The following is a 109,356-nucleotide window of genomic DNA, read 5'->3' as shown; positions in this document are numbered from 1 at the left end:
GCCCCCGCTCCCTCAGCCACTCCTCATAAGACAAGTTTTCTAAACCTCTCACAAGCCCTGGTGCCCTTTGCTGGACAGGCTCCAGCACCTCAATGTCCTTTTTAAAATGAGGGGCCCAAAACTGCATGCAGAACTCGAGGTGCAACCGATTCTTTTATTCCTGATTATTTCATTATTATATTATTATTCTTTATTATTTTACTAGTATTTATAATTATTATTTAAATTTTATTTTTTGGTATTTATTCATTTGTTATTTGTACTTAATATTCTTTTTTATCATTTTTACCCCCCCTGCCCCTCTGCAGACTCTTTACACCCTCTGTAGCATCACAAAACTTTTCCATGCTGTGACCCTCAGGGTTTCAGTGTGGGGTTGGAACATGCCTTGGACATGGGCTGATTGTCCTGATGCATCAGGTGCTTGTGATTGACAGGAGGTTTTCTGCAGTTCCCAACATGGCATGGAAGGACTCCAGACTGGTTTTCTGTCCCTGTACATAATACTCATCTATTATTTCATTATTGTCACTGTGACAAATGCAAATTAGCCTGGATGGAGAAAAGCCCACACCTCTCCCAGCAGGATCAAGCTGATACTGTCCATTAGTGCGGTACAATACATTTAAAGCAGAAAATACACTTTTAATGGAACAAGTCATGAATTTCTTACAAGCCACGAGGTGAAACCTTGCCCAAGGAGGTCTGATGCAGTACTGCCATGCAGCCAGGTGAGACCTGCTTCCCCAAAATGTCCAGAAGCTTTTCATGAGCTGACAGCTTCTATCTTCAGCTTCTTTTTGATTACGTGTCTCCACATCCCTCTGTTGCACTTCCTTGTCTCACTGCTGGGGTGGGTTTGGGTTGGGTTTCTTGATGTTTTCCTGTAGCAGAGTGTTGCTGCTCTCAACTCCACACGTCACAGTTCCCTGGCTGGTGAACTCCAGATGTCGGTGCTGCCTCTTGACCTCTTGGGAGTCTTCATCAGCCGTGTGCTGCAGCTCAGACATGGAAAAATGCAGCTGGGCACACTTGCAGCCAGCCCAGCAGGGGAGCACAGGGCTGCAGCAGCACTGGGGCTGAAGCAGGAGGGGTCACTGTGCCTGTGCGAGGTGACAGGACCTCGTTGGTCACCTGGACCCACAGAGTGTGGGCAGCAAAATTCTGGCAGTTCCCAAATTCCCTCCTGTGAGCTGGGAATAGTTGATGTCAAAGCCAGCATGGAAAGGGTGAAATCTGAGTTCAAATTGTTAACCCATACTTAGGCTAAAACCATCTGAGTTTAAACATATAATAATCAGGGTACTGAGAAGAGAGGAGAAGGAGCTAAAGGCAAGCACTGTTAAAGGAATTCAATAGCAGCTCCTGGAGAATGGACACCACTGCTTTCCAAATGACCATTGGAAAATAGATCACACAAGAAACGAGTTCAGTGCAATCACCATCCCTGCACACTGCAGGGAAACCCCTGAGTAGAGAGAGCATGATTTTTCTAAGCTCTTAGAAGCAGGATTAAATACAGCATGTGAGAGAGCTCTTAGCACACTAATGATTCACTAATTCACAGCCATGACTGAGAGATCCATTGTGAATTAATTAATCCTTGCAAATTAGGAAGTGAGTAAACATTAAAAAAATCCAAGTTACTTCACTGGGGGAAAAAAGAAAGTATTTAGAAAGGCAAGCATGCAGGTGCTTTGCTGAGAAAGGACAGAGTTGAGTGGGATCCTGAGACTTTCTGCTGTTGGTGGGAGGCCCAGGGAGCCCCTACAGCTCAGCTCTAACTCCTCCCATCACCATCCCACACTGAAAAATAGCAAAACTGGGGAAAAACAGCCTGCAAAATTAATCCTCCTTCAAGCAGCTCTGTTTTGGTGCCTCTCTTCCCCCTTCAGCCCTTAGCTCACCGAGGCAGGGTGGCTGTTCCCTCCTGGAATGCCATGGCAGCTCTCCAGGGCTGGCTGCCCTGGGCTCAGCACACTGTAACCACTGCCTGCTTTATCCTCTCTTTTCCACGGGACACACCTGTCCTTTCCCTTCGTGGGTGCTTCCTCCTCTCCCCCCAGTGCCTCTCATGTCCCACACAGTGTTGTGGGACAGCTTTTGCAGCCAGCCAGGCACTTTTGGGGGTCAGAGCCCAAAGTTTTACTGCTGCAGTCACACCTGAGAGCTCCCCAGCAGGAGCCCCAGTTGTCCAGAGCTCAGACTGTGTTGGGAGCAGGGCAGGGAGCCCTGCAATAATTCCTGTGCTGTGGATGTGTCACCCACGCCATGGGATGGGGGGGCTCTGCCATCCCCAGGGCCATCTGACACAGATCACCTCAAAAAACACTCCAGGTCGTCTGGCCAGCTGTCTGGAGAAACACAAGGAGAGGAGAACAGAACCAACACCCAGTTCATGTTTTAACTGGGCATGGACTGGTGTGGTTCACAGAGCAGAGCCTGTCCGTGTTCCTGGCTCCTGACTGGGCTTCAGGGAAAAGGCTTCAGGGGGGAAATATCAGAAGTAGGGACAACTGCAGTTATGCTGAATTTCTTCTGTTTAAAGTTCAGCAGAAGAAGAATCCTGGGTCTTTCCATGGACTTTGAACCAAGTTGTGGTGCTGAATTTAATCACCAGGTTTCACAAGCGACAGTTCCTAAAACTGCGTTTCACCTGTTACTGCCTGGAGACATTCACTGCAGACTCCTAAAGCTTTTTCTCAGAGAAACATCTGTGGGTGAGTATTTTTTCACCTTTCAGTTCATCCAATTAATACATAATGAGCAGACTCACACCCCCAAAATCCTATTTAAAGTAGGAAACACAATTAAATGTAATTGTCTTTCATATCAGTTAGGGTTTTTTTCCTCATGGAGATTCCATGATCTATCTTTAATTCAAGGTTCCATTTCAGAATTAGAACATATTTTAAAAACATTGTAGCAAATCACTAACTATGGGTTAGCATGTAAACATTGTCAGAAAAGAAAAACAATTACCTTAAAAATAATAATAAAAAAAAAAATCTGTTGCAAATTCCTTTCCTGGAGAGCAAGTAATTTTAATAAACTTTTTATGACTGTGGAGCAATTGAAAGTTATCTGTAAAGCACAGCATCCATGCTAGGGAGGGTCTACAACTAAAGCCAAAACCAGGTTTCCACCAGCACAGTAAACATGAAAGGAAGTAACAGAAGTCACCCCAAGAAACATCTTTGCTGTAGAATATATTTCCTGAACTAAACAACAACAACAAAAACAAAACCAAAACAAAACCAAACAACAAAACAACAACAAAAAAACCCACCCAAAACACCATATACAAAAAACCAGTCACATACAGCCATTAATTCAATAGAACTGGAAGCAAATACACGAAGAATCCCAAATCATTCAGAAAGACACAAGGCTGTGAACACTGCTGAAAATTACCATAGGGTTATTTTTTAAGACACTTTCCCTGCTCTTTTACATTTTAAAGAAATTACAAAGTGACAGACTTGGTTCACATCTAGGTAGTGGCTGTTAAACTCTGAAGCTCACAGCCTCTGGATAACGCTGCTATGCACTTGTATACCCTTTATCCCTTCAAAGGGCTTTGGGGCTTTACAGAAACTAAATAATAACACAATCCAGGATGGACTTGGCTCACACAGACCAGAGACCTTGCAGCTCATGCCTTCCCCTTCTAAACCCTCCTGTTTTCCACTTGCCACAGCAGCAGCCAAGGCAGGACCACAGTGTGCCAAGCACCCAAGAGAGCATTTCCCCACTTCCCCGGGTGCTGCAATCCCAACCCTGCAGCAGCAGCAATGGGCAGCAGGTTGGCAATGCTGCTGCTGAGGCCAGTGGCCCGTGGCTGGCCTGGTGGCCCCACTGGTGCTGCCAAGGTGCTCTGTGTCAGGGGCTCAGGATGTGGTGGCAGCACACATTTACACACAGGCTATAAAAAGCGAGTGTTGGCGTGTGGCCAGGCTGGCACAAAAGCCACGTTTACTCACAGAAGAGATATTTTTCTCCCAAAGATGAATCTTAACCCACATCACTCTGCAGCCTCAAGAGCAGAGAAGCTCAGAAGAAACAGGCAGTGTGGGAAGTGCAGGGGCTGCAGTGTGGGGTGTGCAGGGCTGGGGTACAGGGTGCTGAGCCTGGGCTCCAACATGTGAGGAGTGAGGTGTCCATGCTGCTGGGAAAGTGAAAAAACCAAACACTTGCTCCATTACAGATCAGGCTTGTTAGACATCTGGTAACATCTCATACAGTAGAGTGTGAGAACACCCAGCACTGTCCTGAATGAAATAACACAGAGTGTGAGAACACCAGCATTGCCCTCCTGAATGAAATAACTCAAGGCATGCTGCATAAAAAAAGTTCAAGTATTCTCCCTGAATGGTCCCTCAAAGTCCCCTGTGCTCTCCTCATGAAGCTTGAGTCTTCTCTCTTGTACACTTCTTCAGCACAGGCAAGGGGCTAACCCTTACAGCCTGCCACCACCCACACAGCTTATCAGATTTTCTGCTTCCTATAAGGTGCTTTTGGGCCAGGAGCTGTGTTTCAAGCATTCTGGCTGAGAAACAGCAGAGAAGATTTCCTGTGGGGCCTGGAGTGCTGCTAACCTGCCAGGCAGGAGACAGCTTGAGCAATGACAAGAGCATCAGCTGATCCTTAACAGGAAGGCTGGATGGGGGTGTGTGAAAGAAAAGCTGAGAATTACTCAGCTGGTACCAGCCTTGTAATTATTTCCTACCCCAGGAGTTCACTCCTGAAGATGGTAGAGCCAGCTGGTACCCAGGAGGCTGAGCTGGGGCCAGAGAGGTGTGGTGCACTTGGTAAAGGAGATGGATTTAGAGATGTTAACAGAATTTCCAGACGTTCAGTGCTACTTTTGGAGCTGGACTTTTTCTGTGATCAAAATTCTTCATGTGGCAGTGTCCAGTGCCATATATGACCTCTGTCTCTCTCCAGCTGGAGCAGGAGGAGCATGTGAACTCCCAACTGCACTCCTCCCCTGCCCACACCACGGTGAATTCACAGGCTTTGATAAGCCCACCACTCACCACAGACATCAAACTCATCTGCCAGATGCCCCATGCCTCTTCCCCACTCAGCACACAGTGCTCACCCATCCACAAAGGCCATTGCCTCCCAGCCCTCTGCCAGGAACCCGGTACACACAGTGTCTCTCCATCCCCAGGGATCCCAACACCAAGGGTGTCTGGAGCAGCCTTCCCCAGCACAGCCTCACTCACTGCAAGCTCTGCTGCTGCTCTTGGACCCAAATCCCATCGTGGGTGGTGTCTGCTCACTGGGGCTGTGCTCTCAGCCCATCCCAAGAACAGATAAATCATTCTTTGCTTTTCTGACCGACTCATTTCCAGCGCTCTCCTGGACTGCAGGACACGGGGCTGCCACGGGACACGGCAGGTCCCACATCCTGAACCGGGGCCAGGCTGGAGGAGCAGCCCTGGTGCCCCCAGGCCACCCAGCCGTGAGTAATCCCCGAGAGAGGCGGCTGAGGAGCCGCAGTGCCGGGAGCCTGCCTGCCTGCCCAGGCACCGCCTGCACCCTCAGGACCCGGCGTGTCCAGTCACCGCGCTGGCACGTCCTGCTGCTCCTCACGTTCCTCCCTGACGGAATATTCCAGCAGAAAAACAGCCCTGGTGAAGCAGGGCTTCAGCACAGGCTGCTCAGGGTTACAGCTACTGAGAAACATCCAGATTGAAACGTTCTGAAGGAAAGATTTACTTCTCATTTTAAAACCTCAACCTTGAGCCAGAATTGACCTCCTGAAAAAGCTGGACAAAACCCTCTTTATTCAGGGTGAGTAAAGCCCCTGTAAAACAGCCTCTCCTTGGAGAGTGTTTGTTCATGGTAAGGCAGACCTGAAGCCCGACCCAAGGGAGGGAGCACAGGGTGCAGAGGGTGCCCTGTGGTTGCACATCAGGGCCACCCACCGCCCGTGGTGGCAGCAGCCACTGTCCCCACCTTACCCTGCCCACTGCCACGCTCTGCTCCTGGCTTCCCAAAGCCCACCTCAGGTGGTGAAAGCACAGCTGCTGCCATAAACCAGCCCCAGCAAAGCCACAGACACCTGGGGGTGATGGGCTGGCAGGAGCCCTGGAGCAGGACCCCTGTTCCTTCCCCTGAGACCAGGTACCCACACCCCACACCCAGCCAGAGGACACAGCTGGGCACAAATCCACCCTGGATGATCTCCAGCCTGGAAAACAAGGGGGACCACACTTCTGTGACCCACACTGCAGGACTGAGCTCAGGAACACCTGCCCAGCTCTCCTCCCACTCTCCCCCAGCAAATCCATCCCTGCAAAAGGCTGAGCTGCCTTAACGAGGCCATTCATTAACCAGCCAGGGATGAGGTTGGGCTTGGGGTGGCCTCAGAACTGCACAAGTCTCCTTGTTAGTCCTGCCAGGTTCTGAGTTGACATCTGCAGTATCACCCTGAGCTGCAAGAGGCAGGAGGGACCAGCCTGGGTGGGTGCACAGGTCCCTGTGATGTGCAGCATCCTTCCTGCAGCGTGGAGCTCCTCAGGCCAGCTGAGGTGCCTCCTGCTTCCAGCTGCCGTGCAGGAGGGGCTGTGCCACCAGGAGAAACACAGCTGACACCCCCAGCAGGGCTTTGGGCTCCTTGCCCTGTGCTTGGCCTCCAAACACAGCTCAACTCACCTGGCTTTCCCCTCCAGCCCTGAGCAGGGAAGAGAAGAGCTGTCCTGGCACATGGCAGCCTGGCTGGCAGGAGCAGTTCTGCCCTACTGTCTTAGTTTAGGGCAAATTAGGGAGAAAAACCCCAAATGGGGATTTCCCCAGGGAAATGCCCCCTCTCCACTAACTGGTCCGGGAAAGGGGAAAAAAAAAAAATTCCTTGGAGAGAAGTGGAAAAAGCTGTTTATTTAACAGAAAATTGAATAATATTAAATAATAAAACCTCTTGCTGTTGGATGGGATGGCAAGTCTAGGAAGAAAAGTCCTTTTCATGTGGTGTAGCTCGGCTCACTCAGGTTCTTATCAGTCCCTCTGGCGCTGGAAAGTGCCAAGGCCCAGGCCCCGGTGGGTCACAGGCGTGAGCTCCCGGGGTTTGGCTCCTGGGGGGTTCAGTCCAGAGCAGGCTTGCACAGATCCAGAAAAAAGGGAAAAACAAAGGTCCAGGAAACTCCTCTGTCTCAGCTAGCTAAAGCTAACTAAAAACCAGAGAGAAGCTCTGTCCCGCTGTCTGTCTGTGCTGCAGACACCACAGTCCAGGAGCGAGATGTGTGGGAGTGATGTTTTTCTTTAACACAAACCGTGCGCTTCTTCTTCCCCCTCTCTTGCTCTCAGAGTCAGTCTTAAAGGTGCACAACTTAATATATAACATAAACCAGATGATTGGGGATACCAGTATCATAAAGTCACCCCAGGACACCTGCCCAGAACCCAGGGAAAATCCACAGAGATATTTTGGGACAGAGATGAAGCAGGCTGAAAAGTGCAGGAATTAGAGGGACAATCCCAAAGCTCCTCAGCTTTAACATCAAACTGGAATTAATTACTTTCTTATGTGAATTCTTTTGGCTTCTTTTTTTCTGGGCTTCTCACTTGTTTCCTATGAAGTGCCTAAGCAGAAATATTACCAGCTTTCATGGCTAAGTCTTTTAAATCATTTTATCAGCCAGAAAGAAGGGAATGAAAGGTTCTCTCAAGATTTTTGCTTTCATTAAAATCAGCTGTTTTTTTTCCTACCCAGGTCAGTTTCACGAGGCTGTTTCAACTAATCGTAATCAATAGGATTGGAGGCTTTTTATTATCATTATTATTATATATATTATATATTATTATATATTATAATTATATAATAGACTAGATATTATAAATACATTGTTAATTATTATAGTTATTATTATATTGTTATTATATTATTATTGTTGTTTTTATTGCTATTGTTTTATATTATATTTTACATTATTTATATTTTATATATAAGCATATATTATTCCTATTATATCATTCATATTATAGTTTATATTATAATAAACATTATAACTTATATTATAATTTATATTATGAAATATTATAATTTATTATAATAATTAACTACAATTTAACTATTTAATATAATACTTATTATTATAATAGCTATTATATGTAAATATAATTTTAAATTAATATATAAATATAATAAATATATAAAATAATAATTATTTCTATTGTTTATATGTTTCTACTAATTTATTTATATATAAATATATGAATATTATAAATATAATAAATATATAAAATAATGATTATTTATGTTAGTTATATATTTATACTTATTTATTTATATATAAATATAATAAATATAATAAATATTTCAAATTTATTTATTTATTTATTTATTTATTTATTTATTTATTTATTCTCTTGGCAGAAGCTCTTTTATAAAAGCCCAATCAAAGATCCCCCTGCTGTCCCACAGTCCATGCTCAGGGTGCCCGGCAGGTCCGTGCCCTCCATGGCCTGTGCAGCTGCCTGGGACACGCAGAGCACCCGGCCCCTCGGGGAGGGTGGAGGGTGGAGGGTGGAGGATGGAGGATGGAGGATGAAGGATGGAGGATGAAGGATGGAGGGTGGAGGATGGAGGGTGGAGGATGAAGGATGGAGGGTGGAGGATGGAGGATGGAGGGTGGAGGATGGAGGATGGAGGATGGAGGATGAAGGATGGAGGGTGGAGGACGGAGGATGAGTGATGGAGGATGAAGGATGGAGGACGAAGGATGGAGGGTGGAGGGTGGAGGATGAATGATGGAGGATGGAGGATGGAGGATGAAGGATGGAGGGTGGAGGATGGAGGATGGAGGATGAAGGATGGAGGGTGGAGGGTGGAGGATGGAGGATGAAAGATGGAGGATGGAGGATGAAGGGTGGAGGATGGAGGATGAAAGATGGAGGGTGGAGGATGGAGGATGGAGGATGAAGGATGGAGGGTGGAGGATGAAGGATGGGGGACAGAGGATGGAGGATGGAGGATGGAGGATGGAGGATGGAGGATGGAGGATGGAGGATGGAGGGTGGAGGATGAAGGATGAAGGATGGAGGATGGAGGATGCGGCCCCAGAGGGAGCAGGCAGGGGACAAGGAAAGGACGCTCCCGCTTGCCGCCCGCTCAAATTCCCCGGTGCCGTGGCCACGGGCTGCCCCGAAGGCCTCCCTGGCGGGCCCGGGGGCCGCTGACCATTTCTGTGCTGGTGATTCGATTGTTCACGGCTCTGAGGTTTGTTTGAATAAGCGCCTTTGTCGGGCGGCGCTTTCCCACGTCCCCCGGCCGGCCGCACTCGCGTGTCCCGGGGCACAGCCCAGCTCCCCAAAGCTCCCTCCGAGCGAGACATCTGCCGGGGGAACCTGCCAACATCTGCCACACTTGCCCCCTTTTCAAGAGCCTGTCCTCGCCTCTTAAAAACCGCAGGAACAGATGTTAAAAGTTGTTTTCTTTCTCCGGGGTGTGAAATGTAGACAAATAGCAAAAAAAGAAAACTCTAAGTAGCGCTCACCCCTCTCTCTTTCCTTTTCTTCCTTTTTTTTTTTTTTTGGGGGGGGGAAGCCTAGGAAAAAAGAGAGGCTTTGTTTACAAAGGAGAATCCCCTTTTCAGTGAAACCTGGCAGTGGCGAAAGGAAAGCGGGAATTCGCAGAAATCTCCTGTAATGCTCATTTGCATGGGGCTCTTGGGTCCCTACAATCCCCGGCACAGATGTCAGCCTTGCCCGGAGCCAGGGCAGCTCTCCCGCCTCCCAAATAAAGCCTTTGGCCGTGACTGAGAGGTGTAAAATAACTATTTACAGCGAAAGCTGCTCTTCTCTTTCAGCGCCGTGCTGTCTTACAAACCAGCCCTGAAATGAGCTCACCCGCATCAGATGCCCCCGGGCGAGCCAAGGGCTCCGATGCCAGGGCTGGGCACCCGGGGCCACCACGCTGCCCTGGCCTCCTGTGGCAGCCGCTGTCCCCTGGCTCCGTGCTCCTGGAACAGCCCCGGGGCTCGGGGGCAGCTCGCAGGACCGAGGAGGCAGCGGGAGGGTGAGGCCGAGGATGGGAGAGGGTGAGGAAGGAGGTGATGCCACCACAGACACCTGAGAGATCTTTCCTGGAGGCACTGGGGGCTGGCCGGCCCCTGAGGCCACCACCGTGGGGGCACACACTGCGCTCTGCAGCAGCGCCACAGGCGCTGGAGACCCTTCTCAGACCCTTCTCAGACCCTTCTCAGAGCTTTTGGGCAGCTCTGAATTTGCTGAAATCCCTGCTGTGCTCAGCTGGGCCAGGAGCTGAGGTGATCTCAGCTTCCCCCGATGCCCCGAGTGCCTCGGGAGGGTGCTGCTCTCTGCACAGGGTGGAGGAGATGGACAAGCACGGCCAGGCTGGCCAGAGTGTCGCCCTGAAAACTCAGCTTCTGAGCTTGCTGACATGGTTTTCTAAAGACTTTCCCAAGACAGTAACTGTAAACATAGATATGTGTACATTCTTTCTGTTACACATCTTGTGATGGACATCTCTCATGGCCAGTGCTGTGAGAAAGTGTTATCCTGACCATCCAATGCCTGGCCGTGGTCAGAAACCTGTAAATCCTGGGAGGAAAAATAAACTCTGCTCTTTCTTTCACCACACCTGGACCTGTATCCGTGTGATCTATTCATCTTCAGCGGTAACACCAGAGCGCTGCCCAGAGCCAGGGCTGTGCTCTGTGCCCGCCGCCTCCTCCAGCCTGAGCACCTGGAATCGAGGCCTCAGCTACACCTTCTACAAATATCAGCAACAATCCTCTTCCCTGGGCTGGAAAAAGGTTGGAAAACCAAAGGAGCCTGGGATGGCTGATGGGAGGGTCTCCTGCATGGGGTGGTGGGATCTCCTTTTGCTGAAGACAACACACCAGAGATAAGGATCCCGTCCCTTTACCTGGCACGGAGGATAAGTTATTAACCTTCCCCTCCCAACCCTCCTCTCCCAGCACAACAACCACCCCAGCTCGTCCCAGCCATTGCCAAGTAGGACATTATAAAACCGAGTAAGGGCAGCCCAGCTCTGCCAAACAGCCTCTGCCTGCCAGCTGCCAGGGCTGGGGACAGGGTTTGGGGCCGAGCCCAGGCAGCAGGGCGTGCTGCAGGTGTGTTTGCATTGACACCGGCAAACACACTCACACCCACACGGTGCTTGAGCAAGGAACAGCGTGATGTCCTGGCTGCTGTCACTGAGCTGCGTCCCCACCCAGAGCTGGAGGGGCAGAGGGCTCTGCAGCCATGGAATTATCTTATAGATATGTTTCCTTAACAGAACTCTGGAAGAAATCTGTTCCTGTAAGTGTACTGAAGGCCAGGGTACTTCAAGCCAAATTAAACCTGTGTGCAGCCTGCATTTTAGAGTCCTGCTATTATTTTTTTTTAATTCATTTTAATAAAAATATTTCTTTTTCCTGGGAGCTAGAAAATCCCACCAGTGCATTGGGAAGGCTTGCAGTGCTTCTGAACCGCTGCAGCTGCTTCCTCTCCTCTTCAATAAGGTGACACATTTGACACCAATCCGAAGGGCTTCACCTGTGGGACTCAACAGGACACTGCCAAATCCTGCTCATTAGCAAAGCAGCTTCAGAAAGCAATGAAAAACACCTTCATACTCTCCCCCAAGCCAGGCACAAGTGAGGAAGTATAAAAGTGCGTTCTCACCCCACACCAAGCCCCCTCAAAAGGCCTCTCTTCTCCTGCACCAGCATTCCAGAGGAGCAAACAGACAAACCCCCTTCCCCACAAAGCCACCCAGGCCTTGCTGCAGGGGGGAAAAAAAAATCAAAGAAGTAAAGCCCCCACAGGACTAACTCACCTTTGGATTTGTTTGTATCTTCAATACTCTGTAAATGTAATATTAGATTCTGCAGAGTGGCCCAAAACTAGAAGAGTTACTTATTTCCTACCTCCTCCCAGGTGCAACAGATAATTCAGGTTCCCAGGAGGTAAATAAAATTCCCATGTTTTCCCTAGAGGATTTCTGTGATGGAAACAACCTTCCTTCGGGTGTCTGCTGTCAACAGTTTTTAATCGATCGCCATTTCCTTGTAATAATAATCCCTGGGAGCAGGAACTGCTGGCTGAAGTACTCTGTTATTAAATTAAGAAGCTGTTGCAATGATGTGAAACGACTGGGGGTCAGCAGGTAAAAATAGGCATGGCTTCCAGGAGATAGAGGAGAAAAAGATGAGTAAGAAGGCATTTTCCCAGGTGTAATTCAACCGCTTCCCCGCTATTGTGTCCCTCCCTGGGAATCTGTGCAAATTGAACGAGGAGCTGTGCAAGCTGCTCCGAGTGCGCCCATTTTCCTTCCCTTCTTCCTGAACAAAAGATCCCTCCAAAGCACAGCGTCGGAGGCTGGACATCTGTCGCCGTTTGGGGGGGCCGGCGTGGCCATTGAAAAGAAGCAGTGACCTGTCAGCTTTGATTGATGGCCACAAACCTCCGGGCTCGACCCCTCGTGTGGGAAAAGAAATCCCGCCAAGGAAAGTTGCCTTTCAGATGCTAATTCGGGGTTATAAATACAGCGAGGAGCAGCCGAGCTGCAGAGCCCATCTGGAAGGAGAGCGAGCCACTGCCTGAGCCTCCTTCCCATTCCATCCCTTCCTATCCCATCCCTTCCCATTCCATCCCTTCCTATCCCATCCCTTCCCATTCCATCCCTTCCTATCCCATCCCTTCCCATTCCATCCCTTCCTATCCCATCCCTTCCCATTCCATCCCTTCCTATCCCATCCCTTCCTATCCCATCCCTTCCTATCCCATCCCTTCCCATCCCATCCCATCCCATCCCATCCCATCCCATCCCATCCCATCCCATCCCATCCCATCCCATCCCATCCCATCCCATCCCATCCCATCCCATCCCACCGGAGCCAGGCCGGCTGCCTGGACCAGGATGACGGCGTCGGCCACCGCCAGCACGCACAAGGTGGCCAGCAGCAAGGAGGAGAGGAAGGTACGTGTCCCCTGGGGATGAGGGGTCCCAGGCCTCTGCTCGCAGGACACAGCACGGGGACAACGCTTTTTCTCCTCCTAGAAAAACGTTTTCTCTGAATTTAACTCATGTGGGTGTTGTTCTGCTTCCTTTCTGTGCCATCATCTCTCTGTTTGGGTCAGGTGAAATGAGTTTCTCTCTTTGAAATGATTGGAAGTGGGAGAAGGGAGAGGTGATGCCGCCTCAGGGACAGGCCATGGCTGGAGCTGGCACACTCTCCATCCTCACCTTGTCCTGTGTCACCCTGCGCTGCCATCACACAGGGGAGGGCATCTCTGGGAACAGCAGCAGGGAGAGGAAATGAAAATACCAACTGCAATTTTCCCTGCTCCTTTTCTTTGCCAGCTGAGGAAACCCCTCATTGAGCGGAAGCGAAGGGAAAGGATTAATAACTGCTTAGACCAGCTGAAGGAGACTGTTGTGGGTGCATTTCACCTGGATGTAAGTGCTCATTTTATGCTGCTTTTTGTCCTTTTGCCAGAGGGAAATCAGGTTGTGGGGGTGGGGAGGAAGGGAAATGCCTCATCTTTAGAAAAGCTGGGCACGGTGCAAACCCTTCTTTGCCTCTAATTGCTGCTCTCTTTCCTTATCAGCAGTCTAAACTGGAAAAAGCAGATATCCTGGAAATGACAGTAAAGCACCTGCAGAACATCCAGAGCAGCAAGATGCTGGGTGAGTGCCTGTTCCTCACCCTGCTCCTGCTCTTCACCCTGCTCTTCACCCTGCTCCTGCTCCTGCTCCTGCTCCTTACCCTGCTCCTGCTCCTCACCCTGCTCCTCACACTGCTCCTGCTCCTTACCCTGCTCTTCACCCTGCTCCTGCTCTTCACCCTGCTCCTGCTCCTGCTCCCTCACCCTGCTCCTGCTCCTCACCCTGCTCCTGCTCCTCACCCTGCTCCTGCTCCTCACCCTGCTCCTGCTCCTGTTCCCTCACCCTGCTCCTGCTCCTCACACTGCTCCTGCTCCTGCTCCTGCTCCTCACCCTGCTCCTGCTCCTCACCCTGCTCCTGCTCCTGTTCCCTCACCCTGCTCCTGCTCCTCACCCTGCTCCTGCTCCTGTTCCCTCACCCTGCTCCTGCTCCTGCTCCTCACCCTGCTCCTGCTCCTGTTCCCTCACCCTGCTCCTGCTCCTGCTCCTGCTCCTGTTCCCTCACCCTGCTCCTGCTCCTGCTCCTGCTCCTGCTCCCTCACCCTGCTCCTGCTCCTGCTCCTGCTCTTGGTTCCTCCCCCTGCTCCCGGTCCCTTTCCCGATGCCAGCAGGTTTGATCCACTGGCACCAGCATCTCTCACACCCTCCGAACTGTTTCACCCAGGCTGCTGCCGGGGTTTGGCTTTCTCCACTAGATGGGGAGATGGAGCTGGGCACGGTTTTATCCACGGGAAACGTTTTTCCCTTCCAGAGCCGATTTCTGGTTTCTGGCACAGTTTCTCCTCGGCGGTGGGCAGCAGGGCACAGGGATCACACCCTGCGAGAGAAGCATCTCGCAGAGCCCATGGCTCTGGGTGAGCATCCCCAGCCTCTCAGCAGCTGCTCTTTGTCTCCTCCCGCTCGCAGCTGACTCCAGGCTGGGTCTGGAGGCCCAGCAGAGGTTCAGCACCGGCTACATCCAGTGCATGCACGAGGTGCACAACCTGCTGCTCACCTGCGACTGGATGGACAAGAGCCTCGGGGCGCGCCTCCTCAACCACCTGCTCAAATCCCTGCCCAGGTCTGGAGAGGACACCTGCAAAGCAGCGCTGAGGCCTTTGAGCCCTTCTCAGCAGCCTCTCCTGGCACAGAAGAGTCCCCAGAGCCCAAAGGGCAGCGCTCGAGGCACAAACCCTGCCCAGGAGCGGCTCTGCCCTGCGGAGAACAAGCCAGCTGCCAAAAACACCCTCCCGCTGCCCTCGCTGGCGCTTTCCAACCACGCTGACGCTGCACCCCCCAGACAGGTTCTGCAGCCAAACTTTTCCCGTAACAACCCCAGAATGGGTTCATTAGATATGTGGAGACCGTGGTAAAGTGTGTTTTCAATTTTTGTCCTAACAGTAGACACTCTTACGTATGTATCTTATAGATATGTTTCTTTAAAACACTCGTGGAGCAGATCTGTTCCTGTAGGTGTACTAAAGACCTGGGTACTTCAAGCCGAAGTAAACCTATGTGTAGCCTGCATTGTAGAAGGCTGCTATTATTTTTTTATTTATTTAATACATCTAAATTATTGTATAGAATCCTCTCGTGCTCTTTAGTGTATAATAATGATATAGTTCTCTTGTCTTACGTTCTAAAATAATTAACTTTCTATTAATAAAAACACAAGACGACAAGCAACGACCCTCTCTGGCATCAAATTTGCAGTCAGATCTCACATAAGCCATTTGTTGGGTAAAAGAGTAAAGAACTGGTCTCCTCTGCTTTTTATTTTTATTATCATCCCTGTGCAGTGTAGGAGCATCCAGTGTTGAGTCCTGTAAAAATGCTGCAATTATAAGGAGGAAAAAAAAATAAAGAGAAAAAAAGGGAGAGACTTGGTCTGGACTTTTTAGGCTGTTTAAAGATATTCTCTGGGTTGTTCACCCTGGCTGTTCCCAGCCATGCAGACATCCCAGCATTGCTCTTTAAGCTTGTGAGTACATATATATATATATATATATATGTTACATATAGTTATATTTAGGGATGTTTTTTGTTCCCATAACTAAAAGTTCTAAATAAACCCTTTGAAGGTAACGACTGACATTTCTCCCAGCCTTGTCCCATGTGCTCTGAATAAAGCGTGTTTAAGCCTCTGCTTTTGTTTGCTTCTTTCACAATTTTTTTCCTGGGTGCAGCTGCAAGAGCTGGTTTGGGGTTTGCCCCTGATACTTTGTAGGAAAGCAGCGCTCACCTGGCAGCATTGCCTGGATCACAGGAACACTTTAAAAGTCAAGAAGGAAACAGGGAGTTGGGTTTATCAGCCTGGATCGATGCTTGAGCTTTTACTCATAACCCAATCACAAAGATCATCCGGAGGGCAGAAGGTAAAACTCCCTGCGAGCTGTACCAAGGAGATTGGGACAAATCTGCTCTCTTGCTGGCAACATTTGGTGCCCGTTTTTCATCTCAAAGGCAGCTAAAAGTGGCTGGCAGCAGAAATAAAAGAGCAGGGAGCTCTAAAACAAACAGGGCGCATACTAATGAGCGGCCCCGCAGCTCAGAGGGGCTCATTATGCAGCGAGATCTATTTGATGAGGAGCTGAAGGAGTGAAAACCAGCACCTCCGGCTTTAGCATCTTCTGTGGAGCTTTCCCTTTTATCCAGCCCTCTCCAAGAGCCTCTAGGAGCAGTGGCATGAGGGTGGGAGGAGAAACAAGTGGCTGCGAGGAGGCAAGGCAGGTCAGATGCCAGGTGAAGACCCAGAATCGCACAGACCGAGACCTGCACGAACCTCAACCTCAGGTTCCACCTTCTGCCTGAAAATGATGACTCCCTCCTTTCCTGGGGCCCTTTGGAGTGATCAATGTGTGAAAAATACACATCATCATCATCATCACCATCATCATCATCACTATCGTCATCATCATCATCACCATCATCATCACCATCACCATCATCATCATCCTCGTTATCCCACTGCAGAGGTCCAGGGGAGGGTGGGAGGTGGGACCACCCCAAGCAAACCACAGCAGCGAAGCCCCACAGAACACTCGTGCAAAGTTACCAGGCAAAGAAAACCGAAAAATCCCAGCAGAGAAAAGACATTAAAGATCTTCCTTATTAAAATTATTCCTTATTAAAACAAAATTAAAGTTTACTGTCACAAACACTGCTGGGTTTAGATAAAAACCCCATCCCGTGAGAGCCCCAGTGTGACCAGCAAGGAGAGCAGCTCTTGACCCCTGATGGGGCCTGAAGTGCTCTTTTAGCTCTGGATGGTGACAGCAACGCATCTCATGGCACTCGTGGCCACCTTATTGCTGTGCTGGGAGAGACTGAGATGAAAATATTTGAGTACAGTTTGACAGCATCATCTTAAAAGCATGCATTCCCTCTAAAAGCTGTAAATCCCCAGTGACTGTAATTATTAGCTATGGTTACTGTGCTGAAAAGAGATCAGTGGGAAATATCCATTTCTCACTATCTCTGCTTTGTTTATTTTGTGTCTTTGAAAATACTTTGTGGTTAGTGAGTTTTATTATTTCCTGTTTCTAATCAGTAAGGGCTTTTTCTGTTGTGGGTGTGGAGGGAAGGGTCACATCACAGATGGTGAGGGAGTTTTAAAAATAGGAAAGTGAGACTGCAATACTTGGCCAACAATCTCCAGTAACACTTTCAGTACAAGACACTCATTTTTCATTGCCTTCATTTCAAACCAAGGGTGAATTTTGATACAATCTCCTTGTCCTTTATCCAACCACTACTGCAGGAATCCATTGCAAGTCACTACTTTTCAGCTAAAAAAGAAGGAAAAAAAAAGAAAAGATGTTTCTTCAGAAAGGCAGTGGATTACTCATAGCATTTCAAACACATGAATTTCAGCTTCTAATTCTGTTTGACAAAGGAACTCTGTATTTACTTCAAACCTGCCTGGTTTCACCAAGGCCAGGTCTGTACAAGAGCAATAATTTGCTCTTCAATATAAGCACCTCTCTACTGACAACCCAAAAATGCTTTGCCATCTGTTCCCATCTTCTCCCCAGGAGAAGGAGCAGAGCCAGCTGGCCCTGCAGAGTGGGGAGCACAGTCCCTGGCAGCTGCTGATGCCTGCTGCCCTCCCACGGGCTCTGGACACAGCACAGAGCCCAGACAGATGTTTCCTCACATCTGCAGCAGGCACTGTGCCTCTGGACTGGCAGAGGAGCCCCAGCCCAGGGATGGATCCCCCAGCAGCCACATCTGTGAGAATCCAGGAATGGAGAAACATTTCTCTGTTTGTCCTGTTCTCCAGAAAGGTATTGATCTTGTCTGTCACTGACAGAAAGGCTTCCAAATATCCCTGGGTAGATCAAGATTTATAAAAAAATAAGTAGAAAGTAGTAGAATGTTTAGTATGTCACTGAAATAAAAAATATAGATTTTAGAGTGTTTAATACATGGAGTAAAGATGGAGGGGGAAAAGTGTGGTTTATAGCTCTCCTTCTTCCTTCTCCGTGATTCTGTAGTTTTTAGGAGCACAAAGAGTGTAGTTGAAAGTTAGAGACAGTTTTAGTTATGTAAGTAGATACAGAAAACTCATTTGTTAATATATAAAAACAATACATGTGTCTATTGTTAATTGGGTAAAAATGGATATAAAGATGAAACAGCCTCATGGTTTGAGGCCATTTTGTGTCTTCAGAGCCAAGGTGAGCCAGGTTATGGTGAATTGAACTTGTGCACAAAGTCTGGGATGGCCTGCCAAATCTTTGATAACATCCTAATAAACGTGAGAAACAAGATCCTAATGAGCTTTGGAGTTTTCATCCTGACCCAGGGAACTGAGATAAACAGAGTTCCCCTGAAGGAGTGTCCCAAAGGAGCTCGGCTCAGAAGAGACCGAGAAATCCATTTTGAGAAGTGCAGCGTCAAAACAGAGAAAAACATTTCAAGAGCAGCAGGCAGCACCCCATTCCCAGCTGGGGCTGGGTGCCCAAGGCACAGACGGGCTCTGGGGGCACAGACACCTCCGTGCAGGCTGGAAACAGCCAACACAAGCACCCAGAGCAGATTCCTGGGCTCAGGCATGGCCAGACTGACCTCTCTGCTGGATTTCCCCAGCACATGCAGGGCTGGGACAGCAGCAGAGCTGGGCTTTGTCCCCTGCCAAAGTGCTGTTCCAGGTGTCTATTTGTGAATGGAGAATTAAAAAGCAGAGATCAGTTGCTGTGTACACAGGGATGTGGGGAAGGCTGGGCCTGAGTCTCAGGACCCTCACATGCCTCCAACACAAAGCAATTACTGATTTTAATAGCAACATAAGCTCAGGTGGACAAAACACCCAGATGCACAACAGTCCCCTTGATAAAACCTTCACTCCCAGACCTGCTCTCATGGAAACCAAGAGGGAAACTCTCAGTTATTTCTCAGAAAACAGGACCAAACCGTTTCCCTCTAGGACAGTACAGAGCTTCATCAGTATGTATGAGAAACTGGGTCCCTGCCATGCTGTCTTCCCCCTGACACAACCCCTGGGGCCTCTGAGCATCCCTGCCTTCTCCCTTGCTCCTCCTCCCAGCCTCAGGGTCCCACAGGCACCCTCAGTGACGAGGCCAAAATGCTTTAGGGATTTAGGAGTCCCTGAGTCTCTGGACATCACTACTGAGGGGGCAGAGCAGAGCGCAGAAAAAGGGAACTGCATCTTCACTTGACCTCTTTGCTGAGTGCTCACTTTGGCAAAAAGGAGACTGTGCTGCCAGTGTGACCTCTCCAGAGGGCCTGGAGGGCTCCTGAGCCTCTGCACTCCCAAGCAGCCTTGAAAAACCCTGTGCAAAAGCAATTCAAATGTTTTCAAACTGCTCTGAGCCACGATGCCACGGCTGTGAGTGCTTGCAGATCACTGGCAGTGATGCTCTGGGGAGGAAAGTGAAAACAAACCCACCATCAGCAGAACACCAAAAACTTCACTTTCTCTTTGTATATGCCATTATCCCCCAGCTTCCAGTGTGTGCACTCCTGTCTCAGAGGGACATGCTCACATTTCATCTTCTGGGAAGTGCTGAGGACCTAACCCCAGAGCTTTCACACACTCATGAATAATGCAGCAGAAGCTGAAGGCAGCCCTGGGTCTGTTCAGCACTGATGAGATATTTCATCTCTCAAAGTCCTGGTGTGAACTTGGCTTGAGGGATGACCATGGACCTACCAGAGCCTGGGAACACTTTGCTCTGAGACTCTCCTATGGTTCCTGCATTAGGTAGCATAAATTGCATAAATCCTACCACATATTTGGAATTAAAAAGTGTATTAGAACATTTCCACCAAGTTTTCCATGGCTAACACCACCAAGCAAATGGACTTCTTCAATCAATCCCACATCTGCTGCCACAAAGAGATTGGGTCCTCTGGAAACAGCTCAAAGGGCTTTTCTTCAGGGCTGAAGGACTGTCCATTCTGCTCTGCAAAATGCCACTGAGGAGAAGTTGGGACCATGCCTCCTCTCCAGGGTCCCTTCCCAAGGAAGCAAGAGGAAATGGCAGCACAGAAGCTTTGGAGGCTATTGGAAAGCTGCTCAGCAGGGAATGACTTGCTGGGGTAAGAGAAACCTCTGCCAAGCTGGCCCTTCCTTTCCTAGGAGGTTTTCCAAACCATCTCCTCTCTGCCTCCCTCCCTGCCCAGCCTCCTCCTCCTCCTCTGTCACAGCAGCAGGAGTCTGCTCTAGGACAATTTCTCAGTCCCCTGGCATAACCTGAAAGCCCCAGGAGCACCTTCCCATGTTTGTACCATCTCCCACTGCTCAGGCTGCTTCTCTTCCACGCAGATGAGAAGAACAAATGTTAGGCAGGATGGGCAGGGGAGCCATGGCTGGGTTCCTTGGGACAGAGCAGCTCTAAAAACAGAGAATCCCTGTGTGGGAGCTGGGACTTTCCTGGGTGTCTCTGGACTGTGGGAAGAAACCACTCAGGAGCAACCTCAAACCTCTCTGTCCCCTGCCCTACCCTCCTTAGCCCACGTGGGTATTGAAGTACAAAACAAAGCACTTTAAAAGATGTTGTCTTCCCACTGGAGAGGCTGTGAGAACAAGAAATCCACATGGGATAGCAATCACATCACCTCAGGTACTCCTCAAAAGTGCTGAGATGTTATTTTGATAGGTGTGATAGAAGAACAGTCCAGCCCCTGAACACAACGAAAGCAACGCCTGCACAGACAGGTTCTCCAAACCAGACACATTGCTGTCAAAATCCTCTGGGAAAAGGAGACCATGGCCCCCTGGCATCTCCCATGGCTCCCACTGCCCTCATGAACACACCTGCTAGAAAACCTCTGCCTTTGTCCTGCCTTCACCATAAGAATCCACAGCAGAGGATTCCAGCACAGAGCCAAGAGAGCAGAGGAGAGCCCTGAGTTTACCAGCACAGCCCTGGGCTTGGTGTCAGGAGCCTTGTGGTTCTCAGAGCAGACACAGAGTGGGGCAGCTGCTCTTGTTTTACTCCCAGCTCTCCCCTCCACCTGCTCTGCACCTGAATCTTTCCAGCCTCTGCTTGGGGGTGATGACTGTGTTCACCTCAGAGATCTCTAGATGAAAAGCACCAGCGAGATGCCAGGGATTACACAGATTAAAGAGATGAGGCAGGACTTGAAAAGCACCTTTCCAACCAATTGTCATATGAATCACTTCTCCACTGTCTCCCCAACTCCAGCACTGGCCTCTTCCCTGTCCCTCTGTGCAAATACACCTTTGCTACCACTGGAGCCTTTCCCCCAGGGCAGGCAGTGCCTGGCCCAGCCTCCCCCCTGCTCCCAGCTCTTGCTGGAGATTTTGGTCTTTTCAGGGCTGAGCTCCTTGGGATATTCTTTTATGGGGAATTACTTTATTTCAGTTCTGTTTTAGGAAGGCTTTTCTAAAGGTTTGTTTGTTTTTTGTTTATTGTGTTTATTAATATATATCAAAAGACTTGGCAGGTCTAGAGAAGACTTCTGCTTAAGTTCAACTCACTATCACCTGGCTCAAGTTGGCTTGAAAGGCACAAAATGGCCTTGAAATATGTAGCTTTTTTATCTTTATACTTATTTTTACTCAATTAACCATAGACACATAAATTATTTTTCTTAGTGACCCAATGACCCATCACCTGTGTGCTGCACTGTGGCATTTTCTATCCAATCACCTACTGCTACCCAAAAACCTCTGGAAGAAGAAGATGAAGAAGAAAGAAGAAGGAAAAGAGACAACACTTTAAACTCTCCATCTTGTCTTCCGTTTTTTAAACTAGCTTAAACTCTAAACTTTAACTTTTTCACTGAGTGTTTTAAGAAAACTCTCTAATCTACACACACTTTTAGTTTTTCTATTTAACTTTAACAGTTGTTTCCATGGTGTTATATGAAATTTAATGTTTTCTTGGATGTCAGAGCCAGGCATCAGAGACAAGGGCACATTCTCTGTGCCTCAGACTCCAACACCCAGCCTTCTCCAAGGCACATTCCTCACCAGGCTTGGGACACCCAGTGTCTCCTGCCATTCTGCCCCTGTGTTGGCACTGCCAGCCCAGGTGTCCCCACCCAACCCAAACTGCCCAGCACCAGCCCTGTCTGAGCTCACCCCACCCACGAGGAGCACGTGCCCCCACACCAGCCATTGCTTGTCCCACAACAGCAAACACAAAGGTGACATCAAAGCACCAAGCTGTACTTGGCAAGATCACTTTGTGGCTGGAGATGCCTTGGTTTTGAGGAGTGACCTTCTGTCGCTCTATTAGGAACGGCGAAATGAGCGACACAGACTCTCTCAGGAATCCATCAGGAGAATTTCTCCCAGTTTATTACTTCAGGTCTTTTTTATAAACCGATATGTGGAAAGTACAGAAAGGAAACTCTTATTGGTCAGTGAACTAACACATCACCATCATTGGTCAGTGGGGTACCCCACCCCCCAACCTTCTCTTGCCAGAAAACCAGGAACAGACAAACAGCACCTGCAAGGCTGTTTTCTGTCTCTGAGGATTGTTTTAAATCCTCCTTATGAATTCCCAGGCCATTTTCTCAGGCAAGACTGAGAAAGCTATGTGGCCTGCAGTTTCACATGCTCTCTGTTTCAGAGTTAGCATCCACAACCTTGTGCTGCTCTCATAAGAGCTTTTTCCCTATCCTGGCCCCTTATCAACCGGCTGGGAGGGGATGGATGTCCCTATCAGAGCAGCAGGCTCTGCCCCTTCCTGCTGGAGGTGCTGCCTGGCCACCCCAGGCACCAGTGATTCATGCAGGAAGAGTGTGGGCTGAGCTGATAGCCCAGCTTGATGAGGAGGAACGGGAAACTTTGGCATTGAGCCTGAGAAGAGCCGCTTTCTGTTCCAGCTGTTGCTCTGACAGCTGCAGGGAGCCTGGCACTGCTCTGAGCACTCTTCATGTGCTTCTGCTGCCCTGCCCAGCTCAGAGCCTGAAGAAGGTGAGCTTGGAAGTGCTCCTGGGGATATTCCCTGGCCCAGTGCATCTCCTGGTCAGGTTGCTCAGCCCAGTGCAGCACAACCAGAGCACAGCAGCCAGCAAGCTCTGCCCCTACCAGCAAAACACCTCCAGCCACCAGCCCAGCGCCTCCCACACCCTGATCTTCTCCAGCAGAGGTGCTTTTACAGCTGCAGAAGGCAGAAGGGGCCTCCCTAAGGTGTCCCAGGATGGCTGGAATTGCTTTGCAGATGACAGGGACCCCAGGGAATATCCAGGATCTGCTCTGATGGAGGTCTCGGCAAGAAGTGGAGGAAGAAAACAATTCTGGCCATTCTCTCAGACACCTACTGTGTAAAACAGCAGCCAGTGCTCTCCTGATGGCCCATGCTGACCCCACCCCAAAGTGAGGATACTCGACCCTCACCCTGGTAGAGCACAGCCTGCAAAACCTCAGCACAGGCCAGGCTGCAGCTGTGGCTGTGGGACACAGGCGAGGTGACCCCTGCTCCCTGCAGAGCTAAACTTCAACACCCACTTGAGGCCACTGCTCACCAAGGGCTCAAGGTCACATAAGCTCAAGGGCAGTGTGTACATGAGCGAAGAATTGGGTGTGAGAGAGGAGAGCAGTGGGCTGAAGCAGTTGGTTTTGAGGCTCCTACACCTGCCATGTGTTCTGCTCCAGGATGGTGCCTCCAGCTAAGCTGAATCTCCTGGACCAAGCCCCTGGACATGTGTGTCATTCCAGCTGCCCAGAGCACCGGCTGCTGCTTTTATCCACCACATCCTCCTCCACAGCTGGAGAATATCTGCTGCAAGCTCAGGCAGAACTAGTTTCCACCAAAATGAACCCAGTTTGTATGCAAAAAGCTGCACCACCAACCCATGGGGCGTACAGAGAGGGAGGACAATTAGGAAATTTGCTTCAAAACCACACTGCTGCTGCAAAATGAAGCAGCAGTAGAGTTAGAGCCTGTGATCAACTCCCCCTGGTCCTGCAGGGAATGTGGCTACCCCAGCTGGAGCCTCAAGTGTTCCCATAACACTTCTGGTTTCATGGCTTCAGTCCCAGCCCCTGAGGGGGGATTTTACACACCTTTCACCTTTCATCCAGCTGTCTGTGTGTGCAGCCAGCTGCTGGCATGCACATCAGAGAGCCTCACCCAGCGTGCAGACAGCTCTCCTGGCCTGGGCCGGGCCGGGCAGCGCTCCAGCCGCGTGTGGAGATGAGTCTGGGCAGGAGGAGCTGCCTACCCGGGCACAGCCCGCCCTGCAGGGCCACTCAGATGGGTTTGGGCAGTGCCCACCTGCCATCAGCTGGCTGTGCCACATGCCCATGGCCAGGGAGCATCCCCAGGGAGCACAGACACCAAAACACCCACGGCCAGCGTGGGCCTCCCCTCACACTGCTGCCAGCTTGAGGACAAAAAACTCCATTTACGTGGGAAATGATGGTTTTTGTGGCTGCCATCAGTCAAAGAGGAAATAGTGGGAGTAAAATGGACAACCAGGACAGCAGGCACACAAGCTGGGTGTGCTTGTTTTACAACAAGAGCAGGTTCACTCCAGCACCAAAGTGTCTCTGCCATTCCCAAAGGTCCTTCCACAGCTGGGACAGAAACCACAGCAAAGTGGGCAATAACCACCACCTCAAAGCAAGATTCCTTGTCTCAGAGGTCCTTCATAGCTTCAACAATACTCTTTTTGACCCTGTCACCTCTTCACAGGGAGGAGGAGTGGAGTCAGGCTGCCTCAGAGCCACAAAATATCTGTGGCTGAACTGAGTTCCAGACACCTTCACTGCTGTGTGGTGCTGGGCTGACCTGGTGGCTGTGCTCAGCACTGCTGCACTGCTGCCATCTGGTAAAACTCCTTCAAATAGGTGTGAAAACCCCTCTCAATAAATAAGGGAACACACACTCATTTTCAGGGACACTGCAGTAACTCAACAGCAATTTCTTTGGCCCACCATATATATATATATATATAAATATATATATCCATATGCATATATGTATATATGGGTGTGCATGCATTTAAACATACACATAAAGAAATATCTGTAAGACTTCTTGGGAGACAGAAAGATAAGGAGACAGCAAAACATGAGGAGCCTAAAGCCAGTACACAAAATAATTGCTTCTCTGAGAGCCTCCCTACATTTTTCCACATTAAAGTCAACACCACCAGGGGCAGAAGAACCAGCCCAAAGCAGCAGTGGAACCTGCAAGAGCAGAGCAGAGACAAACAACCACAGGCAGGGAAGTAAAGTACATAAGGCAAGGAGCAAATTGGCGTGTACACACTGCCAACAGAGTCCTGCTGTGGTGTTTTTTGTGAGTTATTCGTGACACTCTGGTTCCCAGGTACTGTGAAGGAATCCCAGCCCAGCTCCTGGTGTGCCCCTCGGACACACTGCAGAGATGGGAGCCTGGCACGGGTGGGAAACTTCATCTTGGGCTTCCCAAGAGTTACTGTGCCACAGGCAGGATGAAATGGTTTCCAGGATCATACAGCTTGTTGGCTGTGGAGAAGGAGCCTCCTTTTCTGAAGGGACATTTCAGAGATGTGAGAGCAAGAGAACCACCATTTTCAAGAAAAAGAAGGATAGAAATGCTGATTGTTTCCATGCTCCCCTCTGTCTCCAGCTCCCTCAAAACCATTAGCTCCTCTTTATGATCCCACTCTCCCCAGCTCCACAAAGGTAATTTCAGAAGGTTATTCCTAGAGGCAGCATGGTGTGTGTACACTGAATGAAGGCTGCATTCCTCCTGGGGAGATAAGGAGGTGAGGGGAGGAATTCTTTCCCCTGCGTGTCTGTGCATGACCCAGACCCAAAGAGCAGCAGTGTGTGACTGGCAGCTCCCCAGCAGATGACTCTGAAGAGTTTGAATGCAAGTCAAGGCAGCAGAAATGGTCAGGGAAAGGTTTTCCTCCAACCAGCCCATTCAGACCTCTGGGGCACAGCCCCATCTGAAGCTCCCTGCCTGCCTGGGGACCTGGGCTTTACAGAGTCCTCAAGCTTTGTGTGCTGAAATATCTTCCTTTGGGGTGCCCTGAGGAAAAACCCCTGACATCAGGGTGTGATGGGGTATGGGAATGTGGGCACAGACCCACAAACACATGCACACACTCCCCTGGCACACTCTGCTGCCAGTGATGGGAAGCCCACCACACGTTCTTCTAGGCACGAGCAGGGATCAGCCTTGCTCACAGCACACTGGATACTGGCTCAGGGAGCAAACAGCCTCACTCATCACATCCCTGAGTAGTGGTGAGCAGGACATGCAGTGTATTGGCTGCCAATCAATTGATACACATCCAGCTCCTGCCCCGAACCCGTCCTGCTGCTGCAGCTGCACTGGCAAAACTCCCCACCACAGCAAAACCCACTGGTGCCACCAACACATCAGACAAGCAAAATCAGCTTTGTTTACCCAGTGCTTTTATACTGGCATAACTGGAAGGGATTTTGCAGTGAAGCAGAATAACTAAAATCAAACAAAGAAACAAATCTTTGTCATCCGTGTCCTGCGCTGTGCAGCTGCTGGCAGTGTGAGGTGTCTGATTTGAGGTGCTCTGCAAAGCAGGCACAAAGGACTGTTCAATTCCTGGTGAAAAACTGCCAGCTCTGGGGTGAAGGGTGTGTGGATTTCACTGCTCTTTGGCTGGGCTAAGCAGCCAAAAATACTGTAGGCAGCTGGAAATGGAGCAGAAAAGCAGAAGAGAGCTCTTTACATGAGGCTTCACCATTACTGTGAGACTGATGTAAGTGGCCCCTGGCTTGAAGACCCTGCAAGCTGTGGGATACACCCACAGGAGTATTTGGTGTCTAACAGCCAGGTCAGAGACAGGAATTTCCCATGTTTGCACCATTGCTCAAAATACCTGTTACAAAACCAGAGCATAAGAATCTCTGGTTTTATATATCTCCTATAAGAATAGGAGCCCACCCAACACAGCATCCCACCTCTGATAGCCCAGGGAAGGAGTTAACAGAGTAAGCACAGAGCTGACACTCCATAGCACAGCCTTATTTTGCTTTTTTTTTCCAATGGTTTCCATTTGCAAATTGTCTAATTATAATGCCTGCATGTCAAAATCAGAATTAAGCAGGGCCAAAAAACGAAGCTTGAGGAGAGCTGGATTTTCAGAGAGCTGATTCTGAGGTTCTATTTTAAGTCCAGTCAGATTTAGGGCTGCCAATCAAAGGGTCACATTTGCCTTCAAAGGCTGCTGTGCTGGGAGGGATTTCCTGGTGCTAAGCGCCCTGGCTTAGCTGCCCACGGCGGGCAGAGCCCAATTCTGCCGACAGATCAAATACCCGGCAGCTCAGTGCTCTTGCCTGGGGATACAAAGAAATATTTGCCCTAACCCCATTTTCCAGGGGATGCTGCAGCCTCACTGTGCAGGAGATGCTCTGCAGAAGGTCCCATCTCTCCAGCAGTGCCCCTCCAGCTCAGCAGCCCACAGGGGAGGACACCGGAGCTGCTGGGGACCGGGTGGTGTTTCCATAGTCCCACTCTCTCCAGGGGAGAGGATTTTGATCAGCTGAGGGGAAGGAGATGGGTGAGTCCCTCATGGTGCCCCTGGGAAGGGGAGAGCTCGGCCTGAGGCAGCTGCAGCATCCACAGAGCAACCGGGGCAGGGATCTCCCCCACGCTTCCCCTCTCCTCCCATCACCCTGCCAAAGATTTTACAATTATTTTTATGAGTTTCCCCAAGGGAACAGAAAGATTAAGGCATGAGTAAGAAAACCAGAGGCATGTGGAGTCTGGCCATGGCACAAGGACCAGCCCAGGCTCCCATCTGCACAAGAGGGGATGCTTTGATGCCTGCAGCAGGCAGGAACTCCCATTTGGATTACTGGAGACCATCTTCTCCAGGAATTTCACCACACCTCATCCTCCCACTGTGCTGTCCTCCACTGCAAACCCAACCCCAGACATGAGCACAAGTCCCCTTGTCTGCCCAGGGATTGCCAGCTTCTCTCAGCTCACAGTGCAGCTGCTATTCATGGGGAGAAAAGATGTTTTCAGAGTTGGATTTTGGCACCCCACCCCTTCCCCAGCTGAGGGCAACTTTGGATTCTGGTCTGGTTCCAAAGTCTGCACAACCAGCCCCTTGACCAGAGCCAGGATTGCCCAGCTGCCTGTAACAACACAGGCTGTGGGTGAAACCCCCTTTCTGGGTGGTGCCAAATCCATGTGAGAGGAACAGAATGCTGCAGAGAGGGAGGTGAAGTGTCTCTGGAGGACACACAGTGCAGGCAGGCCAGGGAAGGAGAAATTCCATCTTGGTCTCTTGGAAACACCTCATTTCACCTGTAACTTTGGCATGGATGACCACCAAACCTGCTTTGAGGGGCCAAAGATAATACATGGACATCACACCTGTGGGAAAACCAGCTACAGGAATGAACTGCCATCGACAAAGACTTCCCTTTACAGGTTGTGCTCCACTTGGGAACAGCCTGCTCTGAGTGACTCCACATTCCAAGCTCAGAAATCAGAAATACCTGCCGAGGTTCTGAGCACAGGCAGCCCTTTCCAAACTGGGATTGGAGAGGTGAGCTGGTGTGCAAGCTCCCCACGCCTGCACGGATGGCTCACGGGGAGCCTCAGCGTGGGCAGGGTGTGCAGCTCCTCCCTGCAGGTATCTGAACCCACAGTGCAGCCAGGGGCTCTGGGGCCAGGAGAGCAGGGGAGAGCATTCCAGGGTGCTGTGACCATCTGTATTTACAGGAACACAATACCCACTGGGACTGGGGACTGTCCCAGCTGGCAGAACGGGGCAGCTCCTGCAATTACACTCGACACAGGAGCGAGAGGATGCCAGCCAACACCTGCCCTGTGTTTGTACAACAACACAATTCAACAGCTGCTGTGTGCCCCCCACACCTCCTGGAAGGTAAATGTACTGTTGTGGTTTTGACATGTACTGATACAGGAGAACCCCAAATTCTTGGCAGCCGGGGCACGCACTCGGTGTCATTGCTGGGCTCTGGAAAGGACAGGCACAGGGATTTGAAGCAGGTTCCCTAAGATGGAGCTACAAAAACACTGATGCCCACTGGTATTTCCTTCTCTGAAAGCTGCATCTCTTCCTCCTTTCCTTCAAGTGAGTGTGCTATTGCAAAAGCCTAGTGAAACTCTGAAATCACACTTGATGAGCTCTAGGAAACAAAGCCACAAGTTAGAAACAAACACTGATTGCAAGAGGCCTCTAACAGGCTGAGCAAAGCCAAATTGCAGCCCAGGTGAGCTGCTCTGGGGCAGTGTGGGCCCACACAGCCCTGTACAGAGCAGGAGCTGCTGTGGGTGCTGGAGGGGTTTCATCCAGGTGTTATTTCAGTGTCTGATCTGGGGAAATGAGACACACAAGAACAGAGCAATGATCAGTTTCTCCCCCATCCTCCTCTGCACTCTGCATGGGTGTGAGAGGCAATCTCACCTAGCACCAGACCCTTTCCTGGTTTCAGATGATCAAGGGACCAGCAGCACAGTTTTATTTAAAGAAAATGAGCAATAGGGAGAAATGGCCCAGGTTTGCTCTGAGCAGATGGATTCTGCCAAGGTACAGCACACAGCACTTAATCCACACAAAGCCCTGCTAAATTTAGTGAATTAGGCTCAGTGAAAAGCCAGGTAAAACTGCCAAAATCACACCCCTGGGAGGCATGACAGACACTGCCCACATTTCCATGGGACAACAGCTAATTTAAAGCCAGAACTTATGCACAAAGGTACCAAGAAGATCTGCAGATTTCAGTGTGTACCATCAGTGCACTTTCAGGAGACACATTTCACCAAGAAAAACTGGGATGAGCTGAAAGAAAAAAATCTCAACAAAGGGGTTCCATGAAGGGTGAAACCATCAGACATCCATGATGGTGTGGGGTTCCCTGCTGTTGGAACCCCAATGAGCACAGCAAAGCACCAAATGCCCCCACTCTGAAGCCAAGCTAAGAAACCAGCTCATCTCTTGGCTTTTACTGTGCTGCTATTACTTGTGTGGTGAATTCCAGGTGGGGAATGTAACAGCAGACAAGCCAGGAGTGCCTCACTGGTGGTAAAATTCAGGTGCAATGTGTAGCCCATGATGAAGAACCCTGTGGGGTTCCTTCCTGGGGTCACAGGGTTTGGGTGGTGCAGACACAGCGTGGGACAACTGACAGCATTTGTCACCTTTGGGGAGAAGACAGATTTTTAGCCCAGATCTGGAGATGGTAAAAATTTATTAAAAACCAGCCAAGTTTATTCCTGTTAACAGCTGGCTTGGCTGCTGAAATCCTTGGATGGGGTGTTGGTTGCAAGCAGGGGATGTTGTGCAGCTTTGCCTTCCAGATGGAACTCAGCAACCCAGACTCTTCATACCCATCCCCTCTCCACCTTGCCCCAGAGGCTGGAAGGAAGAAAGAACAAGGGAGGGAGATGTACAGAAAGGAATACTGTGGAAGGAAAAGTACAGGAGCAGTGTACTTTGGTGGGTAGGGCACCAGGAGGGCTGGGCTGGGCTCCCTACATCTGCCAGCTGTCTGCTGTGTGACTTTAGGGGAAGCTGTGTCATTTCTCCACCTAACTCCTCCAGTCTGCCCAAGTGTTTGGATGACAGTGTTTGCAAACCACAGAACAAAACTCCTGTGCATAACAGGCCTGCTCAAGCCCAAGAAACCAGTGTGTGCTGTATTCAGAAAACACACTGCTTTGTTTACAATGTGTAAATCCCAAAGGTGTGCATTGCTGTCAGTCCTGGTAATGCTCCACCACTGAAGCCCTCAGTGCAGCACAGAACAGCACCCAGAGAGGATGGGGAGCCTAAAACTCCCCCACACTACACCAACAAGCAGGTGATCAGTGAGCAAGCACGCAGCCTGGCTGTATGATTTGGGTCTGCTGGAATGTCTCTGTAAGGCAGTGACCTTAGGGACAGGCATCTCTGGAGATTTTTCAACAGCAGAGACAGGCCCTGGCACAACAAATCAGTCACCAGCTGAGATCTGGCACTGTGAGAACTACTGGGCAGGTGAACACAACTGAAGCAATGAACACAGGGAAGACACTCAGACCCTTCCTAAGACAGACTGTGGTCTCTTGATCCACCAAGACCAACACTGCCTGAAACAGCTGCAAATCTGTCCCTGCTTTGCTGGAGTGAAGCTGGGTAAGGCAGCAGGGGGTGCAGGGGGTGCAGGGGGTGCCTGGAGGCAGCCAGGAGTGAGTGCAGGCTCAAGCAGCTCAGCCAAAGCAGATCAACAGGCACTACATGGGAGGGTCCCCATGGAGAGCCACGGTGCACAGAAAGCTGCTGGAAGGAATGGAAGGTGCAGGTGAGCAGATTCCCCCAGATATGATCTGAATGAACCTGAAGCAGTCCCAGGCAGAAGCACCATCTGCTCAGGGCATTCCACGAGGACATCGAGGTGGACGGTGTCAGAAGCAGCAGACAGATCCAAAGGGGTTTAATGAAGAACACACCCCTGAGCCAGCTGGCAGGGAGAGGTCATGGAAGACCTTCAAAAGGGCTGTCTAAGGACCATGGCCCCTGCTTGAGCCAGACTGGAATTTATCAGTGGTGTCATATATGCAGAGGTGTGATTGCCACGAGAATGCAATGGCTCTGCAGAGGGGAGGGATGACAGGATGGACAGACAGCAGCTGACAGGTTACCCAACACAAGAGATGGCTGCAAGAAGGTGGACCATCACATTTCAGTGCTTGAACAAAGCAATGGAGCTGTACAGAAGCCCTGGCAGAGGTTGTGGTTTCACAAGTGTCATCGGTTCCCTCACAAGCAGAAGGCCACTCAGATGATAAGGGCAGCAATGAATTCACATCACATTTCTGGAAGTTCACCTACTTGGTGTGATCTCCAGGGAGCTCCCACAAGATGCAGGACATGGCCAATACAAACACACCCCTCACGAGTAGTTCAGGATCCAGGGGTGTTCCTGGCCCTGGAAGGCTCAGGTTACCTCCGATTTTCTTTTTCTCTTGTCTCCTGCAAGGACAGACACCATTTCTGAGAGCCTGTGGGCCAACAGTGCAGCTCCTGGGCCTGCCACAGAGAAGAGGCCATGGTTCTGCAGTGCCAGAGCAAGGAGAGCACCCAGGAGCAGCCAGCAGTGGGGCTGCCCACTCCTCTGAGCCTCAGCTCCCTGCACGCTGCTGCCAGCACAGCTCTGGACCATCAGCCCCTCAGGAAACAGCACACTCAGGTCACTCAGCACTCTGCCCACCACTGCCCAGGTGCCCAGCAGGCAGTGGAACAGTAAATTCCCACTGTTCACAGTCCCAGCACACAGGGATGAAGACCAAGGGCTTTTCTCTTTGCACCTCAGCTCCTCTGCATGCTTCACACACCGGGGTGCTTGTCTGAGGTAAGGGGAGAAAGAGAGGGAGCTGTAAGAGTTACATCTCTTTTCTTTATGGGATGGTTATATCAGCAACAACACGGATAATGGCTGAAACAGGCAGCTCTTGACATGTTTGCTGTATCTTAGGAGTAAGATGAGTAAGTGCAAGGAAAACAAACAAGCAAACAAACACACAAGGGCTGGAGGCCAACCAAGGGCTAATTAGCACTGCCCAGCGTTTGCCAGCAGAGCCCCTTGCTGAGCTACAGCTCCTGCTGGCAAAGGGAGCCGTCAGTCTGTCCAGACACATCACATCCCACAGCAGCTCCCAAGCAGCAGAGAGCCAGGGCTCTCCTGGGGGTGCCCCCACTGCTGTCCCCAGGACAGGCTCCACAGCACCCTGCAATGCCCTTCTTCACTCCCCTAAGGCCAGGCCAGCTTGTGAAAACAGGCTGGAGAAATGCAGTTCTGGAGGACAAATCTTTTGTGGCAACCTGGATTTTAAGAAAGAATCGTGGAAATTTTACAGGTCTTCCTGGAAAAGCTGGAATGTCATGAGCAGCAGAGCGAGGGGACACCGAGGTGGCTCGGTGCCACCGAGTGCAGCCCTGCAGAAGGGCTCAGCTGCTCAACATCTTCATGCTTGGCTTGTTCAGCTGATCTCAGTCATGTACAGAAACAAGGCAGTGTATTTACTGTGTTTGAGGTGCATTTTAAAAATCCAATCCAGCAGCATTAAAATTAAATAACTTGGCAGAGAGCCCATAAAAGAGACTGTATTTCAAGACTTACCAAGACATGAAGATGGTTCATACAATTATGCTGACAGTAAAGTGCTGAACTTAATTATGACTTCAGCAATGATGACATATTTGTGATGATTAAGTTTAAGATCTGCAAATAACAGGACGTGGATAAAATGCTGGATTCCCTGGGCTCCCTTTTTTACTCTCTTCCCCTCCTCTGCCCTGAGGAAAAAATCCTGCCACAAGCCTCAGTCAGTCCTCTCCCAGTAATGTTCAACTTCTCCAGATAAATTTAACAAAGGAACAAGGAAGTTAAAAAACTATGAGGAAATGAAGTTTCATGCAAATTCTATCAACATGGGCATCTGGGCTGAAGTGAGAGGTCCTGCAAGGGGGGTTTTCCTTTTGCTGCAGGGCAGAGCCACAAGGATGGGCACAAAGGAGAGAGGATCCAACCAGACAACACAAAGCTACAGGGAATCAAACTTCACCACTCCCAGAGAAGCTCCCTAGGTAACAAGTGCAGGAGGAGACTTTCTCCTGGAAGCTCACAGTACATCACAAAATAGATTAAAGTTAGTTTCATGTCACCCCCTCCTCTCTTTCACTGGCTGCTTGTGTTGCACAAATGCTAACAACAGTGTTATTCCTGCCCCAGGGTCTTCTGCACACACTGCACCAGGCCCAGAGAACCTTGCCTTGCTTCTATTCCAAAATCCTGAGTGGGTTCAAACAAAATTCCAGCCACCTTGTCTCACTCCCCTCACACCCACCTCCTGGTCAGGGGGTGAAAGTGACTTCTTTCCACATCTATTCCCCTTCCTGGACCAATAATCTTCAAACTCAGATCATCCTGCCCTGGGAAACTGGAGCAGACAGCTTCCTTCCAGATCTGGGTTACTGTGTCAAACGAAAATCATTGGGTACTTTGATCCAGAAATTCTTGAAAACTCTGACAGTGTGCTGGCAGTCTTACCAAGGTGAACAGAGTGATGGAAAGCCTTTTGGAAGGGATGTGTGGAGGTCTCCAGTCCAAACCAAACCTCCTTGAAGCCCAGCCATTGCCAACAGCAGGTCAGGGTGTCTATAGCTTTATCTGACTGAGCCTCAAAAGCCACACAGGAGGGAGATTCCCTGACCTCTCAGGGCAACCTGTCCCTGTGCTGCACCAGCCCTGTGGCTGAGAGGGTTCCCAGTACCTGATCTGAGCCTTGCAAGCTGCACTGTGACCCCTTGGCTTGGGAGCTGTCCCTGATGGGAAGGAAGAGCCTGACTCCACCAACTCTGTAACTGCACTCCCAGTAGCTGTGGGATGGATCCTCCTGCCCAGACTAAACAAGCTCCCTTTCCCCAGGTCCTGACCATGTTGGTAGCTCCCTTCTGAACCCCTTCCTCCTCCCCTCACCACCCTTCTCTGCCCTGGGGCTCCAGAATTGGACATTCCTGCAGCTGTCATTGCACAAATCTGGAGTTCTGTCCCCAGCCCAGCATTTCTGGAGCTGTGAAGCAGCCTGATGCTGGGCAGTCTGATGTGGATAAATTCTATCCAGCAGGACCATGGAAGGAAGAGGTGCTGCAGTGAGCAGTGGAGGGTGAAAACAGACCTTTCAATAATTCATGGCAGTGAGCAGCAGTGAGCTGCTCAGTGTAAATCATGTGGGTGCCAGCCCTGCTCAGGCTGCTTCTACAAATATTGAATGAAGTTTGTCCTGCCCTCCCCAGGGACTCACCCCACACCACCATGGGGCTCATCTTGCCTTGGAGGGCCTCAGGTTGTGCCTCTGTCTGGAGAAGGAGCAGGAAATTCTGATTTAGAAGCTCTCAAGATTGCTTCCTCCTTCTGATGAATTCTGTGCAAATAACATTATTGACACAACAAAGAGGCAGATCACACTCGAGTAAATCATTCAGTTGCCCTCCCCACACAGGCCTGAACTCAAACATCGTAAAGCCTTTTCCTGGGACCCAACACAAACAGAATAAAAGCAGCCTTGTAGCCAGGACACGAAACCAGAGTTCCCCTCTCTTAACCCCTAACCCACAGTCCACACTCCCCTTCCCTCCTTGCTTTCACAATCCTAAGAGCTGGGTTTGTCTCTCCTAAAGGGAAAAATGAAAGCAAGTCTCTTGCTTATGCCAGACAGGGCTTGCCAAGAGACCCCAAGATCCCTTGTCCTGGTGGAAGCAGCGCTGCCACGAGCCCTGTGCGTGCCCATCCTCACAAGATGGGTCTAGATCTGGGATGGATGAGCGCCCATCTGAAGCCTTAAATCAGCTCCAGGAGTTGGGAAGGTTTCATAAACACCCACACAAGGTTTCCTGACAATTTCTAGATGGCTTCTTACTAAGAATATGGATTTCCTAGATCTCCCTTTCAAGAGACAGCTCTCAGGCACTATGTTTAGATGGTTGGTGTTTAGCTTCCTTCTCAGAGCTCAACTCTTTCTCCTTGTAACTCTTCTATAAAAAGCAGTAAGAAATTAATGAATACATAAAATCAAAAGAGTCATCATAACATAGGAACTTTACCTAGAAGAGAAAACCCTAGAAAACAGGAAGTATTCTACAAGAGATGACTGGGTCATCATAGCTGTGGGGAGATGCTGAAGGAAACCACATGCTCCAGCACTTGCAGGACCTGCTAAACACAACTCACATGAGAACCAAGAGAAACTCGTGACAGCTTCTTCTGCCCGCACTTTGGACTGCATTTATCACCAGAGAGTTTCTCCAAAAAGCACCACACACTTTTGGCAGTGTAGAGAACAGTAAGGAATATGTGAGTGTCAGGTGATTGAGGAAAAGCAGCAAAAGAGCAGGACTAGAACCTCCATGCATCTGTCTGACCCAGCTGCAGAGGGTGCAGAGCTGTTTGGGAGAGATGGGAGGAAGAAAGGTGAGAAAGGCATCCAAGATGCTGCAGGATGCTCCCAGGCAGAAACACCTTCAGAAGGCATCCCCCACTACCTCGTGCCATCCCCTGCCCTCCTGGGCTCACTGCTCCTCACCAGAGGGACAGGAGGGCAGGCAGTGGGGCAGGCACACATCCACTCAGACAGGAGGGCTCTCCTCTGGGGGAGGGCCACACCAAAGCTCCTATCTCCACGAGGAGCAGCTCCTGTGGGGACTCTCCCAGAGGATGCTGTGACCTGTTGCTGTGTCCCAGCAGAAGCCCAGGGCCCTGCACTGGCCCAGCCCAGCCCTGTGTTCTGCTGCCCAGGGGCTGGGCTGAGCCCTGCAGTGGTGCCACCCTGCAGCCCCCATGCCCCAGCTCCCTGCCATGCCCAGGGACAAGCCAGTCCTCCCCCCTGGGCGAGGCGAGGCCCAGGCTGCTCCCAGGGAGCTGCAGGAGGCAGCTCAGCCCTGCCTGCCCGGTCTGGGCTGGCTGATGTTCAGCTCTGGCAGGCAGGGGCTGGCACCATTGCCCTTGCTTTGCTTACTGAGGGTGCCCAGAGGAGCTGCTTACTTTGACATCCAGGGTGAAGCCTGAGGGCTGACTCCACCCAGCTTAAACCTGCCTCAGAGCTTGTACTGGAAACCATCTGCTCTGTCCTTCCTGATCCTCCAGACGAGCTCTTCAAGGAACCAGCCCTGCTTCTCCCGGGCTTGTCTGTAATTACAGGTGTTAGAGAGAGGAAGTGAGCTCTGCTGGAGACCAGGAACTCTGGGTGTGGTGTTGGCCTGTGGTTTGATCCCAGACACTCAGCACACAGTGTGGCACTAACAAGTGGATTTCTTCCCTGATCCTGAAGTCTGTCCAGAGAGCCTTGAAGAGCAAAGCCCAGGGAGGTGCCAGAGGGGATGGCCAGCAGGGCAGGAGCTCAGGTGTCTCTAAGGGCATTTAGTGATTTCCCCTTATGGCCTGACGCAATATTCCTAACAAAGTTTGCACCATGTCCCCCTATAGGCCTGGGCATTTAAAGACCAGCTGGGGCCACCTTCTGCACCTCCTCTGTGACCCTTAGGAAGCCACTGGCCACAAGCCCAGAGCTCTCCCTCCCCAGCCTCCAGCCGAGGGCACAGCTGTCAGATGAACTCGTTGAGGGGTCCAGGCAGCTCTGGGGATGAGCCACCCCAGCTCTCACTCAGCCCTGGCAGACCACACAGCACCCCTCTGAAAGGGCTGGAGGGAAGGAAGCAAATAGCCCAGGCAGAGCTGCCCACATTTTCAGTTTGGATGTTGTTTTTCAGACCTGCCCTCTGATGACAGTTTTAGGTCATTGGGATTTTGATTTGCCCCAGCAGTGTGCACCAGGCTTGAGTGGATCTAGTCCTACCACTGTGCTCAGAACCCCCTGTTTGTGCACGTGAGAAAATTTGCTGTTTGCTTTTCTATTAATTGCAAGGACACAGAAGCTATGGCTCATGCTAAGAAATTTTTACTGGAGTTTATACAACATTGAGTAATCCCTAGAAGCCACTAAAATGGCTTCACCCCCAAAACCAGCCATTTCAGAGTCCAGTTAAACTGGATCCTGAATTCATGGAGTAAATGAACCCCTTCCCAACATGCCCCATTAAACCAGGTGTACTGCAGGGATAGTGCTGCCCTCTCTCCAGACTTAAAAAACCCAACCAAACAACAATAAAATAAGGCACTTTTAATTCTCTATAAAAAAATATAATGGTTTAATATGAACTAGCATTTTTTTCCCCTTTTAAGTCACCCTGCCTATCATAAATAGGAGCCTAGATAGTGTTCCTGACTTTCCATGATTCCACTGTTCTCTCCTGAGTTTTTTTGCCTCTGTGATTTGTGACTAGTCAGGTGAGCTGGCTGCAATGCCCTGTGCCTGCTGACATGGGCAGAATCATGGCAGCAGCCCTCCTTTCTCACAGATTTTGGAGGCACAGCACCCTCTTGCCAGCCCTCAGAAGGTCCCTTCCATCAGCACCCCAGGACAGCTGAGAGGTGAGTGGAAGTACTGAGCAGTCCCACCTGACCAAAAGCCAGCACATGGAAAACAGCAGGAAGACATTTGGCATTTTTCTGCAAACACCTGAGTCCCACTAAAAATAAGTCATGAAGAAGAAATGATGATCCAGGCAGAGGGCTTGTGTTCTCCTCTGCCAGCTGTAATCCTGCATCGTGTTCCTGAGACCTCTCAGGCCTCTGTGCTCAAGTGCCAGAGCAGTTTCTTAGTCCAAGTATTCAAAAACATTATGTTCCTCTTCAACCATGCTAAGCTCCTCCAGAAAGGACAAATACATGTGGAGAGGAGAGAATGGCAGTGCTCACCTGCTCGCTCAAAGCTGCCTGCTAATCTTCCTTCACACCACCACCCATCAGTGCCTTCCAGCAGCACCTTACCCACGGCTCCTCACCAAAATGGACACAAGCAGCTCTTGCAGAGGCTTAGGGGACTCAACCATGAGCAAAAGTTAAGTGAGCACTGTGAGCTGTGCCAGGCAGCAAGGCTAAAATCTGCTCTCAACTTAGGGTGGTTAAAAAGCACCCTCTTCCATAGTACACAGCAGACCGAGCCCTCAGGTTCCTTTTCCCACACCACTGGAAGGCCCCTGGGTCACAAAGTGTCATCTCCTTGCAGAAACACCAGCTTAGAGCTGGAGTATGGCACAGTTAGGACAAGATCCACAGATATCTCTTGCTGTGGCCATGCCCCAGGTTGTTCATGGATACCTCCAGAAAACACATCTGTCCAATCTGAGGCACCTCCTGCAGCAGCATCAAACCCAGTATTTGTAAAAAATACAAAATGGGGTGTCAAGATTCTCCGTTGGTCTCAGCTGCTAAAATATTTTGATTTAGAAAAGATGTGTGTTTCTCAAAATTGACCATAAAATATATTCTGTCATTGCTAAAAAGGATCTCACAGACTCCCCCTAGGGAACAGGACTTTCCCCCGCCTACAGATATGCAATTTGTAACGTGAATGCAAACCTCTGAGGGACAGTGAAAGAGGGCATTTTCCAGAGCATTTCACAAAACACACAGGAGCGAAGTTCACAGCCTGATTATGTACATGTTAATCTGATAAAAATAAAACCTGTGTCCTGTCAACAAATGTGGAGTGTCACAGCCAGAGGTAGAGCTGGGAGTTACCCTGGGCACGCACTGCATGTCACAAGAAATACTCCCTGAAGGGCACACACTTTAAAAGCTATCAGCCCTAGTCAGAATTGTGTTTAAGGGATTCAGCACCTTCTCTGAAGCAAATGTACTTTAATGAGGATGCCTGTAAGGCATTTGGGAACTAATATAAATATCTTGCAGAGGAGGACTAGTGATACATGCAGCCCTGTTACAAACATAGCATAAAGCCTGTGATGAAGACAGCCCCATGATAAAGATAACTTTTAATTACTAAAAATATTAGAGAAATCATATACAAGAGGCTTCCCTGGAAACACAATGGAACTGCTCCCTGAAGCACCACAGGCACTGGGTGCTGGCTTTTTTATCCAACTCTGGTTTTTTAATCCAACTGAAAAAAATCCCTCCCTTCAGACAATTATTGTCACCTCCCTGAAATACTTTCCACCAATGTCATGTGCCCAAGTGATGCTATCTGTAGCCTCAAAGGCACAGGATCCTGTCACAGTCACTGAAGACAGACCACAGCTAAATGGCAGGAGCTGAAGCAGTTTGCAAAGCTTTAGGAGTTTAGGCTTCTCTTTGTAGGAGCCCAACAGGCTGACGAGGTAAGAAACGTGGCACAGAGGGTCTTGCTGGGGCAGTGCCCCCACTGGATCCATCATCCCATCCCTCCCTCACCATCAGGGAGAGGCTCTGCTCTCCTCTCTGCCTACTCAGCACAGCCCCTCACCATTTTTTGCATTTGAAAATCAGCACCTCAGGAAGGGCAGAAAGTCAAAGTACCTTTGACAGAAGGCTGGGCCCATCTTCTCAGGCAGAGGGGAACCCCAGCTTCCACAGGTACCAAACACAGTCTTGGGCTCTTCTGTGAATGGACATAAGACCCTTTTGAATGCTACTCATTAGTGTTTTGGCTGGCATGAACTGTTCCTCTGTGCCCCAGCTGATGAACACTAGCACTGCTGCCAAGTCTGCTGATAAATAAATAAGGATAGGAAAAGCCTTATGGTTTTTGAAAAGGGCAGCAGGAACTCAGCGCTCAAGGCAGCAAACACAATTTGCAGTAACAAACAGACTGGAGTCCAAGAGCAGCTCAGTGGTGATATTCAATCCTATTTTCCTCTTAAACATCAGCTATTAACAGCAGAGGAATCGATGGCACTGAAGGCAGCCAGGATCAAGCTGATGGGGAATGCTGCAGACTTCTCCCAGCAGCCTTCCTCATTCCCTTCATTTATCACCTACAGCCTCAGCTCCAGCCTCACTGCTCTCCTCCTCAGCTCTGCAGGCAGGACTCATTTTCATCAGTGACAAGGCAAGAGACTAATTACAGTACACATTTCATTTGTGAAGGGACCCCAGGGAGAGGAGGATGGGGAAGAAAGCTTTTTCTTGCTCTGCCACCTAAACAGTTTGTATTTGTTAGTGTAGAAGTAAGTCTGATGGCAGTGACCTGCTGCCTAAGGAGCAGCTCACCCATTAACCTCACACCCACAGTTCACACCCACCACCCTTTCCATGCACCATTAATATTTATAAGGATGACGTGTCTCTTTGACAGGAACTTGTGCCTCCAGCGACAACAGATGTTATACCATTTATGAAAGAAACTACTCAAGCATTTCCAATGGACCTTGTGCATGCTCATCATGTCTTTATCCCGTGCCCTGATTGTATTATCCTCCTGACTCCAGTCCAAGAGCATGGATGGCAGCACACTTGCCTGTCGAGTACTCAGAAATGTTTTGAGTTTCATTCCGCCTCTGTGAGTGTTCTCTGGCAGCTGGAGCCCTTCCAAATGCACCTGCCAACTCAAACAGAAGCGTGCGAGGCCTGACATGTCAGAAATGAGGATTTGCCACTTACCTGGGCCTCCAAAACACATGGCACACAGCTGAGGCTGCAGGATGGCCTCCCACAGCTGCATTAGTGCTCATACATCATCTAGAAAGAATTGAAACCTGGTTTATACACTGTGCTATGCTGCTCTACACACAGCCTTGCAGGAGAACACATGCAGCAAGGCCCAGATGCCATTGCCTCTGCTAAAACTATGCTGCTCCTTGGCTAAACTGCAATTAATAGCTTGTGTGGGAGCCTGTTTCTGGCAGGACAGAGCTCCCTGCTCCAGCAAAGGTTGAACTCCCACCCTTCATGCAGGAGGAGCACCCCCATCAGCAGGGAGCAGGATGGGCTTAACCTGGATGAAAGATAAGTCAATGGGTTTAGTGAAATCCTCAGAAACCACCACGCATGGACAAGCACCAAGGTATTGGACAAGGTATCTCAGGAAAGTTTTCTTTTACTAGATTGCAGTTGACATTTCCATTAAAATGCATGAGGTTACCATGATTCGCTTCACCTGATGTGATGGAACTTGTTTAAAGTAGCACAAAAATGTCACATTGTCCCTGTGGGCTAGAGGAGATAGCCTGCAGTGACTTCCTCCTCCAGAATGGCAGCTCTAGTGATGCCCTGATATTTATGGCACATACATTTTTAATGCCCAGCACAAACAGCTCCAGCATTTGTCAACTCATTTGACCTGCAGCTTTTCAAAGAAAATACAAGAAATGCTGCAGAACAAGAGCCAGCAATGGGTACAATGCCTTGCCATCAGCACCTGCCCTGTCAGAAAGGAAACAGGATGTTTTAGCCATGTTTTAGCCAACTCTCTCTGGCCATTCTTAGCCAAGATTTACTGCTGAAGTCTCCTCGTGCATCCAGAAGCGCTCACCTTGTGCCTCCAGCTCCTCACTGCTCAAAACCTTAGACTGAGGCTTGTGAGAAAGCATTGCTGTTCACAGCCACCAGGGTTTCACCACCCAGGTCCTGACACATCTGAGCCTCGACTGCGATGAATTTGGGAGCTCCTTCACGTCTCATACATTAACAATGCAGCATCTGTAACCCAAGTTATCTCTGAAACACAACTGCTACAAACACCTGCAGTGCAGAGGCCTGGCAGCTTTGGGCACTGCACACCATTTACACCAGTGTTAACCCCACTGTTTGAGCAGTGAATACATTAATATGGTGTGGTTTGGTTTTACCCCAGCCAGCAACCAGGCTCACCCACCTCCCCACACCCCCATTCCAGGAAAAGCTGAGCTTTGGAGAGAAAACAAGCTCACAGATGCTTGGAGTTCACCTTTTACCAACAATTACATACACTGTGTGTTACTGCACATTTCCCAAATGTGTGTGTGTGCTTTTGTGTGTTTTTATACACCTCTGATGACCATAGGTGCCTAGTTTTGGTTCAGAATGAAGATTGTTCCTTCAAAATTGTGACACCCATTACTTTGCTGCAGTTTGTTTACAATTGTGGCTTCCCCTGCTGCTTAGGTAGGCTAAGTATGCATCAGCCAGGCACAGAATGTCTCTACAGGTGTCTCCACTTGCTGAAATACAAAAGTGTTCTGTACCTGGCCTGGTCCACACAGAATTTCTGCTTAGCCAGCTGTGCTGGTTTTGCATTGATTGGCATTTGGGGAAGAAGTAAGAAACCACCCACAGAAGTGATTTCTCTGAGAGAAGCTGCTGGGAGCTTCCTCTGTGCCTGGGAAAGGCCAATAGCTAAGGCAAATAGTTCTGAGAAATGACAGCATTTTGAACCATTTAGAAATTAGATCCACCTCTGTGAGATCCACATTTTAAAAGCCATAAATCTGGGAAATCTCTGTCTTTGCTTTTGGACTCAGAAGGGAACGGAGCTGTGGTGAGACCATGACTGCTGTGGCCACTGCCAACAACCAACCATCTGCAGGCCTGGGTGAGATATTGACCCTTTGAGTGCTCAGATGAGACCTGCAGGCCACGATTCTCCCCTCAAGTGAGAGAAAAGACAAAGCAAGGACACGCAGAGGACAACGTGAAGACTTTGAGGTCAGTAAAGAAAGAGTCAAGCCCTGGATGGAAGGTGATGAGGAGATGCCTTAGTGTTGGGCTGAAAAATTCTTTTGGTAGGGCCATGGAGATGGACAATGATACACTGAAATATCTCCTTTAATTCATGAGAGTATTGGGGGGCTGAAGCATTCAAGCTGTAGATGTGAGCAGAGGCATCCACTGATGAAGCCAAGCAGATGCTGGAGTAGCTGTGATCCCATAAGAAGCTTGAACAGAGAGAGAGAGATGAGAGTGGATGAAGACCCTTTGCCCCCATGGAGAGAAGAAAACCTCTGTTCCCAGAGATGATCACAGAGACAGATGGAGAGAACCTTTGCCTTTGAACAACTCATCCTTAAAATAATACCCCATGAGTTCATGGCCCATGGACACATCTCCAGGAGGGCTGTGAAAATTGGAGGAGTTTCACAATGCAGAACTTTTCCCCAGGCAGCTGCTATTCATGGAAATGAAAATCCATGAGAAAACTGTTTCTTGTGGACAAGTCTCCATGGCATGACAAGAGAAAATGCCTCTCCCTACAAGGACTGATGAAAGACTATCGTATAGCTAGTACTGCTTTAACATCCCAGGTTTTATCTCTACATGGTCAGTTGGGAAAGAAGTTAGGCAGCGAGAGGAAAGGTGTTCTGGAGGTTTTATTCTGATGCTTCTTATTCTTATAGTCCTGTTAATAAACTTTCTTTATACCTTTTAAGTTTTAAGCCTGTTTTGCCCTCCTCCTAATCCATATCTCACAGCAAGAAATGAGTAAGTGCCCTGGTGATTTTAGCCAGCACCAAACCCACCACATTATTTGGTGTGTTGGCCGGGAAACTCAAATTGGCTAATCTAAACCACTACAGCATTAATTATTGAAAAGAATGAGCTGCTTTCCACATTGTGGTACACAGAGAATTCGGTGCATGGGAAGCAGAAGGACAGATTTAGACATCCAGCCCCCAGTACATCCCACCCTGCTCCTGCCTGGTACAGGGAAACTTGTCACCACCTGAACAGACTCTCTGGCAAAACCCAAGCACTGATGCTTTAACATAAAAGGAAAAAAACCACACCAGAAACACTTTTCTGAGGAGTAACACCTCCTGTCCATTGCGATACAAAAGGAAGCCTGCTCTCCTGTCGCACGTGGATTAGCACAGCGCAGGCCAGGAGGTTTACACGGCACTTTAAAGATGAAAAGCAGTGTTAAACAACTCTAACAGTGAGACTGCTGAAGTGAGAGCACCCCGGCCTTTCCCGGAGCGCCGGTGCCCGCTGGGCCACGCGGGACTCGCCAGGCACCGATCCAGGTGCGGATCCATAAAAACTGATGGAACCGGGCGTCCCACGGCTCTGAGCGGCTCCGGCTCACGCCAGAGCTCTCCGCAAAGAAAACCTGAGCAGCATGAAAACCAAAAGGCTTTGCGTGGCGAGGCGAAGCGGGAGAAGCTGGAGCAGGAGGGGAGCGATGCCGGACACGTTCGGGGAGGGGAGCGTGCGGCTCCGCGCCCGTTCCAGCGGGGGACGCGTTCCCGTTTCCTCGGGCGGTAAAAATATGACATGCATTAGCGAGGAGAATAAAAGCAGGGAAACAAAGGAGCGGGAGCGAACACCTGTCGCTCTCCTCGGGGACGAGCCCTAATGCTTTTATTTGCCTCAGTCTGCTGGGGGAACTGCAGCTGCCAACTGTCATCAGCATCAAGTTACCCGCACAAAGCCGCCCGGCCCTTTCAGCCCCTTTCAGGGGAAGCGGAGGGCTGCGGAGCGCCGGGGCCGGCACCGAGCGCTCCGGGCCCAGCTGCCCGCGGCCACCGGGCGGGCGAGCAGCCCCCGGGGCAGGGGATGCGCCTCGCACAGCCCTGCGACACCGCCGCCACCAGCGCGTCCTCCCGGGCTGCCTCGCACGCCCCGAGAGCCGCCCCGGCCGCTGCCACGGGGGCACGGCAGGACGGCTCCGTGCCGGCTGTGCCTGCCCAGCCCCACGGCTTCCCGGTCACGGCTTCTGGGTCACGGCTCTGACTCTTGCACAGGTCAGCGCTGACAGCTGGCCGGCCCCACCGTGCCCTCCGTTCCACGCACACCAAAGCCGCTCGCACGGCGCTCCCGAGGCTCCGGGCCCGGTTTGGGGCTCAGGGCCGCCCCGGGCCCCCTCACGCCGCCGCCGGGGCTGGGCAAGCCCCGCTCCCGAGGCCCCGCCCCCCGCGGCCCCGCCCCGCCCCGAGGCCCCGCCCCGCCGCAGACAAAGCGCGCGGCTCCCATTGGTCCGTTCGGCCAACGCTCGGCGCTGCCCGCGCGCCGCGGCCAATGGGCTCATTGACATGCAAATCGTGGGCTATAAAAGGGCGGCGCGGGCGGCAGCGGCGCGGCGCGAGCAGGGGGGGTGGTGCGGCCATGGCGCCGGGCGGGGAGCGCTCGCCGCGGGGCGAGGGCTGTGCGGAGCCCCGCGTCGACCGGAGGGTGAGCGGCGGGGGCCGCGGCGGGCGGGGCCGGGCCGGGGGGGTGGGCTGACGGCGCTGTTGTCCCCGCAGACGAGGAAGCCGCTGGTGGAGAAGAAGCGCCGGGCGCGCATCAACGAGAGCCTGCGGGAGCTGCGGCTGCTGCTGGCCGACAGCGAGGTGAGGCGGCGGCGCGGCGGGGCGGGGGCCGGCGGGGCCCGGGGCCGCGCTGACGGCCGCGGCGCCCCCGGTCAGTTTCAGGCGAAGCTGGAGAACGCGGAGGTTCTGGAGCGGACGGTGCGGCGGGTGCGGGCCGTGCTGGAGCGCCGCGCCCGCGGTGAGTGCCGGCCCGGGGGGCGGCGGGGGGCCCGGCCCGGGCCGCGCCTCACCCGCGCCCCTCTCTGTCCCCGCGGCGCAGGGGGCGGGCGGCGGCTCCTGGAGGCCAGCGAGCGATTCGCCGCCGGGTACATCCAGTGCATGCACGAGGTGCACACCTTCGTCTCCAGCTGCCCCGGTATCGACGCCACCACGGCGGCCGAGCTGCTCAACCACCTGCTGGAGTCCATGCCCCTCAGCGAGGGCGGCTGCCCGGACTCGGTCACGGACGTTTTGGGGGAGCCCGCGCTCGGCCCCTGGCCCGCCGGAGAGGCGCTGGCCCTGCCCGCCGGAGCCCGCCCGGGCCCGGCCCTGCCCGCCCCGGCGCTCTCGCCCTGCCCCAGCGAAGAGACCTGCTCCGACTCGGACGAGGCGGAGGCCGAGCCGGGCCAGACCCCCACGGACGGACTGGACGCGTCCCAGACGCAGGGCCTGGCCTCGGCCGGCTCGCCCAGATCCATGTGGAGACCCTGGTAAGAGCCGAGAGGAGTCAGCGCGGAGCTGCCTGTGGGGAGGGCAGGGCAGGGTGCCCGTGTGTGCAGCGTGTCCGTGGGAGCGCTGTGGCTGCGGGACTCGGGCACTCGGACGCTGTCACAGCCTGACAGCCTAATAGCGAACGCGGTAACATTTCATCCCTGTGAGCGTGCGTGTGTGGCATTTGGGAACTTTAGGGGTTGTTCTTAGGAGAGGATGGGGGGAGGAGGGAGTCGGTTTGTAGTAGCGAAGCTCTCCGGTGGAGACACAGCAGTTATTTTATAACCCTGTCTCTTTCTTCCTGGCCCTTAGAAGGGGCCTAAACACCACTACCCTTTAAGAAAAAGCCCTTGTACGTTTTAAATCACCATAGTCAATTCCAGGAGAAGCTGAAGCTACGTCTGCATGCACGGTTTTAAACGTTCTAGTGATAGCACAGACCCCTGAAAGATGTCAGTGGGGGTAGTGTCTGTACCTGGTAGCAGTTTGAAGTTTCACCTTTAGGGAAGAGAGAGAAAACTTAGATACCCGGTGGGATTATACAAGCATTTTTAAAGATGTTGGTGGCAGGGTGCCTTTTAGAAATGAGTGTCTTTATGCACATTTTGCTTTTAGCATACTTGAGTTTGTTGTGACTTTATGTATATTAGGGTGTCAAATGTTTTTTATTTTTAATCTTTAATAAAAAAAACCTGAATTCACAATGTGGTGTAGTATATTGTGTAATGTGTTGCGCTTCAAACCCGTTTAGAAACATTAAAAATACAGCTCCCTCTTGTTGGCTCTTGACACCAGTATGTGTTATATCATGGAAACAATGCTGGTAATTAAGCACTTAACTCTCGTACTTAAGCATTGTTAACTTAACTATTGGAATTCAAGTATTTCTTTTGTTCAATTCCAGTTGACACTTAAGTCTATTGCAGGAGCCAGGTCACACTGGTTGAGGTTGGTCTTGGGCCACAGAGTCTGGGGCTGGTTGGTCTGGATGCCAGTCTCAAACCTACTGTACTTGCTCTGCCATCGAAGGCACTGCTCACACATGCACAGCCCGAGCTTCACAAGTGCTAGGCAAATCCTGTCCTGGGGCATAACTTCACGGGGGGGGGGGTTTGCTTTTTGGGTTGATTTTTTTGTTTTGTTGGTGGAGAACAGAAAAGGGCTCCATTGAATAACAGTGTGCAGTGCATGTGGAAAGTGTTCTTTAATGTTTCTGGGGGCTTGGAGGGGGACCCTCAGCATTCTTATCCACGAGGTTTGACCCCCTCCCCGTTCCTGCTTTGGGGAGATGCCAGGTTATTTATGCTGTGATACAATACGTTTTCGTTGTGATGAGGAAAAAAGATTGTAAAGTGTCTTAATACATGGAAGTTTCCAAACACAGAGCAAGCAAGCAAGAAAGGAAGCAACCCAATGACCAAGGGACTAGACCTGTACCTTTGTTAGTAACCCCACAGAATGATAAAAATAGAAACTGAAGCACTGGCAATGCCTTTCCATTGTCATTTTCTTTACCTGAGGTGGGTGTTCTTGTTCAAATGTGTCCATCAGAATGCTTGGTCCTTCTCATCCCTTTTGAGTTAAATTCCCTTTGAGCCAGAGGAGAGGGGCAAAAATCAGCTGAGTGAGGGGAGTGCAGTGACCTTTGTGCTTTAGGGAGGGAGGTGAGGGGTTTGAAGTGTAAATGAAGCCTGGGACACTTGCACTAAAACTGACACCCCACACACCTTGAGAGCTCTGGGACTGAGGCTGCACCTCTCCAGCCCAAGTCCAGGTTTATTTATATCGATTTCCCTCAGGCCTCACATCTTGTTTGAGAAGTTATTCTCCCCTCTTAGCTCAAAGCTCCCTGTGACTCCAAGCCCAGGTCACACACAGCCCCTCACCCCATCTTGTGACCCTGCTCAGCCAGAACCCCTCATGTGCTGGAAAAGGCACTGAGAGGGGGCTGAAGCCACAGCCCAGTTCCTTAACGTGACAGCAGCAGCCACAGCTCAGCCTGTGGCTCACAGCAGCACTCAGAGCCTGCCTGAGCTCAGTGGCTTCAGCAGGGCCATCCAGGGCTGAGCCTGGCCCCAGGCAGCCTCTCCACTGCTGCAGGAGCACCAGAGGCACCTTGGCTTGGCTTCATCTCCATGAGAAGAAAGGCCCTTGTGTTAGGGCTCTCAGTGATGCTCCTGTGAAAGCAAGTGCAAATCCTGACACTTTGGTGACAGAAACACAGCCCAAAGTCAACATAAAAGTGCCAGGAATTGGGGCAGCTCGAAGCAAAGTCAACACTGCAGATTTGGTGCTCAACTTTCCCTCTGCTGGCCTTGGAGAATGGTCCAAACTCAAAGCTGGTCTTCCCTGTTCCTGTTGCTTTTCCCATTCCTGCTTGTGCTGCTGCCCTACCCAGAGCCAGGGGAACCTACCTGGGCACATCCCGTTCCCTCTGCTGCAGGAACAACAGTCAGTGGAGCTGTGAGGATGCCTGGACAGCTGCTCTCCCAAAACTGGACTGGTGGGGAGGAGCAGGGGCATTGCAGCCCTCTGCCCTGAGCACTTAGCTGTGCTGGTCTGGCTGACAAGAAAAGCCAGGTCAGAACAGTACTTTGAGGAGTTCTCCAATAGTGTCAAAAGTATTTTAGAAATGTGTTAGAAATAGGACTTTTTTTTGCTTTTTTTTTTTTTAAATCCACAAATTAGGTTCACAGAACATTTACGTCCCCTGATTAGGTGTTGCTGGATTTGTCCATTTGCATTTCTGTACCTTACTGCAAAGGTGTCAAATCTGACACTTGGCTGACAAAGGCAGGAAGAGGTGAGCATTTTGGGGGTGGCACTGGGAAAGGGGCAGCGTGGGGAAGGAAGGTTTCCAACAGCTCTGATGAAAAACCAGGGAAGCCTTTTCAAGTCCTTCTTTATAGAAACTGCCTTTATTCTTTTCCATTCCAAAGTAATACAAACAGACCATCTGATCTGACAGTGCACTGCCTTGTAAAAGGAGAGAGAGGCAGCATTCTAACAGGACTCCTCTCGTTTGATATGCAGGTGGAGAATAATAGAAAGAAGGGCTCGTTTTCCCCTCTCTTTGCATGTCAGTCACTCACACCTGTTACAGGGGAAAAGTGCTCCTTGTTAGACTGGGTCAGCTGGGAGGACTCAGAGTTCAAACCTCTTCCCAACATGTACCAGGTTTTTTATCAGAGCCTCTGGCCAGCAGACAAGATCAAGCTTTTAAATCACACCAATCAACTTACATCTTCTTTCATCTCCCACTAGTAAGGATCCTGCAGCTCTCTGCAGAGTCTCCCTCACCAAATAAATGTCTCAGTTTCTATTCCAATTAAAAGGATAGAAGAAAAAACCAACCCAGGCCTCAGCAGCACGTCTGGGGGATGCACAGATACCATGCAGGAAATCCCTGCTAAGCAGGCAATTGGCTCCTGTCTGTAACACAGTTTACATTTCTTCCCATCCAGGATGCTGCTGTTTGCAGAATGATACCAAAACATCACAAAAAAGGAGGATTTGTTCCTATGAGAGGTGCTGGAGTGAGTGTTGGTTAATCCTGGCAGCCAGAGTCCTGCCCCATTGTGCTAAACTCTCCACAGCAACAGCTCCACATCCCCCAGGGGCCACCCACCCACTCTTGACAGCTCCAGCTGCTGGAGCCCAGGGTCAGGATTGCCCCATTTTTGGGCCCATGTCCCAGCACAGGTCTGCACACTCTCACAGCAGCAGCAGCTCTCCAGCCCTGACTGCTCCTCCACCCTGCAGGGTTTTACATCTCCCGTGTTCAGATGCTGGAACACACCCAAACTTTTGTCCAAGTCACTTGCTCTTTTCTCTGGAGATGAGAACAGTCTCTTTTTTATTTTCTTTTTATTTCATGAGATGCCTGGTTCTAGTTGCATCCTCTAGCAAATTCCTGAGTCCACAGCTATCTAAATGGACAGTGTCTCTAAATTGTCCTCTTTAGGCCTCTCATAAGCCAAGATAAAGGAAAAGCAAAGGAGGAAAAAGAGTCTCTCTCATTCCATTGTATTTTAGCTCCCTACTCAATATTAGCATTTCATTATATACATTTATTATATATACATTTTCAGCAAGTGAAATTCATTGCACTGCATTTTAAAGAGGTTAAAAAAAAATCCAAGCTGGTTCAGAAAACACTCATACATGAAAATACACCTCAGAGCATGAGGCCTTAAGCTAATTCAGTTAAACAAGATGATGACTGAGGGTGATTAGTTACACTGCCAATATTGCATGACACATTCTACAGCTCAGCAGCTGAGGAACTCATGGCTTCAAGAAGTCTTTTAAGCCAATAAAGTAGAGCCTGAAGTGCCAAGACCTAGATAGTAGGTCCAGATTATCTGTAATGAGAATGAAAAGGATTGAAATTAGACTCTGGAAGAAGTAATGAATTTCCTTTCTTTTAATGTCAAGTGAGACAGAATATATTTCCAAAAGCAAATACAAGTTTCTTTGGTTACAAGCAAAAACTACTTAGTTACACAACATCATACGAGTAATTATATTAACTGATCCCTTCTGGCCTTGGATTTCTTAAATGTACAATTAACTCAGTTTGTGGTTTTATAGTTTTTGCATTGGTCTGTGCCTGAAATACTAGTGGAAAACAAGGAGAGTAGTTTTCTTTGTGTCTGAGAAAGCTCAGGCCAAGGCATCTTCGAGCCTGCATTCACTTCAGGAATTGCATGGATTCACTCACCCTCAGCTGAGCTCTGCAAAGCTCCTGCACCATTTAAGTACAAAGCAGAGCAGTCTAATTTAGAATCATCCCCAGAGAGGCACAGCTTAAAGCATCCTTAAAACGATGTAGCTGTGTCACCTGAGAGGGAAGGGACATTAGTGGCCATCCCCAGAGCCTGTGTGCCCAGCCAGGAGTTCCTCAGTGGGTTTCAGCTTCTCCCGCTCCCTGGGGAAGCCTGGCTGTGTTTTGGGCTTTGCACACAAATAAAATTTCAGACTTCCAATCTTCCTATCCTAAAATAAGTTCACCAGCCTGTGCTGAGCAAGGTCACTATGAAACCCCTTCCACTGTCACCATGCAACAGGTTTTGTAATCATAAATTCCACACATCAGTGGATCATCAGTTCCATCATGTTGAGAAAGGGGGGAAGCCCAGAAGAGACACATCAGCCCCATCAAACTCTTCCAGCAGTGGGGAAAGGTTGTTCACAGCACCCACACGTCTCACCAAGAACTCAGCCACACAAGCTGAGTGAATTTGCCTCCTTTGGGCCTGCAAATGTCACTTGATGTTTACAACCAGCCTCGGTGGCCTCATTACTCATGGCTGACCCAGTGTTGGTAATATCTACCTACACACTTCCACTTGCCAAAACAACGTGCTCGGGTTCCTTTCCTGCTCCACAGATCCTCAGCAGAAGCCTGCACAGTCCCAGGAGCCTGAGACTGCTTTACACACGTAATCCTGCTCCAGATTCTCTCTGTCACTCACAGGAGCAGATTCACGGGTCAGAAAATGGGTGTAATTGAATCCCCACATCCAGGCAGAGGGAGCACACAGCTTCTTACCAAAATCTGGGATTCTGGAGCGAATCTCTACTGAGGAGCTGCTACTCCCCAAGCAGCTGCAAGTCCCCCACCCATTAATCCCTCAACTGAAGCAGCATTTCTTACTAAGCCAACACATGCACTCAGTGAAGCTCAAGACTCCTCAGGAGCCTTAGGGAACCTCTCCAGAGTGCCCAGGATGTTCTTTGTTTCCCAGAAAACTTTGTATAAAGTGACAGAATTTGGAAAGCTCCCGAATGCACTTGGTCTCAGAGAGGTTTTAAAGAGCCCAGGGAGTCCCACATCACACCTGGAGGTGATGCCTTGGGATGGATCCCCAGAGCAGGGGCTGGACAGAGTTAAGAGAATAAAGTGGGGATTTATTGAAGGCCTTCAACAGGCACACCTTGGGCAGTCAGAAACCTCCCAGAGGCTGCAGCCAAGCTGGAAGATGGTCACAAGTTTCTCAGACAATTACAAGTTTGGTCCATTTCCATCTCAGGGGTTGATGCTCCAATTCCAGCTTCAGCTGATGAAGTCATTTACCCCCAGTTTGCTCTCCCCCAATTTATTGCTGTTTACATCTCTTGGGGCTGAGGCTGTGGGGTGTCCTTGGGCTCCAGGCCCAGAGGAATTGTTTTGTCTGAATAAATCGGGAGAACAGCGGCTGACAGGCCACGGAGCTTTAGGGTTACGCCCCAAAACAGTTCAGGGTCTGAAAAATACAAAAGCCAAAATCCTGAGGCATCAATGGGCTTGGCACCCCCAGCTGCAGTGGGATCACACAGTGCCCATGGTGGCTCAGGAGCAGAGGGACACTCTGCACTTTCAGCTGATGCAGGAAGCAGGAAAAATGATTCACATCCTCTCCGGCAGCACCGAGCCAGAGCGTCCCTCCTTGGCTACAAAACTCCAGCGGCAAAAGGGAAACACAACACAACCCCCCAGGCCCCTAATGCTGCTCTGTGCTTACTCAGGACTCAGTTCCCAGCCCTGTTCCTTCCCAGAAGCACCACTCCTCTGGTGCTGAAATTTTAATCTACTCCCTGAACCCCTTTAGAAAGAAAAGCAAACAAAAAACACCAACCAAATTCTTATCTGTCAGCTTTTTGCCAGAAGAATTGGCCGCATTTGCAGGGAGGACATGCAGCAATGTGTACCTGCATGCTTTAACACCTTGGGATTTATTTTGGCTTTTTAAAAGATGCAACGAAAGCATTCTGCTGATGTGCAACTTGTTATAATTTCAGCCAAGAGCAATTCACAGTTTGCTCTTGTTTAGTTCTGTCAAGAGCTATACAAAGAAGGGTGAAGTATTATCTCAGGGTTTCTTGGAGGGAAAGGCAATAAAAACAGAATTTACCAACAACTTCCATGTATCTTTTGTGGGTTTATACAGTCACACACCAATTTACAGCTGCTACAGTCAATCATTTCATAGCACAGAGATGCAAGGGGCAAAGGAGAAGGGAAGGGGACTAAAGAACTGTTATCTGGGCTACAAGGGAGAATGAATCTGTAAGGCCAGAGCATCTGCTGACCTCTCAGAACTGTCAAATCTTCCCTAAAATCAAGGCTCTTGCTGCCAGCCACTGCTGTTGAATCAAGCCAATGTTTTCTTGCACTTTAATTTGCATCATATATGAAATTCAAGTAAGGACATTCAAAACAAGCAAAATTTCAGTTTCCCAGGATGGAGTCTGCTGCCAGGCACTCCTCCCTTCATTCTGTATTCAGGCAGTGTGAATTTAACTCCAGAATTCCATTAAAGGACAACTGCTCACTTGTCTCTCAAGGTGATGTTTTACTGCCTAACTGGCCAACTCAACTGAAAAAGCCTCCCCAAATTCTACATTCTCAAGTCTCCTATGACTCAAATATGATGAGACCCAGGTACTGCATGGATCACTGAGGTCTTCCATGAAGAGCAAGTGTTGGTGGGTGAATGGCAGATGCACAAACTCTCCCTGCTCCATTTGGTCACCCAAACAGATTTGTTAAGTCCCACCCAACACTGAACACTTGAGGGAAGGGTTCTCCTTGGCCAGCCTAGCAATGACCACTCTGACTCAGCCACATACGTGCATTTAAAATAAATAGATGCAAATTACATGGGCCAGATGGAAAATGAAATATGCAAACAAACATAATCCATGTCATGCAAAATAAGTAGATCAGGGAAAGAAAAAAAAAAAAGTTGCATGTATTCAAGCATTCTTTGGTTTGGTTGTGGGTTTTTGTTCTTCCCCTTCCCTCACCAAACAGAATGCTTCCATCCCTACTGCCTGCCCTGGGAAAAGGGATTCCTGCAGTGCTGGCAACACCACGGGAATTCCCAGGTGTTACATCCCTCCTTGAACGCATTAGAGGCCATGCCAGGCACTTTTAGATCTTGTGGACACAGACAGGCGGATTCTTTGGTCTAGCAGTCGTTCTGTCACTTCTCCAGAGCAGCATCTCCAGTCACTGAGCTCAGGGTGACACCTGGGACACAGCTCCTCGCCACGAGAACGCAGCAGTGGCTGCCTGAGCAGGAAGAGCTTTAGCTGTGGATCCCAGTTTTCCCCACCATTTCTGGGAAAACCTCTCAGTTTGTGACAAACTCTCCACTGAGTGTGCTGTCTTCACCTTTCCTTCATTTCTTGTTGGTGAGGAACCAAACCAAAAGTGCTGCTCCCACTGCATCCCCCCTAGAAATGCAGCAGAATCCTCCAGTGAATGGGGAGATTTGGCTTTCTGGCTCAAATGAAAAGGTTCTGACCTCTGATCCTTTTTGGTGCTGAAACACATGAGCCTTCAACATTGCTGTATCTCCTGTTAGGATCTTGGTAATGGGCAGGGAAATGGGAACTGGAGAGGAGGGAGAGCCCAGCTGGTGCTCGGGGTTTGTTTTCTGCAGTGCCTGTCACCATGGCATCTGAGCAGCACCAAATCAAACACACACCTTCCAAAGAGGAAGGGCTCCACTTCCCCTGGCCTTCCCCTGGAACAAAGGAGGATCATTTTATACATGTTTTGTACTTATGGTTTTGTTTTCAGAGAACATTTGATATTAAGGAACTCTTTGGACAATGATATTTTAGACATTTTTCTGAATAATGCTGCAAAGAGATTCAAGCAGCCCAATTTATTATCTGGGGTTTGGTTTTCAAAGAACCCAAAATCTAAAGTGCCTGGACAGACAATTTTGATTTGCCTCATGCTGCAGAGCTCAGATCTGTATTGATCTGACAATTCAGCTTAGCCCAGACAAACACAGCCCTTCATGGGATTGGGTTCTGCAGCTGTAACTTCTTTTGCCAAAAGCTCTAAACATCACTTTTCTCTGTCTTGCTTAAATTTGTTCTGTTTTTTTTTGTCTAGACACAGGGCAATTCCAAAAACAGGGCATTCCCTGTTTTGACAGCTTTCTCGTTTGTTATGGTCACAGATTATAGATGCACACAGATTTAGCCCCGTGTCTTTCTTTTCTGCCTGTGTTTCAACAACTTCTCACTTCCATTCAATTAAACCGTTCCTAAATGTCCAAACATCCTCAAGCCTTAAGAGCGATTCATCTTTGTTCTTTCTCAAATTCTCTCTGACAAGGAGCCCTTGCATCTCATCCAAAGAAAGAAAAATCGTGTTTTGCTGTGGATAAAACTATTTTTAAAAAGGCAGTGTTAAGCAGTCTCAAAGCAGCAGTGCTCTTTAGAGCTGTTATTATCCTTTTCCTCCAATTCTTCCATGGAAGTCACAAACCAGAGTGCAAGAACCCAAATGTTCCCAAGAGCAGCAAGCTGCCACCTTCTAAATATAGCCCAGGTGTCACAGCTCAACTCCAGCCTTATCAAGCAGCCTTAGCAGCACAGAAACAACGCTTGGGAGGCTGGGGATACATTTAATTACAGCAATTTAATCACCCGAAGTTTTGGCAACCAGCTTCAAGTCACTGTGTGTGTGTGTATAAAGTCTGCAGAATTTGGGGAAGGCTCCTGCACCCACACTCCTGGGAACACTACAATAATACAGATTTCTCTCAACTGTCTCTGTAATGAGTGAAAAGTAACACCATAAACTTCACAGGCCTGTGAACACTAAATGAGGTGGTAAAGGCAGTCATATATCACTTCATCAAACTAATTCTGTCAGTAAGTGAAACCTGTAAAACCATTTCCAGTATGCAGTCTGTTCAATTTATATCATTCTGCCACAAAATCGATGTGAGGCTATAAATGGTTTTCTCAGATTGAGATACAGATACCTTTATTCCACCTGATAGCCAAGAGACTGTCAGACAAAAAAGAAAAAAAAGAAACAAACAAACAAAAAGGGGCCAAATAAACAAACAGATTTTCCTTAAAAATCCAAGCCAGAAATCCCTGAAAATTCAATTAAAATTTAAGACTTAAGCATCACCTCATAATGGTAGAGCACATACAGAGCAGGTATTTTAGGGGGCTGGCAGGACTAATAAAACAATGTTGTTAATATGTGTGTTCCTAATCAGGTCTTTATAGCTGAACTCATTTAAATTCACTGCTCATGTAATGCAAAGTAATTATTACTAAAAACTATGAAATTCACTGCCTGACTACATCCAAAGCTTTAAAAGCCTTTACTGAAGAGTTTAGTAACCATATTTTTGCATACTAAAAGACAGTGGAAGCCAAGGACAATGGAAGAATTTCCCAGTTCTTTGCACAATGTGGGAATCACTCATTATTGCCACGTAGCTTTGGCAGTTAAAAAATTTCAGCTCAATTCTAAAATAAATATATTTCTACTTGGCTTTGTCTCTAAAAGGGAGGGAGACAAAAGAACTTCACTGCAAGCAGGAGTGAGCAGAAGTTTTGCTGTGCTCAGGGATGTGGGGTTTAGGAAGAGGCATTTTCCTAGGAATGAGATGTGAACAGAAGGTTGTGCCCAGCTCCCCTCCCCTCCCAGCCCTGCTCCAGCAGCTGGGACAGAATCTCCCCTATTCACAGGCAGCAGCAGCTCTGCAGAACACAAAAAAGGAGGAGGCTTTTAAAGACAACTGCATCTAGAGCCTGGAAATATCTCCCGATGGCCACATTCCTGCCATTGTCGCTGCTGCCCGCTTTGTGGCACGCCAGATGCTTCATGCACATGCATTTATTGCACAAATTGCAACCCAGAACTGCTTGGCCCCAGGCCCTGCAGGCACAGGCACAGCCCCAGAGCTGGGTTTGTTACTCCAAAGCTCCTCCTGCAGCCATCCCAGGTCATTCCTGGGTTTTCCATGCCCTGAGGCAGACTGGTTTTTTGTTGTTTTTTTTTTTTCCAACTCCATTATTTCCTGGAGATTTTTTTTTTTAAGTAAATTGAAACCTCATTAAGCCTAAACAGGAAGAGAAACTACACTAGAAAATAGCTATTGCACTGAACAATGGAAAATACAAAATGGTTCACTTACACACCATTTGATACTGAAATACACTGGTTGGTATAGGAAATTACATGTGTTCTCTCACTGCAAGAGAAAAATAACACGATTTTATTTCCTACCATCCTGTATTGCTGCAGAAACAAACTATGTATTTTAGGGCTGTAAAAGACCTCTGCATTGCAGGTAGTGCTCAGCACAGAGTGTTACTCTGCAATTTAATTAACCATTTTCATCAGAAACCCTTGGTTTTTAATTCAAATTCAGAAATGCAACTGAAACATGAAAGAATAGTTTTCCAAAATATGTGAGGACAGATCTGCCAGTGTTCAAAACTGAGGCTGAAGTTTAAAGGAGGTGAGAGAAGTTTATTAACACAAGAAAAAGCAAATCCTGAGCCTATTTCATGTGTCAACCTCTGTCTTTATCCACTCCCGACAAAACTACAAACACTTGAAACGCTGGGGAGGAACAGAAGTGGCAGCAAACAGAATGGAGAGATGGCCCAGGTTAAATCATTGGTGTAAATTCTGTAAATTCTGCACTCACCTGGGACCTGCAGGAGCTCCAGCCTCAGGGCTCTCCAAACCAGAGCAGGGCTCAGCTCACACACCCAACCCTGCTCCTGGAGCTAAGCTAATTAAAGATTACAGCCAATTAGAGAAGTACATTGGCTGAATTTAGCCAGCACCCTGTGCAAAAAGGCTGCAGATTTCCAAGGGAGGCAGCTGGTGACAACAGAAAGGAAAGCAGTAAGACCTTACCTTAGACAAGCAGTGGTCAGGTTTTTTAAAAAGGAAAAGCATAGCAAATACATTCTTGGACAGAATTAGAATTTCTGAAGCAGGCAGTGCAACAGCAACACAAGCAGTTTACTTTTTGACCACTCTAACAATTTAAAGAGAGTAATAAATTCACTATATCCTGTTCTACTGCAGACTGAGGAGTGAGAAGTACCCCTTGACATATCCTGGAATACCGGGAAATTTGGATCCACTCTTTTGTCTCTAAAACATAAAAACAAATGAAGTGCAAAGCAGCACATCCCTCTAGGGCTGAGGGTGTAGTGGCTGCCCCACCAAACCTTTCACCCCAGCTGGAGCAGATGCTCATTTTCCCTCCCTGCACTACACAGCCAGCATTGTCCCCTCCCTGCACATCCCTCAGCGATGCCACCTGCCTCAGGAGGGGCCTCTTGCACAACGTGTCCTTCAGCTGAAAAGCATTTTCTCTCTGAGTGGCAAGTGTTTTCATCCTCTGTATTATCCACTGAGGTTAAACACTGTTCACAATTTCTCTGTCTGCGAGAGGCAGAAATGCTGGGCAGTGAAACCCCAGCACACACAGCTGGTGGAGCTCATGATTTATCAGCAGATACCAAGAGAAATATCTGGGATTTCAGAGTTCAGTTGCCTCAGTTTCTACCCAGTCTTATGTTGCTTTTCCACTTGGAAAGCCTGGAGAAGTTTGGGTTTAGTTTTTTGTTTGTTTGGCATTTTAAGTTGTTTCAGTGAAGCAGAGACAAAGCTGTTGGACACCTTTGTGTCCTGCCCCTGGAAACAAGGTCCTCTTCCACAGCCCCTGAGAAAAAGGAGTTTCTGAGCTGTTCAATACACTGGAAAAATTTCTTAAGCTCCTTGTGATCAATTCAACAGTGGAATTTCTGGAAGTTACACCTACAAACCTTATCCTCCTTCAAGTCATCTGTTTGTTACTTTGCCAGAAACATGCAACTCATTTTACCACATTCTTTTTTTGGGTCAGAGGTTTATCAATGCCTTGGGTTCTTTCCACCCTTCTTAGAGACAAAATAACCATTAAGGATCTTGATTCTCAGTAAGAACATCATCTTTTTTTCACCCCTAAATTCATGACAGCTGTTAAGTGGACTAAAACCTGATGCTTTCAGCAGTCTGTTTCTCTTTTCCAAGCAGAGCTTATGTTTCCATTCACTGTCCTTGGGCCAACAGCTCTTCAGTATGAATTTTCCCATCATCTTATTTGAAATTCAAGCCACAGAGCTTTCACTTCCCATCAAATAATGTCATGGCAAACTCACCAGCCCCAACACACAAGAAGCTGAAGAAAGACAGTGATGGAAATGCTGCCAAAGATAATCCCAGGACACCAGTGACATCTAGGGGCTGCTGAGGTGGGAAAAACTCGGACAAAGGCTCCTCCCAACAGCTCTGCAAGCTCTTGGCTCTGGTGCTGACAGAAGATACCTCACCAAGGAGGAGTTCATGAATGCCTGAAGCCACGGTTAACTCGTATTCTTATTACATTTACAGCTGAACAAAAAGAAATTACCCAAAGCAGAAATAAGAGTGAAACACCACCAGGTAGTTTATCCCAGCAGCAGCACCCAAGGCTCTTGTTATCAGAACTGGAATCCAAATGGCAGCACCTGTGGAGTGGCACAGGGGGTGACACTCAGCTTTGGAGCTCTGCCAAAGCTCCACCACACATCTCTGCGTGTTCCCCTGAGCCAGGAGCCCGTGCTGTGAGGACAGAAGTGTTTGCAGACAGACACAGAACTGCCCACAAATTTAGGGTTAATTCAGAGGACTGCAAAGGGGCTTGGATGATGTGTTCAACAAGTGTGTTTTAAACTGCAGGCAGTGAAGTGCACGACATTCTGCTCTTGGTGTGAAGGCAGCTCACCCATGTGCTGAGCCTGTGGGACCCAAACACCCCGACTGTGCAGCTCACAGAAGGTTCTGGGTCCTTTATGACCAAAGCAGGGCTTCTGCTAGCTTGCTCTATTTAAAAATTTCCACAAACCTCTCAAAACACAGCCATGGAAAAAAGGAGATAATGAAGGTCTGGTAAACTGAGTCCCTTCTGACCAGGAGGAGTCCAAGCCCTGAGCTCAGCACTGCTCCACTCTCCAGATAATTAAACACGAACAGGGAAGCACTCCAGCTTGGAAAGGTTCAGCAATATTCAAACACAACACCTCACACCTCGACAGAAGACTGAAAATCACTGTACAGAGCAAATCCAAGGGGCATAACTGGAATTCTCTGTCCCTAAGCCACCCCTGTAGAAGCTCACATGGAACAAAGCAGAAAGCACAAGGAAGATCTGCACTCTGGCAGATCAGAACAACACAGAGCCCGCTGCACGTGCTCTTCCAGGAAATGTGCACAAGCTTTCAGAACAACTCCTCAATATAAAGATTTAATCTTCCATGTGACCACTAAACTTAGAGGTCAGAAAATCTGGCAGCAATTTGACTCCAGGACAGGAAGCCAGAGTTTGAAATACCAGTTCAGCATCAGTACCATGAAATACCAGCATCAGTAGAGCGCATGTTCTGACTTCTTACTTGGAGTAGAAGCCTCAAGGAACAAAAAGGCAACTAAAAATATATCTGTTTTATTTACCAGTTTTCTAAAAAGCAAAGTCATAAAAATTAGTCACAAGTGGCAAAACCAAAATATATTGCACAGTGTACAGAAAACATTGTTGACATATTGACAAAGTGTCATCACAAATAAATCATCTTACAACAGTTTGGAAAAATTACAGCTTCAGAATCTTATCTATAAATGGAGGCATGTAGATTTAAAGTTACAGGAAAATATTTTAATACCACCCTGTAAATGCAAACACTTTAAGGATGCAAGATTAAGTCCATAAGTAAGCACATCCACAAAATGCTCTAAATATACTTTTCTCTTCCTTTCACTAAGTTATGGTTACAAGATGGTCATTGAAAAAAAATAATAAAAGAAATGAGGACAAATAAAAAAAGACATGGGGGGGGTGAAAAAAAAGCATGCTAAAGCAAAGAGAAGTTCAAAGTGGTTGAGAAGTCTTTGAAAATTATTTGTATAATTATGATGCACTCCTTTTATATAAAGCTTTTATTTTTCCCAAACCCTGGTCCATGTTTGTGTTTCCATGTAAAAATGAAATATATTTCATATGTTGGTATAGCTGCACTGTTCCATTTATGATTAAAACATTTAACACATTGGACGTGAACACCAACACCGGAAAATTTCTCATTCACTTTGTATTTACAAATATTTACGTTTGACCTTGCTGAACTGTTAAAGACAGGCATCAGATCTTGCTGGGTAGTGTTTCACACTACATTTAAGATATTTGTTTTTTAAAATCGTGATTCTGCTTGTTTCACAAGCTGACACACTTTACTACCTGCAGAACCTGTCTCCAGTGCAAATTTTCCAACTAATAACGAATTACTTGAAACAAATTATTTCTTCCACTAAGCAAATACCAGTCACTTTTGTGTGTTTTTGGTGTCAATGTAAATTCACATCCTCTCTGTATACAAATAGAAGTATTTGTATAGAATTAAAATAACCTTAATTTTCAGTGAATAGAAATGTTACCCTAATAAAAAAGGAAATGCTTCCCAAGAAAAATATTTAAGACAAACATATCGAAGTTAATTCAATTAACTTTCATCATTTTTCACCCCAGGACTTACAGCTGACATCTAGCAATACAGCAACTAAATGTCCTTTAACTAACCAACATATTAAAAGTTGTTCTCTCAGGTTCTCTTCCCACATCCAACAGACATAAACAGCACAAGAACATAAAGTACACATATTCAAGTCAATACAATCAGAGGCATTAAAATGAAATCTTTGACAGCAAAGGATTCCAGCCACACTAAATTTGAGATTATGTAAATCGAATAGAGTGAGTAAACACTATTCTCAGAATCACTTCTTTTTTATAAGAACTATCTTCAAATGACAAGACACATCTAATCCTCCCTTGCCACATAAAAATTTGATGTTTGTTTAGCCACATTGGAAAAACTGATGGCCAACCTCCTGACAGGACCAGTCAGAATAAAAGGTTAAAGTTACCCCAAGCTTTGTCTAACTGGGGCATGGCCAGACATCCTCTGTGGTCTTAAATTTTTTAAAACTTTAAGCATAAGGATTTCTTGAGTGTAAATTCTCAGAAATTATGCTTCAAGGTATTCAACAGTTCATGGTTTTGCAGTGTCCATTTAGATAAAAGGCTACAAAGTTGTCAGCACTCCTCTATACTTACACATCAACATGAACTCTAACCCCAGACCATCTCACAAAATCAGCTCAACATTTCTTAGACAGAAAAAGTTCCTACATTCAGAACTAGAGGAGACAAACAAAGAGGATGGGATCAACTGGTATGAGAAGGGCAAGTGTCAATTGATTTCCTTGAAGGTTATTTCTTCTACTATGCTGGACCACTTCATGTATTAAGAACAATGCTAAAGAGCCACTAAGCAAAATTGCTCAACAATTTATAAAGCTGAATCGTCACCAGGAGATTGAAGAACCTTATGTATGTGAGGAGATTTCCAGCACTTCTTAACCCATTCTACAAAAAACAGTAGGCATCAATGAAAGTTTCTAGAGTTCATAAAGAAATACTTGAGGCATGTAAGTGCAAAATGAGTCTTTTAAAGAAAAGTTATACCATCTTCAACAATGTCCTTACTGGGAAGAGATTGCCACCATTTAAAAAGAGATTCATTCACAAATGACTCTTCTAGAGCAAGAAAAACACATGTACTTTTATGAACTGCATTCATCCTGCTGGATAAAAGATTAAAACCTTTATGGATCCTTCACTGTCGTTTTGAAGCAATTTTCAAAACAACAGGCTCAAAGGCTATGTTTGTTCTTCACTGACTTGATTCAGAGAAACCAAATTGTTTTCTCCACTATCTTCAATCATTTCATTAAGGTCCATTTCATGGATTTCTTCATCGTATGAAGTATAAAAATTGCTCTGTATATTGTCCTCACAAAAAATACATTCCTAAAAAGAAAAATAAAGAATAGAAGCACTCATAAGTAAAATTTAAAAAAAGCTTTTCCAAGCATCAGTCCACCTGCATGCAATCCTTGATTCCAAGGGAACCTTTCCACCTGTGCTGTAGCTGCCAGATATATTTTACTCCACAACTTTTCCACACACCATGATTTTATAAAGTGCAGTAAATCAATGAAAGTACTTGAGAACTCTACTGGAAGGCACAGATCACGAGCTGGGTGCTCAGAGGATCAGTGCTGCAGTAACATTAACACCACTGCAATTCCTTCACACTGACTTTTGGAACACTCATGTGCAAACAGAACCTCTGTGCTTGACAGCTTTTGTGCAAAAAAGCCACAAATGATAGAAAACTTAGGGAAAAGGAAATGCAATCAGGTATTTGTGTGTGAACAAGTAAAATACACAGACAACAAGTAAAATTGCATGGATGCTTTGTTTTGTTGGGTTTTTTTCTTTTTTTTTTTTCCTTTCAAGCCATTAAACTACTTAGAAGAATCATGATCCTGAGTGAGAAGTCTGATAGGAAAAAGGATCAGCATATTGCCATTCATTTTGTACTTTGAGATCAATGGACATCCATTTCTGCACACAAACTAGAGATTTTCATGTAGTGAAGTTTCTGCTGTGAAGCACTTCAAACAGAGACATGGAAATTCAGAAACAGGAAGGAAATTTCTTATACTGTGTTCACCAGTACTTTAATTTCCTCCATTGGAAGGAGGATTTATGCTAAGTTGAATCAAGCTAGAAACCACTGCATGGAAGTTTGAATTTATTTTTTTTTTCCTATGCATAATTGACCAAGCTTTCATAGCAACAAGAAAGGAAGAGTTTAACACAGGCAGCTAATAATTTAAGCACTATTATACATGCAAAAATAATTAACTCATTACACTTACAGAATTAGCAACAGTTTTTGGCAGGCCACCTTGCTGGATCCATGGATGAACTTCAATAAGCTCTCTTTTTTGTTCTTCTGTAAATTTTGGCTGTAGTTTCTGCATTTGCTTTAATTTCTGCTTATCTTCTTTTAAAACTGTTTCCAAATCCCTAAAATAAAATGTATTTAGAAATTGAGCTTCAGCAGTTTCTGGGCTTCATGCCTATGTGAGGTTACACAGTCAAATACTAACATTTTTAAAGACTATTTTTGTTCTAGAATGTTATGCTTAGAAATCTTGTATTGGAAGAAGATGAAATGTGATTACTCCAGCTGCTCTCTGCATTTGCAGACATCTCTGCTGGCTCACTGTCTTTGCAAATCCCATCAGTGAGGAGAGTTTTCTTAGAGCCATTCAGGCAGCACCACCAGTGAAACCAGCAAAACCCAGTTTCCCTCTGCTGCTGCTGCAGTTCCAAGCCCCCTCCAGTGGGAGGACAACCCAAAGCAGAGACCCCTTGCACATGAGATAAAGCAGGAGTGTAAGATGTGTTTAAGAAGGTCACCAAGAATGAACTAAACTTTAGAAAAACAGCTTTATTTCAGCAGCCAAAATTCCCTCTCCCTCCAAATGCCCTACCTCCATTCAGGAACTTACAAAACCCCATCCCACAGCAACATTTACGAGCTGTATCTCTCTGTAAAACATGACAATAGAAAGCAAGACACCCAAAATAATTCCTATTCCTTACAGGGCACCTAAGAACAGGCTGGATTTACTTCTTGAGCATTACATTCTGACAATGAGCTTCACTCTTCTCATCAAAATACTCTGGTAGGCTTTGCTGCTTTTATGGGCTACTGGAATTCCCACCTATGGCTGTCAACACTTCAGACAGCAAAAATGGAGAAATGTCAAAGTATTTTTAAGACTAGAAAAAAAAAATCTTGAGTTCTTACAATGTATTCTTTACTTTCTCCATCATGCCTGTGCTTCTGTATTTTGAAAGCTTGTTTACCTTCCCTTTCAAAGGCTTGTTTTTACTGAAACCTCTTATTCTTCTCAAAACACCATTCACTGCTCCCAAGACATATAAACAAGTAGGTTGAAAAAAAGAATCCACAGACTTGTCACCTCTTCCTCCCCTGTATCTCCTGTCTGCTACTCAAGTAGTAGGTTTTTTATGGTTTTTATGTGTTTTGTGTTTTAAAAAAGTTTATTTTATTAGAAGCCTTATGATTTTTATTTTCTACTTCCTTATCCTGATTTATGAAGAATAATGAACATATGGAAGTTACCAACTCAGAAAAAAATGCACAAGTCCAAGAGCAGCATTCCACTGGATGTGGCATCTCAAGGATAACAGGCAAGGACTGGAGATCTTCCAGGCCAGACCATGCCTAGATCTAAGCACATTCACCAGGGATTTCTGGACAAGTAGTTACAAATCACTAACTATGAAACAGCTCCCAAAAAATACACACAGTTCATTTCAACTCAGGAAATTGACCTAAAAATACAGCCAAGCCTAATTAAATCATTTTTCCTTCTCGAGAAGTTCTTGGGTAGTATACAAAACAAAGGACGCAAGAATTTGTCTTGACACTAAGCTGAACAGTTTATTTCTCCTCAGACAGAGATTCCTACACATCTCCCCTCCTGTACATTGTGCCTCCCCTAAACACAGAATGTGTGAAGGGCTGTGCCACTGCAATTACCGTGAGGGGAGCTGGTAAGTCATCATCACTGTGTCATCTGTGTTAGCCATCAGCAGCCAGATGGGATCCTGGAGCACATATTTGATGAAGTGTTCACTTTCTTCCATTTCTGTCTTCATTTTGGTTTTATGGTGATTCTCTGAGGAATCAATGCTCCCAAAGTATTTGCTGGTGTGACTAGTTTCACTGCTACCTGTAAACAGAGATTTAACATTTCATTATCAATTCTCCAATGCTTGGATTACCTGAATGCTTTTGAGTGTAGAGAAGATTAAAGAGAACTGAATGTATAAATACAACCACTATTCTACTCTTTTTAAACTGAGGGAACTTTCACCCTTGAGTAACTGCATTAATCTTTTAAAAACTCAAATTCTTAAGTAAAGTCTCCATTGAATATCAGCAGACTAATTAGCTCACTTGAATTTAAAAGTTTTAAATGGAGGTGAAGGAGTATGGTCTTTATATTATTCCTTTATACCTTCATAATATCTTAATGCCTGTTTTACACACACTTAGAAAAGTTTCTATTCTGTAAATCAAGCACAACAGCAGAACATTTGTGCCATGCAGTAAGAAAGAAATCAAGGATAAACTATGCAAGGAGGAGTAAAAACAAAGCTTTTCATTTGCTGCTCATTTGCACCAGGAGGGTTCTGGCTGCCTGAGTTACCTGTTCTGCTCCCTGACATTCCACAGCCATTGGAGCCAGAGCCCAGGGACTCAGCAGCTGCAGACACACCACTCCCTGAGGAGGCTGAGCCAGTGCCTGAACACGCGTCCTCTTGCAGTAAAATGTCAAGCAGGACACTGGACATGGAGAGCTCATCGCTGTTTTGAGCATCCATTGGAGATTCAGCCTAGTGATAAGAAGAAGGAATAAAATTTAAAAATCCCAAATACCAAAAATCAAAGCTGTTTATTACTAAATATAAAAGCTTTATAAATAAATATAAATATATAAACAAATATAATAGCTTTATTACGTTCAATTAATAAATTCTCAGAAATTATATTTCAAGGTAATCAACAGTTCATAGTTTTGCAGTGTCTGTTCAAAGAAAAGGCTACAAAGTTGTCAGCACTCCTCTATACTTACACATCAACATGATCTCTAACCCCAGACCATCTCACAAAATCAGCTCAACATTTCTCTTAGACAGAAAACGTTCCTACATTCAGAACTAGAGGAGACAAACAAAGAGGATGGGATCTATGAGAATTGATGGGATCAATGGAATCAATATGAGAAGGGCATATGGGACTGGCTTTATTTATTAATGCATTTGTTATTAAATGTAATAGCTCTATTACTAATCATGTAAATGATTAGTAATAAATCCATTTCATTTCATATTCTAATGTTCACATAATTATTCAAAGGCAGTCACCAGTAACATATGCCAAGGAATAATGAAGTAGATTGACAGGCAGACAGGGGATCCTTCATTAATACCAGTTAAATTTCTCTTCAAAAAATTAATAATATGGTTCCATGAGAAAGGAAGAAATGTATTTCCTGTTCACTTCTGACAGCACCTACTGTCCTGGAGAAGTCAGATTTTACCCAAGCCACTCACAGCATACAAGGAGTTGCTCCTACTATAGTCTACCTCAAAGGATTTGCATCTGCTCCATCTCCTTGAGATGAGAAGGAAGAGTGGCATTGAGAGCAGTAAGAAAATGTCCCCAGGTGCTTCCCAGGCAAGATCACTTATTTGTGTATTTTTAAAGGAAGGAGCATTAACTACACACATCTCCAACCTAATCAAAACCTGACTGCAGATCAGTTTGAAGATTAAATATTAGAAATTAAAGCTGACAGAACTTAGCAAAACATGTAATAATGGAAAGAATTTATTTTACCCTGAACACATTCCTGAATAAGGGAAGGAGGCAGCCGAAAAATATACAGGATGCAGCTCCATCCCATCAGCATTTATAATGATACTCTATGGTGCCTTTAGAAAGCACAAATAACAGTTTACATATTTCTACCATGGAAACCTTTACAGACATATTGCTCCACCTCAAGTTATTTGTTAGACTGATTTATCAAATTGAAATGAGCCAGGAAATAAAAAAAAACAACCCTGAAGTTACCAAATAGTTCAGCATAGTTTTATGCAACAAACAAAACAAAAATAAAGTTATGGTCTGCAAGAAATGATGAATTCTTAATTTACTTTGGTTGCTTGTTTGTAAACACAGATGTGATTTTAATTTAAATCAGCTTCTTTCAGACAACTTGCAGACTGTTTTTCCCATGCACACAAATTCACCAGCCCAAAAGCTTTTGCTAAAAATAAAATGCTCACATTATTTTACAGTTTATTTCAGTGGTTCTCAATGGGCTTATCCATATTATTTTCTTCAATGAAATGGAGCAAAACTCTTTCAGGATATATTTCCAAGCCTCCTAGTGTAACTTTAGAAGAATGGTGAGGTAGATTTAGCTTTTAAAGATTGAGACTACTCTAATGTTTGGACTTTGGGTTTTATGCAGTTTGCTGAAGTTTGAATTTACCAACTACAATTTTGAGTCAAGCTCCTGGCATTATATAACTTCTGTCTATGGTTAACAAAGAGGAAATGTTGGAACTGGAAGTGAAAGGAGTGAGAATGATGCAGCAGAGGCAGGAGAAGGGGGGTGTGATCCAGACTTACAGGTAGGGATTCCTTCCCACTGCCATTATCCACTGTCCTGATGTTGCCTATGGCTCCTTCCTCAGCCAGAGCTCCGTGTAAACCCGCAGGAGCTCCGCTCTCTGCAGTTTTGGTGGTTTCCTCCAGCTGTAGGAGATTCAGAGGAGAGCTGCACCTCGACTGGAACAGAGGTGGTGAAGCCTGGTCCTGAGGACCCAGCGACTGAGGAGTGCAGGAACGGGAGGGGTCGTTGCGTGGCTCTGCCCCAGGAGCCTTTTCAGGCTCTGCTGGGGGGTTGTACTGGAATGGCTGGGCTGGGAAAAAGGGCTGCTGTGGGAAGGGGCTGCCTGTGCCAAAGGGGGGCTGTGGTGGGAACACCGTCTGTGAGGAGAAGGCAGCATGGGCAGGGAAGCTGGGCTGGCTGGGGTACAGCGTTTGAGGTAAGTTATTGTTCATCTCTGGGTACATGTAGTTGGGGAGCACAAGAGCCACCACAGGGGTCATGAAGGGTGCAGGGAACTGGGATGGCTGCATGGGGCAGCTGTTTCCAGAGTCTGGCAAGTGATTAAAACCAGAGAGGGAAGTTTCAGGAGCCGGCGGCACGGTCCCTGCTGCTGGAAAAACAGGAAGGGAATATGCAGGCATGACAGTGGGGAAGGACACTGCTGAGTAGCTGGCTTGGGAAGTCTCTGATGGTGACCAGGCTGTGGCATTTAAACCTTGCAGGGGGAACCGGTGGGGGAATTTAGCTCCAGAAGTTGTGCTGTCTGAAGATTCCTGTGGTTTAATGCGCTTCGATTTCCTGTTCTTTCCACTTTTCTTCCAAGGCTGATCCATTCCAGAAGTGCCATTTCTTTGTCCACGACCACCTGCAAAAGGAATAATTTTAAGAAAGGTTATAAAAATGTAGCTATACAGGACCTGTATAACTAGTTAAATAAATTTAAAAAAAAAGGATAAAAATCTGAAACAAATGCTTAGCAGTGTCTGACTTCTGTTCCAAAATGAGAACAAAAATCATATCAAGCACTCCTGAAAATGCCATCCAGAGCTCCTAGGCCTAATAAACAAAACAATCTCCCTATTACTGCTAGTCTCTGCCATTTCCATCCTGCTGATCACATTATTACCTTAAAGGCAACCAGAAAATTATCAGATTGTCTCACTAATTACACAACAGTGGAATGGGGAAAACTGGAAAACAAAGGAGCTGAAAACAAGACAAAACCACAAATCTGAACAAAAGACAGTTGGCAAGACAGAAGGAAAAGAAAAACAAGGGCATACAAGCACAGATACAGTAAAGCAAACTTCCTAAAGCAGGTTTTTTTTGTCCCTTGAAAGTAGATGCATGACAGTAATAGTACAGAGAACAGACAAAAATCAAAATGTTAGTTACTAAAATGTCCATTATGACACTAAAAGCAATATTCCACTTTAAATCTTCTAGCAAGATTTGTCAGAAAATTTTTCTGTGGGTTTTGAAAATAGCATGCAACCGTCACTGTTCACACTGGCCCCACCAAACAACTAAAAATGGAAATGCCTTCCCAAGAGGATTTACTTTCTATATAAATACAAGTTTTATTGTGAAAACTAGTGCCATACCACGTTCAGCAGGTCGTCCTTTTGGTTTATCTTGTAAATAGTAATTGCAGTGTGATTGAAAGATATTAAATCTCTTGATTTCTTTGAACTTATTCAGGAAGCTCTGCTCCTCTTTTTGTGTATGCACTGCAAGGACCTCCTTCGTAAGACCCAATTTTTTAAATGGCTCCTTCTCTTGATTGATGTGTGCAGAGCTGGATGGAGGGGCGAGAAGTTGGCCATCTATGATTTCTGCTCCACTTGGACCATCTTCTATCATTTCTACAGGAACACAAGGCAAAATACTCAAGATGAAGCAAAGAAAGCCCTGTATATGTATTTTTAAGGTGTTACAATTCTGTAATAATTTTGCTGCAAGTTTAAGATTACACATTCCATCCCTATTTATTCCATTTCCCAAGACCATCTCGGCTGTAAGAAAAATGTAGAGTCACGAGCAGACATCAGCTGTTCACCTGTCTGAAATTTGAACTTGCTAGCACTTGCCATCTTGAAGAGAAAATATTAGCAAAAATCCTACCTAATTCAGGTTGTGTTTTTTTGTCTCCAACATGAACAATGGTGCTGCTGTAGCTGCACTGGCTGGTGAGAGACACAACACTTTCTGGCTTGCCAGGTAAAGCTAAAGATGTTAAGTGAGCACCAACCACTGGGGGACCACTTGATTTACCAGATGCCTTCAACACAGCAGGATCTGTTAAAAGAAATAAAAGTTGCAGCTTACTGAACATAAACAAGACCAAATTCAAGTTACACCCTGCCAGGGCTGCAAAGCAGCAAAGGGCAAACTGTGCCTGACAGGACAAAAAAGTGAACTTTTTATTTTATATGTTCCAGGAATAGAATGACTATGAAGCAACAAATGCAATCCTCTGATTGCACAGCCAAACCAAACCTCTTCATTGAAGGATAGCTTCCTCTTTTTCTGGTCTTTACTCTTTGTTCATGGCAAAATTTTGGCATTTCTAGCCTCTTCCAGCCCAAAAATAAGTTGTCCCCAGCTCCCACAGTGTTGTACACTGATTTCTTTCATTAGCTGGTTACTCTAAGAGCTTTGCTTTGAGCATACAGCTATTGAAAATTCTCTGCCCTGAAAGCTACACACAGTAATCCAGCAGAGGTCAGAGCAGTGCCTCACAACACAGCATTACAACATTCCTGCTTTCATAGGAATACTTCCAGAACATATATTTAAGATCTAAAGTTTGCCTTTTTCCTGACTGGTGACTTCATCTGTCTCAGACATCAGTGCAACAAAGAGCTGGTGACCCACATCATCTCCTGCCAACCACAACCAGAGACTCCAAATTACAGCATTTCAGCCCTTCTGCAGGACTCTTTGTTCCTGATCTACTGATACCTTCTAATTTGATTCTAAAAGCTACATTAGAAGAACTTCTTTTTGAAGCTCATCAAATAGCCAAGATCATTCTCACAACTTTTGAGAAACTCCACTGGACACTCCCTTCAGCCTCATGTAATGACAAGGAAGAATGAGAAAATCTCTCATTTGCATGCAGTTCTTTATCAATCTCACAATCCTTGTATTACCCAGTTACATTCTTCATTTAGCTCCCCATCCAGACAAGGGGCTATGGCAAATGCTACATCTAAGGCCTAAAAGATTAACTGAATGCTTCTGTCTGCAGGGACTTAGACAACTTGCCTCAGTAATCCCCAGCTTTTTGTTTTCATGGATTAACATTGTGTTCTAACATCTTACAAAACACAGGACAGTCCAATGCTGCATTTTACCTTCTCTTGTTCCTCCTTTTTAAGCAGAAAAATAACATGCATATTTTTGTTGCAATTAATTAGCTGCTAGATTTTTCAGCTGATTGTTCTTATTAGTCCTAACTGTGAAATATTTGATATTGATTCAAGTCCTGAACCTCAAAATCCTACTGTAATTATATTATATAAACTATAAATTAGTTTATTTCATCTGCAATCAGGATATACAATCAACTACTCAGTATTTTAATTGTAAGGAAGATACTAATGAGGAAAGTTAAATCACCAACATCAAACACTGAGAATGCAGCTATGAGGTCATGCCTAAGATACACCTGTCATTATTCTGCAAAGAAGTAGCATCCAACTGCCTGCCAGCAAAACTCAGCCATGAAAAAGCTGTAATGTAGAGTTACCTCCCAAAGGCTGGATAGAATTATCAGCTGCTTTTTGTTCATGAACTCCAGAACTCAGTGATGCAACACTTGTTGAAGGTTCACATTTTCTTTTTGCTGTACCAGGCACGTTACAACTCTCCAAGTACCTAAAATACAATGATTTAGCAATATTAGACATACTAGTCCTGTGTCCAGAGGACAAGAGTAATTCACTCACTGGCTGCTCACCTGATGACACTGTCCAAACAGCTGATCTGCTGATAGGAGTACACAGGCTGTTCTTTCCATGCCAACTCTTCAGTAGTCACATTTTTTGGAGCCGCTGTTGCTGCAGTATCCTTTCCCCCTACACCTTTCACCTGACCAGCAGTATTCTGTTTTTCTGTGGAAAGAGATACTGCTGTTATGCAATTAAGACATTAAATCCTTACAAACTCCCCTAAGAGCAACAGTAGTAAATAGTTTTCATTTCTACATATTTAGCAGGTCATAAATTAACCACTGTAATGCACTAATAAATGAATATTGTGTAAATATTTTCCTGTCCTTATGGGTTCTTGGAGTTACAAAGTTTAATTAGACTGCATATGAATCCAAAGGGAATAGACATGGTTGTAAGAGAATCATTAAGGTTGAAACACACTCAGGATCAGGACAACCACTTAAATTATTTCAAGGCAACAGTTTCAGGCCATGCCTCAATTGTGTTACACCACTATTGACTCACTACAGCCAAACACAATATTTTCCTGGGCACAGCAGAGAGACACAGAACAATATAATTTGAAATTATAAAATGCTGTCTTCATGCATTAATCAGAACCCAACTAGAAAAAATTCCTGCTGCCATATTATCCAAGGCAACAGCACAAGAGACTAGGAACTGCTGATGTCTTACCTGCAAAAGACTCTTTCTTATAGTCCAGTTTTGCTTTACTGTCAGTGAAAATACGCTGTCCTTTATTCTTGACCTTACGGGCGTACTGACAAACCGCCTGCAAGCAGTTTGGGAAGAACAGTTATTTCAAAATTTTGACATAAAACATCATACACAGTGATTCCTCATTAGACTAAATCTAACCTCTGTTAATCTATATCTTGCAATTAGTTTGATTACAGGAGAAGTGTGTATATATATATAATTTTATTGTGCAGTTGCAAAAATTTGGAATTGGAAAGAGAAGAAATTTAAAGTGTGTTTCTTGTAAACAATTGCTCTGTGTTTTGTTCAATCTGTTTGAATAACTTGGATAGGAAAATATAAAATACACATTATAAAAATGACTTCAGAAAAAAACCCCAGATCTATCACTTGGTAAAAAAACTAGAAGTGTAACTAAGCAGTGCCAGGATGTTACAGAACTGGACTGTAAAACCTTCCCTGTCTGTGGGAACAGTGAAGGAGTGCCAGGCATCCACTCAACAGGGAAGTCCCTGTTAAATAAGCAATCCTGAGACTTCATCTGCTTACTCCAGCAGTGTTTAAGAACTGAAAGCCAGGAAAGTGAGCACCTTGGCAAGAGCAGGAGTCTGCACAGTCTCAGCACAGAAACACAAATCAGATTTGGGAGAATTAGCCTACAAGCAATACCACTTACCAAGGAAAATTTTTTGCTTTCAGAATTAAACACAAAGTAATGTTCTAAGCACAAACTAGAAAAATTGTTTTATTCCATTCAATGTATTTCATTCTATATAAATGCTGGATTTTTACAACATTAAAAGTGATCAGGGTCCAGCTATCCTTTGGTTATGCAGGTATACTGCATTTAATCTTCTTACTTTCATTTGGGAAAACAGTAATTACAGACTTCCCCTCTCAAAAGAAACTGCTTTCACATATCCAGCTGGTTTTCCAAGAAACACAGCATATAACAGGTAACAGACATTAGTAATCACACTGTACAGATTTAAATTCTTTTTAACACTGACTTTCATGTCTATCACTGTACTTCAGTACCCTGAGGCTTCATCTACACCAGAAATGTTTATTCCCCCAGACAAAAGGGTTTTTCTCTACTAAACAAAAAAACCCCAGAAAGATGGCATTCTCTTTATACTTTCTCCTATTTCTAATTTGAAAACCTTATTCTAAAAATTAAAAATCCCCACTTTAACTAGTTTGTTTTGTGCCACATATTTGAATGAGAAAAATTCAAAACCTACTGGTTTATCCTTATGAGTGTCTTCATTATTATTTCCTGTGCTGTCACTGGAGGATGCCACACTCATCAAGTGCTCATGTGAACCATTGCTACCCAGACTTCCATAGCCACTGGATCCACTGTTGTGTACAGGCTGTTAAAACAACATAAAAATATAAATATATGTATATGTACACACACACCCCCCTCAGGACATCAGCAATTCCATGTCAGGAAAAGGGATTTTATTTTACACTGGGATTTTTGCTACTTGGTTTTTGGGGTTGGTTTTTTTTTGTTTGTCTTCTATTGTTTGTTTGTCTGGAGGACTCCATGACTACATGAAATTATTAAGATATCAACTGGAGCTTCAGTAACTCTTGTCTGGTAAGTGTGAGTGCAAGGAATTCCCAGGACTGTAGCCAAAAATTCCAGTACAGTAGAAGCAGCTAAACAAGACGTCACAGCAAGATAAATCAAATTGCCTTTCCTCAGCAGGAACTGGGGAGGGTAAGAGCAAAGCCCTGCTGTACCTGCAGTAAGAGCCGATAGATCTGCTCAGTGATCTCCTGAACACTGGGGTGAAGGATTCTGTCCTCTGTGTAGTTGGGAGCAGCAAAGACATCTTCATTTAAGGGACCCCTGCACAAAGCAAACGAACACCAGCTCACTGCAAATGCAAGTGTTTCAACCACAGAGACCACAGCTTCAATTTACCACCTACATATCCTACAAAGAATCTAATGCTTATTCTGTTCCCTCATCTTAAGGATCTCTATGTAAACCTGAGGGAAGGGAAAACAAAAATATATTTACTTACGTCCTAACTTTGTGTCTTCCAATAATAAACGAAACTTTGCGACTCCAGGGGTTGATGAAACTGGACCAGCTGGTGTCCATGGTGATATAATCTCCATTCCTAGTGCAAAACCTGATTGGTGAGTAGTCAAAAGGCTGCCCTCCATACTGAAGAACTGCAATGAAGCATTCAAACAGAAATTTCAGATTAATGTTTGCACAGTTCTACATAACAATTCAGGATTTTACAGTGAACTGCACATTCATGGAAGGAATGGACATTCAATGCACCTCCTCATCATGGAAGAAGATGCCACTTGAGGGAACAAATACTGGGTGCATTGATACATTTAGAAATACTGAGCTACCAGAATAAGAAGATCTTCATCATTTACTGGACTGTGGTCAAGAAAATCACCTTTAGAATACAACAAGCAAAAGAAGGCTGAAGAAGCAGCTTTACAACTTTGCCAGAATGGCTCCTATTTTCTTCTCTATGAAATAAGAAAGACTATCATGTAAGATACAACACTACTTCTATCACATCATTCTCAAGAAAATTTTCTTTATGTGTGAAATATTAATTTGCAGTCAATTTGTTTACAGTAGATATGTATGCTTCATAGAAAGTAAAAAAACTGAGTGATTTCTCATTTCCTTGCATTTGCATTAAGAATCAAGTTGTGCAGTAAAAGATTCAGTATTTATTTGTGGAAAAAAAAAATCAAAGTCACAATTAATTTTTTCCTACTACTCGTTGAGGAATTTGTAGTCCTCATTATTAAGTCCTAGAAAAAAAAATTATATTTCTGCCACAGTAGCAGGCTACATACTTTTTTTGTGAATTGCCAGCATTAAGGGTCTGTCATTTGGGTGAAGATGCACCAAGACTGGTGTTCCTATTAAATCCTGAGGTAGGTATCCCAGCAGAGGGACTGCTCTGGAGAAAGAGAGACAAAGAAAACATAATAAAAATCAAGTAGAATAAATATTTCTTTCATGTTTAAAATGTTTTCATTTTTTCTTTGCTGTTATTCCTGTGAAGAGAACCAATAATTTTAGGTTTACATTCGGTGAAAAAAGCAGTGCCAAGTAACAATAGTCATACACTTAGGGCAAGGGGGGCTTTGTTTGTGGGGTGGTGGTTACACCAAATCAAGGAGTCTGCTACAGTTCTGTCTTTTCTTTGCTGCCCAACTTTAGAGGATAAATACTTACCCTAATTTTAAAAGAGCATTAATAAAGTTTAATCTTGTAAAACTCTCATGAAGATAAATAGTACCCCAATCCCTTGGCTGGGAGCCATGGCTAAGGATCACAGGATTACCAGAGCTGAACTAGCACCGGGGGAGCTGACCAGCACTCAAGACAACTTTCTCACAGGCAGGTGAAGAGTTCAGCTCAGAGGAGCTGCATGGGAGCAAGCTTATTAACAAGGGAATTAAAAGCAATCCTACTGAATTCCTGCACATTACCCATGACCACATCTAGTGATATGAAACACTAATTTGTGTGACAAAGTAATTTTTATTAATCACTTCAAGCATTTGCATTAAATAGAAGTTCACAAATGCCACTTTGCACTTTACCCTGAAGGTTAACCACTGAAAATGTGCTTTGGGAAAAAAAAATGTACTAAGTCAACACCACTCAGTGATGTTTGAGTTGCCAGATGCCAACAAGTCATCTTGAAAGCTCAAAATGCTGCACATCTTCCCCCCAGCCCCACTGACTGCCAAAGGCCTGGGAGATGTCTGAGTATGACAGAGCTTGAATGAAGAGCTCAGCCCCAGTACACCAGACAGGGGATCTGTGTCAGGTATGAACTTCAAAGCATTATGCAGTAAATTCTCTCAACACTGCACTTCCAACAACCCACTGGCATTACATCAGTTCCCCAAAACATCAAACATACCATTCCAGCAAAGAGGCTGAGAGGGGAAAGAGGATAGCAACTAATGCCTTATTATCAAAGCAATTAATTTAATAATGAGTCTTAAAAGCTTGTAGATGAACTACAGCAACACAGCAGAAACTGGCATGGAACCCATACCAAACCAGAGCACTTTGACACATTGACATTTAGAAGTGCTGCCAAGTTCAAAGCACATGAGAAAAGCTGTGCTGCTAGAGGACTTTAAAATCTCAGTCAACTCCAAACAACTTCAGCCAGGCCTTCATCGAATAACACCACAAGAAGGATTTGCTCAGCACTATTCCTGTTCTTTGCCACCTGCTTTATGGAAGTCAGGGATCTAGAATGAATGTGAGACTGAGCTGCCCTTGCCTGCTCTGATGAAAAGGAAGCTAAAAGATGATCCAGGAGCTTCCCACACTGCTGGAAAGAGGAAAAACGGAGTTAAAATTTTCTTGATGGTGCCAGACAATAAAAGTGCAGGCAGTGATCCCAGACTGGAGTCTAGAAAGCCGATGCTGGATGTTAGGAAAAGGTTTTTAACAGAGCAGTGCAACACAGGAGGCCTCCCATACAGATTGTGTCATCTCTGCCCCTGAAGGTTTTCAGCATTATTGAGACAAGGCCACAGCTGACCTTGGCCAGGACTGGGCAAAGTTTCATTTCGAGCAAAAGGATGGAACCAAGATCCCCAGCAGCCCCTTCCAACCAGCCCTTCTGTGCTCATTTAATGCTCTATTTGAGAATGATGTCTTGGCATCATTATGCTTTCTCATAATGAGTAACTCATAAAAATTCAGAGGTTAGGTTAATAAATTAATCTTATGAGTGCAAATACACGCGTGGTATAAGAATGGCTGATGAAGAGATCCTGCCAAGTTTAGTTTGTGTTTCATAGAATGACATTTAAAGTGTCAAAAAAACATGAATAAGTCTCTTTATATTACTATTCTAAGTTACATACAAAACTACTTTAATTTACAAAGATCACTCCACTGTGAACTACTTGCACCCATTACATGCATGAAGTATCAAATACATTATGACAAATAATAATGATCCATTTAATTTCAAGAAAATATTTATTTTTACTTAATATACTCTGTGCAGAGATCCACCTGCAGAGTTCAGACAAATATGCATTTTTCCAATACATGAACATGTACTGATTACAGAAATTAACTTTATTTCATGCAAGTCGAGCTACAGTTTCAGGGTTATGTTATGAACAATGCTCAGTCAACAGCAGGTGCTCAGTTGCACATTTTTAAATATTAAGACTCTGCTTTCTTTAAGAATCTCTTGCTTTGTGTATTCCACCAAACCCTGGAGAGCTTAAGAGTAATCAACTGCATATGCATGTCTTGGTAAACATTTATTGGGCTCCCAATGCTCTCAGGAGTTAAATAATTGAAAGCAAAATCAACTACACTATCACAAGAACAGAAATAAATGATGCAAAGTCCTAATTTCAGACCAAGATACAATCAACCATCACTGGAAGTGTTAGAAAATGGTATTTGAGAACAGGTGGTAACATCAGACCAACAGGAAAGAAGCTGCCATAGGATCCACAGGGAAGGATTTTCTGGACTTGCTCAAGCCCAAGAGTAAGGGCAAGGCTGTGCACTCAGTAATTCTGCAGTTTCTGTTAAATGACTGCTGGAGATCACTGAGCTGTGGATGCACAGAGGAACAGAAGCTTTGCTCCGTGCCCTCAGCCTCTTTGTAAAGATAAACCCATTCTGCAGCTGCCTTGAAGTATGTGTGGAAATGAAGGAGAGAGAAAAAAATCCGTGAAGAAGACAGAAATACACTGGATTTAAGTAGTTCTTTTATCAACTTGAGCTGTTTAGAGACACTGTATGAATCACAGCATGGAAAGACTGTTTGTCAGCATTACACTGTCTATCCTACAGGAACTCAGCCACAGTGTCTGCCCCTCTACAGATAAAACTGGCTCAGAAGTCAGTGTTCTTTTTACCTGGGCTCCATCTTAGTCAAACATCTCAATAACCTCCTTTCCCCAATCCCTATTTTCTGCTGTCTTTAAGCATTTTGCTAAGAATTAAGTATTTTTTCAGAAGCAAGGTTTCCATCCAAAAAATATCACAGAATCTCAAAATTGTCCATTATACTCCTACTCTCTCTGAAGACATTTCCCCTCATCTCAACCTAAAAAGAAAATTTTAGCATTCTTAGAATGCTTAAAAACAAATGAGAGAATCTCAGCAGTCAGATGTTAGATTGTAGCTAACTTAGTTTCTGCTAAGGAAAAAAAAAAAAAAAATCTAAATTAAGTTCCATATACAGCCCAAATATCAGAAACCATCAGAAAGAAAATATCAAGGAGAGTAGAAAAAGAAGAGGAAAGGTAGTGTTTTCAACGTAGGAATAAGTGAATTGTTCTATCAAGTCAAGTCCTCATGGCTCAGGATTTGGTCCAGTTGTGTTTAATATTTTTATCCATGATCTGGCCAAGAGGATGGAGAGCACCCTCCATCAGTTTGCAGACAACAACAAACTGGGTGAGAGATTTTATTCTCCCAGGGAATAAGTGACAGGACAAGAGGAAATGGCCTCAAGTTACCCCAGGGCAGCTTTAGACTGGCTCTTGGGAAATGTTTCTTCATGGAACAGGTTGACATGGAACAGGCAGGGGTGCAGTTACCATCCCCAGAGGTGTTTAAAAATGTGCAGATGAGGAATTTAGGGACAGGGTTTAGTGGTGGACTTGATGATCTTCTGCAACCTAAATCATTCTATGAAACTTTGGTTTAGACCTCAGTTCTTCTGTCTTTATATATACATTAAGATCACAGGTGCCATTTTTGTTTCTAATTTAGAATGTAAATACTTACTCTAAGCAGTTTTCATGACTGTAAAAGCAATGTGAAGTCTTCAGCCAGTGCAAATTGAACCATAATACCTTTTTTTTTTTTAAAGATCTAATGTTTTATTGAAAAGCTGTACCTCTAGTTGTACCTGGGCCAGCAGAGAGCATCAGCAGCATTTTTGCTGAATTTGGTTAAAAAACCCAAAAACCCACACCTAGATGTCTCATACAGGTAATAATTGGCAGCACAGGAATTCTTCTGAACATGGGTTCATTGACTGAATTTATGTCCAGAATTTCTCAAGAGGGAAGGAAAGTGGAAGAACAAGTTGCTAGCAGGCACTTAAATACACTTAAATACCAGTGTAATGTGTTCTCATGCTTGGTGAAAATGGGGGATGTACTTTTCTTAGGTTAAACACTCTTCAGTAGTTGCATAATTTTTTAACCCCATACAGACACCTTAAATCCTGCAAAGATACTGGATAGCTTGCTCATCAGTAAATTGAAAAGCAATTTTTGGAAGTTACCTTTCATCTACATCCTGGAACAGACAGGTCGGTGTGTGCGTAGTTGTAAAAATCCTTTTGTCAGGAGGAATTCTGGGTGCTGAGAGAAAAATAAAAGCATTTAGCAACTGAGGGTTTTGCATATATACTATTTCAAGCTGCCAGTCCAAAATTCTGGCCAAGAGCATATAGGAAAGCAGTAAGGGCAGAGAATAGAAACAATTATCTTTCTCTTTACTAAAGCTTGAATTAGTTCTTACTTTTAGGAAAGCAAGCTAGACTTTGTGCACTCAAGGATTACCTTCATAGCCAGAATGGACTTTTTCTGCAAGCAACACACAGCAAAGCTGGTCTTCTGCTATTTCTGGATCTTGCACTTTGATAAGGTAAGGAGTCATCCGGAATGGGTGATAGCAAATCTCATTTTCACGCTCCTTTCCCGCACTAATAATTAAAGAGAGTTAATTATTCCAACAGATTACGCTAAATAAAAGTTTAATTTATCCACTGTATTTCTGTCATGACACAAGAACTGCATGTTAGCAGTTCACTGAAATAGTTTATTCACTAAAACGAAATAATAAACTAAAATAGTTTATTCATTAAAATAGCACCCAAGATCTTAGCTTGATTTTTATTTTAGTGGAAGAGAATCTAATTCTGATGGTGTCCTTTGCACACCAACTTCCATAAAGACTGTGCTGTTCTCTCTACTGTCTGAAACAAATATCCACAACAGCCTTACACAGCAGTTTGATAGAAAAACCCAGCTCACACAATAGATTAAGTTACTTTGTTGTCCTTTAGAAGGCTTTTTTATGAAGACTGCTATATCCCCTCAGTTAACACAAAGATCATCTTTTAATCAATATTTAATCCAGTTTAGAAGGAGTGAAGACTCAATATTTAATAACAGGTGTTTGCTTAACCAGAATGCAAACACAGTAATGAAAACAATAACCATTTACACAGTGACAAAAGAAGAATCAGCTGTAATAAGTTTATAACAGCGGAGCTTAATAAAAGTAATGCTTTTGAAACCAGTGTTAGCTGGACAAAAAAAATCTCCAGTAACACCAGCAGTACTTGTAGAGTACATCCAATGCAACACTCTGGAGCACTGCATTACCTCCAATTCATTTCAAATTTATTCATACCTCCATAGTAAGTATTTATTTACTAGAGAACTAATTAAATAATTGGATCTACTATTTTTGTTTCAGAAATGCTGCTAGAGAGGCAGTAAGCATCAAGAAATCAAACTGCACAAGAAAGAGCAAGCATGAACTAAGGTGCCAGCTTTTCCTAAACAAAAAAGTAAAAATAAACAAAACAAAACAAAAAAAACCAAACCAAAAAAAAAACTAAAGAGGAATGATTGTGGGCAGGAGAAGAAGTAAGAAAAGCAAAACAAAGAACTGTGTCCTCTATTAAGTGCAAAACAGACAAGTCAAGTTACCCTTGAGTATCTTGCTAGGGGATACATGAGATAAATTTAAGACACTGGTTTTCTAGAATGAGGGAAGGTGCTGAACAGTTCCATTGACATGAACCAAAAGCTTTCCAGAGCAGGAGATGCTGTACCACCTTCCTTTATGGAACAAAGGCCAATGTTCACAGGGATTAACTTCCAAGATGGAACCTCCCAAAATCAGATTGATTTTCTCTGTAGCTGCTACAATTAATCAACTCAAGGATGTGCATCTGTTTTGCTTTATGATCACATTATGAAAAAGCATGAAATGTACACACCACATGGTTCTTATAAAAGTCAAATACTTATGTAATGCTTGGTTTCATAACACAACACTAAGCTTTGCAATATTGTCTTACCTGATGCGACAAAAAAAAGATTTCTCTTCCATGCAATCCTGGGTGGAAGACTCTAGAAATATTAAGCATATTTCATAACAAGTTACAAATTACTAGAAGATGATGATATTTAGTACAGGAAGTTTTCCTTAGATAATAAATGTTGTAATCTTTTTTAAAAGCTTACGTTCCCTGAAGTCTCCACGTATATTGGTTAAACAATGTACATCATAAGCAACTAAATCTGAATATCACTCAGATTCTGAGGCTGGAGTGTCACTCACAGCTCCTTCTTTATCAAGTCTTTTTCCTAAACAAATCTAAACAACTCTCCAGTTTTATCTGCTTACTCTCACCAACTCTTTCACACTACTTAATGACCAAAAATGTTTGACTACCTAGGACCCCAAAATTTGGCCCTTTTCCTAGAAAGAATCTAGGACAGCTCCAACACCAAATACACTTCTTAGAACCCCTCTTGTCTCTTTTTCCTGAAGACTTCTCATGTTTTAAGCTTATTTCCCTCCTTTTCCAGAGTCCCCACACACAGATTTCCAAGGGAAGCTCTGGTATTTCAAAGGCCTCCAGTGCACAATATTTTGGATATTATACTGTTTGGCAGCTGATACATGACAGAGTGTGCACATTTCTACTTGTTGAATTTTTAAAATCTGAATCTATACACAAAGATAATAAAGCTACAGAAAATGTTTCAAGAAAGCAAAACCAAGAAAACTCCCATATAACTGAGTAATCAGGATTATTTATCATTTACCACTGGCCCTGTTTTGAGCCAGAGGTTGCACTAGAGACCTCACAAGGTCCCTTTTGACCTGCTTTATGTATGCATTGCTTAGCACATGTTTATTGCCAATTGTTTTTTCAGATTGAATTGGTTCACACCCTGCCTTTACTTCACAGGTTTAGTATGCAACGGATTGGAATTTCAAACATTTAGAGCAGACCTTGAATTCCAGGTCTTTAGTTGAAATAGTTGGTAGATATTTCTCAATGACTAACAGCTGTAGGTACATGAGTAAAACAGTCCTACCACAAACAAATATCGAGTACCCTGAGACATCTGATTCTTCACCATTAATTATGCCTAATATAATTTTTCTAAGGCTAGAAGAAGAGAGCTGTGATTACACTTGGTGAGTGCACAGTGATGACAGCTGAAACACATTTCTCTACACCATAATCAACGTGTCCAGTATTCAAATCATAACCATTTTAAAAGGAAGGAGACAGAGCACTGTCCCCTTTATACTTGAGGAAGAGAAAATGTGAAGAAAAACTCTTTTCATTTGACTGCTAGTACAAGTGGAAACTAAATTCACCATTCAACATGAATTCCTACTTTGTTTTCATTCATCATCTGGCTGAAAGGGGAATAAGAACTGGTAAATAATGACAGTGAGAAGACTTTTAATCAACAGACAAATGTTGCTGATTTATAGAACAGATTTGTACACCTAGTGTTGTTCAGAGGTCTTCAATAATGCCCCTGTGCTACACCCTCAAAAAGTGATGGGGAAGGATGGAAGGAGATTCAGAATCAGTGCAAGAACTTGCATTTGCATGACTGAAAGCAGGTCAGAGAAATATCTTCTGTTGAGACCACTCACCAGCTCTATTGCAAATGTTCCATGATGGTAATCTGTATGGGGTGGTGGAAGTATAGAACACACTGACATCCTGAGGTGCCAAGAACTCCACAAATTTGGCATTTTTAAAATAACCCCTCTTGCAGCGGAGAATAGAAGAAGCTTGATCAGAGATGTACAGAATTTTCCCAGTTATCAAAGACACAGCTACAGCAAACATATCCTAAAAACAAAAATCTCTAATTATTTAGACAGTTTGGAACATTCTTCAGTGCAGCATTTATTTCTGAGAAAAACAAGTATTTAAGATACAAAAACATGAGTAAGTTCAAAATGAGAATTAAGAAAATTTAATTTTATTACAGATGTTGTTCAACACAATGAATCTGCTCATCAAGTAGACACAGAATATTTTTCCATGATGTATTGAGAATAACACACTACTATTTACTGGATTACAAGCCCTAGATATCATTGTCTATGTTCTATGATGCAGAATGAATTTACAAATTAGGAATTAATGATCTTCCAGCTATATAACTTCACATTTTCCCCGTGCTTGTTACAGACATGATGTACTTTTATGAAATTTTTGAAAGGCTGCTTGTGTTAGGACTCGAAACCACTTGGTAAAAAACAATGAGTGCACAGGTGGGAAGAAGTGTCACACACTTGTATTGTTTCTCTTCCTGCCATACAGGAGCTCCCTGCACCACAACCTTTAGCTCTCCATTCACAAACACTGCACAGGAACTGAAGAGCTACCAGCAGAACACTGCATTCACAAATGCATATTCACATTCACTGAACAATGTTTGTAACATTTGGCTGAATTTCTCACTTGTACTCTACATTTCCTATTTATTTCACCTAGTGGGCAGCCTTTACTATTCACAGATTCAACAAAACCCACCTACTTCAACCTAAGGAACATCCCCCATCATGCTCTTGTTTTAGGGAATTCAAACTTCATATAGTCAAACAGAGGTTGCAGTTCAAAAAAGTAGTAGGAGGTAGTCTAATACATCTAGATGCCATTATTTTTTGAAGACTCCATAACATATAAAATACTAGTAATATGGAAATAAATATAATTTAAAAAATCATTCAGGTTATCATTTCACTGCTAGAACTATGGTCCTAGCTGTTTTCATCTCTGTGGGAACAGCATAACTGCACCCCACAGTTGCAAAGACCAGAAAAATCCCACAGGAAAGGACACAGTGATTCCAATACTTCTGTCACTCTTCAGTCACACTAACAGAAAGAACTGGTGAAACATCAAATAACTCAAGAATAAGCTGAAGTGATTGATTATGTGCCTCAGTTAAAATTTGGAAAGAGTTAGCTCTCCAACTTTTGCAGTGCTCTGTATCTCGTGCACACAGAGAGGTGCCCCAGCACCAGCTCCAGGCACAAGGTACAATTCAGAGGATCAGGGAGTTGAAGTCTATTTATTTCCCACCTAACCAACAGAAACAAGTTTGCCAAGTCTGAAAAGGTTCAGAGTTTCTCAACATCCCCTGGAAGGCAAAAGGCAGTTTCTTCAGCTTTCTGGCCTAGCAATCAACTTTCCCCTTGTGAGAAGAAGGCATGACTGAAAATTCCAGTTCCAAGAAGCATTTTCAATATGCACTGAGACTCAGGGCACCGTACTCACCGCATTTTTCACAATGTATTCTGAGGTTATAGTCTCCACTTCTTCCACTGTGTAAGATGATACATTGAGACCAGCAGGCTGGGATTCATTAATCATCAACAACTGGTAGTATTCCTCATTGGCTACATGACAACAACAACAAATTTATTATTAATATTAATAATACTATTAATATATTAATAATAGTATTAATATATAATATTATAATATATTAATAGTAATAATATAGTAATTATATAATAATACATAGTAATAAAATACTAATAATATATTATTCGTATTGGTATATTAATAATATAAGATTATTGATAAACACCCAGCCCAGGAGCAGTAAATGGCAAAAATATTTTTGGGCATAAATGCAGAAGCTGGGAAATCTTGGCACTATTCCAAGTACCTTGTTTTCCCTGGTAGGGCTTCCTCATCAATAACTCATACAAATGTACACATCTTGATCTACCCATATATGAATGGTCACGTATTTTAGCCTGACAGCTCAAACAGTATGAAACTGCAAATTGTTTTCAAATCAGTTTTCTAACTCAACCAAACAGCAGTAAAATATTAAGCCTCTAGAGAGCTGCTTCAGCTCCCAAAGGAACAAGTTAACAAAGCCAACAAATGAGAATAACAGGAAAATATCTGGTTAGAAAGGTTGTCAGCCATAAGACAGTTCTCTGTGTAGAGCTATGTTTATTTAAATTCCTGTTTTGAAAGTTTCACTTTAGCCAGGTTGCATTATCTAGGCAGAATCACACTTTATTACCTTTAACTTGTTTAATGCTCTTAAGGGCATATTTCAATGTCGTTAGGACACTGGATTTGCCTTTGACTCTCTTCTCAGAAGGAAGGTGAGCTTTCAGCTCCTGCAGTGTTTTCAGCAATTCCTTTTGTGTTTTGGCTTTAGTGGACTGCTCACTACTGTAAGATGAAAAACAAAAACCACAACATCACTTGAATGTTTGAAGTGACACATCATCCTATGAGAAGCCCAAACATACTCTGACACTTGTCATCCACATCCAATTTGTACCACCAGCCTCATAAACTTTGCTAGTACTCAGTATCAGCTTCCAGAACTTATAGAAATTCTTACATGACCATTTAAAATCCAAGATTTACCACCACGTGGAGTGTGATAGTAAAATGTACTTCATATGTGCAAAGTACATATGCCCAAGCACCACAGAATTTCTTTTTTTTTTCTTTGCCACAGTCCCCCTCCTCCCTTTTTAGTGGTATTTTCCTTAGTTCTTTTCAAAAATCAAACTCAAAAATGTTCAGGGACTTCAAAGGAGAGAAGCAGGAGGTCCGTAAAAGTCTTCACCTCCTGTTCAAGCAGGTTCTCCTGAGAAAGCTCCCTGAAAAGGGCATGGCAAGGAGAGCATCAAGTTAACAAAACAAATGGAGAAATCCTTTGAATAATGTGTCCCAGCTAAGCATGGCAATACATTAAATAAGATAAGGAACCTGCCTAAATTTGTAATGAAAAGAATCAGAGGAGGCTGGAGATAGAAGCTGCATTCACAGTTCTCGGGTGCTGTCAGGAGAGTGTCTCAGTGTAGAAGAACAAACTACAGAGATTATCAGCAGCAACATCAGAAAGTTATCACCTTCCTTTCCAGTTCCTGCTATTTCTTCCCATTATTGAGAGGTGCTGACACAATCAAAAAGGAGAAAGGGAGGTGAGGAAAGTGAGGGAGAGGACAGCAAAGGTGGATGGCAGACGAGCAGGAAGGAATTACAATGATAAATCACCTTGTCTTTCACATTGAAAACTTTAAAAGCTGATCATTCACAATGAGCAAGAGGAATATAGAGCTGTTCTTAAATATTCCTAAAAAAATTTCCCCTTCCAAAGGAAAGTCTTCTCTTACCACCTGATGGTCATGGCTGATAATCTGTAAGAAGTTACCCTGGGCACTGCTCTAGAAACAATAGTCCTGGCAACTGCACTGCCTGATTGAAGCGGCCAGAAAAGCAACTTCAGCTGCCAAGTAATTTTCAAGAGGATTTTTCTGAGAGGTTTTAAGAGCTTGAAAAGGTAGATAAATCATTACCAAAAATGCTTGCAAAGTGACAAAGCTGTACTAGAGAACACACATTGTTCTTGCTCCCATCACAATGCACTGTGAGAAACGCAGCATTCATTTACTCACTGGTCATTTTGTACCAAGAAATAATGGCAAGGGATCAAACAAAAGGCTATGGTACTCCCTTGGGAAACACTATGTTCATGCTGTGTATTAAAATCATGTGTACAACGTGGCTTGACAGTTTGAACTGCTGCAATCAAACAGGGCTTTGTTACCAGAGGTTCATAGAAGAACCCTCCACGCTGGCAGTAGGGAAAAAGAGAGAGAAGAAAGATTATGAAATAACTGAGCATACTGCTGATTTGTACTCTCAGAATACAGACTGCTTCATCAAAGTGCTCAGACTTCTGCAAGAAAAAAAACCTTTCCAAATTAGCTTACGGCAGCAGCAAATATAGAAGATGGACATTCTTGAAAATAAATTACACAACTCCAAAATGTTTTTTCCAGAGAGCAGTAGCTCAGCAGGCAGCCACAGGGAAGGTGGCACTTGCAGAGGACAGAATAAGCAAGCTCTATAAAGATATGAGGCTTTCATTTTGCTTTTTGTGGACAGTAAACTGGAAAGGTACCTACAGATACTAAGCAAGAGTTGTTGGTTGGCACTGATACTGAATGCAAATGCCAGTAGTCTGAATCAAAGATTAAGCCTACAAAGATAACTAGTTTATCAGACTACTTTAGTCTTCTCTTTAAAGACCATTCTCTAGATTTCTTCAGTCTCCCATTCTCAAATGATCATCAGGTTCTGCTGTGTCCTCTAGCACTGTGCCCGATGGCTGGGGAGAACACTCTACCATCTGGATTCCTAATTATTTCTAAGCAGAGAGCTATTAATAAAATTTAAAATTGAAACACCAAAAAAACTACAGCAAGTAACCCCTTCCAAGAACTCACAGTGAAGGAAACAGAATCAGTGGGAAACAAAGATAAGAAATGCCTTTGGTGCACTTCTTCACATTAAGTAACATAAACTCTAGATCACCATTTTCAATGGAAAATACAGCATGGAACAAAATCTCCAGGTGCCTGCAAGGCAGACACAGAAAACATGTTGAGTAAGCACCAAATGGTACCTAGGAATAATTTGAATTTGCCACTTTTCTAGGAACTGCATCAGGTAGAAACACATTTAGGTAGGCAGGCCTTAGATGTGGGTCTTATGCTCTAGCTAGATATCCTTGATCTGCTCAGGACCAGGCTTTGATCTCCTGATCTGAATTAAAAGTTAAGTTAAAAAAAGCTGATTTAAAAAAACAAGTGCAGCAGGGCACTCTGAAGTGTCTAAATATGAGCCTTCAAGCTACTAGGCTCTTGAAGGCTATGAGGGACAGAAGGAGAGTTCATACAGAGAGATTCATCCCTGCAGCTGGTGCCTGTGTATCCTTTATCCTTCCACCCTGGGGGTGTAATCCCAGCAAATGGAACACAGGAGAGGCAGGCGCTGCAGCTGCTGGACACCAGGAAAAACCCAATGGTGAATTCAATAGCTCAGTGGTGAATTCTGATGTTAACACATCACCAGGCTCAGACTAAATTCTGAAGAGCAAAAAAAATTTAAAAGCTACAAAACCCCATTGTAGCTGAAGCAGTATTCAGTGGGACCCACAAAAAAAAAATAATTACAGAGTTAAGCTACCAAATCAAAACCAAGTAACAGGACTTTATCACACAACTTGCATGGAACAGCAACCAAAAGCTCTAATTTAATCAAGTAGTTAATATGACACACTACATGACATACTGATTATGGACAGGAAGAAATCAAAGACAGGATTTCTTGTGTAGTCATCCACGTTGAGGCAAAACAAAACAAAAGAAACAAAATTCAACATTATTTAGTTTTCAGCATTTAGCATACATCTACATTAATGAATAATAAATGCCCACTAATTTACCTGCATCCACTGCTGGACTGATTGTGTTCAGAGTTTGCAATCATCAGACTAAATGCATTTGAACTTGAACTAGAATAAGGAAAAGAGAAAAAGATTAATATTTGAAAACCTAACAAACAACTTTTAGCTCATTGTAGCTTTTTATTTTCAATTAATTACTGTCTCCCTTAAAAAAAAAAAACAAAAACAACACAAAAACCCCAACCCTAAATTTTAAAAGCTTCTGTGTGGTACAACAAATGGGCATTAAGCTGTATACATTTATCTAAGCAGCAAAGAACAGCTTGAGTTGGAAAGGACCCATAAGGATCACTGAGTCCAAACACCCTGGTCCTCACAGGACTACTAGGGAGGTGGTTCTTAATATGGCTTTTCTCTGTAAACTATTATTGAAAAGATTAAAATAGCTCATCCTCACACCTTGACCAAGAGTCAATTGACAGGTTTTGATACACAATTACAGAAGTTGGTTTACAAGAAAATCAATAAATAAGGCAAGTTAAGCTCACGATAATAAGGAAGATGCAAATGATGAAAACACCAGAGACCTTTTCTTTATAAATTATATTAAATTACATTTTACATCACATGAGAGTAGAACTTATGTAGCACACTCAGCTCCATGCTGAAGAGGCTTTATGCCTTAGTTATTATTCAGAAATATTGATTCAAATGAAAAAAAGATTTTAGGGGCAAAAATAAAAGTGAAACATATTTAATAATAGCTACTACCTTTTATGACAGTCTGAAGATTCCATAAGCATTGCTGAATCCTTCCCATTTTCATCAGATTCATGACCATGAGAATCATGCCCACTTGAATAGTTTTCATTTGTGTCATTCCCACTGGAGTCATTTCCACTGGAATCATTTCCACTGGAGCCACTGCTCATTTCAATATCTTCCTGAAGAACTTCATGAGAGTGTTCAGGCTTTGCTTGAATTTCTGAATCTTCAGCAATCATCTGGCTGTGGTCACTTGGAAGTCCAGAATAATCACTCATCTTGAGCTGCTCTTTTAAGGAGAATGATGGAGAAACGCTTCTACTGATCCCAGGCTGCTGCTCAGGGCTCTGCTCCTCAGTGCTAGAGGAGAACCCCCAGAACTTGACAGAGTCCGTGGGACACTCATCAGAAACGCTGCCAAGACCAAGAGCAAATCAAGCCATATTCAGGATTTTCCCTCTTTATAAATTCTGTTTGGAAGTACAGATGCAGAAGTCTGAGGAGGAACGGAAGGAAGAAAAAAAAAATTATTTTCTTGTTTGCCTTGCTGACAAACTGGAATGAGCACTGATTGTAGAAAGTAAAAAATGACATTCATAGTTAATATATTCAGCATTTGAATGGTGAAATGTTTCATTTAAACTGAAAGTCTCACAATGGTTTATTATAAAAAGGTGTTTATTTTTTAGCAAAAACCAACACATAAGAAAGAAAGTTGAATAAATGTGGAAAAACTCCTGAAAAGTTCACATATTCCCTAGTTTTCTATTTTCCTACTTGTCAGTATGGCTGCCTAGATTTGGATGACAGCTGCTATGATTTTCAGGGAAACCATTCCACTGCCTTTCAGTTTACCTTGATAAAGAAAAGGACTCTATTCAGCCATCAGAGCATTGCTCATTTGGTTTAGAGGTAATTTGGGGTGGTGTTCTGTTTTATATTAGGGTTTTGGTGTTTTAAAATCAGCTGGGAGGGAACACTGCTGCTCTCTTCATTTCTTTGTACAAAAGCCATGGAGGTAGGCAGACAGAACATACAGCAGGAACAGGGAAACCAAACACACAAACACACCTCATCACCACCACCAAAAATTCTAAGGCATGAATAACCCTGAGAATCATTTTATCTACTGATTACCACTAATTTTGGGGGGATATGATAAAAATTGCTTAGAAAAGTAAGGCTAAAAAAACCAAAGCAAACATATCCCTGCTTTTAAACCAAATTCTAATGTATCAGGCTCAAAAATCAGTGTATACAGAGGTGAATCAAGGACAGACCAGTACTGAGGTACCACCAAATGAGTACTGGAGAGTAGTTCAACTTTATTTATAAAAAAATCATATTTAATCTGACTCACAACCTCATCCATTTCAGCAACTCAGACAATAGTGTAAAACTATGAACTAAGATTCTCTGTTAAGAATCTCTGTTGTTTTCAAGACAACAGAACAATGTGTGTTCCTTCCTCTTTGGCCTTTTAAAATATTCAAAATTACAATTATTAACTAATAAACCTCTGACAGGAATAAGTCAATAAAAAATTCACAACCCAATTTTGTTAATATTAACTACAGCAGTTTTGTCTTAAACACAAATAAATAAATATTTATGTTTTTTAGAAAGACTGTAATGGAAAACATTCACAGTAGTAATTTAAAACACACCATGATTCAACTCCCCCCAAAGCAACACCACATGGAAGCTATTTTCTTACACTCCTAAATGATGTTTTTGCAGACATTTTACATTTATTTTGCATTTTCCAGAAAGCACTATTTGTCTCTTCACTTGATCAAAATAATATGCAAGGTATCTGTTTTCATTTAAAAGTATAGTTTAAGGACATTCACTTAGGCTATCAGCAGTGGTGTAAAAATAGAATTTTTTTCTTTCCTTGCAAGTTTATTTACTGGTACTTTATTACAGGTGATAATAGAAAAACGCCTTTCAACAGAGTAAAATATACTTTTTCCCTCTGCAGGTACTTTAATGCAGATAAAATAGACCTGCTGATATGCTGCTGTATTGAACTCTACTATCCCAGCACTGAATTTCCCTTCAGGAGCTCTGACAGTTTTTTTCTGGACTAAGGTTAACCACTTCTGTCTTGGAAATTACATAACAGGAGCACGCAATAAAAGCGTATTTACTCTGAGATGAAACTGTAGGATTATGTCACAATGGCACATTCTGGTGGCCAATGATTAACTAGGTCAGATAGTTCATCTCTGATTTAATCTCTGAGACAGGACTTGCCCTCCTCAGGATGCCTGGAGTGAAGCTGAGTGCCCGGGGCTGCAGGGCACAGCCTGAGCTCAGCCTTGCCTGTAATTTCTCTTTCCTTGCCTCCTTTGGGCTCAATTCTCTGTGGATACAACATTTCTCTAGTCTCTCAGCCTCCTTTGGGCAGAATTCTTCTGGGATCCTCCCTCGTGGGGAGTTCCACTTATCTCAGTCTTTATGATTGGAAGAAAACTCTCGAGCTCGTTAGAATCTTGTTTCTTGTGTTTATTGAAGGATCCTTACAAAACTTAACAGGTCTCTCCAGGCTGGTTACAAGGTTAATCTTTGCAATTTGGAACATTTCTTTCTTCTGATGGTACAAACAAGGCCTTGTGGCACACTTCATGTCTGATACACAAAATGGCCCCGAACTACGCAGTTCTTTTATCTTTATACCTATTTTTACCCAATTAACAATAGACACGTATATTATTTTTCTCAATGACCCAATGACCCATCACCTCTGTGATGCACTGTGGCATTTTCTATCCAATCACTCACTATTACCCAAAAAACCTCTAGGAGAAGAACATGAAGAAGAAAGAAGAAAGGAGAAGGGACAACACCTTAAATCCTCCATCTTGTCTTCTGTTCTCTAAACTATTTTTTTCACCCAGTGATTTAAGAAACTTTCTAATCTACACACCTACACTTTTAGCTTTTTTCATCTAACTTTAACATTTGTTTTCATGTATCACTATGAAAACATGCTCATGAATTTCATGTTATATGAAATTCAGTGTTTTCTTGGATCTTAGAACTAAATATTAAAAACAAGGGCACACAGTCTGTATCTCAGACTCCAACATCGCCTGCCTGGCTGTGCCAGGGACCAGAACCACAGCACAGAGGCAGGAGGGACAGAAGGTGGCACAGGGAGCACCTGCACGGACAAACCTCGCTGTACCACACGGCTTTGGTACCTGGCAATGTGCTGATCCATTTGTACCCAGGGGATGCTCTTCCCACTGCTCTGTAAATCAAAGCATTCTCCTTAAATAACTGCAGCCACCCTCAAAAGCCATTTCCCAAGTGACATCTGTTACATCATTTCTCAGAGGACACCAAGGTTGTAAAGCTCTGTGAGAGTTCCATGAGTAAAGGTAATTAACCCCATCACGATTCAAATGAAGTTTTAAGAAAAAAGGCACTCGCAGCATCACCTTAAAGGAGGTCTGGGGTGTACAAATGTAAGGCAAGATGTGAAATTTCTCATCCTATATTCTGTAAGGTTGGAGTTTCTCCCTGTTTTCCTGACAAAATGCTACTTAGAAAGAGCTTTAGATAAATGAGAAAAAAATACTGCCATAATCAAAATACCACTATCTGTTAGGAAATTATGTTTTCTTTAGAGATGGTGGAAAAGAGGTCTCACAAATTAAAAAACTAAAAAAATAACAATTTTGGGCTGCTATATACATATACATTATATATATATATAATTACTCCTATAAAGAAAACTATGTAAATGACTACTGATAGGTTTATGAGCATGAACTACAAAAGACAGACTCTCAATTAGCCCAATGTCACAGTAATGTAGTATCAGTAAAATTGTGCCATTTATAGGAAGAGCAGTGATTGTGCCACAGCTTTCCTAGTCTGATGTAAATATTTTGTGTATTAGTCTTTAGGCATGAGAAACCTCTTCTGCTGAATTCTGAGGCCAGAGATGATTACATGCGCTGTAGTATTTCCAGCCATGAGAATTCTTCACAAGTATTTTTTCTTTACACAACCTTTCCCTGGAAAATTATTTTCCCAAAGTCTTTTTTGTAATCTTTAGAAGTTTAAGAGGCAATAAAAATGTGCAAAAAAAAAAAAGAAAAAAGAAAGAGTCTTAAGGTTTGAACTTCTGAGCTGTTAAATCACTGGTGAGTAATTTTTTCCACCTCCAAATATCCTCTATTGTCTCGTCTCCTCCCTTCTTTCCCTGACCCAGACTAGCTTCTGCCAGGTATCTGTAGGAAACTTCAGCAGAGTTTCCTTAGGTGGGAGAGAACTGTTCCCTAAATAAATAAACAAACAAATCTGTATGCTATCCAATAACTTTTGAGGAATTTCCTGTAATTCCTGAACAAGAGTTGATTGATTCAATGACAGTCAAGTTTTCAGGGTTTTAAAAAACATTTTTATTTTAAGCAATGAGTACAAATTAAGAGAGTCACCAACACAAAAGAAATAGACACTGACCCTTAGGAGATAACATGTGAATTTTATTCCTCTTGATACCTGGCAGAAATTTGTGTCAAGAAGCAATTGAGTCCTGTTACTTCTGGTTGTAACTAACAACATGCCAGAACTTCTGCAGCTTTGTCCACACCTAATAACTACATTACAGTGACTATGATTTGGATCCCAAGGACAATCATACCAGAGGAAAAAAAAAAGAAAAAAAAAGTATTTGACTAATAGAGAAAACACAAGTTTGTCATCTTTAGAGACGTATGTTTCCAACAGAACTGGCTCAGCCTGAGCTGGAATGGTTTTCTTAGGCAAGATTGGAAGATTAACGTCACTGAAAGTCTGTCTTGCACAAAATTTCTTCCGTTTCAAAATCTCAGAAGTCTCAGTGCCAGAGGCACATACCAGAGTAAGGAATACAGGAAGAGTAAAGAGAAAGGAACAAGAAAAATGTTATTATAAACTTGCAAGAGTTTTTCCTTTTCTGAAGAAAGAGAAATAAGCATTTCTAAAACAAGACCTTACTACTTTGGGGGAATCTTGGTGCTTTTTTCATTTATAATGTGATATTCATTCATGCCCTAACTTTGGAGATATTTTCTTAGAAGAGACTGGAGTAACTGTGAAAAAAGCTCAGGCTGGCAATAACCCTCCTCCATGCTCTGCAATTTAGATAAGAAGTGATGCAGCTGGCCAGACTTCACTCTCAGCAGAGAAAGACCTTTAAGTGGAACATCTGCATGCAGACACCAGCGCTGTGCAAACACTTCAGGAGCACAGACGGTCAGACAGCACAAAGAGATTAATTATCTTTGAAACTCATCTTAGGGAAAATGACATAATAAATTGCACATATTCATCCCACTCATATGCTTGAATAAATTCCCAATCACTAACCAAACAACACTGGAAGGCAAAAGCTTGCATGTTTCCCCAGACTGAGGTTCTCTCCTGTTACCAGTTTGAGGAAGGTAATTACATCCCATACCAAGTTCAGTAAGCATCTGAACATGGAAACACAAAGAGCTCTTTTAGGTTTGATCTTGAAAGAAGCCAGGTTTTTCTTTATTTCTTGCTCCATCCTCTAAACTTTTAAGGGATGTTGTCTATTTTGGCTCTACAAATAAAAACTTTTTTACTATTAAATTGGCACCAGTTAAACTTGATTTTAAGGTAACTGGCTCACAAAAAACCATTATTTTCCCTCTGGCAAAGACTAGAACTCTAAGACTGATGCAGTGTGTGAAAGACACTACAATTCCACTGAGCACTAAGGACAAACATGGGCATTGATTTGCCAGGTTAGATATGCAGGAAATGTCTTCTGGTTATTCATTACCTACAGTTGCTCCTTTATCTTGCAGTAAGACAAAGGAAACAGCCTGAACTTTAACATCACCAAAAAACACCAGACCAAAATATGTATGGACAAATGCTGAAAGAAGTAACTGAGCTTGTTTTTGAAAAACACTCTTAAGAAGGGTTGCAGAACACCAAGAAGGCAAATTTCTTCTGAAATTGTAACTTTAAACCCAAAAATCTTATTTCAGCAGAGATCTGGTTATATTCAGAGAACAGATTTTTCCAGATTTCTTTTCACACATAAACTATAATATTTAGTACTGGCATATAAAGGATGAGAAACTAACAATCCAGAGTCAAAATTATCCAGAACTGAGTAAGAGGCAAACATTTCATAATTTGAGTAAAAATTTACAACTACTATCAACTTACCAATATTCCCAACAGAGCAAGAGCCACACTACATTTTATGCCTATAGACATGTAAATGTTTAGGTACTTTTAAATGTACTAGAACCTATGGGAGACATTCCTAACAGCCAGGATTAAATTTTACTGAAGATCTTGTCAACAAGAAGGACTTCCAAATGTCTTCTGGATTTTTGCTTTGCAAAATTATAAAAGTTTTCTTATTTAGATGACAAATAAGTAGCAAGGGTTTAGTCATATCACGCAATTCTAGATATGATTGAAAATTAACATCTACAATGAATGCATTCTCTATGTGCAATTAGACAATAATTAAATGCTTGGGAGTTGAAAAACGTTAAGAGAAAATGTTGGAAAACAAGCAATAATAAAAGAAGTGACTTGTTCAACTGCACAGTTTCACCAACACTAAGAGCTTCATGTTTTCCTGGCAAGAACAATTAAAAGAATACCTTCACTGGGACTTTTCTAGGAAGGCGGAAAAAAAAGAGATGGCAATATTCTCAGATTATAGGAAACAATAACAACGATGCTCAATAATTTCTTGTGAGTTCTTTTTACTTAAAAAAAGAAAACTTTTTTACTAGATTACTTACTTACTCCAAATAATAATTAACAAGTTTTGCTCTTTTCCTAAACAAGCAATGAGGTGTCAATGTCTACAAAATTATCAAAATCTAGTATGCCACAAATACTCCCATAAAATCCGAATTTCACAGTATTTATTTCACAGCTCTTTGATAAGGATTCCCCTCTCAGCTCAAGAAAATCCTGAACACAAGACTCTTATTCAAGTAAGAATTACTAATAGCCTTATATTAACCACTTCATTAACATCTTCATTAACCACTGCTTTCAGCTGTCACTTTACAAGGGAACTGATCAGGACACAGCCTTGTTCCAGAACCATCTGAGTGCCACCCTGAATTTATAGCAGCACCTATCCAGGAAATCAGGACCAGATCAGGGCCCTGGCATCCACAGTGAGAATGCTTCCAATCAGATTGTTTCCTCACTGAAGAAACTCAAACTGAATTTAAGAATAAGTATGGGTTTAGGCTAAAAAATGTTTTGGCTTCAAATAAGGTAACTCCCAGTTTATACCCAAAATATTGTTCTGAATGAGTACATATATATATATATATATATATTTGTGTGTGTGTGTGTGTGTGACTGAAACCCCAGTTTAAATATAACACAAACACAGAACAATATATTTTCTGCGTAAACTCTAGAGGAGCAGGAGGGGAAGCATCTTTCTACTAGCATGAATCATAATAATTATGTGTGTTTCTTACCTGTTTTTTCTATGAAAAGGTGGCAAAAGTGTTTATCAAGCTCCCTCCCAGCTAGCATCGAAAGCATGAGGTGCCTAGGTCCAGAGTGTCCCACATGCATTTAATTCTTGTCTCATCCTCTTCTACTGGAAATCTTTGACCATTACAGAGTCCGGACACCTCTATAACTATAAAATATAAAAGAAATACCTGGGCCCCCCAACAGTGTCCTCTTCAAACAGATACCAGAGAGATGCTCACAGCTATGTCACTCCTATGCAGATAAACGTTGGTTAAGCATGAAACTGTCATACAGCAGAGGAAGAAGACACAAATTTGCATTTTTAACACTTTTGCTCTGAAATAACGTCTTTGAGAGTTTTAAAGCAATAGCATGTTCTGCTCTAGATAAAATAACCCTTAGGATTCACAATCAGAGTGGTATCACACTATGTCCAGTGTGCATGGGCTGACACAACCACTGGAACACATGGCACAGAGCCAAATGCCTGACGTGGTCAGCAGAGCTCCGAGTGCTCATCAGGTTTGGCTGCAATATCATTTTATGACTGTCTATCACAGTAGGATTGGTAAGAGCATTAAAGATTTTACCAGGCAGTTACAAAATTTCAATTTCCATAATGATTAAGATCAAAAGAGATTTCTGGAGGTACCATGTCCAGCTCCCTGCTCAGGCAGAGTTAGCCAAGAGCAGGCTCAGGACCACCAACAGATGAATTTTGGGTATTCCCAGAAATGGATATTCCATAGTCTCTGGGCAATCTATGCCAGTGCTCACTCACTCTCACAGCAAAAAAGTGTTTCTTTATCGTCAGAGGTCGCTACTAATGAAGTCCATTAACACTATTATTCTTTCTAATAAAAAGTTTCTCAAGAGAAACACTGGGAATTTTGATGAAAAACAAAGAAATTGAAAGTTCTTCTAGCAAATCTATGAAACTAATTCTGTTGGTGCATGCCACTGCCCTGTGGCACAAAGAAATGGGAGAATATGAAGTTCAGAAGAGCAGCATTTGTGTGACAGACAATTACATCATTCTAAGTGCTTCATCTGAATATGCTGAAGAAATGTTTGGAACAGTGTTCAAATCCCAGGCTAACCACTTTGGAAGACAGCCCATGCTAACATGCCTTAATTTAACATGCTGCACATCTACCAACTGTTAAAAGTACATTTGTGTTGGCCAGACTAAAGGAAGAATTTATTCACAACATTCCGTCCTGTGTGACATCATGAAGCCAATACAAGTTTTAAAATACTCATATTATGGTATAAAACTGTATGAACTGGTTCTTTAGATGTTTTGATTTGGTTTTTATCTTAAACTGATGATACATAATTTAAATTAAAGGCTTTATCTCTGACCACAAGAAGCGTTAGAAATTGCTGTAGCCAGAACTACTTGCAGATTTCAGTTTTTATCCTGAACATTGAAAATGTGCAACGTCTTTCAGCACCAGCTAAATCCTTGTTTAACAACAGCTCTTGCAATTCCTTTACACTAACTCAACTCCCTGTAAAACCTTCAATTAAAAAAAGTAAAAAAGGTTTTCAAAAGTCTAAGTTTGAAGATATATTCACAGTAATAGCATGTACCATTTTAATTGTGTATCATATTGGTTTCATGTATTTAACACATTTAAGAAGACATTAAAACATTAAGAAAGAATAGTCCTTGCAAACTACTAAAAATTCTCCTTCTAAGAATTCCTTTCTACAATTTAACAGAAAGTAAGACAAATCTACATCAAAAGGTTTTTTTATCTGAAACAAAGTGCCTGGTTTGAATGACTCATATTTAAACAGTCTGAGCAGAATTAGAGGCAGCCAATTCTACTTGTTCTCTATTATTTTTCAGAGGAAATGTACAGGTGATTGAGTATGCCCAATGGCATCTCCAATAAGGTATTTTGCACAGAAGGAAGTCTAATTTATTCCGTTTATGAAGAATACAGAACCTGTGATATTTCCTCATTTACTTCCATACTGATATATACATCTCTTCTAAGCACAGAAGACTTCACACAGTATAAAGGAGTGAAAACTCTGCTGTAGGAACACACCTGTGATACAGGAGGCAAACCAAGCTGAACCAGGTTCACTTTCTGTAGAGAACTGGAGTCACACCTGCAGCATTGAAAAGAGTCAGATTTTAGAATCTATTCAGATCACATTTTCCAGCCATAGAAAAACAGCTTGGTTTGGGATTTTTTCTCTTTTAGACTAAACAGACATTGGAGTGTTAATCCTCAAAATCTCAGTTACAATTCCATCTGTATTGCAATATTACTACCCAGATCAGCTGTCTTTCCTGTCTGGGGCCAATACTGTGGCATCATCAGACCACATTTATTGAAAGCACATTATAAATTTTCTGTGCATCAAAGATTACATTCCTCCACCATACTCCTTTAATTACATCTCCTTTTTTTGCTCCAATAACAATGAACTTTTCTTCATTTTCGAAGGAGAGCACAGCTGTTCAAAAAACACTGTTGGAAGTTATGATCTACTTTTTTAAATTCAAGTTTGGGAGCATAATATTTTCTCTTTTCTTCCTGGGCTATCATCCTGATTATCTAAGTAACAGTAGGTACTTGGTTTTCTGGAGCTCAAAATTTTCCTCATATTTTAAAGTTCCTTAACACCTGCACGAGCAATCAAAAAAATGGAAGCTATTAATAAACATCTGCACAGCAAACAACACAGATGATATCTTAATACTGACACTACACTAAATCCCAGTTTCATAAAGATTTAGAGAAGCCAGAGCATTTCCATGTACTTAATGATTTGTGCAACAGGCCTTTAGAAATGTAAAGCCCTGAAGATCTCTGGTTTTGGGCATTCTGACACTACATTTCAAAGGAAATACACAGATGAGCAATAACAAAATCACAGAGACACCTCCCACCTTCCCAAGTTCAGAGTCATTAAGAAAGAACTGATATCACAAATCACTTTCTTGAGTACAGCATAAAACACTCACCTCAATGAATGTACTAATCATGATCTTTCAAAATCTCAATGTGTCATCAATATATTCCTATTAAAAAAAAAAAAGAATATCAAGTTTTATTAGGAAGATAAAAATTTATTATAAAAGATAAATCAAGTACATTTCATAATGCAATACAAGTCCAACCATGTAAAATATCTCTTCCACAGGTGAAGAACAATTATAAAGACTATAAATACAAGATGAGAGGAAATGCAAGAAATTTTACTGATAAGAATATTTATTATTGTAACCTAACTTCTAAATTGGTTCCTTGAGCAATGCACAGAATAACTACCCACTGAATTCTGTTCCCTTTATAACCCTAAGAAGCCCCCTGCCCCCAATTCTCATGTCTGCCAGAGCAGAAATAAAGTCTATTTTACCCTTTCAGGTAAGTATTCCTTGCACTGTTAAACCCACCACCTGTGCTGAAAACTCCATAGTGGATCTGATCAACCCCAACAGCAAACAAACTGTCTCTCAAATTTATTCTTTCACCTTGAATAAGAGACTTGACCCAGAGTCAAGTTTAATTGCCAACAGCTTGGGTATTTGCCATTAAAAAACCCAGCCTGCTGAGACATCTTGTAAAGACACTAAACACCATCTCCTTCACATGTCCCATGCTAATTTCTAGACATCCTTCTTTCCAGCTTCCAGTCTTATAAAAGCTGCCTTCTTAAAGCTATGCAAAATTACTTGTATGCAGTGTGAATTAAAAAAACACTTTATTTTCTTTGTAACCAGAAAATACTACTGTCTTCCTGAGTCAAACTGGAGAGACTATTAAACACAACATCAATAGTCAGAACTCTTAATATTTCCATGTCAGGTCTTGCCCCTTTTGAAAAAAATGACAAAAATTATACATTTGAGGTTGCCGAGTGTTGTCACAGAAAGGAGGCAAAAATTATCATGTCCCACCATGCAGCCATATATTTCACCTTTATTATAGGTGAAGCTAGATCTAAAACTATCTAATACCATACATCAACTTTAGTATTTGTTGACATCTCCATTAAGCAGTGTATTTGTGTATCCACTACGTATCCTCTCCTTTCAGAAAAAGGACATACTTTCATCACATTTACTGTATTCCAGGCTAATGCTGCTCTTCAGACACTGCTGTGCTTCACACCCTGCCCAAAATTTCAGTCAGAATCAAAGTCCCCTTCTGGAAGACACTGTGCCAAATAAATTCTTGTCCCCATCCCATCAATAATCCACTCCAAAAACTGCAGCAACCTAACAAATACCATGTACTTGTCCTAGGAGTTGGATGTATTAGTGCTGAAATAAGAGCTCAAGTCACAGGAGAACCATGGCAGAGATATAATTGAAATCAATAAGTGCTTTATTCACTGAACATCTTTGTACAATTAAAGAAACTAAGCAGAAACATAAAAGTACATGTAATAAGGTCAAGCACAAAAACTGTACTAAGATACAAAAGCTGCAAGGAATAAGGAGGATAGGAAGTGAAACCAAGAAAAAAAAAACCAAGTACTAGACATCCTCACCACTTCATCTTGTCTCCCTAAGCTTCAATTACAATAAATTGCAGGTGTTATTTAACAGTGAATTGCCTCTGCTTCAGGACAGGATGTTAGAAAGGCAATGTAGCTTTGGTTCTACTTTTTAAAAGTCAGTTCTACTTAAAAAAAGGCCATCTATACCAGGAAATCTCTGCCCATCTCTAGCTATTCTACCTAAAAGAAAAATCAAATGTTAAGAATTACCATGGTATGCTCAAAAACAGGTGGAAGCAAAACTAAAGTCTTTCCCAGACATTTTGGCATACAGATGAGGTTTCTTTCCCAGCATCAAATCCTGTCAGGATCAACACTGGAATTGCTTGTACTGAACTTCTGCAGTCTGCTCACACCACCTGCAGAATCTCCACATCCTCTTCCCCCAAGAAATGCTTTCTGTGTATTTCAGTCCACTCGTGTAAACAGCATGTTGAATCACAACCCCTTCAGCATCCTCAATAAAATTTTCCTTCCTATTGGGAGAAAATTAAGGAAAAATGAAAACCATACTCCATGGTTATATATGTTAAGGAAAGTAAACCTGACTTCTGACTGCCTTCTACAAGTGAAATTGTCTAAATCAGACTCCCAAAAAAAAAAAAAAAAAAGAAGTCAGAGAACTCATGAGGCTTCTCTAGGACTACCACACACACTACTTCAGCAGCAGATCACCAGTCGCTGACAACATCTGTACAAAAACTTCTTGACTTCACAAAAGCTTCCACACACACAAATTCTCATAGCTTCCCTTTCATATTTGGATAAGCAGGAAAAAATGTGCCCTTTAGAACCACTGCCTGGGCAACTCACATGAGACTCAGTGTATTGCTGCTGCCCCCTGGTAACTCAAGAGGGACAGAGGGCCTCGAAAGAGGATTCTATACTGGTGCAGGCATCCAGACAAAGACCCCACTGACACCTGAAGGTAACCCTGGAAATACAGAGCAGGGGCACAGCAGCCTGCCCATGTCCCCTGGAAATACAGAGCAGAGGCACAGCAGCCTGCCCATGTCCCTAGAAATACAGAGCAGAGGCACAGCAGCCTGCCCATGTCCCTAGAAATACAGAGCAGAGGCACAGCAGCCTGCCCATGTCCCTAGAAATACAGAGCAGGGGCACAGCAGCCTGCCCATGTCCCCAGGAATACAGAGCAGGGACACAGCAGCCTGCCCATGTCCCCTGGAATACAGACCAGGGACACAGCAGCCTGCCCATGTCCCTGGAAATACAGAGCAGGGGCACAGCAGCCTGCCCATGTCCCCTGGAATACAGAGCAGAGGCACAGCAGCCTGCCCATGTCCCTGGAAATACAGAGCAGGGGCACAGCAGCCTGCCCATGTCCCCAGGAATACAGAGCAGGGACACACAGCCTGCCCATGTCCCCAGTAATACAGAACAGAGGCACAGCAGCCTGCCCATGTCCCTGGAAATACAGAGCAGGGGCACAGCAGCCTGCCCATGTCCCTAGAAATACGGAGCAGGGACACAGCAGCCTGCCCATGTCCCCAGGAATACAGACCAGGGACACAGCAGCCTGCCCATGTCCCCAGGAATACAGAGCAGGGACACAGCAGCCTGCCCATGTCCCCTGGAATACAGAGCAGGGACACAGCAGCCTGCCCATGTCCCCTGGAAATACAGAGCAGGGGCACAGCAGCCTGCCCATGTCCCCAGGAATACAGAGCAGGGGCACAGCAGCCTGCCCATGTCCCCTGGAATACAGAGCAGGGACACAGCAGCCTGCCCATGTCCCCAGGAAATACAGAGCAGGGACACAGCAGCCTGCCCATGTCCCCAGGAAATACAGAGCAGGGGCACAGCAGCCTGCCCATGTCCCCTGGAATACAGAGCAGAGGCACAGCAGCCTGCCCATGTCCCCTGGAATACAGAGCAGAGGCACAGCAGCCTGCCCATGTCCCCTGGAACACAGAGCAGAGGCACAGCAGCCTGCCCATGTCCCTGGAAATACAGAGCAGGGGCACAGCAGCCTGTCCATGTCCCCTAGAAATACAGAGCAGGGGCACAGCAGCCTGCCCATGTCCCTGGAAATACAGAGCAGGGGCACAGCAGCCTGTCCATGTCCCCAGTAATACAGAGCAGGGGGCACAGCAGCCTGTCCATGTCCCTGGAAATACAGAGCAGGGGCACAGCAGCCTGCCCATGTCCCCTGGAATACAGAGCAGGGACACAGCAGCCTGCCCATGTCCCCTGGAATACAGAGCAGGGACACACAGCCTGCCCATGTCCCCAGGAATACAGAGCAGAGGCACAGCAGCCTGCCCATGTCCCTAGAAATACAGAGCAGAGGCACAGCAGCCTGCCCATGTCCCCTGGAAATACAGAGCAGAGGCACAGCAGCCTGCCCATGTCCCTAGAAATACAGAGCAGAGGCACAGCAGCCTGCCCATGTCCCCTGGAATACAGAGCAGGGGCACAGCAGCCTGCCCATGTCCCCAGGAATACAGAGCAGAGGCACAGCAGCCTGCCCATGTCCCCTGGAACACAGAGCAGAGACACAGCAGCCTGCTCATGTCCCCAGTAATACAGAGCAGGGACACAGCAGCCTGCCCATGTCCCTAGAAATACAGAGCAGGGACACAGCAGCCTGCCCATGTCCCCTGGAATACAGAGCAGAGGCACAGCAGCCTGCCCATGTCCCCTGGAATACAGAGCAGGGGCACAGCAGCCTGCCCATGTCCCCTGGAATACAGAGCAGGGACACAGCAGCCTGCCCATGTCCCAGCAGTGTGGGCAGGCAGAGTACGAGCAGGCTGCACAAGCGTGCCTGGTGATGTGCTAAGCCACTTAGCAGAGGCTCAGATCCCGGCATGGCCAGCCAGGCATGTGCAGTCCCATGTGTTCGGTGCCTGCCTACTACACATGGCTGCTGGCTGCCGGCAGCAGGCCACAACGTGCTCCAAGAGGCACTGCAAACATCTCCACTCGCTTTACAGACGCTCAAATCATCCGGCCCTTCTTCATTCTGCTCTTCCCTGCCACACGATTTCACAAAAGCAGCCTGGGGCCGCAAGAAATCTCAGCAACAGATAGCAAAACTATCGCCCTCTGAAGTGTGGTTTTGACTGCTACCTTCTCTTTTCCCATGTCCTTTAAACATACTTCACAGAAAGAAGTCTAAAAAGAAACATCCTCATCCCCTCACAAACAAAGTGTCAGAAGGCAGAGTTCTACATGAAAAGGCAATGTAGCTTTGGTTCTACTTTTTAAATGTCAGCTCTACTTTAAGAAAGCTTTCTTTGCTGACCAACACCAATGAACAATGTTCCAGTCTGATGCCACAGCAGGGGTTAAGGTTAAGGCAGCACTTCCAGCAGGAAAGCTGACGGACATTTCTTACACAGGACACAAAACAGCAGCAGCATTACCTTCAAGACCAACAGTTTCTGCATCTGACTTCATCCGTAACCAAAAGAACAAGTAAAAGCCCTTTTGAGCAATACAACAATATCACAAAGAATAATGCAAGTATTAACTGACTCCTTTGCTGTTCAGTGCTTGACAAGCTAAGTTAACATAATGAATATTGAAACAGTTTAAAACTTGCACTACAGGGATATAACTGAATGTGGAAAGTATGAATGCAGTAAGACAATCCAGTTAAAAATCTCTATAATCCACCATCCTTATAGAGGCATTCTAGGCCATGCAATCAAAACTGGAGGCAAAAATTCCTTTTCAGAAACACCTGATTATCTAGTAATTATGATGTGGTAATGTTATGAGTATAATACAGTGTCTACAGGACACTCATGCCAGCTATTACACAAGGCCTTGCTCAGAACATGACGTTCCTTTTAACATAGGCCAACCATAGCAACCCTATGGAAAACACTACAGTTGATCTAGACTAGTGATAATTTACTTGTTTTACTGGCTACTAGTAATCTTCTTGCTCTTAAACCACAACAAATATACCTCATCCCATGGCAACTTGATCATTTCCTTATTCTTTGAGGGGTGAAAAAAGGATTTCCTGCAGTAAAGCATATTCTAACACTGTGAAGATGTTAGAGAAATAAGGGTGTGGCAAGAACCCAGGAAAAAGAAAACTGTTTATCAGTCTGTATCTAAGCCAAACACTTCCTGGTCGTAATAAACGTCTGAGGTAGAAGAAACATCCAGAACTCTACTGCAAATCACTTTCCCCACTTCACTGTATTCTTATTTGAGACTAAACTCCTTCAGCATCTCAGCTTACTAAAAAAACTTATTACTGTGAGAGTGTATTGCACAGGGAGAGGCTCAAGTAAGTTTATCAAATAAACTGTGTTGTTACATACTTTAATCTTATGATTGGAAGAAGAAAAAGCAGAAAAGGTATTATACAAAGAATATGCCGACTCTTTAATGCCTCTCTATGGAAATCCAAAATGAAAACCAGTAAATTGTAAAAATTAAGATTACTTAGTTTTTCACTAACAGAATTTGTTTGCTGGAAAAAATATAAGAAGTTTATAACAAGTCCCACCAATAAACAAAAATTCCAGCAAAACCATGCAGTTTTTGAATTATAAATGAAACCAAAAATTTGCCAAATTTGATGAAGTGCACAAAAGCCAAAAACCTGCTTTCCATGCCTTTGCCTTCTGAACTCCCTCAAGCCAAACCACTTCTTCACAGGACATACCATGCCCTTTCACTGCAGTGTTTGACACTTATGGCACCCAACTAAAGTATCTTCCTTCTGTCTTGAAATACACACTTGAAACAGCCAAAACCTCACCAAAACCTGAAGGGTATTATTTTTTTTCTACTACTCCAGGCCAAAGGCCATCTCTTTTCCTCTGTGTGTTACCAGTGAGGTAAGCAACCACACAGTCCAGAATCAGGACTCCACACCTCAGGACAGTGTCATCATCACAAGACTAACATTTAGCTTTGCATGGAGCAACAACACAGACCAGTCCAGTGAAACCTCCTCACTTTGCAGAAATAATGCAAGTTTCAGAGACAAAGGCAAAACAGAAAGATCACAAAAGCACTCAAACACATACAAGCATAAGCAAGAAGGAACTTGATGTTACAGTGCAACAATGTGGGCACTCTCCCTAACACCAATCAAACTGGCTGAAACAATACTGGCAACCTGGGAGGGTTTCTCACCATAATAATCAGGTTTTTACTCTACTTTTGACTTGACAGATACTCTTTCTGCTAGAATAATTAGAGAATTTCCACTTCTTTCCCTTTACTTGTGATAGCTATTCAATCTCAGATGTCCCAAGACAATAAATTTCAGTCTTGCACTTGGAAAAGAAAGATGTGAGCTTACAAGGAAGATGGAGAAAGACTTCTTAGCAGGGCATGTAGTGACAGAATGAGAGGCAATGGTTTGAAACTGCAAGAGGGTAGATTTAGATTGGACATATGGATGAAACAGTTGGACTGAAGGACCTCAGAGGTCTTTTCCATACTTAATGATTCTGTTTGTTTGATCAGAATCAATGCACTGTCCCAGTCAAGTTTACTTTTTCACTGGTATACACTTGCTAAGTACTGTAGTTTCCAAGTACCTGAGATCTCATACCGACCTCCTGGAAGGCCTTTTTAAGTTCCTATGGTACACAGAGAAACGCAATCCTTTATCCTACCCTGTTATGCAAAGTCAAATGTAAAGCGTCAGCTTGACTGTTACCATGCTGCTCATCTATTTGCATGAAACTGTACTTACATAAAGGGTTTTGTAATCATGCATGCAATAGTATGCACCTAATGTGAACAGCAGCACAGCCACACCGTCTCAAGGAACAGAGTGTCCTTAGAACAACAGGCAACACAAAAAACAAACGGACAGCACCTGTTGCCTACTCTACCTGTAACTCACGCATCTCATCGGCGGTGAGATTCCCTTCCTCACTGCCGCACGGTTGCTCCCGTGCACCATCCCGCCGGCCCGGTGGGACCCAGCCCGGTCCCCGCGCGGGGCGGGCGCGGAGCGGGGCCCGCGGTGCCGCTCAGCGCCCCGGGACAGGCGCGCTCCCCGCCGCTTCCCCCGCTCCGCAGCCCGGCGCTGCCCCCGGCACAGACGTGGCTGCAGCCCGCGGCCAGCAGGGACGCCAGAGCGGAGCCCCGCCGGGAGAGCCGGGCCCGGCCCCGCTGCCACCGGTGCCCGCCGCCTCCGCTCCGGGGCCAGCGCGCCTCAGCGCCCCAGCCCGCCCCCCGCAGAGCCCAGCTCCCGCCGCAGCCCCCGCTGGGGGTGGGTGTGTCTGTGCCCCCACGCCCGGAGGCTCTCCCGGTCCAAGCCGGGCGAGGGCCGCACTCAGCCCCGCACCCCGCCCACGGGAGCGACTCACAGCCGGCGGCCGCTTCCCTCGCTGCGGTTCCACGGGGAGCGGGGTGGGGGGGGCGTGTCACAGCCGCCCTTCAGAGGGAGCCCCGCGCGTCCCGTCCCCAGCGGGCCGGGGGCGGCAGCGGGCCGGACGCCGCGGCACAGGAGCGACCCGCGCCTCGATCGTCCCGGCAACGGGAGAGCCCGGGCGCGAGGGTTATGTAACCTCGGCCCGGCAGGCGGGGGAGGAAGGAGAGCCCCTGTGCCCCCTGCGGCCGCCACTCGCCGCCCCCTCCCGCCGCTCCCCGCGGGCCCCCCAGCCCCTTCCCGCCGCGGGGAGGGCGCCCAGCGGGCCCCCACTCACCGCGCGCGGCGCGTCCCGCCGGCCCAGCGCGTCCCGGCTCGGGCTTCATACGGGCAGAAACGTGACCGGCCGCCGCGCGCCCGCCCCGCCCGCGCCCCCATTGGCCGCGGCCGAGTGACGCCAGCGGGGCGCGCGGGCGGGGGCGGGGCGCGCGCCGCTGCCATTGGCCGCGCGGGCCGCCGCTCACTTTACATAAGCCTCACGTGTGGCACCATGTTTCCACCGACCGCCGCGGCCGCCTCCCGAGCCTGCCCCGCCGCCGGCCCGCCCCTCCCCTCCCCCGCGCCGCCGCCACCACCGGGACGCACTCACCGCCGGCTCCCGCGCCGCCTTCCGCCGAAGCCGCGGCAGCTCGGTTCGCCTCCACCCGCGCCTCCCGCCCGGCGCCAGCACCGCTGCGGGACCGCAGGGCCGAGGAGGATGGGGGGGGTGAAGGGGGGAGTGGGCAGGGTCACGTGACGCCCCAGGGAGCGCGGCTCCGCCCCCGGCCCGCTCGGAGCCGCGCGTGACGTGTCGCGCGCGCGCGCGGGGACAGACCGTTGGTGCGCGCGCCGGGCCGGGCCCCTCAGC

General features: G+C 45.2%; 3 protein-coding genes across 11 annotated transcripts; 2 read left to right on the top strand and 1 right to left on the bottom strand.

Moving 5' to 3' along the window:
- Positions 1-12,898: 12,898 nt before the first annotated feature.
- On the top strand, positions 12,899-14,997 carry LOC131581803 (transcription cofactor HES-6-like). The gene is made up of 4 exons (XM_058844480.1): positions 12,899-12,958; positions 13,343-13,438; positions 13,591-13,669; positions 14,552-14,997. Exons 1-4 carry the CDS (start codon positions 12,899-12,901, stop codon positions 14,995-14,997), a joined length of 681 nt encoding a protein of 226 aa, XP_058700463.1.
- Positions 14,998-45,471: 30,474 nt separating this feature from the next.
- On the top strand, positions 45,472-47,094 carry LOC131581521 (transcription cofactor HES-6-like). 2 transcript variants are annotated; one of them, XM_058843897.1, is made up of 4 exons: positions 45,472-45,548; positions 45,620-45,706; positions 45,782-45,863; positions 45,945-47,094. In XM_058843897.1, exons 1-4 carry the CDS (start codon positions 45,483-45,485, stop codon positions 46,376-46,378), a joined length of 669 nt encoding a protein of 222 aa, XP_058699880.1. In that variant the 5' UTR covers positions 45,472-45,482; the 3' UTR covers positions 46,379-47,094. The 2 variants fall into 2 exon arrangements, with proteins under 2 accessions (XP_058699880.1, XP_058699879.1); XM_058843896.1 differs by having other exon boundaries at positions 45,782-47,094.
- A 13,565-nt stretch (positions 47,095-60,659) lies between these two features.
- Positions 60,660-109,151, bottom strand: PER2 (period circadian regulator 2). 8 transcript variants are annotated; one of them, XM_058843734.1, is made up of 26 exons: positions 108,787-108,884; positions 100,590-100,646; positions 99,664-99,727; positions 97,600-97,852; positions 90,107-90,596; positions 89,375-89,443; positions 86,147-86,301; positions 85,381-85,502; positions 83,742-83,943; positions 82,135-82,186; positions 80,603-80,745; positions 80,323-80,401; positions 75,875-75,981; positions 75,064-75,217; positions 74,777-74,885; positions 74,266-74,397; positions 72,998-73,094; positions 72,328-72,481; positions 72,118-72,245; positions 70,488-70,661; positions 69,968-70,228; positions 68,381-69,228; positions 66,387-66,573; positions 65,714-65,906; positions 64,014-64,164; positions 60,660-63,096 (listed from the first exon to the last, which is right to left on the bottom strand). In XM_058843734.1, exons 5-26 carry the CDS (start codon positions 90,376-90,378, stop codon positions 62,947-62,949), a joined length of 3,939 nt encoding a protein of 1,312 aa, XP_058699717.1. In that variant the 5' UTR covers positions 90,379-90,596; positions 97,600-97,852; positions 99,664-99,727; positions 100,590-100,646; positions 108,787-108,884; the 3' UTR covers positions 60,660-62,946. The 8 variants fall into 8 exon arrangements, with proteins under 8 accessions (XP_058699717.1, XP_058699719.1, XP_058699721.1 ...); XM_058843736.1 differs by having other exon boundaries at positions 97,600-97,788; XM_058843738.1 differs by having other exon boundaries at positions 97,600-97,766.
- Between the last annotated feature and the right edge of the window lie 205 nt (positions 109,152-109,356).

This window comes from Poecile atricapillus, chromosome 8 (assembly GCF_030490865.1).
Source record: "Poecile atricapillus isolate bPoeAtr1 chromosome 8, bPoeAtr1.hap1, whole genome shotgun sequence".
In the NCBI taxonomy this organism is placed as follows: Eukaryota; Metazoa; Chordata; class Aves; order Passeriformes; family Paridae; genus Poecile; species Poecile atricapillus.
The sequence above is the reverse complement of the archived record's forward strand: the minus strand, read 5'-3'. Positions and strand labels throughout refer to the sequence as shown.

Excerpts from the sequence above, each read along its gene's own strand:
- LOC131581803 (XM_058844480.1), top strand. The coding sequence starts at position 12,899 with ATGACGGCGTCGGCCACCGCCAGCACGCACAAGGTGGCCAGCAGCAAG. Across the intron at positions 12,959-13,342 it reads GCAGCAAGGAGGAGAGGAAG|CTGAGGAAACCCCTCATTGA; the intron begins GTACGTGTCCCC and ends TTTCTTTGCCAG. Across the intron at positions 13,670-14,551 it reads CCAGAGCAGCAAGATGCTGG|CTGACTCCAGGCTGGGTCTG; the intron begins GTGAGTGCCTGT and ends TCCCGCTCGCAG.
- LOC131581521 (XM_058843896.1), top strand. The coding sequence starts at position 45,483 with ATGGCGCCGGGCGGGGAGCGCTCGCCGCGGGGCGAGGGCTGTGCGGAG. Across the intron at positions 45,549-45,619 it reads AGCCCCGCGTCGACCGGAGG|ACGAGGAAGCCGCTGGTGGA; the intron begins GTGAGCGGCGGG and ends TTGTCCCCGCAG. Across the intron at positions 45,707-45,781 it reads TGCTGCTGGCCGACAGCGAG|TTTCAGGCGAAGCTGGAGAA; the intron begins GTGAGGCGGCGG and ends GCCCCCGGTCAG.
- PER2 (XM_058843732.1), bottom strand. The coding sequence starts at position 90,378 with ATGAGTGATTATTCTGGACTTCCAAGTGACCACAGCCAGATGATTGCT. Across the intron at positions 80,746-82,134 it reads TCTTTTTTTTGTCGCATCAG|TGCGGGAAAGGAGCGTGAAA; the intron begins GTAAGACAATAT and ends TTTAATTATTAG. Across the intron at positions 69,229-69,967 it reads AGGACGACCTGCTGAACGTG|GTGGTCGTGGACAAAGAAAT; the intron begins GTATGGCACTAG and ends TTCCTTTTGCAG.